Raw genomic sequence first — 127058 nt, forward strand, 5'->3', positions numbered from 1 at the left:
TCTATTTAACGTCAAAGTCAACATTTATATTGCAAAGAAAGATGTTTATAAATATCTGGTGTGAAAATGTAAGTGCTTTTACTTTGCCATAATATTTTCAGACATAAATGTTAACATGATCATAGGTGTCTCTCCACACCAGGTTGAGAGATTTCTGTGTTGCTGGAAACAGGCAAAGGAATTATGTCTGGATACCATCTTGCAAAGCAATCAGGTGCATTTTAAGACACATCTCCTTGCTCTCCTTCTTAACTCATTAGTTTATCATGCTTTCACTGTAACAATACATTAGGAATATTTTAATTGCTTATTACATCTACATAGAATCATAGAATCATAGAATATTAGAGTTGGAAGGGACCTCAGGAGGTCATCTAGTCCAACCCCCTGCTCAAAGCAGGACTAAATTCAGCTATATCATCCCAACCAGGGCTTTGTCAAGCCTCAGCTTAAAAACCTCTAAGGATGGAGATTCCACCACCTCCCTAGGTAACCCATTCCAGTGCTTCACCACCCTCCTAGTAAAAAACCTTTTCCTAATGTCCAACCTAGACCTCCCCAACTGCAACTTGAGACCGTTGCTCCTTGTTCTGTAATCTGCCACCACAGAGAACAGCCTAGCCCCATCCTCCCTGGAAGCCCCTTTCAGGTAGTTAAAGGCTACTATCAAATCCCCCCTCATTCTTCTCTTTTGCAGACTAAACAAGCCCAGTTCCCTCAGCCTCTCCTCAGAAGTCCTGTGCTCCAGCCCCCTAATCATTTTTGTTGCCGTCCGCTGGACTCTCTCCAACTTGTCCACATCCTTTTTGTAGTGGGGGGCCCAAAACTGGACACAATATTCTAAATGCGGCCTTACCAATGCTGAATAGAGGGGAATAATCACTTCCCGTGACCTGCTGGCAATGCCCCTCCTAATGCAGCCCAATATTCTATTAGCCTTCTTGACAATCAGGGCACACTGCTGACTCATATCCAGCTTTTTATCCACTGTTACCCCCAGGTCCTTTTCTGCATGATGATCTAATTTACTGTCTTTAACAGCACTATGGAAGTATTTAAAGATTAACCAAGCAAATTGTTTAAATTATCAGAATTTCCAATAAGGCGTCTAATCACCTATAACAAGAGCACCAATGTATGACTGGATGACACAGGGAAGCAATTACCTTGATGGCTCGTACTGCTGGCACAGCGTATTTATTCAAGTTTTCACTTGCAGCACTTTGGCCAATATTGTATTGATTTACTTTTGAAAAAAAGACACAAACTTAGATTCTGGCCTGATCTACACTGGTGGCTTACTTCGAATTAAAGTCCCTTAATTTGAATTAACTACTCCCGCGTCTACACTTGTGTGTTGTTAATTTGAATTAAGGAGACTTTAAATGCGAAGTGATAAGACAACCTCTGCAAGTGGTATAGTGCCTAATGAGAATTTGTTAATTCAAATTAAAGTGATTGTAGACGTAATGGGCCTTAATTCGAATTAATTGGACTCCGGAAGCTATCCCATAATGCCCCATTTCAGAGTCCCCTCCCCTCAAGCAGCCCCAGGAAAATTTGAATCTTCATTTCCTTTGTTTGCTACCAGCGTGGAGAGAGCTTTCCCACTCTTCTCATCATGGCTACTGCAAAGCCCAAACGTGCTCCAGGATGGAGTTGAGCTGAGATCTTAGGAGTTATTCCTGATCCCCGAACAGTCCACCAGCACGTAGGACAGCACAAATGATCCTGTGGAAGGCACATCTGGTGAGTTTTCTTTCTTATTAACATTTCTGTCCTTGCACATTGTTTGGGGGGAGGTGAGGGGAATCTCATGTGTTTTGTTGACTGCCATGGGTGCTTATCCAGGGCTCAATGTTTGTTTTGTGTGTTAAAAAATATTATGTTTATCATCTGTTGATATCACATTGAAAATTTAATGTATGTAATCTGTTATCCCTCCCTTGTGTGAGAAAAGTTTTCAGGGGAGGGCTGCCTTGTCCCTCACTGCACGGTAGGATTCTTCTCTGCAAGCAAGGCAGCCAGCATCCCCTCCACTCACCATGCGGTGAATGGGTTTAAAATCCAAGCTGCAATCACCCTCCTCCCCCCCCCCCCCCCCCCCACACACACACAACAAGCCGTTTGCGGTTCGTCTCTTTAAGGGTTTGAAAAATTCACCCCCTCTCTCACCCTGCATGGTGAATGGGTTTTAAATGCCCAGCAAGCCCTTTGCAGTTTGTCCCTTTAAGGGTTTGAAAGATTTCACCAACCCCTCCTGGCGTGGTGAATGCCTTTTAAATGCCAGCAGTGAGAGGAAAGTTTTTCTACCTTGTTACAGTGGCCAGTCATGGAAATTGATACTTTCTTAAGAGTTTATTCACAGTGCTACATGTGGATACATTATATCATGTTTTCCATCAGTGAAATGGAAACATTTGTATCGCTGTATTAATTAGCTAACTGTGACTCCGTTGTTATTTATCTTTCATTCTACAGACACCTGGGCAGTGGACCCACCATTAAGAAATGATGCTGACAAACTGTTTCAGATTAGAAAAAGGGGGGAGGGGGAGAAGCAGAGATGACATATTTGCAGACCTCCTGAATGGCCCAGCAGCCGCACAGACAGAGCAAAGAGGTGTCTGACCTTGTCCCATAAGATGGGACAAATGCAGGACAATGATCGCAGCACCACGCAGGAGATGCTGCAGCTCGTGTGGGACCAGGCAGACATTCGACGGCGTCTCCTGGACAGAGTCCCCCTGCAGCCCCTCAATAATGCTCCTCAACAGCTGGCTGTGCCACCTTCCCCCTCCCCAGCCCCCAGTAGGTGTCGGAGGAGATTGTCCAGGAGGCATTATGTGCTTACCTCCACCCCAGATGTGAGCAGAAAGCTGTGGCAGCCACTCTGAGTGCTGGCCAGCAAGCTACCACCCTACCCCTGGAGACAGTGAAAGAACCCCTCCCCCTTCCCCCATTACTTGAATGTAAAGAAACAAATGTTTGCATCATTCCACAATGTTTCTTTATTAAATCATATGTAGGTTAGGAGGGAATTCTCGGGCACAGATATCGAATGGGCTTGGGTGGTGGGATGATTGTTAAAGACAAACATACAGTGTGGGGGTTGGTGGAGGGAAAAATCAAAGGCAAGCAATATACAGGATGTGATGGGGGGAGCATAAAAGGCAAACAGCATGCAGTTCTAAAGTAATCCACGATAAGCTGCGATGTATTTGTCACGGTCAAATGAAAGCACAGTTCAGCTGGCTCCATGTTTCTGCAGCAATGGCAATCGGGGGAGTAAAAAAACAGCATGAAAATCCTTTTCCTGTTTGTTTGGGGGTGGGGGAAGCAGCGCTGCATCCTGTGACGATGACACTCATCACAACAGCCTCCGTGGTTAGGTGCACTGTGGGATAGCTTCCCACATTGCACTGCTTTCTAATTCGAATTAAGGCTGGCCAGTGGGGACACAAGAAACCAGCACAAACACTGTAGTGTGGACAGTCTGCAGCGCTTTCTATAAATCACTTTCTGAAATTTGAATTAAGCTAATTCGAATTAGCACTGCAGTGTAGACATAGACTGTGTGGAGACATTAACTATTACAAAAACCACACATTGTAATGTTGACTTTGCTTACTACATATGAGATTATTATAAAAATGTCATAGGAAAGATCCAAATTATAATTCTAACCTATATCTTTGCACATAGCTTGTTAAACCCTCGGAATTGCTGGGAATGGATTTAATGGTGTCATACCCAGTAAGGAAGAAAGTATACCAGTATTTGCTGAGAGCTATGGCTTATTTTTTTAAATAGGTGGAAGGATTTCCAGTTAGAACTATGACAGCATGTGAGGTAGAGAAGACTTGTAAAATGATATATCGACATGGATGTCTAGAGCGGATACCTGCAAATCTGGGCTCTGAATTGAATAATGAGGTAATGATTTACACTGGGCGTTATTTTAACTATATGGCCACCTACACAATCACAGCAGTGTGACTGGGGCTGTTAGCAGCTACACACTGAGCCCTTTGGAACCAGCCCCCTGGTCACTGAGAACAGCCAGGGCACGGGTGTAGTGAGGGGAGGAGGGACTGGGGTAGTTGGGTTTGGAAGGGTTGAGGGGAATCACTTGCACTGGTAAGGAGCCTGGCAAGATAACTAGCTCAGTAGCACTGACAGGAAAGCAGCAGCATAAAAGTCTGGGCCTGGGAGCAGGAGTGAGGTTCTACGTAACTGCTGTTGTGCACCTGGAGCATAAAGAGTAATAAAGTCACCTGGTGCAGGTATCTCAGTGGACTGTACATGCTGCTTAATTCACACACAGTGGGCCTGCCAGCCAGGGGCTCCAGGAGCTGATGTGGGAGCCCATCCACATCAGCTATTTACAAATGAACATCCCCACCATTGTCACGAGGACAATGTGTACTGTAAATTGTTGGTGACAACACATATTTATGTCTCTTCAGGTACCAAAAATGATGTTGTACATCATTGATGTCAATACCTGTTTACCAATGTATTGTCCCGTGCAATAATGCAATAAGATTCAATAAGAAACACCAATAATTATCCATAATTTCAGTGCAAAATAGGAAAGAAACAAAGGTATTTCTAAAGGAAATTTTTGGAAAAATTAGCTATTTTCAGCTTAACTGTTCCCTGTGTGAAAAACTGGGAAAAAAACGTAGCTTCACCAGCTCATGCCACCTAGAAACGAACAGACAGGATGAAAAGCCAAATGAATCCATCACAGGGTAATTTTAGGGTATTTATTTTGAAATAACCGAGGTAAGCAGAGGGTGCTGTGCCATGAATTGAATATTTTGAATAAATCTTCAAAATTGAATTACGTTGAAAATGTTCATACTGCATCAAGGTGAAAAAAAAAAAAAAAAGTAGGTCTAGCCATGCCCTGTGATGTGCCTCCCTCGCACTCTGCTCAGCTATCCCTTCAAGTGATTAGGATACATTTGCTGGAACAACTTTATTTTCTATGTGCTCTAAATCTCACATGAGTGGGTCCCATTCACCCAGCCCGGCCCATTGCTCACACAGCCCTGGGGCTGGACTCTCACCCCCTTCCCCTGGCCCAGGTACCGAATCCCCTCCCCCAGCTCTCCCCACTCCCCACCCTCCCCCCATGGCACTGGGACCAGCTCCCCCACAGGCTGAGACTGCAGGGCAGAGCGGCCAGTACAGCAGAGCCCCAGTGCTCTCACCCCTGACCCTGCGCTGCCCCCTGTGGCCTCACTCACTGGCCCTGTCGCACTCACTGGGCTCCCCACTCCCCCGCCAGTCTTCCTCATGTCAGCTGTGCTCTTCCCTTCCTGTTGCTGCAGCTACCTCCTCCCCACTTCAGCATCCACCCCTGACATTGCCCCATCCTAAGCCTGACCTGCCCAGCCCCCACAGCCCAGCAGCCAGCTCCTTCCACCCACTTCTCTGCCCCTCCCCCCCCCCAAGTGACAGGCCTGGTGCTGGGAACTGAGGGGCGGGTGGCAGGCGGCAGGCGGGTGATGGCCTTTAGATCCTCCCCCAGGAACAGGTCTGTGCGCTGCTCAGCGCTGGGAGGGGACAGTCTCTGCCATGGGTGTCACTGTCAGGACAGAGATTCCCTCTGGCCTGGGCTGGAACTGGGTAGATGATCAGGGGAGCTGCGTTTTCACCACCCTTGTTGAGATAGGGACTGAAATAAGGGCGAAGAGTCCCGGAGAAGGTGTCAGTGAAAGTGAAAAGCATTGTAAAATGAGACCTCGCCCACCTCATAGTCCAGGAAAATCCCCACCCGGGTGGGCCTGACACTTACGGGGAGGCGGGTCATGGAAGAGGTGCAGGCCCTGTATTCGCCATCCCTCAGCCACACAGCCCAGTATCCATTCCCAGGTGTGAGTCTGACCATCCCCTTCCTGCTCACAGATTCCCTACAAACCCCCAGAGCCCAGTGAGTTTTGTCTCCCACCTGCACCTGCCAGTAACGCCTCCCGCCCGGGAACCCCTCAGCGCCCAGCACAGAGACACAACGATCAAATCTCTCAGGATTGTCAGGCAGATCCTGGCGTGTGTTGCCAAGTCTCACACGTTTCTGATCCTCAGCCAGGATGAGCCAGGGATTTGCCGTGTCTGGATCCAGAGTCACGTCCACTGGGGAGAGAGTCACAGAGTCAGAGCCGGGGCAGTGGCTGGTCACGGGGATCAAAGGGAAATTAACCTGCGTCCCCATTAATCGTTGTGGGGGGGTTGTTGCCCGTTAAGGGGAGTCAGGACCCATCTGCCCATGGGAGCGAACTTGAGGGGAAGGAGAGCAGGGCAGGGGAGGGGACAGGCTGATTCTGGGAGAGGCAGAGGATGGGCAGAGGGGAGGGGCAGGCACAAGGGCAGTGGGGGGAAGGTAAGGAGCAGGAACCAGGAGGACAGGGGAGTGCAGGGAGGGCAGGTCCCAGGAAAGCAAGGGGAGGGATGGCACCAGGGAGCAGAGGGGTGTGAGGCAATGGGGGGGGGGGGGGCTCCAAGGGGCAGGGAAATGAGGAGAGGGGGTCTAGGGGGCAGAGGGGAGTGAAGAGGGTCAGATGCCAGGGGTGAGGGGAGGAGGAGTGGGGCAGGCGCCAGGAGCAGGTGGGAGGGGAACGGGCAGGCACCAGGGGCACAGAGTGAGGCATGAGCCGGGGGCAGCGGGGGTGTCTAGGGCAGGGGTGATCACTGGAGGACAGAGTGAGGGCTGGGGCAGGTGCCACGGGGAAGAGTGGGGTGATGGGATGAGCGGGTGTCAGGGGGGCTAAAGGGGAAGAGGAGCCCCAGGGAGGCAGAGGGGGAGTGAAAGGAGGGGTTGGCTCCAGAGGACTAGAGGGAGAAGGGGAAGGGGCAGCCCCCAGTGGCAGAGGGGTCACCAGAGGAGTGGGGGGCACCAGGTGGGCTAAGGATGGGGGGGGGAAGGTGCAGGTGACAAGGGGACAAAGGGGGTGAGGGGTAGGGCAGGCACCAGAGCGGCATGGGGAGGAGTGAGGGGTGTGGTGAGCACTAAAAGGGAGATGGGAGAGGGAAGGGTCAGACCCCAGCGGGCAGCAGAGGAGCAACAGGGGGAAGAGGGTGGATGATGGGAGAGGTGGGAACCAGAGGGTAAAGGGAGTGAGGGGAGATATGGACAGCAGGAGGTTAATGGGGGGCAAGGGAAGGGGTGGGCAGCAGTGGGCAGATGGGGGTGAGGGAGGGGCTGGCACCAGGGGATGGGGGGTGAGGGGTGGAGGGGCAAGGACTGGTGGGGGATAAGGAAGGGGAAGTTGGTAGGGAGCAGGGGTGCGAGGGAGGGTCAAGCACCAGGGGGCGAGGGGAGGGGCTTGTGCCATGGAGTCAGTGGGTGGAGTCAGTGGGTGGAAGGGCAAGGGAAGAGGTGGGTGCCAGGGGGATAGACAGGAGGGAGAGGGTGACAGCTGGAGGCAGAGGAGGGGAGGGAAGGGGCCTGCAACTGTAGGGCATAGAGGGGAGTAGATGGGCAGGCAGCAAGGGGGCAGGAGGAGGGGCAGACATCAGAGGGCAGAAGGGAGCAAGAGAAGGGGTTGGTGCTGGGTGGGTGGACATCTGTTGGGGGGCAGAAGAGGGGAAGGGCAGAGGGGAGGGTGGGCACCAGGTGCAGAGGAGGATGGGAAAAGAGGGGTGGGGGAAGTCATGCGTGGCAAGGGGAGGCGGGGGAGAGGAGAGGGGCACCGAGAAGGAAGGGGTGAGGGGAGGGGTGGGTGCCGGAGGCAGAGGGAGTGAAGGTGTGACTGTCTTTTCTCTCATGTTCACCCTTTCACAAGACAATGACACGTTTCATACCAAGTGGGTCTCCTGGCACAATCCGTGCGGTAACGTGACATGCAAAGTTGTAAGATTCTCCTGAACGGCATCACTCAGTTCAGAGAAGCCGGCACAGCCAGTGCCTCAGAAACAGGCAAACAAAGGCCTCAGCCGGGTGTCAGCGTAATCACACCATGAGCACCTGGGGAAGCAGCCGTTCTTCGGCAGGCACAAGGGGACGAGCAAGAAATTGACATATTGGCACAGACACAGCTGGGGTCCCCGTCCCACAGCCCTGCTGTCACCTTAACCCAGCTGCAAATATTTCTCAAAGAGGTGAGAAAAGTAAAGGAAACTGGAATAGAAACAAACCCCACAAATACCTCCACTCCCCTCCCTTCCTTTCTACTCCCGGTAACAGACACACCTGAAACAACCCTGCCCTGGGGAGAGGTCCCGGCTGGAGGCATCCAGCCAGTGAGCTGCAGAAGCCTGGGGTGAGAGACTTTTTTGCTTTCAATTCTTTTAGTCTGAGAAGTTCAATGTTAGTTTGTGTTTTATTTTTTATTTCCTTTGTAACCAGTTCTGACTTTTATGCCTCATTATTTGTAATCACTTAAATTTCTTCTTTCTGTCGTTAATAACCTTGTTTTATCTAACCCAGTGTGTTTGGCTGACGTGTTTGGGACCCTTCACTTGAGATAACAGGGCTTGTGCATAGTGTTTTCTATTAATGAAATGACGGACTTTCTATCAGCTTGCGTTGGCCAGTAGAGTGCTGGGCAACCAGATGCACATTTCTGGGTGGAAAGTTTAGGACAGGGAGATTGCTGGTGTCTCCTGCAGTGTAACTCAGGAGTGGCTGGCTATAGCACTCTTCCTGTGTAGCTGGGAGGAAGTGACGTGCTAGAGACTGTGTGTGAACGCCCAGTGGCTGTTCTCACAGTGAAGCAGTGTGAAAGGCACTCCAGACTGGAGAACTGAGGGCACGAAGCTGTTCAACAATCGAGATTGTACCTGGCCCATGTCACAGGGGAAGGAAAGGGGCAGGCATCTGAAGAGTACGGGGAGGCAAAAGAAAGGGCAGGGGCAAGGGGGATTGAGGGAGGCTGAGCAGAGGGGCAGACACAAGGATGGGGGGGGCTGGGACTAAGGAGGCAGAGGGAAGGGGTGGGCATCAGGGATCAGAGAGGGGTGAGGAGAATGGCAGGGGAGACAGGGCGGACCCAAGAGTGGAAGAGGGGTCAGGGGAGACACAGATGGGGTGAAGGGAGGGATAGGAGCGGAAGGGGAAAGGGGAGAAATGGCTGACAGGGTGTGTGGGGGTGAAGTGATGGGGGACTCCAGGGTGCATAGGGTGGTTGAGGGGAAGGGCAGGTGCCAGGATGGCAGTGGGCAATGGGAGGGGCGGATTCCAGGGGCAGAGTCCAAGTAAACCCCAGCAGGGGACTTTTGTCTCAGATACTTTGGTCTGTGTCGAGTCATTTCAGGAGTGCTGAAGAGGGGAAACTGAGGCAGGGTGCTTGCAGGACACCCTGAGGCAGCTGACGGGGTGCTCCAGGGCGCCTCCCCATGACAATTCTGTGAAACTGGCACCATGTAACAGAGCTGCTGCCCCTCCCCCCGTGGACAGAACCTGGCTCTCTCCAGTCTGGCTGTGTGGGCCCCTCACCACGGAGTCTGACCCCAGCGGAGCCGGCGCCAGAGTGAGAACCTGGAGTGAGCGCTGAGCACAGGGTGTTTGTGTCTCCTGCTCAGCTCCCGGCCCTCCTGGACCAGCTCCCTGCCTGCTCCCGCTGCCCCACAGTCTCCGGCTCCCCCTGAGCCTGCCCCCCCGCCCGACCTCAGGCTGCCCCTGCCCTGCACCTGGGGGTACGGAGCCCCCTGCTGGCTGGATGCTGAACAGCTTTTTATCCACTGTTACCCCCAGGTCCTTTTCTGCAGAGCTGCTGCCCAGCTCGTCAGTCCCCAGTCTATAGCTGTGCATGGGATTCTTCCTTCCTAAGTGGAGGACTCTGCACTTTTCTTTGTTGAACCTAATGAGATTTCTTTTCACCCAATCCTCCAGTTCGTTTAGGTCCTTCTGTATCCTATCCCTACCTTGCAGGGTATCTACCACTCCCCCCAGCTTAGTGTCGTCCGCAAACTTGCTGAGGGTGCAATCTACCCAATCCTCCAGATCATTAATAAAGATGTTGAACAAAACCGGACCCAGGACTGACCCCTGGGGAACTCCGCTTGTGACCGGTTGCCAGCTAGACATGGAGCCATTGATCACTACTCATTGAGCCCTATGCTCTAGCCAGTTCTCTATCCATTTTATAGCCCATTCATCCATCCCATACTTCTTTAACTTACTGATAAGAATACTGTGAGAGACCGTATCAAAAGCTTTGCTAAAGTCAAGGTATATCACATCCACCGCCTTCCCTACATCCACAGAGCCAGTCACCTCATCATAGAAAGCAATCAGGTTGGTCAGGCATGACTTTCCCTTGGTGAATCAGTGTTGACTGTTCCTGATCACCTTCCTCTCTTCCAAGTGCCTTAAAATGGATTCCTTAAGGACCTGCTCCATGATTTTTCCAGGGATTGAGGTGAGGCTGACCTGTCTGTAGTTCCCTGGATCCTCTTTCCTCCCTTTTTTGAAGATGGGCACTATATTTGCTTTTTTCCAGTCCTCAGGGACCTCCCCCTGTTGCCACAAGCTTTCAAAGATAATAGCCAATGGCTCTGAAATCACCTCAGCCAACTCCCTCAGCACCCTCGGGTGCATTGCATCTGGCCCCATGGACTTGTGTATGTCCAATCCTTCTAAATAGTCTTGGACCTGTTCCTTCAGCACTGCGGGATGTTCGCCTCCTTCCCATTCTGTGCCACCCAGTTAAGCAGTCTGGGAGCTGGTCTTGTCTGTGAAGACAGAGGCAAAAAAGGCATTGAGTACCTCAGCTTTCTCCACATCCTCTGTCACTAGGTCGCCTCCCTCATTCTCTAAGGGGCCCACACTTTCCCGAATCTTCCTCTTGTTGGCAACATGCCTGTAGAAACCCTTCTTGTTCCCCTTCACGTCCCTTGCTAGCTGCAACTCCAATTGTGCTTTGGCCTTCCTGACTTCATTCCTGCACGTTCGAGCAGTGTTTATATACTCCTCCCTAGTCATCTGACCAAGCTTCCACTTCTTGTAAGCTTCTTTTTTTGCGTTTAAGTTTGCCAAGGACATCTTTGTTAAGCCAAGCTGGACACTTACCATATTTGCTATTCTTTCTGCACATCGGGATGGTTTGCTCTTGTGCCCTCAATAAGGTCTCTTTAAAATACAGCCAGCTCTCTTGGGTTTCTTTCCCCCTCATATTAGCCTCCCAGGGAATCCTGCCCATCAGTTCCCTGAGGGAGTCAAAGTCCGCTTTTCTGAAGTCCATGGTCCGTATCCTGCTGTTCTCCTTTCTTCCTTTCGTCAGGATCCTGAACTCGACCATCTCATGGTCACTGCTGCCTAGGTTGCCACCCACTTCTACTTCCCCTACCAAATCTTCCTTGTTTGTGAGCAGCAGATCAAGAGAAGCACGGCCCCTAGTTGGTTGCTCCAGCACTTGCACCCGGAAATTGTCAGCGACACTCTCCAAAAACTTCCTGGATTGTTTGTGCTCTGCTGTATTGCTCTTCCAGAAGATGTCAGGGTGATTGAAGTCTCCCATGAGAATCAGGCCCTGTGAACTGGAAACTTTCCCTCGTTGAGTAAAGAAAGCCTCATCTACCTCATCCTCCTGGTCTGGTGGTCTGTAACAGACACCCACCAGGACATCACGCTTATTGTTCTTGCTTCTAAGCTTAACCCAGAGACACTCAACTGACTTATCTCCAGTTTCATACTGGAGCTCAGAGCAGTCATAGTGCTCTCTTACATACAGTGCAACTCCTCCCCCCTTTCGCCCCTGCATGTCCTTCCTGAACAGTTTATACCCATCCATGACAGTGCTCCAATCGTGAGAGTTATTCCACCAAGTCTCAGTTATTCCAAGCATGTCGTAGTTTCTTGACTGTGCCAGGACTTCCAGTTCCTCCTGCTTGTTTCCCAGGCTTCTTGCATTTGTGTACAGGCACTTGAGATAAGTAGCCGACTGGCCTACTTTCCCAGTATGAATCAGGAGGCCTCCCCTGCTGCACCCTCCTCCTCCTGCTTCCTTGTGGTGTCCCTCTTCCCCACTAACCTTCGGGCTTAGGTCCCCGTCCCCTGTCGAAACTAATTTAAAGCCCTCCTCACTAGGTTAGCCAGCCTGTCTGCGAAGATACTCTTCCCTGTCTTCGTTAGATGAATCCCGTCTCTTCCTAGTAATCCTTCTTCCTGGAACAGCATTCCATGATCGAAGAATCCAAAGCCCTCTCTTCGACACCACCTGCGTAACCACGCATTTACTTCCCCAATGCGATGGTCCCTACCTGGGCCTTTTCCCTGAACAGGGAGGATGGATGAGAACACCACTTGCGCTTCAAACTCCTTTATCTCTTTTCCCAGAGCCACATAGTCCACAGTGATCCGCTCAAGATCATTCTTGGCAGTGTCATTGGTGCCCACGTAGAGAAGCAGGAAGGGGTAGTGGTCTGAGGACTTGATAAGTTTTGGCAGTCTCTCAGTCACATCCGTAATCCTAGCTCCAGGCAAGCAGCACACTTCTCTAGTTTCCCAGTCCGGATGGCAGATGGATGACTCCGTCCCCCTTAGGAGGGAGTCCCCGACCACCATCACCCTTCTCTTCCTCTTCGGAATGGTGGTCGTGGAACCCTCGTCCCTAGGAGAATGCATCCCTTGCCTTCTGATCAAACGGGGGTCCCGGGGGTCACGGACTCCATGATTTTATGTGAGCTCTGTGACTTCCGCCCCCTGCGGCAGGGCCTGTGCTGCCAGCCCCAGGCAGTGAGCTCCGGCATCAGCCCTGGGCAGCGGGTGTCTGGTGTCAGCCCTGGGCCTCTGGCTGTCAGCCCGGCATGGTGGGGGTCTGGCTGTCAGTGTTGGGGGCAGGTTGGAATATCCCTGCTCAGGGTCCCCAATGGGCTCGCACCGCCTCTGTCCACACAGCCTGAGTTCGGCGCCCAGGCTCCCTCTGCCATGAATGGGGAGAGATGGGGGCTAAGAATGGGACCCACAAAAGCCAGCGTGCTAGGTGGCCCCCTGCCAAGCTGGCTAATGAGAGATGGTGGCCGGAGGGGGGTGTCTGAAGCTCCACCCCTCACAGAGTCTGGTGCCTAAGCCTGGGCTGTAGGGCGGCGCCGATCCCAGCTTGTGACCCGCAGCCAGCAACCCCTCGCCTGGACTCAGGCTCCAAAGTCATTTCCTGGGAAAATGAGCTGGGCACCTGCCTCGCCCCGTACAAAACGGCCGGAGGAGGAGGTGGCTGTAGGGCTGCCCTACAGCTTTCAGCCTCGTGGCCAGAGCCCTTGCCCGGGATGGGGGAGATCCAGGTTCAATTCCCCCCTGCCAGTGGATAGAGAGAATTTGGACAGGGATCTCCCATTTCCCAGCAGAGCCCCTAGACACTGAGCCATGGACAGGCAGACGGGCGTTTCCCTCAGTCTCTCCTCCTGAAGGTGTTCCACCGTGTGTAAAATGTGAAATAGTCACTGGGCCAGAGAGCGTGTGGGGGCCGTGGGTCCCTAGTGGTGGTGAGGGCACCCACATGGGGGCTGGGAGATCTAGGTTCCCCTCCCCCTGCTCCAATGACTAGTTATTTATACACCATGGAACAGCATCAGCAGGACAGATTGAGGGAGACCCTCCCCCCCAATGAGAATCTCCTACAGCCCCTGTCTGAGGGAGGGAGACCTCTGATCAAATCCTTTCCTCCCGCTGGCAGAGACAGGGGAATTAATCCCAGTTCTGCCCATCCCAGGTGAGGGCTGTAATCACTGGGCTACAACTTCTCAGGTGTGGGGTGGCAGTGTCACCTGCTCCTCCCCCAGCTGGGTTTGGAATGAGCCTGGCCCGGTACCACATTAGGCAGCGCAGACAAGCTGGGCGGAGGAGCACCCATCTCTCCAGCTAGTGGGTGGCACTGAGGCTTGGCTGTCCAGACGCCCAGGGGAAGGCAGCAGAGCACATGCCCAGAGGCAGACACGTAGGTGCCAGGCAGCTTTGACAGTGAAAGTTCAGGCACTCAGAGAGTTTAGGTATCTACAGGGCTCGGCCGCAGCCAAGCAGGGGTTTGTGGAATGCAGAGGAGCCTAAAACTGGGACTTAAGATCCCAAAGAACCTTTGTGGATCTGGGCCCTTGTGAGTTGCCTGTTCCCACCACCCTGTAGCCAAGTCTGGCTCCCGTCCAGGCCTCTGTAGGGCGTGATATTCAGGGCTGGCTGGGCCTGCAGCATCAGGCTCCATAATAAAAATGCACATAGGGAAAATTCCAGCCCATTCCTTCCAGGCGCTGGAGCACTTTGAAAGGAAAAGGCCCAGGGCTCCCGCCACAGAGCCCTGCCAGGCTCCTTCCAGCCTGGAAAAGCAAAGCCAACAATGAACTGAGCAGCCTTCTGCAGAGACCTTTTCAGGCCAAGAAGGAGGAGCTGGTAGAAAGGTCCGATCTCCAGCTTCTCTTTCTGTTCCCATGTGAATGCCGTCCTCTCTGGGGCCTGGGAACTTCTGGCTCTCACTGGCAGGCAGCATCGACTGGGTGGGACAGGGCAAACCTGCTGGGAATTACCGCTTGCCTCCCAGCTCCACTGTAGTGCAGGGCAGCCCATTGCGTTATTATGTGGGTCACACATTTCCCTTGGGTCACATTTCTCCTAAGGTTCCATTTGTGAAGAGTTTATAAGGGATTCATTAATGATTAATAGATGCTTTAATAAATGGTTAATCAATCGTTTTAGATTTTTACAGAGTCCAACAAGTCAGTAGGTGGCTCTTTAGAAATGAATTGTGAATAGTTTGTTCTGTAGATTGTTGTTTAATAATAAAAACAGAAACGAACCTTTAATAAAACAAGAATGAAACAAGAACTTAGGGACACAGTGCAGTGGAGGGCAGAACAAAACGGGGGTGGCGTCGAGTCCCAGGTGAGCAGACACGTCTTCTTCTTCTTGTGTCTTCCAGCACTTAGTGGCAAAGCTGGACGTTATCAGGATCACTCAATGCTCAAGAAAGCTGGGTTGCCAAAGGCGGCTGTGCTGGCTGCCCTGAGCTAGGGCCTGTGATGGGAATGGTGCCTGGGGACACTGCTGGGGGGTGCAGCAGGGAGGAGTTGCTGGTGTTCGCAGGACCCTGTATTGCCCAGGGGCTGCAGAACATGGCTGGGTCCTGGCTGAGGCACCGCGTTGCCTGGTGTCTAACAGCAGCCTGTGCTGCAGCAGAGCGTTCTGGCTCTGTGTTGCCTCCAGGAGTTGACTCTGCAGCTCTGTCTTTCTCCAGTGTCTTGTGCCATGGAGATGCCCTGCAATGCTGTCTTTGGCCACTGCAAGGATCTCTCTGGGGAGCTCCATTTCTTTCCCCCTTTCTGTCCTCAAGTGCAGCCTCCCCCTCCCCCGTTGTTTTTGTGGTTTCACTTTTTGAAGGCTGCTATGATGTCCCTGAATGTTTCATCCCACATTTTCCTTCCCCTCCACCCCAGGTTAGCAGCCACTCAGCCACTGTTCATATTCCAAAGAGGATTTTGTGATAAAATGGGGGATTTTCTTAGTGTTTTGTGTGAATATTGTGTATATGCCTCACTTCGCCCTGTGTGTTGCAGGAATAACCAGGTGGTGGGACAAGGGTGATTGCTCTTTGCAGAGACCCCTAGAGGAGCAAGTGTGACTGCCGGCTAGCTGCCTGCACCCTGACAATGGCTGGAGATTTTGTAACTTAGCAACTGACGGCTGGTGGGAGTGGGGGCAACCTCTGCAAGAAGCCAGCTGGCGAGTTGGAGAACAAAGAGAGAGGTGGGGGCAAGGTGACCAGTTTTGCTCAGGAAACTCAACAAAGGACAGAGAAGGTGCAACTGGGTGTGACTGAGGGTGGGCTGTGGGCAGCAGGACAATCTCTGATTTGGGGCTGTGGGGAAAGAGCCAGGGCTGTGCACTCTGGGTCTGGTGCAGATGGATTTAGCTGGGACTTTTTGGGTTCTGTGCTAACAAAGAACTTTGCTAGACTGTGTTCAGGACCACTAACAAACCCCTCTGTTTTACACCCCTGGCTGAGAGTCACTGCTGACTGCGAACATCGGGGCTGCGTCGTTCCCCTTTGGGGGTGTGTAAACTTTAACCTGCTTACCAACACATTTTCCCATGTAATAATGCAATCAGATTGGATAAGAAACCCCAATACTGACCCATAATTTCAGTGGAATATAGGGAAAGAACCACAGGTATTTCTGAAGGAAAATATATGGGAAAATTACCTATTTTCAGCTTAACCTTTCCCTGTGTGGAAAAACTGGGAAAAACATGAAGCTTCACCAGCTCGGGCCACTTAGAAACCAGCAGACAGGATGAAAAGCCAAATTAATCCATCACAAGATAATTTGAGGGTGTGGATTTTCAAATAATTAAGGTAAGTAGAGGGTGCATTGCCATGAATTGAGTATTTTGAATAAATCTTCAAAATTGAACTGCCCTGAAACTGTTCATACTGCATCAAGGTTAAAAAAAAAAAAAAAAAAGAAGCATTTGTAGCAATGCCATGTGATGTGCCTCCCCTTATACCTCTATTCAACTACCTCTTCAAGAAATTAGGTTCAATCCTAACTTCAAGGAATTAGACCAATTAATCACTACAGAGAATTCCAGAAGCTGGAGGACAAAACCCAGAGCAATTGGGATGAATTTCCTGGAACATTTTTTTTTTTTTTGGTGCTCTAAACATCACATGACAACAAAAATATCACCCTTTGCACTGATGTACGACTGAGAAGAAAAGTTTTGTGATGAAGTTCTCACCAAACAGCATGAGAAGTGTCTTTAAGTGCTAGGGTCCTTAATATAATTACATTAGTTTGTGCTGACTCATTTAAGGAATACAAGTCTTTCTCTATTTCTTTACCAAACTCCATTTGTTGTGTCCTGATAACAAGACCACAAAGAGCTCATTGAAATAAAAAATGGGCACTCACAGCACATTGCCTGGAAATAATATTGCTAAAGAAAAACAAAGGATAAGGTGGAAGAGCTTCCTGTATATAGGAAAATAGCATTTGAGGGTGGGGACTGTGTTTTGTTAATTGATGTGAGGAGAATAGGAAAGAGAGGGTCATATTTTAATTACCGATTACATGTAGCTAGAAAGTTTAAAATCACATGAATTAATTTGAGCAGAAGTTCTTGGAATATTCATATGGAATCTTATGTGAGTTAGTTGAAATATTTTGCTTAATTAAGTCTGTCATCTTTTTTCACCTATTAGTTTTCAAAGACGCATGTGCTCTGCCTTCCAGAGGGAACCAGTCAGGACAATAAGGAGAGAGAGAGAGCTGACAGTTTTGTTAGGAGAAATATTTTGGATTTCCTGAAATCACACAGTAGAAATACAAATGAATGCTATTTAGAGGTGAATTTTAATCTTGTTTTGAGAGAAGAATAAAAAAATAAAGGTAAATAATTCCATTTTGAAACATATGTTTAGATGCTTGAAATGCTTTTGAGATAATCTTGAAATGTAATTTATAATATTCTGATACTTACACCTTGCATAGCAACATTTTCTAACTTAGAACAATCTCTCTTTTCCTCCCTATTTTACACTGAGATTTCACAGAGGCAGAGAATTCGGACAGGAGTGACTGATCCCATCTGTCACCATCTGCTACCCCTGGGCTGCGGGATGGGGAAAGATGATGGGCAGCAACGTGTGATGGGGCAGTAGCAGACACGAGCTGTGTGTCCGTATGTCCTACCAGTATCACCCGTGCTGGGAGCCGTTTGTCGCACAACAGTGGAGAGGGGCAAACACAGGGGGAGGGGGGAAAAGCTGCCTGGCCTTCTTCCCCTGAGTGGGTCCCATTTGCCCTTCACCAGCCCTGGGCCCAGCTACCGAATCCCCTCCCCCAGCTCTCCCCACTGCCCCTCCCCCCATGGTGCTGGGACCAGCTCCCCACACAGGCTGAGACTGCAGCGCAGAGCGGCCTGTACAGCAGGGCCCCGGTGCTCTCCCCCTGCCCCTTGTGGCCATTTCACTCCCCCGCCCCATGGACAGAGACTCCCCCAGGGCCGGAAATGCAGGGCTTTTAACCGAGCTCACTGGCCCCCTCGCACTCACTGGGCTCCTCCCCTCCTTCCTCCCCCCCAGTCATTTCTGCCAGGGGCTCTTCCTCCTTGGGGCCGCCCCTCCCCTCCCCCCTCATTACATCCCCCAGAGTCTTCCTCATGTCTGCTGGGCTCTTCCTTTCCTGCTGCTACAGCCACCTCCCCACTCCCCCCCCTTAGCATCCATTCCTGACGCTGCACCCAACCCACACACCCAGCTCCCCCCAGCCCAGCAGCTGGCTCCCCCCAGCCCCTTCTCTGCCCCTCTCCCCTCCCCCATCTGACAGGCCTGGTGCTGGGAACTGAGGGGCAGGTGGCGGGGGGGCAGGCGGGTGATGCCCTTTAGACCCTCCCCTGGGCACAGGCCTGGGGGCTGCTCAGCGCTGGGCAGGGACAGTCTCTGCTGCGGGTGTCGCTGTCAGGGACAGAGATTCCCTCCGCCTGGGCTGGGACCGGGCAGATGATCAGGGGAGCCGCGTTTTTACCCCCAGCATTGAGACCAGGACAGAAATAAGGGCGAAGCGTCCCGGAGAAGGTGCCAGTGACAGTGCAGAGCTGGGACCTGTCAGTGACATTGTAAAATGAGACCTCGCCCACCTCATAGTCCAGGAAAATCCCCACCCGGCTGGACCTGATGCTCACGGGGAGGATGGTCGGGGAGTAGGTGAGGGCCTCGTATTCCCCATCCCTCAGCCACACGGCCCAGTATCCATTCCCAGGTGTGAGTCTGACCATCCCCTTCCTGCTCACAGATTCCCTACAAACCCCCAGAGCCCAGTGAGTCTTGTCTCCCACCTCCACCTCCCAGTAACGCCTCCCGCCCGGGAACCCCTCAGTGCCCAGCACACAGGAACTAGTATCAAATCTCTCAGGATTGTTGGGCAGATCCTGGAGTGTGTCTCCGTCTCTCACACGTTTCCGATCCTCAGATAGGACGAGTTTGGGATGAGCCGTGTCTGGATCCAGAGTCACGTCCACTGGGGAGAGAGTCACAGAGTCAGGGCCGGGGCAGGGGCTGGTCACAGGGATCAAAGGGAAATTAACCTGCATCCCCGTTAATCACTGGGGGGGGGGTTGTTGCCTGTTAAGGGGAGTCAGGGCCCCTCTGCCCATGGGAGCAAACTTGAGGGGAAGGAGAGCAGGAGCGGGGGAGGGGTGGGGTGGGAAGGTGTCAGTGGGGGCAGGGCAGGGGAGGGCAGCCCAGTCACAGGGGAGGGGACAGGCTGATGATGGGAGGGGCAGAGGGGAGGGGCAGGCACAAGGGCAGTGGGGGGAAGGGAAGGAGCAGGCACCAGGAGGACAAAGGGGGGCTCTAGGGGACAGAGGGGAGTGAAGAGGAGGGGCAGGTGCCAGGGTGGGGGAGGAGTGGGGCAGGCGCCAGGAGCAGGTGGGAGGGGAACGGGCAGGCACCTGGGACACAGAGTGAGGCAGGAGCTGGGGGCAGCGGGGGTGTCTGGGGTAGGGGTGATCACCGCAGGGCAGAGCGACGGCTGGGGCAGGTGCCAGGGGGCAGAGTGGGGTGATGGGAGGAGCGGGTGTCAGGGGGGCTAAGGGAGAAGAGGAGCCCAGGGAGGCAGAGGGGGAGTGAAAGGAGGGGTGGCCCCAGAGGACTAGAAGGAACGGGGGAAGGGGCAGCCCCCAGTGGCAGAGGGGTCACAAGGAGAAGGGGGACCAGGTGGGCCAAAGATGGGGCAAGAGAAGGTGCAGGTGACAAGAGGGGGAGGGGAGGGGCAGGTGCTGGGGGGCAGAGGGGAGAGAGGGGAAAGGCAGACCCCACGGGGCACCAGGGGAGCAAGGAAAGGGGCAGTCATTAATGGGGAGAAGGTGAGGATAGCAGGGGTGGGTGCAAGGGGCATGGGGGGGCAAGTGGAGAGGCTGGCACCAGGAGGGCTGAGAGGGGTGAATGTTGGGGTGGCTGCAAGGAGGGCAGAGGGGGGAGGGTCAGGTACTGGGGTAGAATGGGGGAGGATGATGGAGTAGGGGATTACAAGGGGGGCAGAGAGGGTGTGGAGATGGGCAGCCTTATGGGGGCAGAGGGTAATGAAGGAGGGGTAGGCACCAGGGGGGAAGAGGGTGGATGAGGGGAGGGGTGGGACCCAGAAGGTAAAGGAGGCAAGGGGAGGCACGGACAGCAGGGTCCCAATGTGGGGCAAGGGAAGGGGCGGGCACCAGGGGGCAGAGAGGGTGAGGGTAGAGAGAGGCAGCAGGGGGTCAGAGGAGTGAAGGGAGGGGCTGGCACCAGGGTATGGGGGGTGGGCAGTGGAGGGGCAGGGGCTGGTGGGGGATGGGGAAGATGGCAGGGGGAGGCGTGTGAGGGAGGGGGCAGGCACCAAGGGGTGAGGGGAGGGGCTTGTGCCATTGGGTGATCGAGGGGGGTCATCAGGGTGTGGAAGGATACGGTGGGTGCCAGGGGAGTAGAAGCGGTGACAGCCGAAGGCAGGGGGTAAGGAAAGGGGCCTGCAACCATGGGGCAGAGGGGGGAGCAGATGGGCAGGCAGTAAGGGGGCAGGAGGAGGGGCCGGCACCAGGGTCAACAAGGGGGCAAGGGGAGGGGCTGGCATCTAGGTGCAGAAGGGAGCAAGAGAAGGGGTTTGTGCCGGGGGGGGCATCTGTTGTGGTGCAGAAAGAGTGAAAGGAAGGGGCAGGTAAGAGGATGGAAGGGGGAGGGGAGGAGCAGGTGCTCTGGGCAGAGCAAGGGTGAAAGGAAGGGCAGACACAAGGAGGGCAGAGGGGGGAGGGGCTGGCACTGGTGGGGGGGGGCAGAGGAAGGTGAGGGAAGTTGTGGGCACCAGGGGGCAGAGAGGGGTGAGGAGAGTGGCAGGGGGGCAGACGTAGCAGATGGGCAGCGGGGGGTGAGGAGGACAGCAGAGGAAGGTGAGTGGTGGGGTGGGCAGTGGCAGTTACCAGGTGGGCAGATGGGGGCAAGGGGACGGGTGGGAGACATGGCAGCAGAGGGTGGTTGGGGGTCAGGGGCAGGTGCCAGGAGGGCAGGGGGGAAGGGAGGGTGGGTTCCAGGGGGAGAGGTGGGTGGAGGGGAAGGGCACGTGCCAGGGAGGCAAGGGCAGATGAGGGACAGGGGCCCAGGGTAGCAGAAAGGGGCTGGGGGGTGTGGGGCAAGGGGGACAATAGAAGGAGAGGACAGGAGGGCCCACGGGTGATGGACGGCTAAGGGAGGGGCAGGAGCCAGAGGGAAGAGGGGGAGCAAGAGATGGATGGCAGGGGGCAGAGAGGTGTGGGGGGGGGGCAGGGCCCAGGGGAATCTCTGTTGCTTTGGGGCCGTGTGTGGCTGGTTTGTTGCTAAGAGCAGGTCGGTGCCGTCCCCACACACACTGGCCGGGCAGCCCTGCCCCAGGGTGCACAGCTGGGACTCTCCATGCCGGCCGGCCCCACGGGCCCCACCTTCCAGCCAGGCAAACCCCACAGCCAGCCCCTCCCTTCACCCGGCCCAGCCCCTCCCCCAGGGTAGGGCAGTGGTGGGCTGGGCAGTGGGGAGTGTAACTGGTGCTGGGGGAACCAGGGGCTGTTGCTGATGAGGCCGGGGCAGTGGGGAGGGGATGAGGCATTTCCCCACTTACTGCCCCCTCCATCTGGGAGAAGCTGCACCGGGTGCCAGTTCCAGCTCACACCCGCGCGCGTCTACACTGGGTGTTTGCACCAGGCACCGACACAGCTGAGACACGTCACTGTGGTTATGGATCAATAATTACAGGGTCACTGGAGCAGGGGGGCTGGGCTCTGGGGCTCCCGGATGGGGCCCGACCCACTGGGCTGCAGAGTCATTCTCACTCTGCACGCTCTGGCCCAGGGCCCGTGTCAGAATTTGGACACCGAGGGGCGTCTGCAGCAGGAGAGATCGAGGGACCCCACATCAGACACCCCGGAGCCCAAGTTCCAGCCCCAGACACGTCTACACACCTGGAGAGCGCTGAGGGGACCTCGTAGAGGGAAGCAGTTCATTGTCACAGGCAGGGGGGGATGATCAGGGCTAATGTGGGGAGTGTGTACAAGAGCCAGGTGTGTCCGTGGCTGTGGGACGTGGGGAGCTGTGGGGTGGCGGTGCCATCGTGGAAGGAGCCTGGATCTTGAGTGTCTGGGAGCCGTGGGGACAGGGACAGGTTGGGAGCAGGGAGTGAGATGGGGAGCTCGGGGCTAGCAGGGCCCATTCACCATCATGCAGGCACTGGCTGTGGGGGTCACTGCCGGGGAGGGGATAGATCTGGCGCCAGGTCCTGCTTGGCATGGTTCGTACTTGGGGCAGCCCCAGGACAGGAGCCTGCAGGGGCTGGGCGCTCTCCCAGGGATGGGCTGGGCAGACAGTGCCGGGGTGAGGGGACAGGCGGGGTATGTGGAGCAGTCAGATGTCCTGGTTTTTTTGACCTCAGATGTGGTGACCCTAACAGGCCCCCAGTGGTGTTTGGTGACTCTCCTGCCCCCCCCCCCAGCTCTGTGTGGTAAGATACCCCGGAGTGCAGGGACCCCTGGGCCAGTGGTGCTGCAATGTGTGTGCATGGCCCCTGGACTCTCTGACCCCTGCTGGAGCTGCCCCAGACTCTCCCAGCATGCACCAGTGCAGATACACAGTCAGGCAGCATGCTGGGAGCAAAACACACACACACACACACAGCTCAGCCACAGCTGTGTGGCAGAAAAGGTGCCGTGTGGGCACGATTTGCTGTAACTAGATCAGGGGAGTGTCACAAGCTGGTTATAAAAACCCGTCTGCTCTTGCAATGGGGACAGGGCTGTTACCTGGCACCTCTGTGTCCTTGGAGAATCAGAGCGCAAAACCCCGACTCTCTCTGGCTCACCTGAATCCCCCCACCCCCCCACCCCTGTTTGAACCAGAAACCAAAGGCATCTCAATATGAAAAGGCAGTGGACACAACTAAAACCCTCCCATCATGATACAACTCCCCATGCCTCATCTACATCTCCATCAAAGATGTAAAAAAGGAGGCATCTCAATTAGCACATGAATGGAGAACAGAAGCCTCATCTATATCCAAGATGGAACACGCACTGAACTCTGGGATTGCTGAAGCAGGGATGCACTGCATGATGGGAGATCTCTGCTCCTGATGTACATGAACTCACACCTGTACACATCCAGCTCTGCAGTTATCAGACCATTCTAGTTATTGATATGCAAAACACTGAATCCTGGTTGCATTGTGAGCCCTCTCTCGAGGAACATTGTCCATAGCCAGGAATGATCAGCTCCTTTTGTCCAGACATTGTTTATCCATAAACAAACCTGGTGTCTACAGAACCCCCGACCAAAGTTCAAACCCCTGTTCTGATGCTTGGATCCAAAATGCTGCATCAGTTCCACTGGAACTTCCCTTCTTCCTGACTGATCCTGCTGGGAGCTCTCCTAGACTCAAAGCACTCCAGACCCTAAGCTGACCAGCCTGTTCCTGGGAACTCTGAACTGCGTGGAGTGGTGAGATCCCCCCCCCCTCATCTTCCCCCAACACTCTCTCTCTCTTAGTCCAGGTATAACTTTCTACTTTTGTAATCAAACCTGGGCTAGCTTTCTCCAATACCCCAGCTGTAATTGTGTAGTATTGTAAGCATTTGATTGTTTTTCTCTCCTTGTATGGTATTACTATTAGTATCATAAGTCTTGCATTTGTCATGCGGGCTGGCTTATACCTAGCAATAAAATAACTGTTATAATCAAGCTGGTTGCCAAGTTTCTCTCTCTCTCTTGGCCCTCTCCCTCCAAGCCAGCTCACTCTCTGAGTCACCAGAATTTTACTCCTTTGTGTCCTGTTGGTCCCAGGATTGGCACATGTGTCTTGCTCTGCAGCAACGTCTTTGTTCCTGTTCTGCAGACATTATCTCTAATCTTGCCAAAGATCTCTGGAGTGCCCAAAAATCCTGTAAATGGGGTTTGCTCATCAGATACGGGGTTACTGCTAGAACAATTGTGATCTGGCTGTAAAGGGGCATATGAAGGGGACAGCTGAGAAAAGGGGGCTGTGGGCATTTGTGGACTGCTGCTCTGCCTGGGAAGCCAGCCTATGCAGCCTGGTCCAGGGCTACCCTGGGCAAATAAGGTATTGTAAGGAGCCTTGTATGGTATTATTAAAAGTGCTGTTTGGACCCAGCCTGCTTTGTGTCCTTTGTCCCCTTGCTCTGTAGCAAGCTTCTTTACAGCCAAAGATCTCTGGAGTGCCCAAAAATCCTATGGGGTTTGCTCATCAAGGGGGTTACTGCTAGAACAATTGTGGTGTAAAGGGGCATATGAAGGGGACAGCTGAAAGTGTGGTGTCACCCAGCCTGCTGAGTTCAGGGACACAGTGTGCTCTAAGGGATCAGCTCACCCAGAGTGCTGAGGGATCAGCTGAGTGTGCCAATCCGCTCAGACACACTCAGTTAATCTGGAACGTGTGTGTGTGTCTGTGTGGGGGGTTATTTGAATCTGGTGCTGGAGGAGCCCAGCCCTGAAAACCTTAGGTCCTGCAGGATAACTCCATTGGGAGGGGACTTATAGCCATATGAACACACAAGTAACACAAGCAGTACATTAATAGAATCACACCCCTAGAATCACACCCCCTTCCAGGAAGGTAACCCTAATAAATGAGCCTACCCCATAGTGATGGGCAAATCTGGTAACAAGGGCCTTCCTCACTCCAAACCCATGGAGACACAGAACAGCTCCTGTCTGGCCATGTTATGCTAGTTGGAAATTGTGGGCTAGAGCCCGGTCTGAGCATGCAAATCCTGGGGCTGGGAAGAGAGAGCTGGGCAGTTCAGTGCCAGTTATGGACAGGTGAGAATGTCCGTCCTGCAGAACCCAGCTACCGCCCTGGACAGCTGACAGCAGGGTCAGGATTTCCTCACCAATCAGCCCTTTCCCACAGGGGGCGTGTCCCTGCCTTGCAATAAACCCGGGTGTCGTCTGCCCCTTTCCATCTGCCCCAGTGACATTGCTGCTTCTAGCCTATTGAATGTCATAGGAAAATGCTTTGTGCAGGGATGGGAGCAGAGAACCCCCAGGGGGAGGTGGGGTCTCACAAAGGATAAAATATCAGCAGGATGTACAGTACCTGCGTAGAGCTGGACGATTCTCCACCCTGCAACCAAGCACAGACAGAGGGGTGAGAACGCCCCTGAACACAGACACGCTGAAGAATAGACAATATCAAAGAAGGGTGAGACTGGGGGGAATGGAACTTACTGAGCTCAGCCTGAAGTTTCTCTAAAAATAAAACAAAGAGAAATGTGTCAATATCACACTATTTTGCAGAAGGAAAGCGAGTCAAAAAGGTCTTAAAAAGGGAAGTTAAAATCTTTAGACTCGGCCAGGAGGCTACCTCAGCAACCAGGGCCTGACAACCCCTGGGCAACAAAGGCATCAGCAAGGGAAGAAATACAGTAACCCCACCCGGCCACCTGGCCAGGTGCAAGAGGTTGTTAGAGTCAAACAGGGATCCCTCAGCACATGGAAGATATTAATCCTGTAGGCCAGTATAAAGGAGTGTACAGTGCATTGGGTGACATGTGTGATGAGAATTAATAGGGAAAATTTAATTTGAAGAATTAACAGCCAGGGATATGAAATGAATACCAAGAAATTTCAGTCTATCAGAATCAGGATTCCTGTGAGAGAATTGATGGGTCCCCTGGATCAGCAGGGGATAAAAGGAGCAATTGGGGAGGGTAAGGACAATGCTGAGAAACTGACTCCTTGCATCGGGTTTCACCATAGAGGGTGCTGGGGAGAGACCTGCCCTGGAGAGGCTCTTTTCAGGAAATAAAGATCAGGGATTGTGGTGTGAAGGGGAGATTTTGGAACAAACTGGTAAATTAAAGAGCCAGAAGTCACCAGGAGCTGAGGGATCCCTGCCCGATGGCAAATGTCCAGGAGATCTGAAATGATGTCAGAGCGATAGAGCTGAGCTGCTAATACGAATGTGCATCTCATTAAAATCAGCTACTGTTCTGGAGAATCAGAGAGCTGGGAATGTTGTGCCCATCTTGAAAATCTGATAGGGGTAATCCTGAGAATTACAGGCTAGTGAGCTCTCTGTCAGTACCTGCTGAACTGGGTGAAACAAGAACTAAAATAGGATTGTAACAGAGCTCCATGGTCATGCTATGCTAAGGTCTAACCAGAACAGCTTCTGCAAAGGGAAAATGGTGTCTCCCTAAATCTATCTGAATTCTCTGAGCATGTCAATAAAATAGTGGACAAAGGAGAACCACTGACACAGTTTATGTGTTTGCAGTGTTGGTGGAGCTGGGTTGGTCCAAGAATATTAGACAAGGTGGGTGAGCCAACGGTTTCTGTGGACTTTCAAAAGCCTTTGATAAAGTTCCTCACACAAGGTTATAAGGAAACTCAATCACCATATCATGAGAGGTAAGACTGTCATGGATCAGAGACTGGGGGCTCGGTCAGAGACAGGATCCCAGACTAGACAGACTCGTCTCATTTGCTCTGGTGACTCCTGTGTTCTTAAAAGCTTCTGTCTTGGAGCCTGCTTCAGCAAAACACATACCACCTGCTGAACAGGGCTAGATTGACTCCTGGGTTGAAAGTTCAGCATGTGCTTAACTTCCCTGCTGAATTGGGGCCCTAGTGAATATACATTTAAAGGCCTGTTTCTGGATCTAGATAATAATCCCCAAACAAAACTGGTTCCCTTGAAGTTTAGGCTCTCATGAAAATCCACTGCAGCCCCAGAGGCACATGAGAGCTAATGTCGCTTGGTACCCTGCATGCTAAAGCAGCCCCTGGTGTAACTCAGGACTTGTCTACATAGGTATTGGAGGATGCCAGCTCCAGAGCACCCCCTTGTGTCACGGGGTGACGTGCAGTCACCTCCCACCCTGACGTCCATCCTGGGGCTCCCAATAACTTTCCACAGACTGAAGAACTTGAAACACCTGCCCCTTCTGCGGGTTTATAGCTTGTTATGTGTGTGTTTAATTTCTCCCCTCTTGTCACTTTACCTTTCGCTCTGTGTTGCTTCCAGAAGCAGTAACTGGCCAGGGGAATGAGAACAGCCAGGAGAGCCAGGATCACACTCAGAGCCACCATCCAGGGATTGAGCCTCGGGAAAAACAGCTCTGCAAGAGAAAGTGCCATTGACTTGGGAGCAAACACGTGCAGAATGAAGACAGGGCACTGAGACAATGGTGACACTGTGACTAGTTAAAGAATCTCACAGGGAAGATTTGGCTTCTTTGTACTTTATTATTAAGCCAATGAATGTCCAAGCTTTAGCCTGGACCGAATATTAATGGGAGGGGACGTGTTAGAGGTAAGGAGGGGGTAGAGTGGAGTTTTGTTGTGTTACACTCAAGCATTCCCTAGGCTGCTCTGTCTTGTCAGGGCTGCAGCCAGTACAGACTGGCCCTCTGAATCAGATACTTGTAACGAGAGCCCAGCAAATCTGTGGATATCTGCTTTACATCCGCGGACCATGTTTGCGGGTCGCAGATCGGATGCAGATACAAATTTTGTATTTTGTACAAAGGGCTCCAGTTGTAACCAGCTTCCTGACACCCCGACTCTCCTGGGCTCAGAGGGGTTCACGTTCACTAAAGAGTCTGGCCCAAAATATGTTAACGCAGGATTTTAATAAAAACAAAACTTCAGCCTGGAGATTCAGAGTAAAAACACTTCCAGATTCCTGTTGCCTGGGCCCAGGAGCAATGGCTGACCAAAGAGTCCTTTGCTAAGTGATCAGTGTGGTGTATTGAAACTGTGCAAACATTACACGTTGTCACTTTAAATCCTGAGGGGATTGCTGGGCCTGCTTGCAGGCTTGGGGGCTCTGTAGCCGGGACCATGTATCTGGGTCCTCTGCAGTCAGTCTGCATAGAGCCAGCCTGGAGCAGGATGGTTTGGTTCTGCCGCTCTGCCTTAAGGAGCAGTCTGCTTTGTTTCTCTCTCTGTCTATATAGATTTGGCTGTGGTGTGTTGGAGTTCTGGATTCTCAGACGTAAAGCAGTGTTACATTGCAGCCTGCCAGGGAGAGTATTTGTGTTTTGTTTTACACTCTCACTGTGTGTGCCTTGAACACACCCGTCAGGTAACACTGGGCATCCCATAGGCTAATCAGCAGTGCAGCACTTTGAGATCTCAGATGAATGGTGCTTAAAAATGCAACATTCTTATTAGTACCGTGATGAAATAGTCATTCTGTATTAACAGAGTTATTTGGTAAATAATAATACATAAAACCTGAACTTTTTTTTCCAAAATCAAACTGCTCTTAGGTAAGATTTTGTTTCTGAATATTTTGGGCCTGATCCTTTATTGCTAGCACTCCCATTGACCTGCTTATACAGGGGAGGCAGGATCAGGCCCACTGTGTGACTGTGAAATGAAAAACCGCAGTGTACATTCCTATGGCGATTGGGGTTATGCGGTTGGGCTGTGGAGCTCTGCATTTACTGCTTTCTGTGCATTTAAATACAAGTTACAGCCTGATCCTCAGCTCTGATTTTGGCAACGCTCTCATTTAAGGTGATGGGAGTTTAGTCAGAGTCTGAACTGCAGGATGGGCTCATAGTGCAGCTCTCACTCTGATGTGGTGTTTTCAGATGTCATCTAAGTAGCAGTGCTCAGACCATAGCCAGGGCTCCCTTGTGCTGTCCAGGAAAGTGACTTATTAGCCAGACTTTCAGAAATACTCAGCACGAGCGAGTCTCCCTGAGAACAAAGGAGAATTCCCTCCCCCACCCCACACTGAGAACTGTGGTGTGGACAGCACACACACAGAGAAGTTAGCGACAAACACAAATATTCTTGCTGGGAGGTTGTAGCGTAACACAACTTTGTTTCTCAGAATCCAGACCCTTAACACACAAGACCCCACAATGGAGAGGGGCTGCTCCCTAAGGCAGCGGGCACAGTTCTCTGCACCTTGCTTTACGTTGGCTTGTTTATAGGAACAGTTACCGTGCAGCCAGCTGGGAAGTAAATCCACCTCGCACCAGCCTGCTGCGCACTCACTGGCTGTGTGGACCCTGTTGCCATGCACTGAAAGTGCTGAGCTGTTCTGAAAAGCTGGGCAATGGCGTCCCAGCCTGCAAGGTGCTGAACACCCTCAGCTCCTGCTGGAGGCACAGAGCACTGAGGCTGCTCAGGACTTTCCAAGAAGTTCTCAGCACTTTGAAGATTCAAGCCAATAAATAGGAGACACAATGATAAATACTCTCCACCTACGTGTGCAGCGCTTCAGTCTAGCCACGTGCGGCTTGGACGGGCACTGACCTGCTATGGAAATCGCTGACTCTCTCTCCTGGTTGAGTCGGGGGTTCCTGACACAGCAGGACACTTTCCGGTTGGACTCCTCTGTTAGAACAATGGCAGCCTCTGTTTGAAACAGGCCATTGGCCTCTTGGGATATGTTTTCAGAGGCTGATGGTAAGAGCTGCCCCTGGAGATCTCTCCAAAGCACCCTGGGCTCTGGGAACCATCCGAATGATCAACACACAACCCGGATCCCTCCGTCCTGATGTCCCTCCACTGAGATGGCAGGATCAGAGCCCAAACCTGCAGAAGAAATAAATGAACTTGTGATGATCCTACAGTGTCCCATAATGAGCCAAACATTTTATTACACTATTATTAAAAGCCATTTCCTGTTAAAATAATAATGGAATGTGGGTCCACGGGTGTGGGCTGGTCAGTTAATCCAGCCAGATTCCTGTCTGATACACAGTAGAATTAATGTTAATGTCTGGGGCCGTTCTGCGCATGAACTGGTTCCAGTTTAACTAAACTTGTGTAATTAAACCAGAGCAAACTCCTGGATGGGCACTCTTAAGTCAAGATAAATCAAGATAAGCCATTTCCTAACCCATTGAAGGGTTGTGTCCACACAAAGGTTTGCATTAATTCATGGAAACCAGTGCAGATGTAGGTGTAGACAAGCCTTAAATTAATTCACTAACAAAAATCTTTATTACAGGGAATTCAGGCTGCTTGACAGTGTCTCCTACTTTTCCAGAGCACAGAAGGTAGCAGCAGAAAATAGACACCTCTGAGAGCCAGGAAACACTCAGGTCTGGTCTACACTACAATGGCAGGTCAACATACGCCACTTTGCATTGATCTGGTTGTGCATCAGTTTACACTGAAATTTGTCTCCCACCGATGTAAGGGCCCCATGACGCCAACATAGTAACATCACCTCCCTGCGCGATGTTGAGCCGAGGTTGATGTACAGAGATTGATGCAGAACGAGTGAAGACACCGTGTTATTTATGTTGACCCTAACAGTCCTCCAGCAGCTGTCCCACAATCCCTGACACTGACTGTTCTGGTCACAATTGGGAGCTCCACTGCCCAGGGGTCAATTAGACCAGAAGCCACACACACCCCCATTGAAAAACCCTCATAAATTTGGGAAATGGGGGTAGCTCTGGGGATTGCCATCAGTCTGGTGGCACACAAGACTGTGATCTCCAGGGCCTAGGGTGGGGTAAGAGAAGGCAATGTGTCAGAAGAACTCCCCAGGGAAAAGGAGAAGGAGTGATAGCATTTGGCAAGTCTGCTTTGGTTTGTTTGGAGCAGGCTCAGTGTTTGAGTGTAGACCAGGAGTTTGCTACACCTGATGTAAACCTCATGTCACGGTTACAGAACTAGCTCTGTCCCCTTTCTGGTCTGTCTGGCACCACCTTCAAGTGTCAGGCCTCCATACTTTACCCTTCCTGGAGGAGAGTTTCTCAGTTCTCCCACTCTTAGACCAGGCTCTGGGCTACAGCACCCTGTGTATCAACCACCGTTACCCTGTGGGTGCCAGACACGAGTCAAGATCAATCCCAGCTGGTGAGTTTGGGGAGGATCAGAGCCATTGTTTGGCCCCAGGTCCACACAAAAAAGTTATAATAACTGTCACAGTGGCTGGATCATGTGTTATATGTGTAATGGAAGTTATGGATGTATATAATATATCTGGGGGCCCCTGATGTATATTCGGGAGCTCTGATTACTCCCTTCTACACCAGTCTCGCGTTGGGGGTGTCACACTGGCTGGATTTTGGAGGGAGCATTTATGATATTGTTTGACATCAGTATGTCAAAATCATAATAATTCATGTGAGATATGCCATGTCAGGTACTGTTAGAAAGGCTATGATATGCTAAGTAAGATGATAATACTTGTGTTCATGTGTTATATGTGTAATGGAAGTTATGGATACATTTAATATATCTGTGTTTCCAATTGTGCTGCCTGAGACATACCCCAGACAGGGTGATGGCAGAACAATAGCCTGCTTAATGGCCCATTGAGGCATTCACAGATGCAAGGGACCCAGGGGGAAAAGCCAGAGGTATACCTGATGAGTCACCAGGACTTGCCCATGTGACTCTGAACTCCATTTTGGTTCCAGTAAAATTCCACAAACAGCATGGCAGGGGCCAGAGGCTATATGAGGCAGAGGCCTGGGAATCCATTTTGTTCTTCAGTCGGGATTCAGCTTCAGCTACCAACCTACCTTTGGCTCAGCTCATCTACAACTAAACTGAAGCTGAGAAACAAAGGACTGAGACCCATCCAAGTACTGGATGTATCCCAGATGGACTATACAAGCCTGCAAACTCCTCAATCCTCTAAAAACTTCATGTATGTGGACTTTCAAATCATTTGTATGTATCCGATGGCTTTAATCCTTTAACATTTCTCTGATGGTTTCTTTCTTTCTTTTTATGATAAACCATTAGTTTTAGTTACTAAAGGATTGGCTGGCAGCGTGGTATTTTGGGTAAGATCCAAACTTCTATTGATCTGATACTGTGGCTGACTCCTTGGGGTCAGAGGGAACCTTTTTAGTAAAGAGCATAGAGTTTAAATAACTGGTCTCTTTACTGGACCTAGTGGCTGACTGGGAGCCGGAGACTGGAATGCAGTAAAGGGAGCTGTGTGTATTTATGTACTGGCTTCTTGATAACCAGTGTGGGGAATCACAAGCATAGTTTGTGGCTGGTTGGGAAGTCTGGCTTCAGTGCCACCCACCAGTGCTGGGAGAATCTGCTCTCCTTTTACAGCCTGCCCTGACCTTGGCATTTTCAGGTGGCTGCCCTAGGCATGGAAGGGTCACAGCCCCCTGCAGTTCACTGTGCTTTTCCCAGGAGGCCTGACTAAAGTCCAGCACACCTGTGCTTTGCTTTCCCTCCCAGGGCTATGAACAGTGTGTGCCAGCAGCTACCAGTAACCAAACGGCTCTTCAAAAGCAGAGAATATTAAAGGACAAAAGCCTGACAGAGAAAACATAAATGAATCAAAGGTCTGGACATGTCCTGCTTATAACAAAGATTCTCATCTGGCACATGGGACTCTCTGGTAGGTTCCAAAGTCTCTCAGTTCCTTCTCTAAGGGTTCGCCCCGTTGATTAACAGGTCATCGGTTTATAGTCCAAGATCCCAGGCTTCTGGTCAGTTTAAATCAAGGGTTTATACCAAAAATCTTTGTTCTCTTTGGCTTCTGGGACCCGGTCTGAACTAGTTCAAGCAATTTTCCCTAGGGGTGGTACTTCACTGGAGCTGTTACCTGTCCCAGAGGTAATTAGCCCCCATGGTTTATAGATAGTGGAGTAGATGGGATATTCCTCCCCCACGGCATAGATTACAGCCCTGAGCACACACAGATACACATAGCACATACAGATACTATTTATAAGGCAGATACAAAAATACACAGAACATTCATAACATTCATTCAGTAGTCCCCAAAATACCGAGTGTGGTTGCAGAGTCTGTCACACAGAGCTCACCTGTGAATGTTACACACTGTCCCTAGTATCTGTGAATAGGGCTCAACACTTCTCATGGGCACCCTGGTTGTAATGGATACTGGGGGGCCTGGTTCTCTGATACACTAAGGACATGTCATGCTGCTCCCTTGGGGGGGCCTCCCCGATGAGCGTAGGGACTGTGTAAGGACTCGCAAAGTGTACAGATGTGAACATAGATCATCATCACTATGCAGGTGAAGTCAGAGGTCAGATAATGGAGAGGGAGAAAGAGGCAGATAGAAAAGAGCAGAGACTGGGGGTGTGTCTCAGGGCAGAGATTCAGCATCAGGAGACACAGAGAGAGCTGGTTAAATTGGCAGGTTGGAAACCCCAGCAGGAGGGAACCACAGAGCCTGAGTAGCTGGGGATGGTGAGGGTCACCATAAGGGCTTCATCAAGGGCACAGAATGAAGAAGCCGGCAAATGTCCTCACATCCTTATCGTGAGATGAGGTTTAGCTCTGAGCCCTAATCAGACGTGTCCAGTGCAGCAGGAAGGACTTGTGGGTTGTCACTTGGTAACTGGAGAGTCTGGGATTCAGGACTCGTTCGTGGCTGCAGAGTCTGATTTGGGACGTGCTGGTCTGGCAGTGCGGTGTGTGGGGAAATTGGGAAATGTCCTTTTAAATAGTTTGTGAGCCCTGCCGTGGCGCTCGCTGGGTTCTGTGTTTTAGGAGCTGCCAGGACCCAGCCAGAGCCGTAGGATGGTGTCGTGTCCAGGCCTGACAACGTTGTGTGTAGCTAGTAACCATGGTTCCTGGGGACCCAGCTGTGCCCTGTGGTGTCTCCATGTGGCCGGTTGCTGTGTAAAGAGCAAAGCCACAGCAGGCGGGTGGAGCAGAGGCGGGTTATCAGACCAGGCCGTGACGCGAGGGGGACGGTGATGACCAGCAATAGCAACGGGCAGCAAACCCAGCGAGGGGCCGGAGCTCCTACCTGACGCCAGCCTGTGAGCCTGCAGAGCGAGGCAGAGAGCGAGGTAGCCGGGCAGAGCGGAGCTCACTGTGCAGCCGGGGGAGAACGAGGGAACCTTCCCCCTCATCGCAGCTTGGCCTGGGGAAGAGGAGAAATAACAAACCAGACGGCGAGTGAGTGTGACGCAGGGACAGGGACACGGGCAGTGGGGAGGAGGGAACAAGCCTCACTGCTGCCGAACACACACCGGCAGGGAAGGGATTTCCCCCATCGGCCTCGTCTGCCCTGGCTCGGAGCTGGTTCGATGTCGCTGTGGCTAAAACCCCAGAGCTGCCGGCAGCCGTTCCACACCACGCGCACACCACGGCTGGCACCTGTGGGGCTGTCTGCTCTGTTTAGATCAGTGGCTCCCAACCTTTTTCACTCGAGGGCCACAAATATCATTTTTACAACCATGAAGGGCCACCCGTCGATCAACTCATAAACAATGTGTTGCCGCACACACCATTACGGACTGCAAATCACTACATAGTTACAGGAAACGTTTTGATGCTACTGTCACGCTGGCTAGATCAATGGCGGGGGAGCATTTATCATATTGGTTAACATCAGTGTGTCAAAATCATAATAATTCGTGTAAGATATGCCATGTCAGGTACTGTTAGAAAGGTTATAATGTGCTAAGTAAGATGATGATGTGTATGTTCCTGTGATATATCTGTAATGGAAGTTATGGATGTATTTGATATATCTGTATTTCAAACTGTGCTGTCTGAGACACACCCTAGACAGGGTGGCGGCAGAACAATAGCCTGCTTACTAGCCCATCGAGACATCCACAGATGCAAGGGGCCTGGGAAAGAAACTGGAGACATACCTGATGAGTCACCAGGATTTACTCATGTGACTCTGGACTCCATTTTAGTTCCTGTAAAATTCCACAAACAGCATGGCCAGGGCCAGAGGGTATATAAGGCAGTGGCTTGGGAATCCATTTTTGTCTTCAGTCCTGTTCAGCTTCAGCCACCTACCTACCTCTGGATCAATTCATCTGCAAATACTGGATGTACACCAGAGGGACCATACAAGCCTGCTAACTCCACAATTCTCCTAGAAACCTGAGTATATGGACTTTCAAATCATTTATACGTATCTGATTGCTTTAATCCTGTATCACTTCTCTTATAGTTTGTTTCTTTCTTTCTATAATAAACCTTTAGTTTTAGTTACTAAAGGATTGGCTGGCAGTGTGGTATTTTGGGTAAGATCCAAACTTCTATTGATCTGGTGCTGTGGCTGACCCTTTGGGGTCAGGAGAAACTTTTTGGTAAAGAGCATAGAGTTTAAATAACTGGTCTCTTTACTGGACCTAGTGGCTGATTGGGAGCCGGAGACTGGAATGCAGTAAAGGGGGCTGGCTGTGTGTATTTGTGTACAGGCTTCTTGATAACTGGTTTGGGGAATCAGAAGCACTGTGAGTGGCTGGTTGGGAAGCCTGACTTCAGTGTCACCCACCAGTGCTGGGAGAATCTGCTCTTCTTTTACAGCCTGCCCTGACCTTGGCATTTTCAGGTGGCTGCGCTAGGCAGGGACGGGTTACAGCTACTGTGCTCATTTTTACATTCACTATTTTACAGCTACAACTTACTCACAGTACGTCACACACTCGCACACAAAGCACTAGTGTAGATGAGTGACTGTCACCACACACTGAAGCACATGGCCTGGCAGCTAAGTCATGGTGGGTGGTAAGGCACTGATTTGTAGAGTCCTGCCTCTCCTCAAGCATGGTGGGTCCTGGCTGCTCCACCAGCCGCGCCGCCCCCCCATCCCCAGCACCCACTGCAGCCAGACGGAAGGAGTTCAGTGCAGAGGCTGTCTCCCATCTGATCTCCCATCCCCCTGGCTGCAGCAGGGAAATTGCACGTGTCCTGTAGCCCCTTGCGCTCCACCTGGGTAACTAAGCAGCGGCTCCCTTCTGCAGCCAGGGGGACGGGAAATCACTGCAACAGCCAGGGGGAGGGGTGTGCTGATCTCTCGTCCCTTTGGCGGTAGCAAGGAGCCTGCACCGGTCTTGTAGCCCCGCGGCAACACGCTCCACCTGAGTCCTTAGATGGCGGCTCCCTTCTGCAGCCAGCAGGAGGGGAGTGTCGGGCCTCTTTGAAAAACTCTATGGGCCACTTTTGACCCTCAGCGCTGAGAGACACAGAGCTTTAGGTAACGTGTTATGCTGTGTCTACACTGGAAACGCTCCAGCATCACAGCTGCTTTCACCTCATTGAGGATTTTGTTGTGTTACTCCACTGAAGACCCATCGATCAGAATATCGTCCATGAAAGCTACAATTCCATTGTGCTCATTAACAGTTCTGCAATCTGTCTTTGGGGAATACCAGCTGCACCGGTAATGCCAAAAGACAATCTTCCAAAGCAAAATCTCCCCCAGGGTTTGAGACACGTCAGCTGAGCACTTTCTTTGGCAAAAGGAATTTGCCAGAATTGGCTCAAGGCCTCCACGTTGGAGAACACTGCAGCGCAGCTCCTTCCACTTTGTATCCTCCCGACACTGGGAGGAAATCATCCCATTTTTCTCTCACAACTGCTTCATTAAGCCTGTTAAGATCCACGGAGATTTGTATCATCCTCTTTTTCTTTATAACTGGGATCTTTGGGGAACATCTGTCAGGATCCTGACAAGGGCAGTCAGGACCCAGGGTCAGAGCAGGGTCAAACCTGAGGCTGGGAGTGGCAGAGGAGTTTGTAGTCAGGTTCCCGGCCAGGGTCGATACCAAGGTTCAGAATCCAACTCAGGTTTCAGGGTCCGGATCAGAAGGTGAAGCCAAAATTAAGCTGAGGTTGAAGCCAGGAGTCCCAGATGCCTCAGTAGGGAACGTAAGCAAGTTGACGGGAGATACTCAAGCTACAGAATGTAACTTGCATATCTCCCGTCGATGGCTGCCGGCAGTGCAGACCAGGCCTAGGGCTTAGGTCAGCTAAATCACATCCTGAGCGATGTAGCTGGGCTGACCTAACTTTCTGGTTCAGACCAGCCCTTAGAGTCACTCAGGGCTCATGCTGCACCCAGGCGTGCGACCCCTGCCAGGCTGTGCGGTGATGTAACGTCCTCCCAGGAAACAGACTGTGCCTGTGACTTTCCCTAGACTGGGACAGCTGCCAGGGCCAGCGTTGCCCCAGAGAGGCCAGCATTGGCCAGGAAGGGAGCCCGATTAGGGCTCCAGGATGCAGATTCACGGCCTCCCCCAACACACACTCCAGAGCTCTGGGGGTTGGTGAAGCACCCCCTGCTCTGGAAGAAACATTGGCCCTGCAGACTCAGGTGGGGCTGGGAAGGATTCACTGGACCAAGGTTTTTCTCTTCTTGTCTTTCACCCCCTCATTCTTGAACTTCAGGTTAGTGATTTACCAACAAAGGTGATGATGGGGGAGAAAGAAACACAAACAAATACAAACCCCTCCCCCGCCTCACATCATCATCACAAGAAGAAAACTACACCCAGTGATTGCTGGCCAAGTAGCATCTAACATCACTGCAGAGAGCAGAGGAGTGAAAGAAAGGGCGGGAGGCCAGCGCTGCGCCAGCGTCCCGGTCTGTGTTCAAATGAACAGAGAAATCTCTGAATTTGCAGGACGTTTCCACAGCCAGGTTTATATCAGACTCAGGAGGTGCCAGTTTCTCCCTGACAATCCCTTCAGTGAGGCCCGTTGGTAGCAGCAGCTCATCTGCAGGACAAGTGCTGCGTGTCCGGACGCCTCAGCCAGAGCCGGGGAGCTGGGGACCCAGAGCCCAGAGCTCCCCTCCCGCTGAATCCTGGAAAGAAGCTTTGTTTGAAGCCGTGTCTGTCTCTTCCCGGGGCCCTCAGTGTCTCTAGCACCCCCGGCCCCTTCGCCACGGAGAGTTGGCGCCATCAGCCCCCATTTCACTTACCGAGGCTGCGGCACCCGTTCCGCCCAGGGAGTCACGAAGCCACAGGGTGAGACCAGACTCCTCACCATTACTTGTTACGTGTGACTCCATTAACCGGGCCCAGCGCCCGGCCCCCCTGCCGCTTCCACCCGCGTCAAAAAGGAGAAGGAAAGTACTGAACTAAACTAAAGTAACGGTTTCCTGTGTCTCTGGCTGACTGTGGCAGAGAGGAAACTCCTCTTAAAGAAACACCCCCAGACACAGGGCTGCAGGGACGGGCCTGGTCCTCTGGCAGGGACGGTTTGATGTGGGTGCCAGTGCAGGGGGTGTCACTGCCACCCCTGGAGCCTGCTCTGCCTGCTCTCCATGGATCACTATGTGCCCAATAATTCCCCTCTGCGCAGCACCAGTGAACACAGCTTTCTGCAGCTGAGAAAATAAAGCAGCACCAGCAAAAAGCACCACAAAGTTTTCACCCCCATGCACAGCCAGGGGGAGGGGCAGTGAGGAGTGTTGCGGGGAGGGGACAAGGGCTCCTGGGAGAGGGGCAGTGGCAAGAGATGCTGGGGGGGTGGTGGCAAGGGGCTCTGGGGGAGGGGCAGTAGAAGGGGGCACTGAGGAGAGGCAGGAGGGCTAAGGGCTGCTGGGCCGAGGGACGTTTGCAAGGAGGTCTCTGGCTCAGGGCGTTTGTCCAAGTGGCAGTGATGATGCAGCATTTCCTCCCTTCCCTGTTCTGGAAGGAGCTGGGGATGGTGCGAGGGGAACTCACCTGGTTTGTATGAATCCAGCCGGTTGGCTCAGAGCCCAGAAACTGAGGGTTTTGCATCTTTTGTGCTTTACACTCAAGTTACAGCCTGAAGGAATCACAGGGGCGCAGTGGGGCCAGGTGACCCTTTTACTAACTATACACAGCAGCACACGTGAGTCACACACTTTGGGTGACAGACACACACACTTGTCAGTTGAACAGTACAAGGCAGGAGGAATAAATTGTTTTGGTGGGGCCTGTAATTCAGGATCTCCTTGATCGAAAGACCCCAAGTTGGGATCACTAATGCTACCCCTTGCTCCCATGAGGGTATCAAATATGGGTGAAATTTCAGAGTAGACCATTTTGACCCACCTGACATCTGGGTTTAGAGCACTTTCAAGGGTTGACTTTACAGCACATACAATGGCGGGAATGGTAATGACCCAAGTTTAGGTCACTATTTCTGCACCCTCATGAGGCACATTCAAATTTCAAGCAGAACTAACCATGTCACATTTTCTTAGAAAAGTCAACCTGAAATCAGATGTTATGATGCAACTTTAACTAGATGGTGCTGGTGCACTGCTATGATGACCTGACAGCAGGAAGCAGGAATGTTGGAGATGCTCAATGTGCCCCAGTATCACAATAATCCTTGTAAATAATGTTCTTTAGTGGAGTTTTTGGTAAGTAATTTTCTAATTTTTAAAAAATAAACATTTTTTTTTGGTAATTGTAATATCCCAGATTTCATCACCAAGGTTTGAACCTTGATCTTACATCATTGCAACACAGCCCTTTCCCTGCTTGAAATAAAGAGCTAACTACAACACCTGGCAGCAGCAGTAGGCTGTTATCCTCAACACCATTCACCACTAGAAACAGTAGGTTACAAATGCATTTAGCCCCATATTACGACATCATAGTCAAGCAAAAGATTTGCAAGTTCTTTTTGAAAGGCAGCCTGGCTTGGTGTCTGCTAAACTTGGATCTGCCCTGTTAGAGCCGGGTTCCTTTGCTCTGCTTTGTAACTTCTCAGTGGGGTGTAAGACTTACTCAATCAGGAGGTGTTGCCAGGCTCTCCCTGGTGGGCCAGGACCACCATGATGGCCACAGAAATGGTGGGAAAAAGGACCCAGAGACACAGCCATTCTTTCTTAGAAATAGTCAAAGGACACTTTGGTATTAGAGTCACCAGAAATCAGATGTTATGATGCAACTTTAACTAGAGTGGTGCTGGTGCACTGCTATGATGACCTGACAGCAGGCAGCAGGAATGTTGCAGATGCTCACTCTGTCTGCCCCAGTATGTCCTTGTAAATAATCTTTAGTGGAGTTTTTGGTAAGTAATTTTCTTTTTTTTTTTGTAATTGTAAAATCCCAGATTTCATCACCAAGGTTTGAACCTTTATCTTACATCACTGCAACACAGCCCTTTCCCACTTGAAATAAAGAGCTAACTACAACACCTGGCAGCAGCAGTAGACTGTTATCCTCAACACATTCGCCACTAGAAACAGTAGGTTACATATGCATGGGTAGCTTACGGACATCATAGTCAAGCACAAAGATTTGCAAGTTCTTTTTGAAAGGCAGCCTGGCTTGGTGTCTGCTAAGACTTGGATCTGCCCTGTTAGAGCCGGGTTCCTTTGCTCCTGCTGTGTAACTTCTCAGTGGGGTGAAAGGTTTTTCAATCAGGAGGTGTTGCCAGGCTCTCCCTGGTGGGCCAGGACCATGTGATGGCCACAGCATGGTGGGAAAAAGGAACCCAGAGACACAGCAATTCTTTCAAAGGACACTTTGGTATTAGATCACCAGCTTTTATATTCAGTTGCTTTCAGCCCTGTTTCCCATACTCTGTCTGCCCCACGTGTGATCAAAGTCTTTTGCCTTTCTGGGAAGACCAAAATCTCTGGTGGGAGACAAGCCCAAGCCTGTGGGGCCAAACCCAGCACCTTCTTTTCAAGGTGCGGGTTCCCCTGGCACTCCTTGAGCAGCACAGCTCCTGCTGCTGCCTCTGGTTTTCAGAGCCCAGACTCCTCTCACCTCCTGCAGTTTTGTTTAAGAATTCCTAGTAGCAGAGCTCCCTTCCCTGCTCTGTCAGGGAGTGAATCCGGCTGGCCCACACCTGGCCTGAGGGAGTCACACTCTTTCTAAAGTGTGTTTCTTGGCAAGGTGAGCTCCTTCCTTCCTTCTCCCCCTGTGACACTTTACGCTGCCACATGAGAATTGTGCAAGGCACAGAATAACTAGCACCCGTCAGTAGTAGAGAGGAGTGCAGAATTTAAGGTCTCCTGATTCCAAACCCAGTGCACCTTCCACTAGGCCAAAGTGTAATGAGGAGGAAGCCGCCCGTCCATTCTGTCTGGTCCCAGCTGGACTGGGGGGGAGGTGGGATACACGGAAACGCTGAGGAGCTTGTCCAGGGCAGGTGGAAAGTCTGGTGATTTTTAGCAGCAAGCCTCTAACAAGCCCCACAGAGCGTAACAAATCCTGGTACTCAGGGCGTGTCTACACTGCAAACACTGCAGCGGCAGAGCTGTGCCACTGGAGCACTACAGTGAAGACGCTACCTACAGCCATGGGAAGGGTTCTCCCATCAGTGCAGTAAATCCACCTCCCCGAGAGGCAGTGGCTCTGTCAATGGGGGAATTCTCCATCCACCTAGCGCTGTCTGCACCGGGGTTAGGTTGGTTTAACTGTGTCTCTTTGGGCTGAGCAATGTAGTTATATCGGCCCAATTTCCTAGTGTAACCCCCAAGGAGATTCCCTAGATCCCTGGGGCTCTGTGTGGTGGTAGCTCAGGGAGGGGGAGTCAAGGCAGACCCAGAGTCTGCCCGGCAACCAATCGGGGTGGGGATGCCCCTGCCAGGGAGCTCAGGAGAGAGGAGAGACCAGTTTGGGGCAGTCTGGAGCCGGGGGAAAGGGGCAGGACTGGCTGGGTGGGAGCTGCTGAGCCCAGACCTGCATTCAGGGCTGCCCCTGAGAACTGGTCTCTGGGCACCGGAAAGCAAGACCCCTCAGCTTGAGCCCTTCCCGCTCCAAGGTGTCTCCCAGTTTGTAGAGCGTTGCTGGGAAAACTTCCCCCAGCAGGCGGAGTGAGCCCCCGGCTCCCTAGGAGGAGAGTCACCGCATGGCAAGCTCTGCTCTGGTTGCTAGGCTGGGGCTGCGGCCTGCGGTGAGTGTGCCGGGCGCTGGGGTGGGAGGCTGAAGTTTGGATCCTTGGTGTAGTTTTGTAACCTTCACCTTGAGCCCTGCACCCCTGGGTGTTGAGGGGAAATCCTGGGACCAGAAGCAGCCTGAGGCCCTGCATGGAGAGGATCCCTGCCAGCAGAGACCAGCCCCTCTGCAGGGACTGAGGAGTCCAGAGTCATCTCTGCACCTGAGGATCATTCCCGGAGCGTGTGAGTGCACCGTCTGTCAGTCAGTCAGGGAAACTGTTTGGGGAACCCCTACTCCCTGCACGGCGTCTGCAAGCCTGGGAATAAGGATTTGGGGGATTTTAATAATCTGCTGCCTATTAACCCTGCAGAGGGACTGACCACCTTACCCCAGTGGTGAGCTGTGGGGCTGTGCTGGACCCAGTCAGCCACACGGCTAAACCACTGCCCAGAAGATATTGTGGTCGCAGGTCATCCAGGGCCCCAACAAAGCACACGCACCAATGGGACACTAATTTTACAACTGCTACATCAGGTCATGTGACTGGGGAAATGCACAGTATGATCAGCATGGGCACTGGTGATCCTAAGAATCGTGTTTGACCCTGTTAGATTTATCTGCTGGTTAATACAAGGGCTGTGTGGAATAGATGGTGTGTGTCTGCGTTATTTCTTGGGAGTCTCCAACTATCTGGCAAGTTCGTAGGAGTTACCCTGGGCTTAGAATTTTCTTCCCAAGCTGCCCTGGTGACCCTGCCAGGAAGGAGCCAGAGAAGTGAAGGCACCAACAATTAAAGTTAAAGGGGGAAAAAAATAAAGCAGATACACACTGCTGAGTGGGTGGTGGGAATCCATAAGAACCCAGGCCTGTCCATCAAAACTGTAAGGTCCTGAATGAATTAAAGACAAAAGCGTCAGGAAGCCAAAGAATACAAACAACCAGACGTTTATTCACAGAACTCTAATCACTAAAAAGCAAGCGCGGCGGGACCCACAACGGACAGTGGACATCCCTTCCAGGTGCGGGACCCACAACAAAGAGTGGACATCCCTTCAGGTATTACCTGACTTCTTGGGAGCGCCCCCAGCGTCCTGGGTGGCGAGAATCCTTTCCACGGATGATCCGTTCCTGTCCGTGATGGCTCGGCTTAGGCTGGGTGCTTTGCCCTTTTATAGACCTTGTCCCCTGCTAGAACTTTCTGTCACCTTGTCAGTGTTTCTCCACTGCCGTTGAGATGGGGGGGTTTCCTGCCGTTGATTGAGGGGGAGGGGGAACTAACACAGGCCCAGTGCTCAGGGTTGATAAACAGGATGTCTACACCCGGCCTCCGCCAGCTCTTGACTTCCTCCTATGCAACAAGTGTCTGTGGTTACGCACCCGGCTCTGAGCCCCACAAAAACCTACACACAGACTGGCATTAAAGAAGGTAACAGGGTGGAGAGGGGCGCGACACTAGTGTAGACCAGCCCTTAGAGGCTGTTAACTCAGTCTGTTTGCCCTCCCACCCTTCTCCTTTGTACCATCTCTGGTTTTCCACCTCTCCCTTTCTCCCATTCATTTCCCATTCTCTCTTCTCTCCTCCTCTCACTCTTGGCACCTCCTCCTTCTTCGTTTCCGGTGTGAGTGAGAATAAATAGCTGATGTGCAGAAGACACCTCCCACTGTCAGCACCAGCCCGCACAGAGCCAGAGCAGAGGGAAGAGACCAGAATCGCAGACACTCAGTCCTGCTGCCATGGCCTCAGCCGCTCCAACACAGAAGATGCAGAAAGAAGCCACTTGCTCCATCTGCCTGGAGTATCTGACAGAGCCGGTGACCATAGACTGTGGGCACAACTTCTGCCGAGCCTGCATCACCCAGCTCTGTGAGCAAAGGGAGCCTGAATCAGGTACCAAGTTCCCCTGTCCCCAGTGCCGAGCGCTGTTCCAGAAGGGGAAACTCCGGCCCAACACGCAGCTGGCCAATATCGTAGAGGAACTGAAACAGCTGGGGTTAAAGCCAGGGAAAGCGCAGCAGGAGAATCTGTGTGAGACACACGAGGAGAAACTGAAACTGTTCTGTGAGGAGGATCAAACCCCCATCTGTGTGGTGTGTGATAAATCCAAGGAGCACCGCGCTCACACCGTGGTTCCCATCGAGGAGGCTGCCCAGGAGTACAGGGTAGGAGATGCTGTTTGTCTTTGTTAGTTAGAAACTCTCACAGGCACGTGATTTCCCCGCGTAATAACACTTAGCCAATATTTGCAAACCTGGGTGCCCAACGTCAGGCCTGATTTTGAGAGGCGCTGACTCCTGCAGGCCCGGCTGAAGTCACTGGGAATTGCAGGTAACACGGACTTCCTGCCTGACCCCGGGCAAGTCTAAACTCCAGAATTAAGCTGACCTGAGTTACGTTGCTGTACAGCCACCCCAGTCATTAAATTGCTTTTGCATGTCCACACCACACACCTGGGCTCGGTGGGGCACGTCTTCACCGAGAGCGCTGGCACCGATTGAACTGTCAGTGGGGGGTGTTGTGGGGCGGCATCTGAAAGGCAGCAGCAGTTGATATAAGCAATTGTCGACACTGACACTGCGCTGACCTAGCTACATTGATCTGAGCGCGACGCCTCTCACAGAGGTGGGGTCATTAATCGGTGCAGTGGGCGAGTTACAGCGGGGGAGCGACACTGTAGTGTAGACGCTGACGGAGTTAGGCTGCTGTGAGCTGCCTTACGTCGAGCTAGCTCTGTGGTGCAGACCAGGCCTCACACCTGTGGATGTGGAACTTTCTCACGCTGCTGGTGAAGGGCCTGCCCAGTATTGCCAGTTCTCATGATTTTATCACAAGTCTCAGGATTTGGTGCTTCCTTAGAGCCCCGGCTCCTGGAGACAATGGAGCAGGTGAGAATCTCACAGGACACGTTTTTACAGTAAGTTTCTAGCCCCTGCGGTTGGGGAGAAAAGCTTGAAAACGTGACCTGAGTGTCACCGAAGGGCTCAGAGACCAGACTGCACATGACACGTCTTGACATTTATTTTATCGACATTCCATGGTTCTGAAGCCAATCTCATGATTTCTGGGGCGTGGCTCATGAATGTTGCCAGCTGGGACGGTGACACCGGGGCCGGCTGTCGAATCAGCCATGAGAGCCTTTCTCCCAAGTGTTACAGTCACAGTTCAATATGCGCCGATGTGCCGCCCCATCACTGCTGGGCACCGCCGCAGATAGAGGCGGCTGGGGGCGGCCCCTCAGTTCACAGGACATCCGTATCCTACCACAGCTGTGTGGCAGGGACGAGCTGGCTCTGTGACCCTGCTAGGGACTGTGTCAGCTCCCCACCCCCTCCTAGCAGCTGGCAGACAGCGATTCCCTGCCCCCTCTCCAGGGGAGGGGCTGAGGGGTCTGCCAGGGGTTCCCTGCCCCAGCCCAGGGGAGCAGGGTGGGGAGAGAAATGGCTGCCAGCGACATTTCCTGCCCCAAGGGAAGCAGCTTCTCCAGTGACCCCAGACTGGCCAGGACTGTCTAGAACTGTTCTTCCGACTCCCCAGCCCCACTTCACTGCTCCTCTGCCCTGCGAGCGCTGAGCTGCTGGGCTCACTCGGGCTGTACAGGCTGCCCCCCTCCAGGATCCTGCCGGCCCCTGCCAGCTCCTCACTCGGTGCCTCCCCGCAGCAGCCCTGGGGAGCAGCCATGGCGCGGGAGGGAGCACCCTGGCCCTTGGCAGCAGCAGCCGGGGCCCTTGTGGGCAAAGATGAAGGGGAGAACTCCAGGGGGTGCAGAGGAAGGGGGAGAGTGATGTGGGGTGAACTTGGAGGGGCAGAGAAGGGGGAAGCTCATGATGGGGCAGTCTGGGGGGCTGGCCAGGGGAGCCGATCCGAGCCGGGCTGACAGGGCAGCAGCACATCCACGTGCAGTGTGATCTCGTCACACCCTCTGCCAGAGCGAAGGGGAGCCCTGGGTTATCCAAGCGCCGGAACAGTTCCTACGAGGGGGCCTTTGTATCCAGGCTTCACATGGCCCCTCTTCCTCCCTGACGTCCACACTGAACATTCGATGTCTGTGGGTTTGCACCAGTGTGAGGAGCTCAGCTATCGGGACTGGGGCCCAGGCAGATGGGAGCAGGATTTGGCCCATACACTTTGTCCGGCCGTGGTTAAAGTGGAGGAGTTTCTTTCCCTGGAGTCTCTCATGCCCACCGGCTGGAAGGATCATCTTCCAACTCCCAGAATATCCACCTCTGAGCTGCCATCTGTGACGGGGTCCCTGGGGTGCACCTGGACTGTGGGACCACAGAGCCCTTCAATCCCACCAGCCTGGGCTGTCCTCACACTGTGATCTGATGTCAAGTTCCAAGCCTCTGCCAGGCACTGCACATACACAGCCGTCCACAGGCAGGGACATGCCCGACTGAGTTACATGAACCATCTCCCAGCCACTCATGAGCCATCACTAGAGGGGGAAAGGAAGGGAAGGGAGGGCAGACCCTGTGCAGAGCGCTGCCGCTGGGGCTGAGTGAGAACTAGTGTTATCCCCGTGTCCTCTGCCTCTGCGCCCCACGGGTGCTCTGGGGCCTGCAGAGCTGCTCTGCCCCTTGTTTCCCTGGTACCCATCGATGGGGTATGAAATGCAGATGTTCCCAGTGCTCCCAGCAGTCGGAGATGCCGGCTGACAGGCCGTTTATCTGACACATTGTCCCTGCCAGGTGAAACTCCAGGCAGCCCTGAGCCCCCTCAGGCAGGAGCTGGACAAGGCTCTGAAGCTGGAATCCCAGGCCAGGGAGGAACCCGCGGCGTGGCAGGTGGGTGTCTGGGTTTATTCCTCCCCGGCCCTGCCTTCTGCTTCCTGTGGGGAAGGGGACGTGCAGCTTCAGGCCGAGGTTATGACCCTGCTCCGTGTGCCTGTGGCTGGGCCGTGGGATTTGGTTTAAGATGAAGGTTTAAGATGTTTACTCTGAGTCTACACTAGGGAAATGGGTGGAGTTTGGGGGGGATGGGGAGGCAATGACCCCCACATTTATGATGATTTTTTTAACCCCTCACCCTCCACGCCACCCAGCGCTGCCCCTCCGTTGGGCGTCCCAGCCTCAGTGGTGAATTGAGGGAGGGGCCATGCCCCGGACACTGGCCTGGGGTCGGGGTCTAGTCGGGCCTTCGGGATAGTCACACCCCTGTGACATCCCTGGCAGCCGCGCCGACCGAACCCCTCTGCCTCCCGCACTGGGCTTAACGAGGCAGCCGTGGGCCAGGTCAGAGATACTGCCGGGAATGTCAGCGGGGGGCGGCTCATCTGAGGATGGCCTGTCCGACGCCTCCCCCAGGCCAGTGCCCGGGACCATGTCCCCCTCGGTACACCACTGCGGCCACCACCACCCGCACGATGAGAGTGGGGCAGAGCAGGAAATGGGCCCGCAGACCCCTCCCCTGCAGAGCAGTGCCACCGACAGGCAGGGGGAGGGGCGGACATGCTCCCCACGGGATGCCTTAACCTCCCTACTCCTGCCCTTCCCAAATTAAACATTCAAACTCCGCCTGTGACTAGGGGAGACATTGAGGCTGGGTCAGGGTTAGTGGAATTGAGCGCGTTAAACTGACCTATCCTGAACTGTGTTTTGTCGTCTAGACAAACCTTTAATGAGCACAGGCTGGGGCAGCCATTTGTCATTATCCGCTGCTGCTGCCATCGTGTGGACACGTCATTCAGCTGCAATTGTTACTGTGGTTTTAACTGTGTGTCTGTCTACAGCCGGGTAATGAACCATGGAGCAAAGTGTCTGCTCCAGTGACCTGCCTTTGCACAGTGACAATCCCCATCGGGAGCATGTGGCCTCTTGGATCATAGAAATGTGGGGTTGGACGGGACCTCGAGTTCTCCCTCCACGCAGCACTGACAAGGCCTTAGCTGGAGCCTGGGTCCGGTTCTGGGCACCGTGAGCTGCACTGGGGAAGATGGTTCTGGGCACCGTACTGCGGGGAAGATGTGGACAAAGAGGAGAAAGCCCAGAGGAGAGCAACAAAAATGATTAAAGGTTTAGAAAACACGACCTGCGAGGGGAGATTGAAGAAATTGGGTTTGTTTAGTCTGGAGAAGAGAAGACCGAGGGGGGACATTGTAACGGTCTTCAAGTACGTAAAAGGCTGTTATAAAGAGGAGGGCGATAGATTGTTCTCCTGAACCTCTGAGGACAAGAAGTGATGGCCTTAGACTGCAGCCAGGGAGGTTTAGGTTGGACATTAGGAAACCTTCCTAACTCTCAGGGGAGTTAAACACTGGAACACGTTACCTGGGGAGGTTGTGGAATCTCTGTCATTGAAGATCTTTAAGAGCAGGTTAGACAAACACCTGTCAGGGATGGTCTGGATAATACTTACTTAGTCCTGCCTCAGTGCAGGGGACCAGACTAGGTGATCTATCGAGGTCCCTTCCAGTCCTACATTTCTATGATTCTACGATCAAGTCCAGCCCCCTGCGCTGAGGAAGGACCAAGTAACCGTAGACCATCCCCGACAGGTGTTTGTCCAACCTGTTCTTACAACTTCCAGTGACGGGGATTGAACAACCTCCCTTGGAAGCCTGTTCCAGAGCTCAGTGACCCTGACAGGAAGCTTTCCCTAATACCTAAAGTTTTCTAAACCTTTCATCGCTTTTGTTGCTCTACGCTGGCCTCTCTCCAATTTGTTCACGTAAAGTGTGGCGCCCAGAATTGCACACCTTACACCAACTCCGAGCTCACCAGTGCTGGGTAGAGCAGGACAATTACCTCCCGTATCTTAGATACAACACTTCTGTTAATGATACTCGCTTTTCTTTGCAACTGCATCACTTTGTCGACTCATATTCAATTTGTGATCCAGTCTAAGCCCCAGATCCTTGTCAGCAGTACAATCCCCTCGGCAGTTACTCCCCATTTTGTAGTTGTGCATTTGATTTTTCCTTCCGAAGCAAAGTACTTTACACTGGTCTGTATCGAATTTCACCTTGCTGAATTCAGACCAATTCTCCAGTATGTCAAGGCTGTTTTGAATTCTAATCCTGCCCTCCAAAGTGCTGGCACAGTGTCCACTCCATTATCCAAGTCACTTAGGAAAGCTTCATTAGTACTGGCCCAGGACTGACCCCTGCAGGACCCCACTAGAGATGCCCTCCCAGTCTGGCCACGAACCATTGATAACTACTCTTGGAGTACCGTCTTCCAACCGGTTGTGCACCCACCTTTCAATGATTCCATCAGATGGCAGTTCCCCAGTTTAAGGAGGAGAATGTCATGTGGAACTAGGCCCCTTGTCCAGAGACCCCAGCAGAAGCGATGAGATGAGCAGCAGGTGTCCACTCTGCGTTGCAATGATTTACTGAAGCCAAATACTCAAGCCTGTGGGGCTAAAGACCAGCAGGTGAAGTCGTGTTTGAGCAGCACAGTGAGAGGCTGATTGCCAGAGAGGCTGGGCCCTAGTGGCCGGGTCTCCCATTGGCTTCAACTATTAACACCCAGCTCCTCGGAAAAGCCGGGCCATTATCAAGGTCCCCAGATATGGGTTGAGGCTGTTGGTGCAGGGAGATGACAGCCCCCATGAAGGATGCACCGTCCGTGTGTGAAGGGGGAGATGTGAGAAGATACGATAACGCTGCCCCACTCCAATTAGCTGTAACCCCACAGCTCCTGGGGGCAGGAGGGAAGGAGGCTGCAGGCCCACGGCTCTTGGCAGGGTCCAGGTCACATTCACAAAGCCTCAGGCAGGTGCCAACAGCCCTGCGGGCGCCATCTGGGGGCTCCCACGGCAGCTGGTGCCAGGGGACTGTCAGGGCTGAGCCCGAGGTGTCTGAGTGCCCCGAGGCTGCAGCGCTCCCAGGGGTGGGGGGTGGAGGTCTGGGGATGGGTCGGTGCCAAACCCCACTGGCAGGGGTGCTGGAGGGCTGCTCGGGGCTGGGGTTAGCCGGGGCGCAGGCAGGAGGCAGAAGTTACAGCGCTGACGCAGCTGCCTCTCGCTGGCTGCTCTGCAGCCCGGGAACCTTCAGGCACCGAGCACGGCCCCTCCCCCACCACACAGGGGAGCCGGACAGACGGACGGGTTAGAGCCCTGCCCAGGGAAGGGGAGGTGGGTCAGCACAGGGCAGAGGCTGGGGTGGGGGGGAAGGGCTGGGGCTCATGTACGGGGGTTACAGGGAGGAGGGCTCTTGGGGCAGGGGGACAGGGCAGCAGGAGGCTGATAAAGCCCCTGGCCACGTTGGCATCTCAGGGAGAGTAAGACGGACCTTCCCCAACTTCGCTGACACCCGGGTCACACGGGGGAGGGGCAGGCTCACCCCAGGGCCACCCAGCACCTCTCTGCTGAACTGTTGGGGGGCTAGCAAGGCCAGTGCAGAGCAGCCAGCCCCTCCCCCAGCCGGGATCGGCCCTGGCTCCACATCGTTACCGCTGGTCCTGTCAGAGGGCAGGTGGGGACACAGCTGGCATCAGCCACCCGCCGCTCTGTGCACCACGCTGGGTCCCTACACGCTGCGATCCCAGGGTCACTGGGCACATGGGCACGGGGCGCTCGGGCAGCCTGGGGCAGGCCACAGCCAGCTCTGACAGTCCCCTGGGTGCCCAACACCCACGTGAGCCCCGGGATGGCACCAAAGGGCTGTTAGCACCGGCCCTCGGCCCTGGGCATTGCAGCCCTGGGAGCAGATTGTCCCAGAACGAGCATCGCCCACATCCCGCTGGGACGGCTCCACTTGGTGTCTGAATGCCCGGAACTGGGCACCCAAATCCCCCCCAACGCCCTGTGCAGCCCCCTGTAAATCTCCACTGTTCCCTCGATTTCTCCCCCCTCCACTGCATCCATCCAGGCCACCCGCCATAGCATACTGCAGCTTTACAAACACCCCAGACATCCCCACTTTGGGACTGGCCGTATTAACTCTGAACTCAAACAAACCTTTATGATACGTTTTCCAAAGAAGTAAATATCCTGACAAACCTGACACTGATTTAATATCCCCTGCTCCATGGACAGAGCCCAGTCTGTGACTTAACATCTGGCTCACGTTTTCTCTGTTTGTTTCTCAAGAGGAAAGTAAAGAATAAGAGAGAGACGATTGCAGGTGAATTTAACAAACTGCACAAATTGCTGAGAGAGGAGGAGCAGCTGCTTCTGCAGAGACTGGAGGAGGAGGAGAGGGAGACTCTGCAGAGACTACAGGAAAATGTAACCAAACTGTCCCGGCAAAGCTCCTCTCTGCAGCAGCTGATCACAGAGATAGAGGAGAAGTGTCAGCAAACGGCTGCTGAGCTGCTGAAGGTGAGACACAGACGGCATCAAAATTCTTCATCCATCCAGAATTAAAAGCTCAGATCCATGGGTCTTGATTCCAGAACTGAAGAGTAAACGTGTTCTGTGGTTTTACAGACAAACAGAACATCCAGTTAAAAGCTCCATCAGTTCAAAACCAGTGCAGTGCGTGGGAGAGAGGAATTCTGACCATGGAGATCCAGTGAGGCCGGGGGCCATTAAATGGTTGATACAAAAATGATAATGGGCTAAACCCATCCCTGCTCTGCCTCCAGAGCACTGGGCCCAACAAGGTTTATAAACACAGATTGCGAGCTGTGTGATGATGGGATCGGGCCCCACAGGGGAGAATGTCTGTGGCTAAATTACTGTCTCACCTGCATACAATGAAAGCTGGTAATGCAAAATGACCTGTGAGCTTTTACCATAGACCAGTGAAACCCGGAAGGGTGGGTCTGTTTTCTAGATGAAAGGTTGATGCGCAGAGTGAAAATTCACTGTTTTCTGCACATGGTTTTAATTCAGAACATTGATTCTCTTTCTCCTTCCAGGATGTGAAAAGCACATTGACCAGGTATGTTTCCGATGTTCATTGCGCTTCTGTTATTGGGAGCAGCTCTGCAGTGATGTGTGTACAGAGCAGCTGAGTGATGATGGGACGTTTTCTTCATAGGAGTCAAAGTATGAAACTCCAGGAACCAGAAGCCATTTCTACTGAGCTGAAGAACGTGTTTAAAATTTCTCTTGACATGAAGGAAACGCTGAAGAGATTCTGGGGTGAGTGGAAACCACTGAGCCATTCAGCTGTGCTGTGCCTGGGGATGTGGACACAGCCTGGCACCCAGGACACACATGGACCCAGCGGACAGGCTGGGAGCTGTGATAGCTGGAGGCTGAGGCACTGAGGGCTGGGGAGTTTCCCGGCTATTTGCACCCACCTGATTGTCGCTCTGACATCCTGACCCCAGGGGTGTCACCGAGCCAGGTGCTGTCAGGCCTGGACTGGCCCATTGTGCCGGGTGCTGCACAGGCTGGTAATGGAGGATGCGTCTCTGCATCTCCCCTGGGACATGGGGGGCTGCGTCGTGTGGCCACCGCTCAGCATTGACACAGCCCCGTTAGCCAAGGCTGGCCGAGCTGGCTGAGCTGGGGGAGGGGCCGGCCTGGCTGCTGTGACCTGACATGGGCCATGTTTTACTGGAGAACAAACTGCCTCACACGGACCCTTCGTCTGCTCCGAGTGCAGCCCGGTGCGAGCTTGGCTCCATGGGGGCACGTGACTCCTGCCTTTGGGGAGGCTGGGCGGGGGGGCACCGGTGCTTGGACCGTGTCCCCATCCCCTGCTACACCCCCTCCCTGAGACCCCACCCACACTGCACCTCCGCTCTGCTCCAGGGCCCGCTCCTGCTCTGTCTCCTCCCCCAGGAGGCACAAGCTGTAGGTGGGGGTTTTCGGGGGAGGGGTCTCGAGACCCTCTCACCAAAGGCGCCTGGAGCTCGGCTTGTGCCTGGCCTTTGCGGGGGGTGGTGCAGAGGGGCCCCAGATGGAGACACAAGCGGGGACGCTCCAGACACTTGCCTTCCCGCTGTCCCAGGAGAGCCCCTGCGCTCAGCCCCTCTGGCACCATTTACAAGCCCTGCTGTGCCCCCAGCTCTCTCCTGCTGCAGCTGCCCGGGGAGCGGCTGTGCCCTGCAGCAGGGTCCCTCAGAGCACCGGGGCCGCCAGGCGGGGAGCGGGCACTTCCCTGATCCCTGAGCCCACCCTGGGCCTGTCTGGCTGGGTCAGGCAGAGGGTTTTGTAGAGACCCGGCTGGCTCCGTGCTGGGCCCTGGGTCACCCCCAGTTCAGCATCCAGCCAGCAGGGGGCTCCGTATCCCCAGGCACAGGGCAGGGGCAGCAGGAGGCCAGGGGAGAGGGGGCAAGCTCAGGGGGAGCCGGAGGCTGTGGGGCAGCGGGAGCAGCCAGGGAGCTGGGCCGGGGGGGCCGGGAGCTGGGCAGGAGGCACAAACACCCTGTGCTCAGCGCTCACTCCAGGTTCTCACTCTGGAGCTGGCTCCATTGGGGTCAGACACCGCGGTGAGGGGCCCACACAGCCAGACTGGAGAGGGAGGCTCTGTCCGCAGGGAGAGGGGCAGCAGCTCTGTTACATGGTGCCAGTGTCACAGAATTGCCATGGGGAGGCGCCCTGGGGCATCCCCTCAGCTGCCTCAGGGTGGCCTGCAAGCACCTTGCCTCAGTTTCCCCTCTTCAGCACTCCTGAAATTACTCAACACAGAGCAAAACATCTGAGACAAAAGTCCCCTGCTGGGGTTTACTTGGACTCTTCCCCTGGAACCCGCCCCTCCCTTTGCCCCCTGCCATCCTGGCAATTGCCCCTCCCCCCAACCACCCTCTGCACCCTGGAGCCCCCCATCACTTCACCCCCACACACCCTGTCAGCCGCTTCTTCCCTTTCCCCTCGCCTCCTATGGCTCCCACCCCTCCCCTCACCCCATCTGTGCCTCCCCTGATCCCCTCTTCCCTTGGGTCCGCCCTGTCTCTCGACTCCCCCCTGGCACCTGCCCCAGCCTGCGCTCTGCCCTCCGGTGATCACCCCTGCCCTAGACACCCCCGCTGCCCCCGGCTCATGTCTCATTCTGTGCCCCTGGTGCCTGCCCGTTCCCTCCCCCCCGCTCCTGGTGCCTGCACCACTCCTCCTTCCCCCACACTTGGCACCTGACCCTCTTCACTCCCCTCTGCTCCCTAGAGCCCACCCCCTCCTCAATCCCCTGCCCCTTGGAGCCCCCCATTGCCTCGCACCCCTCTGCCCCCTAGTGCCCTGCCCCTCCCTTGCTTCCCTGTGCCCCTGGGACCTGCCCCTCACTGCACCCCACTCTGTCCTCCTGGTGCCTGCTCCTTCCCTTCCCCCCACTGCCCTTGTGCCTGCCCCTCCCCTCTGCCCCTCCTCTGCCTCTGCCAGCATCAGCCTGTCCCCTCCCCTGTCCCTGGGCTGCCCTCCCCTGCCCTGCCCCCGCTGACACCTTCCCACCCCACCCCTCCCCTGCTCCTGCTCCCCTTCCCCTCAAGTTCGCTCCCAGGGGCAGAGGGGCCCTGACTCCCCTTAACGGGCAACAACCCTCCCCCCCCCAGCGATTAACAGGGACGCAGGTTAATTTCCCTTTGATCCCGTGACCAGCCCCTGCCCCGGCCCTGACTCTGTGACTCTCTCCCCAGTGGACGTGACTCTGGATCCAGACACGGCTCATCCCTGGCTCGTCCTGTCTGAGGATCGGAAATGTGTGAGAGACGGAGACACACGCCAGGATCTGCCTGACAATCCTGAGAGATTTGATACTTGGCCCTCTGTGCTGGGCGCTGAGGGGTTCCCGGGCGGGAGGTGTTACTGGGAGGTGGAGGTCGGAGACAAGACTGAGTGGGAACTGGGGGTTTGTAGGGAATCTGTGAGCAGGAAGGGGACGGTCACATACTCACCTGAGGATGGATACTGGGTCGTGTGGCTGAGGGATGGGGAATACAAGGCCCTCACCTCCCGCACAACCCCCCTCCCCGTGAGCGTCAGGCCCAGCCGGGTGGGGATTTTCCTGGACTATGAGGCGGGCGAGGTCTCATTTTACAATGTCACTGACAGGTCCTGGCTCTTCACTTTCACTGACACCTTCTCCGGGACGCTTCGCCCTTATTTCTATCCTGGTCTCAAAGCTGGGGGTAAAAACGCGGCTCCCCTGATCATCTGCCCGGTCCCAGCCCAGGCCGGAGGGAATCTCTGTCCCTGACAGCGACACCCGCGGCAGAGACTGTCCCCTCCCAGCGCTGAGCAGCCCCCAGGCCTGTTCCCAGGGGAGGGGCTAAAAGGCATCACCCGCCTGCCCCCCCACCCGCCCCTCAGTGCCCAGCACCAGGCCTGTCAGATGGGGAAGGGGAGAGGGGCAGAGAAGGGGGTTAGGAGCCAGTTGCTGGGTGCGTTGGGTGGGGTGATGCTGAGGGGGAGGGGAGGGGACTGCAGCAGCAGGAAGGGAAGAGCTCTGGGTAATGTAACAAGGGGGAGGAGGAAGAGCCCCTGGCAGAAATGGCGGGGGAGAGGGGTGGGGGGGAGCCCAGTGAGTGTGACAGGGCCAGTGAATGGAGGGGAAGGTCCTGGCATTTCCTGCCTGGGGGCAGGGGTGGGAGCGCCGGGGCCCTGCTGTACGGGCCGCTCTGTGCTGCAGCCTCAGCCTGTGAGGGGAGCTGGTCCCAGCGCGATGGGGGGAGGGTGGGGAGTGGGGAGAGCTGGGGGAGGGGATTCGGTAGCTTGGCCGGGGAAGGGGGGTGAGAGCCCAGCCCCAGAGTTGTGTGAGCGAGGGGCCAGGCTGGGTGAATGGGACCCGCTCACGGGAAGGAGCCCAGGCAGCATTTCCCACCTCCCCATGTGTTTGCCCCACCCCGGTGCAGTGCTCCAGGCACAGGGTGATCCCACTAGGGAATACGGACAGACAGCTCGTGTCTTCTGCTGCCCCATCACGGTTTACTGCCCCTCACCTTCCCCCTCCCCTGGCCCAGGGGTAGCAGATGGTGACGGACGGGGATCAGTCACTCCTGTGAGAATTTCTACCCCTGTGAAATCTCAATGTAACATGGAGATGAAGGGAAAAAAAGCGAGCTTGTTCTAATTTAGAAAATGTTATTGTTGTAACAAGGTGTAAGTACAAGACTATTTTAATTGCCATTTGAACAGTATTCCTCAGAAACAATGTTTAGAAATGGAATTATTTACATTGATTTTTATTTTTCCCACAAATCTACATTAAAGTTTAACTTCTCTAAATAGCATCCTTTGTGTTTCAGCTGTTTCATTTCAAGAAATGCAAAATATTTATCCTAGCAAAATAATTATTATCCTGTCAGCCGAGGTTGTTCAGTTACAATGTGCATGTGCCGCAAACATCACAACTACACACACGTGCAGCTGCTCTCGCTCCTTATTGTTTATGCTGGTTCCCTCTGGAAGGCAGGAAACATGCTCCCGCCTCCTGCAGGACTCGCACTGCACCTTTCAAAAGGAATAGGTGACAGAATGATGGGACAGAATTGATTAAGCAAAATATTTCAATTAACTCAATTAACTTCAATTAACACAAGATGCTATAATAATATTCCTAGAACTTCAGCTAGAATTAATAGGGTCCCTAGGCTGGGAGCTGGAGTAGTGAGTGGGCCTGGGTCTCCCCCTTTGCCACTGGGGAAGTAGCTAGACAGTAAACTGCACTTGCCACTGAGGGAAGTAGCTGGAGAAGGATTTCAGAGATGTCTCCTGGCAGTGGGCAGCACAGATCACTGCAGTCCTGAAAGAGGGCTGGGTCCAGGAACCAAGAAGAGGATGGGTGTTAGCTAGCAGACCTAGACCCTGGTGTGGTGGGGCATCTGCCCTGCACTGGCCAGGAAGGGGTTAAGAGGGCCCTTGAAGAAGCAGCCAATGGGAAGGAGCTGTGGGATAACCAGTCAGGGTCCAGGAGTTCAATATTAAAGGGAGCTGCCAAGCAGAACAGAAGCAGTCAATCCCAGGAGTTCCTGGAGGGAAGGCTCAGGCTGGCTGCCCTGCAGGTGGAAGGAGGTCAGCCCCAGGACAGAGCAGAGGCTGATTGCTGGAGCTCAGCAGAGCAGGTACCATGATACAAGGGTGGAGGAGGTGCTGGGGCTGCAGGGAAGTGGCCCAGGGAAGTTTGTTCAGTGGTGGTAGGTGGTAGCAGACACTGAAGTAAGTGGCGGAACCAGGGCTGCTAGAAATGCGGGCGGGAGCATGGATTGTGACTTTGCTGGAGGGCTGGGCCAGGAAGAGGGCGGTAGGTCCTGATGGTGACGAGATGGGCTACGGGTGAGCCCCGAGGAAGGGTGACAGAGCACAGGCTGCGGATGTGGGTGTCTGCTTGAGCTATTCCTCAGCTCACCAGAAGGAAGCACCAGTCCGGTGGTGAGGGCTGCAAGTATGTCACATCTGGAATAGCCAGCAGGAGGCACCAGTGTGGTGAGTTGACTCCATTATAGCTACTATGATCAGTAATAAAGACATAATCCTCCCTTCTTTGTTCTCCTTCTTAACTTGATTAACAAGACACTGTCGCCAACCACAAATGCTATTTCCCTACATATAGAAATCTCTGCTACCACATCCTTTTTTTGTATGTTTTTGTTTTGAAATATTGTCCATAGCCAAAGTATGGTCCATATCCCCTGTTGATTTCCAGGTACTGTCGGGCTCTCTGTGTTCTCGGTTATCAGGACAGAATAAATGTTGTTTGGCAAATAAGTGGAGAAGGGGTTGTATTCCTTCACTGAATAATCACAGATTAACTTAATTGCATTAAAGCTGTGATCACTTCTCATGAAACTTTGTGAAACTTCACTGGGAAACCTTCCTTCTTGGCCATACATCAGTCCAAAGGGTGATATTTTTGTTGTCGGGTGAGGTTTAGAGCACAGACTATAAAGCTGCTTCAAGAAATTCATCCCAACTTCTGAGTTTCATCCAGCGTCTTCTGGAATGCTTCTGTAAGAAATGACTGACTGGTCTCATTTCTTGAAATTAGTGAGTGAATCTATGAGCAAAGTCTGAGGGGAGGCACATCACATGGCATGTTTGATGACATCAAATGTCATAAAAACAATGCAGACAATGTTCATTTGTAAATATCTGATGGTGAATGGGCTGCCCCTTCCACTCCTGGAACCTCTCTGGGAATTAAGCAGTGCACACAGTCTCTGAAGCTGCACAGCCCCCTGGCTTGTCTGATCACCCTGGATTGGAGCCAGGGAACTGCCCTATAATGGGACACAGCCACGTTCCTGGAGACATTGGCACTGGACTGGACCCAGTGGCTCTGGGTGTTGAGTCTCTTTAGAGCTTGGGTCACTTTTTCAGTGGGTTGGGGAAAGGGGACGTGCTCCCACAGCCTCACTCTGCCCAGTGACGATATTATCTCAGGGCACAAACCAAGGAACCCAAACCAGCCCCCAGAGCCCTTGTCTGTGTTTACAGGAGCAAATCCTGAGCCGCCTGCAGCGTGTGAGGAAGGAGAGAGAAGAGCTGCAGGCACTGAAATCCGACTGGGACAAGGAGAGTGGGAGGCTCCTGGTAGGTGCCCTGCGCTGCCCAGAGCAGACTGGGGAGCGGGAGGGCAGAGCTCTTACTGTGGCTGTGTCTGTTGGCTGGTGGTGGCAGGTCTCTACAAGGCCGGGTGCCCTGAGCGGCAGCCTCTGGTGAGTCATGCTGGAGAGGCTGGTGCACAGGGCAAGAGTCTAACGAGAGATTCTGTGGGAAGCAAGAGAAATTGTGGAGAGACCCTAAAGTGGCTGAGCTCAGGGCGTTCTGGCTGCTCGGCCTGTAGCTGGTTTCATGGGGGAGAGACCAGGTGCCACGGCTGTGACAAACCCCCGGCTCCATCCCCAGGAGGAACTCACCTGGGCAGGCTATTGACAGGATCCTGTCACTATGAACTGTGAGTCTTCTGCTGGGTCTTGGTCACTCCCTGCGTTGGGGAGTGTAGCCTGATTTTAAGTGTATTAGTAATTTAATAGGGTTATAGGTTTGCCAATTGCTTGGATTAGAAGGTTCTTGTCCTAAATCAGGCTCTAGAAGAATTTTATAAGGACCCCCGGGTGTACAACAGGAAGTTTCTTAGTGATATAAAATTATACAAATTTGGTTGTTTTATTAAAATAACATAAAATGATAGACAAATAACTGATATAGAGAAAATAAACAATTTAATGGATAATACAATCTTAATTTTAGAGACTCATATAATCTATATATTTCTATGATATGCTTTGGATTCTTATACTCACGCCCTTCCCTGGTTGAGAGAGATGTTTGATTCCTCAGCTCTTGAGCAGAGGGGTGGAATAAGCACAGCTAGAGAGCTAAGAGCTATAAACTAAGACTACAAATAATACTAAGTATAGAATAAAGAAGAAATCTTAACACTAACTAAAAGAAGCTTCAAGCAAGAGTAGATGATGATCACGCCAAACAGCTTGAGCTTCCCCTTCTTATACCCTAAGAACATGGGTCCTTCTAAGTCCACATTTGGATTGTCCACCCCCAAATTATTGGGGTATGCATACTCTGTAGGCTGGTAGGTTCATGAATATTAAGGATATCCATGACATTTTACTTCCCATTTCAAAGATTCCATTACCTCACCTTTTATGCCTGACATCATTACTGTCAACACTTGTCTAGGCCAGAGGCCCTGAGTATGTCTGCTAACTGATTTAGGACAAACATGACCATATATGTCTTGTTTTTGTTATACCATCAAAACTTTCAACACTAGTTCCCGAATGTGTATAATAATAACGTAGCTGTCATCCAAGATGTCCTGTAAGTACCTTGCATTACAGCAAAAATATACATATATACATTTATAATTCTATTATAATCACACAATTATACTTGTATCTATAAGAAAAGATACATATCTATATAATGCAAGCAAGCAGGCTAGTTCTATAGGCTACAGGAGAGACTTCCATTGTCCCTAGTGCAGGAAAAAGTCCTCTGGGGACAGAGACTTCCAGCCCGACAAGCAGCAGGAGGAACGTGTAAAAATAAAAAATAACTAAGGTTTGGGTCAGCCAGGGCCCAGGAGGGGATAGCAGGTGTGAGAAAACACCAGAAGAGTTTGCAGCTTTTCCGTAGAGAGGATCAAGCCCCATCTGTGTGGTCTGCAGGCAGTGCCAGGATCTCCGGCTCACACTGCAGTTCCCATCCAGGAGGCTGCCTGGAGGATAAGGTGGGAATCTCTAGTCTCTCAGTATTTATCCAGGATCGTTGAATCCTGCGGGTCTCTTGCCTTCTGGAACTTCCCAAGCCGCATGTGATGGAGTCTGTGAAGATGAGTATGGCAAGAGGTCGACAATCCCAGGGTGGGAAGGAAAGTGTCTGGCTTTTCTCTGGAAAAAAACCTGGGTTCTGCATAGTCAAGGGTGAAGCCAGATTCCCCGTGTCCCTGACATTTTGCCTGTCTCTCTCGTTGCCCCAACATCAAACTTCTCCACTAGTAATTTCACGTGCAGGATCTTGGGTACAATGTTTCTGGAACGTTTGGGGGCAAATCAAACAAGATACGATGGAGCAATAATCGAGCAGACACTAAACAGGACAGCACTTCTGGGACACTTTCCTGACGTTTTTGGCTCATGTTGCACACTCAGGCTTGGCAACAGAAACACCAAAGGAATTTTAAAGAGTTTTTGTTTTGTTTTTCCTGCTCAATGGTTGGGGGAGTGTTCTTTCTGCTGGTCTTATAATGTAGGAATGGCAGGTCGCATCTTGGCTGGCTTTGTTGGAGAACTCTTGGGAAGGCTCCAGGAAGTTTTACTTTGAGCTAAACGCCTTCATTAAAGGGCTGGAGATGGTGAATCTTTTACAGACGTTTTATTTACTCACAATGTTCATTAGCTGTTGATGTTAAATAAGTGTTTGAAAATTCTGACTCTAAACCCTTCTTCCTCTTTTCTCTCCAGTGTAATTCACTAGCTCCCTAGTCACTGCACAGCCTTGTCCACACACACATTGTGCTGCTTTAACTCTACGAGTGTAGTTACAACAGTACAACTGCTGCTGTGGGTGCAGTTATAACGGGGCTTGTCCAGGTGGGAAACTTAAACCAGCGTAAGATAAAGTGAGAGTTTGGTACCAGTGGAACCATTGTGGTTTATTCTGCTTGTTGATGCTCTTATTCTAGAGGGGCTCCTCTACTGACAAAACTGTATCTATGCAGGTTTGTACTGATTTAGCTTCTTCAGTAGAAATATCACCCCCTGAAATAGTTACACCAGTATAAAAGTTTGTACAGACAAGGCCTAACTAAAGGTGCATTTTTTTAACAGATCACTGGTTTAAGACAGGTCCACATTTCAGATTTCAGTGGCACAGCTGCACCAGTGCAGCTGTGCTACTGTAGCACTCCTGGTGATGATGCTCTAAGCTGATGGCAGAGCACTCTCCCATTGGCTTAACAGCTACTGTCTCTTGCCGAGGTAGAGCTGTGTGGGTGGGAGATGCTCCCCTGCAGACATAGCGCTGCCTACACCTGCACTTCGGTCAGTGTGACTGTCACTCTGGGGTGTGTATTGTTACACTGAAACAATTTTGTGGCGTAGACCAGTGCTGAGTCATCCCTGTGCAGATTCTGTTAGATTGGTTCGAGAGCCTTGTATTGATCTTAATTCAATCACACTAATGGATGGGGGAGGGGAAAGAGGAGGACCCTGATTTGTTTGTGTTCCCAGCATCTCCTCTCTCCACTCCCCACGGGGGCCTGCAAAGCCTCAGCCTGTCCCCTCGTCCGCGCGCGCCCTGCGCTGGGAGTGGGGTGGCTCAGCCAGCAGCAGCAGCAGGAGACGAGGAACAAGCAAGGATCAGCCGATCCATTTGTGCCTCTGTGAATCTAGGCCCTAAATCCCACTGATAAATCTGGTCCTCCCTGACTTTCCCACAAGCACTGACCCGGGTTAAGCACTCACTGCGCATTGTCGGCTCTTTCATCGGGAAAGAGAAGCACAAGCAGGCTCTCAGTTCACAGGCACCTGTCCCTGGAGCTCAGGGGAGTCTCTGGCCCCCTGCTAAGGCCCAATGGTCTCTACAGGGTGATGAGATGGGCCCCAAGGCCCACAGTCTCCAGAGTCGCTGTCAGTTACACAGCCAGTCCCTGCTCTCTAGCTGGGGCCGTGGACGGGAGCAGCATTCAGCCAAGTCTGTGTCTGCTACAGCATGAGGGGAGCAGGAATCTGTCGGGGCAGCAGAGAGTCTGCAGCCGGGGGCGCTAGGATGTAGGGTAAACTGCACGTGGTGTTGGGTTTCTACACATAAACTTGCACTGGTTCATTTAACCCCTGAGTGGGAGCCCTTGATTCAACTTAGTTTAAACCTGTTCCTAATTCACTTGCACTAAAACCCCCCAAAAAGCTGCCTTAAACTGAAGTAAGCATGTCCCCAGAGGTGTTTGCACTGGTTTAATTATCCCACAGGTCAGGGAGTGGGGGTGGGACCCTACTGAACTCCTAGCACCTGCAAATGAACCAGCAGCTTTTAAAAGCAGGTCACATTTTAGCCTTGACTGTATATAGAGAGTCTGGATCAGCACCTCACACCGCAGACCCAGATCCAATGGCTAATATCTTTGTAACAGTGCACTGTGGGCTGGAGCAGGGGCTGGGTTCTAGCTGTGTACAGGGGCCACGTAGGGGTATGAGATTGTGTGGATCCTTCCCCTCTTTCTTTCCCAGTCTGTGGACAAATGGGTTTCAGAATTAGACATTTTTTAATGACATTGGGGGAGGGGGAGAAGTGCTGCAGTGCAGGAATCTCTTGGTCAAGTGGCCTCACAGAGTCCGCCCCAAGTCCCTGTGTCACACGGCAGTGTGCAAAGTGATCTGCCGAGGCATGTGCACTGAACAGGACTCTCAAAAATTGGCGCTTCAAGAGAAATGCCTCTGCATCCTTAAAAGGAGTCACTCCGGTCCCTCCAGCATGTGGTGCTTGTTCTCTGCCCTCCTGCCACCCAAGCATAGTCCCTGGTGCAGGCTCTGCTGTGCTGAAATGGGCTGGCCCGGACAGCCCCTAATTATGGCTTTGCTGTGCACATGCTGGGCAGGATTAGGTAAAGCAGCTCATTTGTGTGGTTCCATGGGGCTGGGTGTGGCCAGAGGGTCACAATTCCTGTGTGAGCAATGGCGGTGAGTCTGCCCTTGTCACCCACTTCCAGCGCTGACATGAATGTGCATTTGGCCCGTGTGTCTGAATCCCATCTGCGGCAATACTGCAGAGAGCCAGAACCCGTGCTCCCCAAGGGCTGTGTGCTCTGTCACGGCTGCAGCCCCCGAGCAGACAGCTGTTCATTCCACACACAAGCGCAGGCTGCAGATCGGTAACTTGAGTGAATCCCAATGGGCCACGTGTGGGCAGGCGGCACAGGTCACTCTGGAACTGCTCTGACCCTCAGAGCGTGTTACACGTATCAGCCAGCCTTGCGCAGAGCATCCTTCTGCATTCAGCGTGGATTACGCTGCACCCTGGCGCTCGGTTCTGTGGATAAGGGCCTGTCTTTTCATTCCGGTCACTGAACGTTTTATGTGCCTGAAGCCAAAATTAGAATGAGAAGCGAGATCAGAAAGTCCAGCTTGTGAAACCCCCACTCACCTGAGCAGCCCCTTACACCACAAGTCATTACATCAAATTCAGTGGAGTAGGAGGAGGATCACAGGCTGGGCTCACATGGCTGCAATCTCTGCAGTGTATATACGCTGCCCTCTGCTGAGCAATGGTGACATTTCTGTCTAGCCAGCTGGGTATGAGAAGTGACGGCTCTTTAGAGCATTTTGGGTGCAATCATGAAACATGGGCTGTGTTGACACATCTAAAGACAGGTGAATTTTGCAGACATTTACAGCAGCACATTGTGCATCCCGAACATCTGTTCTAGGAGCGCTGAAAAATGATCAGTTCATAGGCATGGTGCTAATTATCCCTCCCTCTGCATAAACAGGGGCTGCTGTGCTGGAGTTGCAGCTGGAGGCAATAAAACACAGCTGTCTGGAAAGGTGGGGGATTGAATAAATCCGCCTGACTTGGGTCATATTGACTCTGGACAAGCTACCAACCTACTAACAAGGAACTTGTGAGGAGTGACTTGCCCTTGGAGCTCTGTTATCTACCTCTACAGGGAAGAATTTCATTAGTGCTGCATGTTCAGAAATTAAGGGTGGGATTCCAAATCCCTAAGAGACTCAGACACCCCCTTCCCATGGACTATCGCTGGGAACAGGGAACCTGCCTGCCCTTCATGCCTTGAATATCTCCCCTTGTAAGAAGGAAAGAACCTGAAACTGGGCCACGATTCTGGAAGGGGGTGAGATGGGAAACCCGGAGTCTAGCAGACCAAGGGCGTCGTGACGGCGTCGTGGCAGCTGCCCTCTCACATTCAAACCGTCAAAGACAACACAGCACTGCAAAGCCAAGGTGCTATTTTCAATCATGACATTTTTATTTTTCAATCCATCTATTTCCCAAGCTCAGCGAAGCAGAATTTTCCAGTGTGGGAGCTGGAGATGTGGAGTGTAAAGTTTTAACACAAAACTGATTTGAATAATCACAGCCCAACACAATATTTACCAGCGTTATGTAAATCCCAAAAGTAAGTAAATAGCCCCGGCTCACAGACACTGGCCCACATGGAGCTGTAGCCCCATGGCACAGCCCCTGGTACAGCGCAGAGAGAGGCTCCACGGGGCATGTGCCACACCAGCACTTCCCTGTTGGTCCCTTTGACTTAAATTCTGCAGCTCTGAGGTTTCATTCTAGACAGACAGAGCTCCCAGCCTTTCTGGGCGAGAAACTCCTGTTCTGAGTGTGACCCAGAGCCGGGCTGAATCTACAGGCAGCCAGGGCTGACACTCAGCTCATGTAAATGGGCAGAGCTCTGCATCAATGGGGCTCCAGGCAGGCCAGGGCTGCAGCTGTGCCGAAATGGGGGCAGGATCAAAGGCTAATTTAAAACAAGATTTAACAAGTGAGTTTGACAAGCACCAGGTAGGAGAAGGAGGGAGATGAGGGGCAGGCCCACACGGACATGATCATGTAGTTACATGGCCCCAGGAGCTTTCAATTAAAAGCTTTATTGGAATTTCTGTCTTTGCTCCCTTCCTTCCCCCTTCCTCCAAACTACTTCCACTCAGGCGTTTCCTTTTTCTCCCTGAACTTAATCTCAGCTTTTTTGGCCCCAAATGCCCTGCCTTAACGTTGCACTGTGGAAAGCTGCTGTTCAGCTTTTCCTTTATTTCCTTTAAAGCGTCATCTGACTTTCGGCTGTCTTTTTACAATCGTCATTAAAAATCTCAATGGATGATTCCCTGTACAGATTTGTTAGCTCGTTGTTCAGCTCTGTCACTTTCATGGACTTCAGGATGCTGTCTGGCCTGTTCATCCCTATGAAGGCGAAGGAGAATTTCTCGCTTTTGTTTGAATGATTACAGCAAACAGCTGTCCAGATGTGGCTGGGCACCACCACCCTCTCTGTATCTCTGTTGCTATCCTCTCCGTTGTCCTTAATGGGTATTTTAAGATTGGGGTTGGGCACCGCTCCTGTCATTAGGAAGGGTTTCCCGTCCAAATTAATGCATTTATTTTTTAACAGCTTCTTGAGATTTTGTTCCAGCTTGCACCAATGGACCCTATTGAAGCAGGGGTTCATGGGGACCGCATTGATGAGGGTGAAGGTGGCGGTGGCCTTTCTGCCTTTATCACATTGAAACGAGTTTGGGTTCAGGTGTCCCCGGTTGTAGCCTGTTGTATCATAATCTTCACTGACGGCTTGGTTTGCTTTCAGGTCTCCATCCTCTTTTATTTTCATCCTCATGTTTTTCTCGTCAAAACAAAACAGCTGGGAATAGAGAAGGCCAGAGGTCCTTACATTCAACTTACATCAAAATATCCATGACACAAATTCAGAGCAGCAGATAATTAAGGGCAAAACCAATCTCTCTGTCTGTCTCTTGACTCTATGTAATTTCATTGTACTTCTCTGAATCTCCTTCTTTTCCTGCTTTATCTGTTTGATTTAGGATGCCCAGCAAATGATTTAATGCGCTGGCCAGTTCTCCAAGCAACACAAGACAGAGCTCGTGTGTCTTCTGGCTCAGATCACGGCATTAGGGCACTTCCATCATCAGGACTAAGGTTAGACCAAAGCAGTGCATTTAGTATCAGAGAGGTGACTTATCAATGCAGTGCCCTGTGGTGCACTCTATCAGTACGGCATCCATAAAGAGGGAGAAAGGGGTGCTGGGGCCTCTGTGGGGCAGAGTTATGGCTGTTTGGGTGCTTGAACTATGGGTTTCCAGAGTTTTGAATGTCTGTGTTTATTGTGCAATAAGATTAATGTTAACTCTGAATCTCTTGGCTGTATAATAATTGTTTTTTACTAGCTAAAACATTTTCATAAGGATTTTTACCTGTTAGTTACTCATTTGATCTCAACTTCCCCTTTATGAATTTGTGAGGTTTTGCTTGTTTGTTTGCTTGCTTGTGGAGAAGAACAGTAGAAAGAGAAGCAAGTTATCCACAAATATGTCACAAACCCAGCCAATCAGCAAAACCACAGCGTTCTTACCTCCATTCCTTGACCTCATTTTTGCATTTGCCATTTATTAAATTATCTCCCGGTGGTGGTGTATAAATCTTTCACTAGCTGCTCTATAAAGCAAATGAGCTCTGACCCAGTCTAATGCTGAGACAAGGTGGGTGAGATCATCATTTACTGGACCAACATCTACTAGTGAGAGAGACAAGCTTTCAAGCTACACAGTGTTCATCTTCAGATATGAAGAAAACCTAAAGAAGAGCTGTGTGTAGCTCAAAACAGTGTCTCACACCAACACTAGTTGGTCCAGTAAAGGATATTATGTCACCCACCTTGTCTCCCTAATATCTGGGACCAGCATGGCTACAACCACACTGCAAACAGCTCTGTAATGCTGTCAGTTATTCTGGCTAGAAGATGTTCATCTAGGACCATTGTGGCCTTTTCCAGCCTGTGACAGAATGTACGCCGGCGTTCACACCCTACACACCATTGTGATAATCATTGGACAGGGTGTGTCTTGCAAGGTATCATTTGAAAACTCAGAAGTTGCTGGTCTATATTGTCCACCCCGAGTCCCTGTGTCACACAGCAGTGTGCAAAGTGATCTGCCAAGGCATGTGCACTTAACAGGACTCAAAAATTGGCGCTCCAAGAGAAAAGCCTCTGCATCCTTAAAAGGAGTCACTCCAGTCCCTCCAGCATGCGGTGCTTGTTCTCTGCCCTCCTGCCACCCAAGCACAGCCCCTGGTGCAGGCTCTACTGTTCTGAAATGAGCTGGCACTTAGGATGGAACAATTCCATGCACTGCTTCAGACTGGGGAGTGACGAGCTAGGCAGCAGTTCTGCAGAAAAGGACCTGGGTGTTACAGTGGACAAGAAAGTGGATATGAGTCAACAGTGAGCCCTTACTGTCAAGAAGGCAAATAGCATATTGGTCTGTATTAGTAGGAGCATTGCCAACAGATTGAGGGAAGTGATTATTCCCCTCTGTTTGGTACTGGTGAGGCCACATTTGGAGTATTGTGTCCAGTTTTGGGTCCCCCACTACAGAAAGGATGTGGGCAAGTTGAAGAGAATCCAGCGGAGAACAACAAAAATGATTGGGGGCTGGAGCACAAGACTTATGATAAGAGGCTGAGGGAATTGTGCTTGTTTAGTCTGCAGAAGAGAAGAATGAAGGGGGGTCCAGGGAGGATGGAGCTAGGCTGTTCTCAGTGGAAGTAGATGACAGAACTAGGAGCAATGGTCTCAAGTTGCAAGAGGGGAGGTCTAGGTTGGATATCAGGAAAATGTTTTTCACTAGGAGGATGGTAAAGCACTGGAATGGGTTACCAAGGGAGGTGGTGAAATCTCCATCTTTAGAGGTTTTTAAGGTGTGGCTTGACAAAGCTCTGCCTTGGATGATTTAGATAAGGTTGGTCCTGCTTTGAGCAGGGGTTGCACTAGATGACCCCTTGAGGTCCCTTCCAACCCTAATCTTCTGATTCTATGACCCTATCAGCTTGCTTTTGTGGCCAAGACCTGGGACAGGACAATGTGGCCTGGTGGGTGAGTGCCCCATTGTTATTAAGCTTGTTTGTCTGGCTTCTTGTTCAGTTATTGTTTTTGCAGTCTGGGGTTTGCATTGTCGTTTGACTTAGCCGGGAGTGTTTCCATTTAGAAAATCACTGATTTCAAAACAAACAAACAAAAACAATTAATAAATTACCTGCAACATTTTTGAAGAACAAACACCCTCTGTGACCCGTCTGTGCCCAGGGAAGCCCACATGAAAATGCCAAGGTCAGAGCAGGCTGCAAAAGGAGAGCAGATTGTCCCAAACCGGTGGCTAACACTGCAGTTAGATTCACCAACCAGTCACCAACAGTGCCTCTGATCCCCCACACTGCTTATCAAGAAGCCAAAAACAAGAAGTTACACAGCCCCCTTTACTGCATTTCAGTCACTGGTCCCCAATTAGCAACTAGGTCCAGTACAGAGATAAGTTATTCAAACTCTGTGCTCTTTACCAAAAAGGTTCTCCTGACCCCCAAAGGGTCAGCCACATCACTAGACCAATATAAGTTTGGATCCTACCCAAAATGCCACGCTGCCAGCCAATCCTTTAGTAATGAAAATTAAAGGTTTATTATAAAAGGAAAGAAGTAAACAAGGTGAGAGGTGTTATATGAGTAAAGCAATCAGATACATACAAATGACTAGAAAATCCATATATGTCAGGTTCTCAGCAGAATTGTGGAGTTTGCAGGCTTGTACAGTCCTTCTGGTGTACATCCAGTACCTGGACGGGTCTCAGTTCTTTGTTTCAGAGCTCCAGTTTTGGATGAGCTGATCCAGAGGTAGGAAGGAAGCAGGAATGAAGACAATATGGAGATGGTGCAGCTGCCTTTTATGTCCCTTTGCCATGTGGCTTGTCCCAAACACAGCCACAAAACACATCACACATGACATGGAAAAGCCTCAAAGTCAGAGTCCCCTGTCCGTAGGGTTATTATTATTCTTGCAAGTCCTGGTGACTCATAATGTGTAGCCCTGGCTCCTCTCCTTGGGCTCATTGTAAAGTGATGGCCCTCAATGAGTCATCTGTGCTGACCCTAATCCGCACCAGGATGGGGGAGGGGTGTAGCCCAGTAGCACAGCACAGATTGACATACAGATATACCATACCGATTAATAACTTACCATACCAAGACAATACATACACATAGACAATATTCTCATATTTAGCAAATTCTGACCTTTCCAATGGTACCTGACACGGCATATCTGCTATGCATCGTTGCAATTTTGCAATATTGATATCAATAATATTATAAATGGTCACCCCTAATCCAGACTGCGCCACGCCCCCCTCTGCAAACTCCCCTTTTCTTGTATCCATCACCCAAAGAATGTTTGCCTCTGCAGCCACCCCCTGATAACCTGGCCCTGCAGAGCACCGTGAAGGGCCACAAATTTGGGTGAGTTCAGACTGAGGGGACACAGAGGCCAATGTGTGTGTGTCGCTTGCAGCTACATGCTGGGGTCAGTCAGTTCTTACACGATTATTTTGTGACATAAAATGACAGAGCTGCTGATGTTTGCAGCCCCCGGCTCTCGGTCTCTGCAGTGCACAGGGCACGCCCCATGCTTCCGAGATAAGTGAAAGAAACCCAAGGCCAGCGTAGCAAAATTTCTTCCTGACCCCATAAACGGTGATCGGTTTGACCCTGAGCACGTGAGCAAGACAAACCAGCCCAAGCACCTGAGAAAGGTCATTTGTGGAGCCACCCCGGCGGGTCCCGTCTCCTGCCATGGCCAATCTCTGACGCTTCAGGGAAGGAGAAAAAATAAATCCCCAGTTACATCAGGGAAGGGGTATTTATTTCCTGGTGCCTGCAGGGGACCAGCTGGATCCCTGAAGCAGGAGATTTTGGACATAAGATATAGGAGCAAAAGGGACCCCCAGGCCACCGATTCCAGCCTCTCATAGGGGTGGTGCTTGCGGGGGCAAGAGACACCCCAAAATTTGCCTTAGCTTCTCTGTAATCACCCTTCCCAGCGCAAAAGTCAAAGATTTTCCCATTCCAGAGCAGGTCAGTGCAAACCACCTTCCACCTTCCACTTCGCCTGGGCAGCGCACAGGGGCCACAGACCAGGGGCTGTTCTTGAGCTCCCAGGCCCTCTGCCTGGGCTCACTGCTGCGCTGCTGCTGGTGACAACGCTGCCTTCAGAGCCGCGTGGCCGGAGAGCGGGTTATTCATAAGCACATGAGCATGTGCAAAACACCCACCCCAGAGTGCGCTGGGCCGTGTCCTTTGCCTCCGCTCCTCACCTTGCGGCATGAAAGTCCGACAAACAAACGTTCCTGTAACACGCCACCCCCCCCACCTCCGCTGCACCCCACTCACTGCACCCCGAGTTCAGAGGTGCAGGCAGGTGAGTTCCCCTCTCACCCCTGGGGGGAGGGACGGGTGCTGAGCAATCCCTCCGCTGTTGCTGCTGCCACAACAGCAACCGTGTCGCTCTGCATCGCCGCCCACTGCTGCCGCTGCGCTGCTGTTCCGCCCGCCGCTGCTGGCCGCTGCGCCATCGCTTTCTCTGCTCTGCCTGCCTCTCGGCTGCAAGCTCTGCGCTGCCCTGGCTCGGGGTCCCACCGCTGCACCCGGCTCTCGGTGATGTCAGCACTTCACGGGGGAACCTCGTGGCTGGTGCAGGCCGAGCAGTCACTGAAACATGGCCTCAGAGCAGGGCGAGGGCTGGGCACTTAGGCCTGGTTACCAGCGAGTTCAGCTCTAGGGATCATTTAACAGAGCAAAAGATTCTCGACTGAGTCTAGTCAGCTCTGTCCTTACACACCAGAGAGCCGAAGGGCCAGATGGGTGCAGAGCTCCTAGACAGGAGCCCCCACACCAGCAACACCCGGCCCAGCCTTTTCCTTTTCTGCTTGGATTTGGCACCTACCTCCTGCTTAGCGAGTGCAGTGCCACAGACACGCCACCTCGCGCCAATCAGTCGCGATTTCTAAGTGAAGTGACCCCTGGCCCCGGAGCTGGGGACAGAACTCTCCAATGGCAGGAGTTCTTTCTTCCAGCTGAGTTTTATCCCCAGATCACGGGTCAAGGATTCATTGTACTTAGAAATTGCTGTGCTGGCTGAGGAGAGGCTCCCGCTGTCAGCCCCAGCCCTGGGGTGACCGGACCTTCCGCTGTCAGCCCTGCTGTCAGCCCCTGCCTGGGGCTCCCTTGCCAGCCTGGGAAGTGGGACAGGGGCCCCACTGCAGCCCCTCCCCCCACTCCCCCCCGGGCCTGGGCAGGGTGAAGAGCCCTCAGGAGCCCAGCTGAGGCTGGGAGAACAGAACTGTGGCCTGGGCAGTGCAGGGGTGCTGAAGTCATTGAAGTCATTGAAGTTTTATTACAGGATCTCCACCATCCTCCCGGATGCAAAGAAACAGCCCAGGAGTCCTGGCTCCCAACCCCCCTGCTTTAACCCACCAACACCACTCCCTTCTTATAGCTGGGGCAGAACCCAGGAGTCCTGTGTGATGAAGTGGGGGATTGACACCTCCCTGGCCGTGGAGCCAGGCAATGGGCTCAGCTATGCCTGCCGGGTGGAGAACAGCAGCCTGGGGGTCAGAGCCTGCTGATCGCATGAGGTAGGGGCTCATCCCCAGAGGATGGTGGGGTATGGTCATGGTATCTGGGAGCTTTTCCCACACATCCTGAGCGGGATGGAGGTGGGTGGAAGCAGTGGGACTGGAGGGCAGGGAAGCAGAGGGGGTGGGTATGGAGGTGGAGATGGTCCAGGGAGCTGAGGGGATCGGATAGGACTGGGATTGGAGGAGGAGGGTGTGGGCTGAGGAGAGCATGAATAGAACAGATGAAGAGAGTTGTGAGGAGTGGGGCGAGGGGAATCCAGGAGGGCAGGGCTAGGGAGGGCCAGGGGGTGTTGGGGAAAGAGGAAAAGGTCAGGAGGGGAACAGACAGAGGGGAGCAGAACTGAAGTGGGGGGGGAGGCTGAGGGGATGGGAATGTGGGGGGCTGAGGGCAGTGAGTCAGGGGACTCCAGGGGAGGCAGAGGGTCCATATTCCTTTGCCAGTTCCCAGTGTGGAAACCAGTGTTTTACAGGGAACAGCAGGCACTGGGGCCCTAGCCTGGTCATGGGCATCATCCTGAGGGTTCTGGTCGTAGCTGCTCTGACCGTGGTGCTGGGGCAGAGCAGATGAGGGCCTCTTTGAAGATGGAGAAAGACCCAAGTTCAAATCTTTTCTCTGCCATCAGGCAGAAGAAGGATTTGAACTCAGGTCGAGGGCACTAACCACTGGGATAAAGGATGTGGGGGAGGGTAACTCTTTATGCAGTGTCAATGTTTTGTGCAGGGCCCAATCCAGTAGGTTGCTTCTGAGAATGGAAACTGGATTGGGTCCCACAGGCAGGATAGGTGGGGATGCCTAGTTTGAGGAGCCCACTAGGGCATAGGCATGAGATAGGTGCCCAGGAGTAATGACTGAGGCTGCAAGGCACCTGCTCACAAGCACATTTTTACATACATAAAGGAGTTCTGTGCCTACAAATGAGATCCCAGAGGACTGGAGAAGAGCAAACATAGTACCTACCTTTAAAAAGGGGAACAAAGAGGACCCAGGAAATTATAGACCAGCGAGCCTAACGTCTAAATAGCTGGAAATACACTGGAAACAATTATTAAACCATCAGTTGTAAGCACCTAGCGGATAATTGGGTTATAAGGAATAGCCTGCATGGGTTTGTCAAGATCATATCATACCAAAGCAACATCATTTCCTTCCTTGACAGTGTGACTAGCCAGGTGGAGAGGAGGGAAGCGCTAGGTATGATTTATCTTGGTTTGAGGAAGGCCTTTAACACAGTCCTAGGTGACATTCTCATAAACAAACTAGGGAAATGTGGTCTACATGAAACTATGACATGGTGGGTGCATAACTGGTTGACAGACTATGCTCAGGGAGTGGTTTTCAATGGTTCACGGTCAAACTGGGAAGGCATATTTGAGAAGCATTTCCAGCAGAGATGCAGGGGACAACATGTCTATGGATATTCCCTGCTGGTTTTCCCACCTGTCTGAACTTCTTTTCTTCCCTTCCTGCTTGATGACTCTGTTTACTGCTTAAATGCGAATTAAGCAAAACACACATTCCTTTGTTTAGGACAGACCTGTGTGCCAGCTTCTGTTTGGGCAGGGCTGTGGTTTGGAACATGTATTAATAACACAGTGTTGCCACACATATTTTATCAGGACAATACAGACCAGCAACTTCTGAGTTTTCAAATGATACCTTGCAAGACACACCCTGTACAATGATTATCACAATGGTGTGTAGGGTGTGAACGCCGGCGTACATTCTGTCACAGGCTGGAAAAGGCCACAATGGTCCTAGATGAACATCTTCTAGCCAGAATAGCTGACAGCGTTACAGAGTTGTTTGCAGTGTGGTTGTAGTCATGCTGGTCCCAGATATTAGGGAGACAAGGTGGGTGACGTAATATCTTTTATTGGACCAGCTTCTGTTGGTGAGAAAGACTCTTTTGAGATACACACAGCTCTTCTTCAGATCTTCTTCATATCTGAAGATGAACACTGTGTAGCTTGAAAGCTTGTCTCTCTCACTAGTAGATGTTGGTCCAGTAAATGATGATCTCACCTACCTTGTCTCAGCATTAGACACTGTCAGGGCTCATTTGCTTTATAGAGCAGCTAGTGAAAGATTTATACATCAGCACTGGGAGATACTTTAATAAATGGCAAATGCAAAAATGAGGTCAAGAAACAGAGGTAAGAATGCTGGTTTTTTGCTGATTGCCTGCGTTTTGTGATATACTTGTGGTAACTCGTTTCTCTTTCTATGGTTCTTTTCCACAAGCAAGCAAACAAACAAAACCTCACAAATTCATAAAGGGGAAGTTGAGATCAAATGAGTAACTAAAGGGTAAAAATCCTTATGAAAATGTTTTAGCTAGTAAAAAACAACTATTATAAAGCCAAGAGACTCAGAGTTAAGGTTAATCTTATTGTACAAGAAACCCAGACATTCAAAACTCTGGAAACCCATAGTTCAGACACCCCAACAGTCATAACTCTGACCCAAAACTCTCTAAAGAGCCGTCACTTCTCATGCCCCGCTGGCTAGACAGAAATGTTACCATTACTCAGCAGAGGGCAGTGTATAGTATATACACTCCAGAGACTGCAGCCTTGTGAGCCGGGCCTGTGATCTTCCTCCTTCTACTCCACTGAATTTGATGTAATGACTTGCGGTGTAAGGGGCTGCTCAGGTGAGCGGAGCTGGACTTTCTGACCTCGCTCCTCATTCTGATTTTGGCCTAGGGCACACAAAATGTTCAATGACAGGAATGGATCTGGGTCTGCAGTATGAGGTGCTGATCCAGACTCTCTATATACAATCACGGCTAAAATGTGACCCGCTTTTAAAAGCTGCTGGTTCATTTGCAGGTGCTAGGAGTTCAGTAGGGTCCCACCCCTCCTCCCTGGCCTCTGGGATAATTAAACCAGTGCAAACACCTCTGGGGACAAGCTTACTTCAGTTTAAGGCAGCTTTTTGGGGGGTTTAGTGCAAGTGAATTAGGAACAGGTTTAAACTAAGTTGAATGAAGGGCTCCCACTCAGGGGTTAAACAAACCAGTGCAAGTTTATGTGTAGAAACCCCAACACCACGTGCAGTTTGCCCTACATCCTAGCGCCCCCGGCTGCAGACTCTCTGCTGCCCCGACAGATCCCTGCTCCCCTCGTGCTGTAGCAGACACAGACTTGGCTGAATGCTGCTCCCGTCCACGGCCCCAGCTAGAGAGCAGGGACTGGCTGTGTGACTGACAGCGACTCTGGAGTCTGTGGGCCTTGGGGCCCATCTCATCATCCTGTAGAGACCATTGGGCCTTAGCAGGGGGACAGAAACTCCCCTGCGCTACAGGGACAGGTGCCTGTGAACTGAGAGCCTGGAGCCAGGTTCTGGGCTGCTTGTGCTTCTCTTTCCCAGTGAAAGAGCCGACAATGCGCAGTGATGCTGAACCCTGGTCAGTGCTTGTGGGAAAGTCAGGGAGGGCCGGATTTATCAGTGGGATTTAGGGCCTAGATTCACAAAGGTACTTGGGCATCGAAAAGAGTCACTGGAGCAGACTGCAATCCTCCGAGCTGCCGTGCAGAGCCCAGGCTCCTTATACAATGCATGGGGCTGGAGGGATGGGCCAAGCAAACTGTGATCCACAAAAGCCAGCATGCTGGGCAGGGGCCACCTAAGCCACCCCATGGGAGATGCTGATGAGGGAGTGTGCGCTACGGCTCCTCTCACAGAGATAGGCGCCTCTGTCTGCTAGCGCTTCTCAGCTGTCAGCCCTCTTGGGAGTCAGGTAGCTAAGAAGCCAGGGAGAGGGGGGAGAAGGCAGATCTCCCTTATAAGTGTTAGCCCAGGGATTAGGGTACTTACCTGGGCAGTGACAGGCCCCTGCTTCAAGCTCCCTCTGCCTGAGGAGGAGAAAAGATTGTCACAGGGATTTGCTACCTCTCAGCAGAGTCTCTCTCCAATGGGCTACAGGATATTCTGCTGTGGGAGTCTCTCCCATGGTGAAGCTGTCACACTCTGGATAACTAATGTAAGCAAGGTCTGAGTGTCGGAGTAAAGGGGGGCACATTATTTGCATAGGCTTTGTATCTGCATGAGTACAATTAAGTACTTAGCATAATTTACCTAGGTGCGGAACATAATGGGAAATGGTTAGCAGGGCTGGGTTTGGGTTACAAACCACTTTTGTGTTAACTGCTGGGGTAATGAAATGTTGTCCTTCAATTGTATGAACAGATGTCAGCAAAACTGTGCTTAGTCTGTTATGATAGAACACTTCACCCTAAACTAGGCAGAGCTCCCCAAGGGTGGCAGGCCGATGTTTCAGCCTGGAAAAGGGGGAGGTAGAGGAGTCTCCTATTGGGATAGCAGGGGCCAAGTGAAAGGGCTGCCTCAGGCAGGGAGTGACTCTCACCTCCCATTGTTAAAAGGTAGACTTAATGACTCACCTTGGAGTCTTTTGTCTCTTGAAAGTAAGGACATTTCCTGTATGACAGCAGAAGGTTTACCTATGATCTGAAATCACTAAGAGCTGAAATCACTAAGAGCTGAACTTTGCCTGACCATTAACAGAGCTGAGTGGGCAACAGGAAACTCTGGTGGGAGGCTAGCACAGTCGGTGCCAGCCCAGTCAACAAGGGGGGCCGGCACAGTCGGTGCCAGCCCAGGGCGGTCAGCAGGAGCCAGGTGCGGTTGGTGCCTGCAGTCGGTGGGAGATCGACGTGGTCGTTGCCAACAGTGGGGGACTCAGTGAGGCCCACAGGTGATAGAAGACGGCAGCAGAGGGCCTGGACAGGCCTGAGTTGGACTGGTGCGGCATACGGGACGGAGCCACACCTGAGAGGTGGATATTGCAACTACGACGGTCAGTACAGGGGCAAGAAGGAAGGGAGAGGTGCAGGACACGCCCTGTGCTCTGGGATGGGTTTGGACTCATTGAGTTCATGAACTCTGTTTGCACTGTTTCCCAAACCAGTGCAGTGTTATCTCTGTTTTGCTATTAAAAGGTTTCTTTCTACACTCAGACTCTGTGCTTGCGAGAGGGGAAGTATTGCCCGTTGGAGGGCACCCAGGGGATAGTGTGTAATTTCCCAGGTGACTGGGTGGGGGCTCGAGCCAGTTTGGCGTTGTATCATGAGAGGGACCCCAGATATAGAACCCGGCCCTTGCTGCTGCCGACTCGGTCTGGCAGAAGGGTTACACTAATTAAAGAGCCCTTGGAAGAGGGGCACTGGGCACTCTGGCTTCCACATCCTGGCTGAGTGCCCTAATCCCGCTCTATAGAGTTACTCTCATGCGTATGCCCTCTCTTCCTCTGGCCCAGTGACTCTTCAGTTATTTATCCTGAAAGCAACAGCTTCAACACCAGAGTCTGAGGAAGACCCACATTAGAATATCCTATGCCCCAGCAGTTAGAGCACACCCCTGTGTGTTCAAATCCCTTTGCCTCATCAGCTGGAGAGGGGAGTTGATGGGGTTTCCCAAGAGACTCACTATCCTAACCACTGGGCTAAACGTTATGAGGAGATCCTGCCCCAACAATTTACTGTCAGCTCAGAGGCCACCCACAGGATCAGGAGCTGCAGGTGAGTTAGGCAGGTGAACACGTCTCTTCCCCTGCTGGTTGGTGAATCACTCGGGGGCTAAGATGGGAGATCAGTATCCGGATGCTTAGAGAGAGGCAGCAGGGCATGTGCCCAGAGGCGGAAACACAAGGAGTTTTTTACTGTGAAAATAGAGGTGTCATATGAGTTTAGGCACCTAAAGGGCTCAGCAGGAGTGTTATGAATCACAGTAGAGCCTAACACAGGGATTTAGGAACCTAAGACCAGATTTAGGATTATTGTGTATATTCACTAATAACCCTACAGCCCCTCAGCACCGGGCACGTCCCAGACACAGTAAAGGGACTGCAGCAGAGGGGTGAATAGAGGATTCCCACCTCTCTTACATCATCACTGGGATACTCAGGATCTCCTTTGCTGTTAGCAACCTTAGGTGCCCTTGCACACCGATGAGTGTTGCCTGCTCCCGTGACCCAGAAAAAGAAGGGGGTTTCACAAGTCTCTCTCTAACTCCTCTCCGCAGGGAGTGACCAAGACCCAGCAGCAGACCCACGGTTCACAGTGACAGGATCCTATAAATAGCCTGGCCAGGTGAGTTCCTCCTGGGGATGGAGCCAGGGGTTTGCCACAGCCGTGGCACCTGGTCTCTCCCCCATGAAACCAGCTACAGACCAAGCAGCCAGAATGCCCTGAGCTCAGCCACTTTAGGGTCTCTCCACAATTTCTCTTGCTTCCCCCAGAATCTCTCATTAGACTCTTGCCCTTTACATCAGCCTCTCCAGTGTGACTCACCAGAGGCTGCTGCTCAGGGCACCCGGCCTTGTAGAGACCTGTCACCACCAGCCACCAGACGCAGCCACAGTGAGAGCTCTGCCCGCCTACTCCCCAGTATCCTCTGGGCAGGGCAGGGCACCTACCAGGAGCCTCCCACTCTCCTTGTCCTCCTTGGATTTCAGTCCTGGAGCTCTTCTCTCTCCTCCCTCACACGCTGCAGGCGGCTCAGGCTTTGCTCCTGCAAACACAGACAAGGGCTCTGGGGGCTGGTTTGGGTTCCTTGGTTTGTGCCCTGCGATAATATTGTCACTGGGCAGAGTGAGGCTGTGGGAGCACGTCCCCTTTCCCCAACCCACTGAAAAAGTGACCCAAGCTCTAAGGGGAGGGGTGGCCAACCTTGCATTTTAGTTTTTGCTGACATGAAGATCTGAAGTTGATTTTTGTTTTACTGACATGGTCAACTTTTTACTGACATCACTAAAAATATCACAAACACAATCATGGCACAGAAGTGTCCCTATTCCCAATGTTCTGTACCCAGGAATTCAGAATTACACAATTGTTTTAGCTGCATTTAATTGATCAATTGGGTTCATTGGGCTTGTGCAATAATAGAAAACAGGACATTGATAGAGGCAGGGTCAGTGTAGTTTTATGATATAAGAAATGATTCTGAACGACGACAATCAGTGTCAAAACACAATATTTCTACCCAATTTCATGGACAGTTTCATTCATTTATGGGTTTATGAACAGTGTTAAAATTGTACATTGTTTACTGACCATCTGTAAATTGATGGACAGTTGACAATGCTTAGAAGACAACACCCAGAGCGGCTGGGTCCAGCCCAGTGCTGATGTCTCCAGGAACGTGGCTGTGTCCCATCATCAGGCAGTTCCCTGGCTCCAGTCCAGGGTGATCAGACAAGCCAGGGGGCTGTGCAGCTTCAGAGACTGTGTGCGCTGCTTAATTCCCAGAGAGGTTCCAGGAGTGGAAGGGGCAGCCCATTCACCATCAGATATTTACAAATGAACATTGTCTGCAGTGCTTTTATGACATTTGATGTCATCAAACATGCCATGTGATGTGCCTCCCCTCAGACTTTGCTCATAGATTCACTCACTAATTTCAAGAAATGAGACCAGTCAGTCATTTCTTACAGAAGCATTCCAGAAGACGCTGGATGAAACTCAGAAGTTGGGATGAATTTCTTGAAGCAGCTTTATAGTCTGTGCTCTAAACCTCACCCGACAACAAAAATATCACCCTTTGGACTGATGTATGGCCAAGAAGGAAGGTTTCCCAGTGAAGTTTCACAAAATTTCATGAGAAGTGACTACAGCTTTAATGCAATTAAGTTAATCTGTGATTATTCAGTGAAGGAATACAACCCCTGCTCCACTTATTTGCCAAACAACATTTATTGTGTCCTGATAACCGAGAACACAGAGAGCCCGGTAGTACCTGGAAATCAACAGAGGATATGGACAGTACATTGGCTGTGGACAATATTTCAAAACAAAAACATACAAAAAAGAGGATGTGATAGCAGAGATTTTTACATATAGGGAAATAGCAGTTGTGGTTGGGGATGCGGTCTTGTTAATCAATTAAGGAGAACAAAAAAGGGAGGATCCTGTCTTTATTGCTGATCATAGTGGCTGTAACTGAGTCAATTCACCACACTGGCACTTCCTGCTGGCTATTCCGGGTGTGACATACTTACAGCACTCACCATTGGACTGGTGCTTCCTTCTGATGAGCTGAGGAACAGCTGAAGCAGACACCCACATCCGCAGCCTGTGCTCTGTCACCCTTCTTCAGGGTTCACCAGTATCCATCTCACCACCATCAGGACCTACCGACCTCTTCCTTGCCCAGCCCTCTGACCACGCCACAAACTGTGCCCCCCAGCAGCCCTGGTTCCACCACTTACTTCAGGGGTTGCTACCACCACTCAACAGACTTCCCTGGGCCACTTCCCTGCAGCCCCAGCACCTCCTCCACCCTCATATCAGAGCATCTGCTCTGCTGAGCTCCAGCAGTCAGCCCCTGCTGTGTCCTGGGGGCTGACCTCCTTCCACCTGCAGGGTGGGTGGGCGGGCAGGCAGCCAGCGCCTGAGCCTGAGCTCCTGGGATTGACTGCTCCTGTTCTGCCTGGCAGCTCCCTTTAATATTGGGCTCCCAGGCCCTGATTGGCTATCCCACAGCTCCTTCCCATTGGCTTCTTCTTCAAGGGCCCTCTTAACCCCTTCCTGGCCAGTGCAGGGCAGATGTCCCACCACACCAGGGTCTAGGTCTGCTAGCCGACGCACATCCTCTGGTTGGCTCCTGGACCCACACCTCTCTCGGGATTGCAGCGCCCTTTTCATGACACAGCCCTGCCATGATCTGTGCTGCCCACTGCCAGGAGCCATCTCTGAAACCCTTCTCCAGCCACTTCCCTCAGTGGTGACTGCAGTTTACTGTCTGCCTACTTCCCCAGGATCAAAGGGGGCGACCCAGGCCCACCCACTACTCCAGCTCCCAGCCTAGGGACCCTATAGAAGGCAGCTACTTGCCTTCAACTTCTCAGCTCATTTCTCTTGGCCACTTCCCCACAGCCTCCAGCCCCCATTGCACCATTCCTGCAGGGCCTCAGCCTGCAAATCCCCACAGCCAGCCAGGACTTGTCCTTAGCTGTTCCTCCAGCCCCTGCCTGCAGCACTGCTCTATCCAAACCACTCACTAACCTCAGCCTGCAAGACAGCTAGTTATCCAAATAACAAATATTACAGGATCTTTTTCAGGAGATAAGGCAACAAGCCACTTTTATTGTGAATACAGAAATTTGGTAAATAGTATCAATAAAAAGAAAAGTATCAACACTGTAACAACATCAATATTGTGCTTTACTTTAGCGAAATAGTATCAATAATGTAAACACTAGGAAGACAGTATCAACATTGTATCAATACTACAATTACAGAGACTCCTGTTAATAAAATATACTTCATTGACACGTTTCAATTGATGCTTTCTTTCACACTCACACACACTGACAGGCATACACAGACAGGAAGACAGACAAACATATACAGGGGTCTCACAGATGTTATAGTTTCCAGCCTCTTGGTGCTCGTGGTAATCACTGGCCAGGTGACTATAGCATGAGGGTGAGGAGCAAGGTTCTGCCAATGCGCACTGGTACTCCTGGCTGGTGTGGTGATGTAGACCTGAACCTCCAGCCTTCATCTTTCTGTCCCATTTTATAGAGAAAAGACCACATGTAAGTCTATGGGTTTTGCACTGTGATGCTGCAACTGCATTTTTGGTGTGATCCTTAATCACCCACATTCTTCTAAGCCTGATCAGATTCTGTTCTTTGAAGTGGGTTGACTCCAAAGTTATCAGAGTGGGCTCCTCTTCAGCCAGTTGAATGGTAAAAGTTATTATCTTCACTCCTTTCTTTTTCCCTCAAGCGGTTAAGTGAGGCTGGTGTTTTCTTCATGTCTGTTTTGATATCCCTTACTCATACCAACTGTTCAATCACTCTCCCTGTCTACACCCACCTCAATTGCTCAGCCATTCACACTTCAATCACTCAGTACCAACTCCTAGCTGAAGAATTCACATATCATTTTTAAAGCAAACATTATATCATTTTTCCAGTGTCTTTCACAATTAGGTAGGTATATTACATTTCACAGTGTGGCTTCTTATACTTAAAATAGGGTTTTTACAAAGATATTGAAAGTGGGTAAAATTAACAGATAAAATGATCAGTGGAGTGGTTTTACAAACAATCTTAAAACAAATAGAATTATAGAAAGTACAGACAGACTTGAATTATTATGCAGTAAATGGATATTTTAGAAGACTGAAGTGAACATTCAAAAGGGTAGAACAATATCAGTCAGTTGAGGTTTTCGCTTTTGATTAAAGGTACAATGTATCAGGCTGAAGTGCCTCTTGGTAGAAAGAGGGAGGGGGATGTTTGTGGCTCTGTTCTTTCATGTATTTCATGAAAACAGGATTAGGCCAACATTATGATCTTCCAGAAGTGGGGTGTTCCCCAAGTGGACCTGTTCTCCTTGGCCTGGAACAAGAAGTGTCTGAAGTTCTGCTCTCTCTGGGGTCGAGATATAGGGTTGATTTCCGATGTGTTCCTCATGGACTGGACGGGGAACCTCATGTACACGTTCCCGCCCATTCTGCTCCTGCTCAGGGCCCTGCTGAAAATAAAGAGGGACAGAGCGGATGTTATACTGATCGCTCCAGCCTGGCCGAGGCAGCACTGGTTCAGCATGCTGCTGGACCTTTCGATTGCCCCACCCCTGGAGCTCCCGAGGTGGCACAACCTTCTATTCCAGGACCATGGTCGCCTGTGGCACCTGGACTCCCTGCACCTCATGGCCTGGAGGCTCTGTGGCTGACGGAGGGAGAGAGCCTGCACGGTGCAGATCCAGCAAGTCCTGCTTGGCAGCAGGAAGCCTTCTACACAGGTCGTGTATTGGGCTAAGTGGAGGCAATTTACCTGTTGGGTGGAGTCCTGGGGCATCCCGCCCAGCCTCTCACCTATACAGGTGATCCTGGAGTACCTGCTCCAGCTAGAGCTCCAGGGTCTGGCACTGGCCTTGTTGAAGGTTCACCTGGCAACCTTTTGGCCTTCCATCAGCCGCTAGAGGGGAGATCACTGTTCTCCCATCCCATGTTGGTCAGGTTCCTCAAGGGAGTGGAGAAGCTTTATCTGCAGGTCCATGACCCAGTGCCTCCCTGGGATCTCAACCTGGTCCTCTCGAGTCTCACGGGGCCCCCCTTCAACCCCATAGCTCCATGCCCCCTGCTCATGCTGTCATGGAATGTAGCCTTCCTGGTGGCCATTACCTCAGCCAGGAGGGTCTCCGAGATTAGGGCCTTGACCTCAGACCCCCCCTTATACAGTATTCTATAAGGCTCTACAGGGTCTGCTAAGGGGGAAAAGTTCCGGGTAACTGTGCACGGAAGCATGCACACCCGTATAGTGGAATGGACATGAGCAACACATCTCGAAGAACAGCAGTTACTGGTAAGTAACCATCTTTTTATCATGCTTTCACTCTCAATGCATTAGAAATATTTTAATTGCTTATTACATCTACATGATAGTCTTAGTTACTGCCTTTAAAAGACCTATGGAAGATTTTAAAGATTAGCCAAGCTAATTATTTAAATTATCAGAATTTACTATAAGGCCTCTAATCACCTCTAAGAAGAGCACCGAAGTATGAATGGATGACACAGGGAAGCAATTACTGGCACAGTGTATTTATTCAAGTTTTCACTTGCAGCACTTTGGCCTGTATTGTATTGATTTATTTTGGAAAAAAGACACAAACTTAGATTCTGACTGTGTGGAGACATGAACTGTTACAAAAACCCACACATTCTAATGTTGACTTTGCTTACTACATATGCAATTATTATAAAAATTTCATAGGAAAGATCCAAATTAGAACTCGAACCTATATCCTTGCACATAGGTTGTTAAACCCTCAGAATTGCTGGGAATGGATTTAATGGGACCATACCCAATAATGAAGAAGGGATACCAGTATGTGCTGACAGCTACAGATTACTTTTCAAAATAGGTGGAAGGATTTCCACTGAGAACTATCACAGCACGTGAGGTGGAGAAGAAGACCTGTTAAATGATATATTGACATGGATGTCTAGAACGGACACTGGCAGATCTGAGCTCTGAATTGAATAATGAGATAACAATTTATATTTGGTGTTAGTGTCACTAAATGGTCACCTAAACAATCATGGCAGTGTGACAGGGGCTGTTAGCAGCTACAAACTGAGCCCTTTGGAGCCAGCCCCCTGGTCACTGAGAACACGCAGGTCACCGGGTGTAGTTAGGGAAGGAGGGACTGAGGTAGTTTGGGTTTGAAAGGATCGAGAGGATCACTTGTGCTTCTAAGGAGCCTGGTGAGGTGACTGAGAAGAAAGCAGCAGTGTAAAAGGCTGAGCCAGGCTGAAGGAAGGGGGCTCCACATAACTGCTGCCATGTGGTAATGCACCTGGAGCATAAAGAGTAATAAAGGCACTTGGTGCAGGTAGCTGGGTGCACTGTACGTGCTGCTTAATTCACAAAGGGGACCTCTCAGCCAGGGGCTCCAGAGGCTGACAGGGGAGTCCATCCACATCCAGCTATTTACAAATGAACATACCCACCTTTGTCACTGGGAGAGTCTGTGCTGTAATTTGTTGTTGACAACACATTTTTATGTCTCTTCAGCTACCAAAAATGATTTTGTACATGAACCTGCTTACCAGCATATTTTCCCATGTAATAATGCAGTAGGATTGGATCAGAAACCCCAGTAATTACCCATAATTTCAGTGGGAAACAGGGAGAGGAACACAGGTATTTCTGAAGGAAAATGTATGGAAAAATTATCTATTTTCAGCTTAACCTTTCCCATGTGAAAAACTGGGATTAACATGTAGCTCACCAGCCCATGTCACCTAGAAACCAGCAGACAGGATGAAAGTCAAATGAATTCATCAGAGGGCAATTTTAGGGTATTTAATTTCCAATAATCAAGGGATAAGGAGAGGGCTCTGTGCCATGAACTGAATATTTTGCATAAAGCTTCAAAATTGAACTACATTGACAATGTTCATACTGCATCAAGGTGAAAATAAATAAGTACTCATAACAATGCCCTGTGATGTGCCTCCCCTCGTACTCTGCTCAGCTATCCCTTCAAGTAATTAGTTACAATCACTAATTTCAAAAAATTAGGCCACTGACTCAGTATTTTTATAGCGCATTACAGGAGATGGTGGGCAGAATCCAGGGCAATTGGATACATTTCTTGGAACAGCTTTATTTTCTTTGTGCTCTAAATCTCACATGACCACAAAAATATCACCCTTTGGACTGATGTATGAAGAAGAAGAAAGGTTTCCCAATGAACTTTCACGGAATTGCATGGTAAGTGTCTTTAAGTCCCAGGGTCTTTAATACAATTAAGTTAATTTGTGAATATTCAGTTATTTCTTTACCAACCTGCATTTGTTGTGTCTTGATAACCAAGAACACAAAAAGCCCCTCAGGCCCTGTGTACCACAGACTGAAAGGGCAGCCACCGCAGAGTCCAGGGCAAAGTTCCAGTCCAATGGGGAGTCTTGGGTGCTCCTGGTCGTCTTCGGCGTCAGTGAAATTTCCTTAGCAAACCCCTCCAGTGCCCTCTTCTGTCGCTCTCTGCAAACCCAAACAGAGCGACACCCGCCCCACTGAGCTAGCCACAGCCTCCCTCCTTATTCCCAATGCAAGGGCACAAACCCCAGCACTCATGGGCACATAGAGCGCTGGACGACAAAGATAATACTGGGTCCAGCTCCGGTGTGTCCTTGGGTGATTCCCCCTTGGCACGGTGCCCTCCTGGCTCTGGCCGCTCTGCCCCTCCCAGGCATTGGGCAGGTTCTTGGCTGCTTTGCTCTGTAAGCCCTTTCTTCAGGAGTCCCAAGCCACCCCTGTCACTCTCCAGACCCCTCTCACCGCTACCCCCCCACACCCCTCCAAAACCAACACTTCCTCTTCCTGAGCAATCAGCACTTCTCCCCCCGGGGCAAAGATGTAAAGGGGCCGTGCTCTCTAAACCCCAAAGGGGTGATACTAGTATTACCCTGTGCTGGGAGCTGTTTGTCGCACTGCACTGGGGTGGGGCAAGCCCATAGGGAAGGGGGAAAAGCTTCTCCTTCCTCCTTCCCGTGAGTGGGTCCCATTCACCCAGGCTGGCCCCTTGCTCACACAGCCCTGGGACTGGGCTCTCACCCCCCTCCCCTGGCCCAGATACCAAATCCCCTCCTCCAGCTCTCCCCACCCTCCCCCCATGGCGCTGGGACCAGCTCCCCCCCACAGGCTGAGGCTGCAGCACAGAGCGGCCCATACAGCAGGGCCCCGGCGCTCTCACCCTGCCCCCGCGCTGCTCCCAGGAGACAGCTATCACCGTTAATGTCCCTGAGGGGACCTGGGAATCCCCCAAACCTCCTCCCTGTATTACTCCCTCCCCCTGCTGCACAGACATAGTCCTGCCGCCGGGTAACACTGAGGCTATATCTACACTGCAGCACTAATTTGAATTACCTTAATTCGAATTACAGAAAGCAATTTATAGAAAGCGCTGCAGACTGTCCACAGTACAGTGTTTGTGCTGGTTTCTTGCGTCCACACTGGCCAGCCTTAATTCGAATTAGAAAGCAGTGCAATGTGAGAAGCTATCCCACAGTGCAACTAACCATAGAGGCTGTTGTGACGAGTGTCATCATCCCAGGATGCAGTGCTGCTTCCCCCCACCCCCTTTCCTCCGCTCCCCAAACAAACAGGAAAAGGATTTTCATGCTGTTTTTTTACTCCCCCGATCGCCATTGCTGCAGGCACATGCAGCCAGCTGAACTATGCTCTCATTTTGACCGTGACAAATACATCGCAGCTTATCCTGGATTTCTTTAGAACTGTATGCTGTTTGCCTTTTATGCTCCCCCTACCACCTCCTGTATATTGCTTGCCTTTGATTTTTCCCTTCACCAAACGAACCCCCCCACCTGTATGCTGTTTGCCTTTTATGCTCCCCCTAGCTCTCCCTGTATATTGCATGCCTTTGATTTTGATTCTACAGGTGACTGTAGAATGTAAGATAAATAACAACGGAGTCAGTTAGTATATAAATACAGTGATACAAATGTTTCCATTTCACTGATGGAAAGCATGATATAATGTACCCACATGTAGCACTGTGAATAAACTCTTAAGAAAGTATCAATTTCCATGATTGGCCACTGAAACAATGTAGCAAATAATTTTCTCTCACTGCTGGCATTTAAAACGCATTCACCATGTGGGGAGGAGGGTGGGTGGTGAAATCTTTCAAAGGGACAAACTTTAAAGGGCTAAACTTTCAAAGTGACAAATCTTAAAGGGACAAACTGCAAAGGGCTTGCTGGGCAATTAAAACGCATTCACCATGCGGGAGGGGGGTGGTGAAATCTTTCAAACCCTTAAACAGACAAACTTCAAAGGGCTTGCTGTGTGTGTGTGAGGGGGTGATCGCAGCTTGGATTTTAAACCCATTCACCGCAGGAAATGAAGATTTAAATCTTCCCGGGGCTGCTTTGGGGGAGGGTACTGAAATGGGGCATCATGGGATACAGTCTGGAGGCCAATTAATTTGAATTAAGTCCCATTGCGTCCACACTCACACTAATGCGAATTAACTGATGCGCTTCAGGTGCTAATCCACTTGCAGAGGTGGTTTTATTAATTTGATTTTAAAGGCTCCTTAATTTGAATTAACAATGCACAAGTGTAGACACGGGAGTAATTAATTCGAATTAAGGGACTTTAATTCGAATTAAGCCACCAGTGTAGACCGGGCCTGAGTGGGCCCCTCTCAGGGGCAGATAAAGGTCTCTCTTGCGCTGGTCACTTTCTGTGGAGTGATATTTATCCCATTTATGGTGAAATTCCTTTATCAAGCTCTGGGCAGCATCCCAGTCATGGCCCCTCACACACATCAGCTTAGCCATGTCCACAGCCAGATCTCTATTGCAGGGACTGGCTTCAAGAGCTTCCTGGACCAACACTTCTTCCCAGCAGGCGATGCTATCCAAGGTCTCAGCGCAGCTTCCAGATGCTGCTCAAGGGGTGTCGTAGGGCTTCTGGAGTAATATTGTTGCAATAGTGATATACTCCAACCCAAGGAGCAACTGGGAAAAATTTGGCCTGTGCCAACTTTTAATAGTGATGGGTCATCCTGGGAACTAGACACCAAGAGGGCACGCAGGTAAACAGCTCAGTAATGCGTGCAAAGCAGTGTGGGATAGCCATTGGAGGACTGCCACTGGGGTATGCGGTAGGATTGTGCACACAAACCATCGACGGATATAACTCGATTCGCGGCACAGGTAGTCCACTTTGCAAGAGGACTCCAGAGCTCACAATAAATGCAGAATTAGTGTGCTGTGAAGGATTTTGACATGTGCACACCTACGTTTTAAAATCAGATTAAATTAATCCAGTTTAACCCCACTGTGTAGACAAGTAGAGTGGCCACTGACACATCCCCAGAGTACTGGACTTTTCAGTACTTCTGGAACAGGCTGGGCTGGCCCCTACTGTCATGACTTCTCAGGCACAGTGCATGTGAAGTCACAGCGTACGAAGGACTCCATTTTGCAGAGCGTGCCGCCCTACCTGCACCGGTGTGTCCAAGGTCATGCTGGCAGGAGCAGGGTGGCACGCTCTGCAAAATGGCATCCTCCATATTGATAGCAGACAAAACCACGTCTGGTCCTGGACAGTGACAAACCTTTCCAAAAACAGCACTGTGCGACCTCAGACTGGACAAATGGCCTGCGTATAGACAAGCCTTAAATTGTTTTTTAAATCAGTTTAGTTAAACCCGTGTGAAAGGCTGTGTGGTCACTCTTATTTTGGTTTGAAGCAGGCTTATTTCAGTTCAGCTCCAGTTAATTAGGACTCAGGTTAAACTATACTGCAGGAAAGCTGCTTTTAAAATGAAATACAAGGAGCATCCACACAGGGGTTTGCTATGGTTTAACTAAATTTTTTTAAAAAACAATTTCAGTTAAACTGGTGCAACTTTCTGATGTGGACAAGGCCTCAGGCCTTATCTAAATTCCAGGTTGCACCAGTTTAGTTAAACCAGTGTCAACGCAATATGGACACACTTATCTTGGTCCAGAGTGGCTTATTTTGGTTTAGCTTAAGCCAGTGAGAAATCCACTTAAGCTAAATCTATATAAGCCACACTTGGGCCGGGGCTGCAGACAGTTTTTGTACCAGTATAACTATTTTGGTCAGGGTGTGACTTTCTACCTAAAAAGTTACAGCTCTACAACCCATAGTGCGGCTGCATTTAGATCAGGATAAAGGCGACTCATCCTGGTAGTGCTTATTCACTGCGCCATAAAAGAAGAGCTATACTGATATAGAAGAGTTCCAGAGGGGTAGCCGTGTTAGTCTGTATAAAGCAAAAACAATGTGAGTTCTGTATCACTTTAAAGACTAACAAATTTAATTTCAGCAGGCATAAGCTTTCCAACTGCATCTGAGGAAGTGAGCTGAAGCTCACGAAAGCTTATGCTTGCTGAAATTAAATTTGTTAGTCTTTAAAGTGCTACAAAACTCTCGTTGTTTTTGCTATACTGATATAAACACCTGTGTACGGTATAACAACACCCACGCTAGGTTTAGTTTAAAAAGACACCTGTCGCTAAGCAGGAGGAAGTGCGCATGTGACCAAGCCCCAGCATTTACAGCTGTGGTCTTTAACGTGTGAATTCACAGTGAATGAAGTTGAGTTAAAACAGGCCTCAAAACACTTCTGGACAAACCAAATGGCGAGTCCCTTTCTGTCCCCCTAGCCAGAGGACTCCAGGTGCAGACTCTGCTCCACAGAGGAAAGTGCTACTGGGTTTCTGAGGACAATATGACTTGGCAGAGAGGGCTCAAGCCCTAGGTATCCAGGCCTTGGATGAAACAGTGATGTGAAGTGTGGGCTGTGGGAGCTGCAGCTGCAGAGAGACAGGGGCTTTCCTGGATGGCAGAGGCTGGGAACCCAAATATCTTCCCTGACTGAAGGATGGAAGCCCCCATTCCTGCTGGAGAGTGGAGAGACAGCCATCAGGCAGATTCAGAGGAGTTATTTGTCTGCTCATCTCCTCTCCACTCCCCACATGGTGATCCTCAGCCTTCACCTATGAATACAGTGCAGGAGGGAGTCAGCCACCTGCATGCCTAGGGGTGTAGCAATGGCAGTGATGGCCTCTTTGGCCAAGAAGACTAGCAGATACAGTACATATACAAAGACAGGAAGACAGGATAAAGTGGTGTGGAAAGGGTGGTGTCACCAGGGGCATTGAGGGATAGCATGAGAAAAGAAGAGACATCAAATACTTGGGAGTGGGGAGGGCAAAAAGAAGGCAGTCCTCTGGAGTTAACATGGTTTAGTGGTTACAGGCTGGAATTAAGTCTCAGGTAACCTAGATTCTATTCTTGGCTTTTCCACTGCCCTGCTTGATAAGTCAGAAATTCTCAGTGCAAAGACTGGAGAAAAACTGGTTTGGCTTCTTCTTCGGGGACAGAAAACTCTCCTGAGCTGCAGCATTTGAGGCCCTGTTAATTATCATGTGCTGATTTCATCAGGCAGTTTGTGTTTCCCCTACTTGGTTTGGGTCCCACTTAAATCTCCAAGGAGACATCTGAGTGCTCTGGGTCACAGTCTCCGGTTTTGTTGGAAAGACAGCAGGGAACCCATGAAACTACAGACGTTTCTGGTCACCCTGATACCTCTGTCTTATGCTCTGTAGGAGTTCATACAGGACATCACGTGAGGCAAATGTCCCACTTGGATTGGACTTAACTTTACACCCCAAAAGGAAGTGGAGCTCTGTGGCTGACTTGCAATTAAATCAAACACTTTGTATCTTTCCCCATGTTAAATACGTCTGAGGTGTTTTTAAAGATTAGCCAAGCTAATTGTTTATCACTGTCTGTATTTATTATTGCAATGCACTAAGGCCTATAATTAGCTATAACACGTGCACTAATGGCTGACAGTGCAGCAACGACCTCTATAGCTCATGGTGCTGGTACAGCGTATTTATGCAAGTTTTCAGTTTCAGAAGTTTGTCCTCTATTTATTTACTTCGAAAACAAAAAACCCAAACTTCAACTCTGACTATATAAAGGCCTTAGCTATTATAAAAGGACACATTATAATGTTGATTTTGCTTACTACCTATGGGATTACTATAAAAATTTCATAGGAATGATCCAAATTATAATTCTAGCCTGTGTCCCTGTACATAGGTTGTTAAACCCTGGGAATTGCTTGGACCAGATTTAACGGGACCATATCCAGTAATGAGGGAGAGATACCAGTGTGTACTGACAGAAGCAGATGGTTTTTCAAAATAGGTGGAAGGATTTCCACTTAGAACTATGACAGCAGGTGAGGTAGGGAAGAAAATCTGTTAAATGATCTATTGAAATGGATGTCCAGAGTGGATACTGATGAATCTGGATTCTGAATTGAATAGGATCATAGAATCATAGAGTTGGAAGGGACCTTAGGAGGTCATCTAGTCCAACCCCCTGCTCAAAGCAGGACTAACATCAACTATATCATCCCAACCAGGGCTTTGTCAAGCCTCAGCTTAAAAACCTCTAAAGATGGAGATTCCACCACCTCCCTAGGTAACCCATTCCAGTGCTTCACCACCCTCCTAGTGAAAAACCTTTTCCTAATGTCCAACCAAGACCTCCCCAACTGCAACTTGAGACCGTTGCTCCTTGTTCTGTAATCTGCCACCACAGAGAACAGCCTAGGCCCATCCTCCCTGGAACCCCCCCCTTTCAGGTAGTTAAAGGCTGCTATCAAATCCCTCCTCATTCTTCTCTTTTACAGACTAAACAAGCCCAGTTCCCTCAGCCTCTACTCATAAGTCATGTGCTCCAGCCCCCTAATCATTTTTGTTGCCGTCCGCTGGACTCTCTCCAACTTCTCCACATCCTTTTTGTAGTGGGGGGCCCAAAACTGGACACAATACTCCAAATGTGGACTTACCAATGCCGAATAGAGGGGAATAATCACTTCCCGTGACCTGCTGGCAATGCCCCTCCTAATGCAGCCCAATATGCTATTAGCCTTCTTGACAACCAGGGCACACTGCTGACTCATATCCAGCTTCTTATCCACTGTTACCCTCAGGTCCTTTTCTGCAGAACTGTTGCCTAGCTCGTCGGTCCCCAGTCTATAGCTATGCATGGGATTCTTCCTTCCTAAGTGGAGGACTCTGCACTTTTCTCTGTTGAACCTAATGAGATTTCTTTTCGCCCAATCCTCCAGTTTGTTTAGGTCACTCTGTATACTATCCCTACCTTCCAGGGTATCTACCACTCCCCACAGCTTAGTGTTATCCGCAAACTTGCTGAGGGTGCAATCTACCCCATCTTCCAGATCATTAATGAAGATGTTGAACAAAACCGGCCCCAGGACCGACCCCTGGGGCACTCTGCTTGTGACCGGTTGCCAGCTAGACATGGAGCCATTAATCACTCTGTGTTGAGCCCTATGCTCTAGCCAGTTCTCTATCCATTTTATAGTCCATTCATCCAACCCATACTTCTTTAACTTGCTGATAAGAATACTGTGAGAGACAGTATCAAAAGCTTTGCTAAAGTCAAGGTATATCACATCCACCACCTTCCCTACATCCACAGAGCCAGTCACCTCATCATAGAAAGCAATCAGGTTGGTCAGGCATGACTTTCCCTTGGTGAATCCGTGTTGACTGTTCCTGATCACCTTCCTCTCTTCCAAGTGCCTTAAAATGGATTTCTTAAGGACCTGCTCCATGATTTTTCCAGGGATTGAGGTGAGGCTGACCTGTCTGTAGTTCCCTGGATCCTCTTTCCTCCCTTTTTTGAAGATGGGCACTATATTTGCTTTTTTCAGTCCTCAGGGACCTCCCCCTGTTGCCACGAGCTTTCAAAGATTATAGCCAATGGCTCTGAAATCACCTCAGCCAACTCCCTCAGCACCCTCGGGTGCATTGCATCCAGCCCCATGGACTTGTGTATGTCCAATCCTTCTAAATAGTCCTGGACCTGTTCCTTCAGCACTGCGGGATGTTTGCCTCCTTCCCATTCTGTGCCACCCAGTGAAGCAGTCTGGGAGCTGATCTTGTCTGTGAAGACAGAGGCAAAAAAGGCATTGAGTACCTCAGCTTTCTCCACATCCTCTGTCACTAGGTTTCCTCCCCCATTCTGAAAGGGGCCCACACTTTCCCTAATCTTCCTCTTGTTGGTAACATGCCTGTAGAAACCCTTCTTGTTCCCCTTCACGTCCCTTGCTAGCTGCAACTCCAATTGTGCTTTGGCCTTCCTGATTTCATTCCTGCATGTTCGAGCAGTGTTTTTATAGTCCTCCCTAGTCATCTGACCAAGCTTCCACTTCTTGTAAGCTTCTTTTTTGTGTTTAAGTTCACCCAAGACTCCTTTGTTAAGCCAAGCTGGATGCCTACCATATTTGCTATTCTTTCTGCACATCGGGATGGTTTGCTCCTGTGCCCTCAATAAGGTTTCATTAAAATACAGCCAGCTCTCTTGGATTCCTTTCCCCCTCATATTAGCCTCCAAGGGAATCCTGCCCATCAGTTACCTGAGGGAGTCAAAGTCCGCTTTTCTGAAGTCCATGGTCCGTATCCTGCTGTTCTCCTTTCTTCCTTTTGTCAGGATCCTGAACTTGACCATCTCATGGTCACTGCTGCCTAGGTTGCCACACACTTCTACTTCCCCTACCAAATCTTTCCTGTTTGTGAGCAGCAGGTCAAGAGACGTGCAGCCCGTAGTTGGTTGCTCCAGCACTTGAACCAGGAAGTTGTCTGCAACACTATCCAGAAACTTCCTGGATTGTTTGTGCTCTACTGTATTGTTCTTCCAGCAGTTGTCAAGGCGATTGAAGTCCCCCATGAGAATCAGGTCCTGTGAACTGGAAACTTTCCGTAGTTGACTGAAGAAAGCCTCATCTACCTCGTCCTCCTGGTCTGGTGGTCTATAACAGACACCCACCACAACATCAGCCTTATTGTTCTTGCTTCTAAGATTAACCCAGAGACTCTCAATTGGCTTATCTCCAGATTCATACCGGAGCTCAGAGCAATCATAGTGCTCTCTTACATACAGTGCAACTCCTCCACCCTTTCGCCCCTGCCTGTCCTTCCTGAACAGTTTATACCCATCTATGACAGTGCTCCAGTGGTGTGAGTTACTCCACCAAGTCTCAGTGATTCCAACCATATCATAGTTTCTTGACTGTGCCAGAACTTCCAATGCCTCCTGCTTGTTTCCCAGGCTTCTTGCATTTATGTATAGACACTTGAGATAACTGGCCGATTGCCCTAATTTCTCAGTATGAATCAGGAGGCCTCCCCTGTTGCACTCTCCTCCTTCTGCTTCCTTGTGGTGTCCCACTTCACCACTTACTTTCTTGAGCGCCCCCTCCTCCTGGTCACAACTCACCATGCCCTGGTTGATCGTCTAGCTGTGCGCTTGCCAGGGGATAGTGAGAAAGAGGTGTATTTTACTGTAATGAATCAATGCAGTTATTGCACTCACAATTATGCTTCTGCTCATTGTTAATTGTACTTCTGCAGATGTACCCTTGAGCAGAAACCTCTTCACACCAGCTGAGCACCGGCGGCTGATATGAAAACAACCACGGCAAAGCAAAGAGGAGATATTCCAAGAACTCCTCCAGTCCTCTCAGGTGGGAAAAAAAAGAAAAAAGTGCATGGAAACACACTGTGTCCAAAAATCAGAAAATGGGTAGGCAAGAGAGGAGGGAAAACCAGGAGTGAGAGATAGCAGGTCACGAGCGTATGTTAAAAGCAATGGAGGAGCAAACAGAGCTACTAAAGTCACCAATAATGCTGCAGAATTAATTCATGCTTGCTCGCCCTCCTTTTCAGCCAATACACTGCTTTCCAGGCCTTCCCAAACTCCATCCACACATTCCTACCAAACAGTGCAAGCTGGATAGCAGACAGAGGATGGCACAGTACTATTTACAAAAACACCTTATTGTTGCTCATTGTCAAAATGGCTCCTCAAGGCCTCCCTGATTCGAATGGTCCCTCATTGTACTACATCCAGGTGGAAACTTTTCACCCTTTGCTTCACAAGTATTACAGAGCAAACAGAAAGCGGCTATAACCATATGAATATTTTCCTCATTTAGGTCTAACCTGCCATAAAGGCATCGCCAGTGAGCTTTTAATCTGCCAAATGCACATTCAAAGGTCATTCGGCACCTGCTCAACCTGTTATTGAAGTGCTCCTTGATGCTATCCAGGCTGTCCATATAAGGTTTCATGAGCCATGGCAGTAAGGGGTAGGCTAGGTCTTCCAGGATCACTATGGGCATTTCAACATCCCCCACTGGAATCTTTTGGTCTGGAAAGGAAGTTCCTGCTTGCAGCTTTCTGTACAGGCCAGTGTTCCCAAAGATGCGTGTGTCATGCACATTCTTTGACCAACCCACGCTGATGTCAGTGAAACACCCACAGTGATCCACCAGCACCTGCAATACCATAAAGAAGTATCCTTTTCTATAGATGTACTCCTCTGCAAAATGGTCCAGGGCCAAAATTCTCTCTGCCACAGTTAGGGAACCCCATCTCTATGAAGCCCTCCACTATTTCACACACAGTTCCAAGACTCATGGTCCTTCGCAGCAAAATGCAATTAATGGCCAGGCATGCATGTGATAACACAGCTTCAAAGGTGGACTTCCCAACTCCAAACTGATCAGTGACCAACCGGTTGCAGTCTGGAGTTGCCAGCTTCCACATGGTGATCACCATGACTTCTCCACTGAGAGGGCAGCTCTCATTCTGGAATCATTATGCCACAGGGCATGGGTCAGCTCCACATAGAGTTCCATGAAGGTGGATTTGCTCATTTGAAAGTCTGCAGCCACTGCTCCTCATCCTAGAACTGCATAACGATGCGATCCCACCACTCAGTGCTTGTTTCACACACCCAAAATCAGCGTTTCACTGTGTGCAGATGCTCCATGAATGCAAACAGTAATTCAGTGTCGTTTGTATGGCACACAGCAGGTCAGGCACCTTGGATTCCTGTTCCAATTGTGAGCACCTGACCACCAACGATGTGTTCAGAACACTGATAGAAATAGTGGCGAACAATGCAGGATCCATTCTTTCAGATAGAGATGGCAAGTGTACAGGAAACAGGGGCCACTGAAAAATTCTACAAAACACAGTCGGAAACCCACGGAATGATGGGATGGAAATCACTGCATGATGGGATGTTGAGCTGGCACCCAGGATGCACTGTGAGCATCTCAATGTTCCCACAACTTCTAGCCGCACAAGGTGGCGAATTACACAGTGGGAGGGCTGCCCACAGTGCACTGCTCTCACTGTCAATGCTAGGACACCAAGCGTGTACGCACTTCGGAGACACAACGAGTGCTGTGTGGACAGGCACTTTTGATCATCACTGCAACTTGCGTTGACAACACTTTCTAGTGTAGACAAGGCCCAAGCCAATGGGAGAGCTCTCTTCACTTAACCAGCTGCGCCGATGCAGCATTTTAAGTGTAGACCTGCCTTTATGCCTGGTCTACACTACATAGTTAGGTCAACATAAGGTAGCTTACGCTGACCAAGCTGTGGCTGCATTTACACTTAAATTACATTCCCACCACTGTAATTGCCCTGCTACGCGAACCTAATCACACTTCCTCCCTGAGCAGCATAGAGTCAAGGTCAATGTAGTTAGGGTGACGCAGTGTCAGTGCAGACATATTACTTATATTGACTGTTACTGGCCTCCAGGAGCTGTTCCACAATGCCCCACAGTGACTACTCTGGTCACTACTGTGAGGTCCACTGCTGCCTAGGGGCCAGGTGGGCAGGAAGCTGCCACTCCCCTTTAAAGCCCCAGGAATTTTTTAATTTCCTTTTTCTGGGCATCTGGCTTAGAGAGCTCTCCTAGCAGCTCTCCATTGTTGTGAGCAACTGCCCAGCTGACCATGTCGGTTAGCCTGGAGTACACAGGAAGTGTTGGCTCTCCTGGGTCTGTGGGGAGAAGAGGTGGTGTAGGCACAGCTATGATCCGGCGGTAGAAATGTTGACATCTAGGAACAGATTCTCAGAGCGTGGAGGAGAAGGGCTATGAGAGGGACCAGCAGCAGTGCCACGTGAAAGCCAAGGAGAGGCGACAGGCATACCAGAAGGCAAGAGAGGTTAACAATCGCTGTCTTGTGAAGCCGCAGCCCTGTCGCTTTTACAAACATGTCATTCTTGAATGAGACCCCACGTCCATCTCTAAGAGCCCTCTGGATACTTCAGAGGAGCCCAAGTCACACAGGCCCCTTCTGAGAACAGTGAGGAGGAGGAGATGGAGAAGGAAGAGGAATACAGGGGGTAAGTGACAGGGGGATCCAGCTATGCAGTGAGCCAGGACCTGATTCTAGGACCTGATTCCAACCCAGTCCAGCCAGTCCTAACAGTCAAGCATGGGCAAGCCTGATGCAGGGGAAGGAAACTCTGGTAAGTGTTCAGTTTGCTTTGAAATTGCAGGGATGGAACCCCCAAGAGCAGGACACATTTACTCTTTTTTACTTGTATAAGAAGAGGTACTGAAACAATGAAGAGAGGTAGACTTGCTATCAGCTTTTCATTCCCTCTAGAGTTAGGTGGGGGGTGAGGACAGGGAGCCACGCAGAACAGTTTATTTATGTGCACTGAGATGTCCCATGAATACTCCATAAAGATCTCAATGAAACTTTCCTGGAGGTACTCTGCAATCCTCTGCTGAAGGTTTCTGCGGAGGGTTGCCTTATATCTTCTGCTGTGGTAGGACACTTTCCCATGTCACTCAGGATCACTTAAGCAGGCACCATTGCAATACACAGGCTAGCAGTATATGGGCACAGGCAGCACTGGGATATCAGCAGCTGTGCTCTCTCCCTCTGTTACCCTCAGGAGTGAGATATCAGCTAAAATCACCCCTGCCTGTGGAAAACGTTGCCAGCGTTCAGTTCCATTGCCCTACACATAAATACACACGCATGTAAGCTATCCTTCCCCTCATTTCCACAACCCCTCTCCCGGAGGGCCATTCTCACCATGGCGGGTGCTGTGACTGGTGCCTGGCTACAACAGTCCCAAGGAAACGTGAGAATGTCGTGCTTACAACTTGTGAGGATGAAGGGAGTGAGTTCAGTTTTCTACGTTTTGATTTCTGACTTGAAATCACTGACAATGGTACCTCGGTGTATAGTATCTGCAGCTGCTGCTATTGTGGCCTTGAGAATCTCCCCCTCCACACCAATGGAACGTCTAAGCCAGATAAGGAGAAGAAAGAAGAGGACTCAGATTAACATGTTCCAGCAGAAGCTGAAATCCTGTGCTGCGTCAGAGAATGAGACCAGGGCCTGGAGGATCACCCTTGTGGAAAGAATGGAGAAAGAAAGACTGGAGAGGAGAAAGGCCTGGGCGTCCAAGCAGGAAAAGGTAAGGGAGCTGCGTCTGGACATAATGGGCTTCTCAGGAAGCAAACTAAGGGATAGTCTACACTGGTGGCGCCGGTCAATGGGAGATACACAAGCTCCGTAATGTAGCTTGTGTATCTCCTGTCGATGTACTTATGTTGATGTACCGCGGCGTCTTCACGGTGCTGCATTGACGGGACACGCCCTCCCGTCAACGCTGCCTTTCACCTTTCCAGGAGGTGGACTAATTGAGTCAAACAGAAAGTGCTCTCCAATCGACTGAGCGGGTCTACACCGACCCACTCAATTGATGCCGCTGCATCAATGCACACAGCAGCAGCTGTCTAGACATACCCTGAGATTCTGTGGACTCTGATAGACCTGTAGGTCTAAGAATCCCATGCTTGCCTTGGCTCTCTCTGCCTCCCATAGACAACTCACTGTTGGGACATCCCTGCACCGCCCCTCAACATTCCACATGTCAATGTTATATTCCTACACACACAGCACTCACTATAAGATTCACACCAGGCTACAAAAGAGCATGACCAGGTAGACCACACTACAGCAACACATGCTACTCTGGCTCTCTGTTCAAATGGTCTTTCAAAGCTTCCCTCAGCCATATAGCTCTGCGCTGATCTCTTCTTACAGCCTTTGTATCTGACTGTTTAAATTCAGCAGACAGCTGCTCCACCTCCACCCTCCACATTGGCAGAAACTTTCTCCTCTTTGTTTCACAGATGTTATGCAGGACACAGCAGGCAGCTATAACCATTGGGCTATTTTTTCACTAAGATCCAATCGCGTAAGTAGACAACACTAGGACCCTTCAGACAACCAAAGGCACATTCAACTGTCATCCTGAACCCTCTGAGCCTCTAGTTGAAGCACTCCTTGGTGCTCTTAAGGTGGCTGGTGTATGACTTCAAAAGTCATGAGATGGAGGGATAGGCAAGATCTCCCAGGATCACTATTGGCATTTCACCATTCCCAATGGTAACCCCCTGGTTGAAAAAGAAAATCCCTGATTGAAGCTTTCTGAACGGTCCTGTGTTCTTAAAGATGCATGTGTCATGCATGTTTCCTGACCAGCCCACAGTGATGTTAATAAAGCGTCTTGCAAGCTAATAAAGATGAATAATTGATTGATACAGCAGTGGTGATCCACCAGCACTTGCATCATCATAGAAAAGTCGCCCTTTATGATGATGTGTTCTGTGGCAAGGTGGACTGATGCTAAAAAGGGATATGCGTGCCATCTATTGCCCCACCACAGTTTGGGAACCCCATTGCTACAAATCCATCCATCATGTCCTGTACATTGCTGAGAGTCACAGCCCTGCAGTGCAGGAAGTGATGAATGACCCTGCACACTTGCACGACAATGGCGTCTGCGGTGGATTTTCTGACTCCAAATTCCTGACTGACCAGTATCAATCTGGCATTGCAAGTTTCCACAGTGCGATCCCCACTCACTTCTCAATTGTCAGCACTCTCATTCTGGAGTCCCTGCACTGGAGGGCTGGAGCGAGTTCAGCATGCAGTTCTGGGAATGTGACCTTGCACATCCAAAAGTTCTGCAGCCACTGCTCGTCATCCCACACCTGCAGGACAGTGCAATCCCACGAGTCAATGCTAGTTTCTTGGGCGCAGAACCAGTGCTCCATCATCTGTAGTTACTCTGTGAATGCCACCAACAACCTTGAATTGTTTCTATCTGTGTCCCATGGCAATCTAACCTCCGAGGAATTATCATGTTCCCTATGGCTCCTCTTGTAGCTCTGCAAACACTGCAGGATCAGGTGCCCCGTGCTTGCAATGCTCATGACAATAGTGTGGAGCTGTGCAGGCTTCATGCATCTGTCAGAGATGGTGGGCAGTGAGGAGGGACGTGCAGGTTTGTGGGGATTTTGAAAAAGGCACAAAAGATTACGGGGTACAGATGCAATCATGGGATGGAGAACGCTGCAGTATGGGCAGTTGAACCCATGCTCTTAGTCACCGCTGAGTGACTCGTTTCATCCCCTCAGGCGTTGCAAAAGCTTCCCAAAACACCCTGCACTGGCTGGCGGTCAGTTGCACAGTGGAAGAGCTACTCACAGAGCACTGCACGCTGCATCGACACCAGCGCTACTGCTGAGGACGTGCACTGCTGACACATGGAGTGTATTGTGCATACACACGAGGGACGTAATAACAGTGACAGCTGAATGCTGCTATAACTTAGTTCAACATAATTTTATAATATACACGTAGCCTCAGTGTAGACAAGGTCACTGCTAACCTTTCCATTTCACGACTTTGCCCATCTGCAGCTCCTACTCACCTCTCTGGGCAGGGAGAGGGGTGTGTGCATGCACAGACTGAGGGGCAGAACTGGGCCCTGAGAAACCCCCATGCCTCCTACATCGCACACTGTTTTTCCTTCAAACAGCCAAGTTATGTATGTCAGAGCTTCAAGTGCAGCTCACTGAGCCTGACATGGATGTTTCACCCTGAGCAATGCTGATCCCCATAGAATAGTTCAGAATCAGATTTGGCTGGGAATCCCTTCATGAGATTTGAAGGGGTGAGTGCACTTGGCACTTCACATTTCAGACATGAAGTTATAATTTATTCAGTTCCTCCTTCAACCTCAGCCCAGCTCCTGTTGCCTGAAACTTTTCCGAACATTGAATCAAAACCCCTTAATCCGTGTATCTTTGCTTTTGTTTTTAAATCTCACTACTTCTCTCTTTTACACATCAAACTCCCCGCTCTTGTTACTTCACCTTGTGCTCTGTGTTGCCTCTAGAAGCAGCACCTGGCCAGGACAATGAGAACAGCCAGGAGAGCCAGGATCACCATCAGAGCCGCCATCCAGGGACTGACTCTTGGGAAAAACAGCTCTGCAAGAGAAAGAGAAAGAAAGGGTCATTGACTTGGGAGCAAACACGTGCAAAATAAAGGCAGGATACTGTGGCTACGGTGACACTGTAAAAAGAATTTCACAGGGAAATACACAGTGAGAGGTGGCTCCTTTGTGCTTTATTATTAAGCCAATGAATGTCCAGGCTTTAATCTTCTTACTGAACATAGTTAATTCATGGGAGGTGCATGTTCGGAGTAGGGATGGGGATTCTTGTGGTGTATTAAGAGGACTGTGTTGGAATTGTTCTTAGCCTCCCCTTACCATGAGGCCTGGCCTCTCTCCATGGCCCCACCCCAGCTCCTCCTTTTCCCTTCGAGGCCGAGTCACCCGCTGGCCAGGCTGGAAGCTGGACCCAGGCCATGGCACCCAGGATGCTGAGTGGAGCCCCGGACCCTCCACCTGCCATGGGTGGCACATGCCAGAGCGGGGGACGCAGTCTGGAGGCTGCTCTCGGGTCCCCCATCCCACGACCAGGGCAGGTGGAGGGTCCGGGGCTCCCCACAGTGGCCAGGCTCCCTAGGCGGCTCTTACCAGGGCCTGGCTCCAGCTTCCAGCATGGCCAGGGAGCTGGGCCTTGGGGGAAGAGGAGCGGGGGTGGAGCCATGGAGAGGGGCCGGGCTTCATGGTGAGCAGGAGGCTAAGAGCAATTCCAGCACAGTCCACCCAATACATCACAAGCACACAGGAGAATTCCTTCCCCCACCCGCACTGAGAAGAATGAGGATTGCTGGGTGCTGAGCTGTTATGAAAATCTGGCCAGCACCATCCCATCCTGCAAGGTGCTAAACACTCTCGGCTCCTACTGGAGTCACAGAGAACTGAGGCTGCTCAGGACTTCACAGGAAGTGCTAAGTATCTTGATGGTTCAGGCCAATAAATACTCTCCAACTATGTTTGCACCATCTCAGTCTAGCCACGTGCGACTTGGACGGGCACTGACCTGCTATGGAAATCTCTGACTCCCTCTCCTGGTTGAGTCGGGGGTTTCTGACACCGCAGAACACTTTCTGGTTGGACTCCTCTGTCATAACAATGGAAGCCTCTGTTTGAAACAGGCCATTGGCCTCTTGGGATATGTTTTCAGAGGCTGATGGTAAGAGCTGCCCCTGGAGATCTCTCCACAGCACCTCGGGCTCTGGGTACCATCCAGATGATCGACACACAACCCGGATCCCTCCGTCCTGTTGTCCCTCCACAGAGATGGCAGGAGCAGAGCCCAAACCTACAGAAGAAATGAATGGACTTGTGATGACCCTACAGCGCCCAGTAATGAGACAAATTATTACTTAAAAACATTCTTAATAAAGCAATAATTAAATGTCAGTCCACAACTGTGGTTGCTCAATTAATCTGGCCACATTCCTATTTTGATATACAGTAGAATTAGCGCCAACTTGCTCCAGTTTAGTTAAACCAGTACAAACTCCTGTGTGGACACTCTTAATCAGGAGCGAATCGACTCAAGCTAAACTGATATAAGCCATTTCCAAATGTATTTAAGAATGTCCACACAGGGGTTTGCACTAGTTTCTGGAAACCAGTGCAGATGTATGTGTAGACAAGCCTTAAATTAATTTGCTAACAAAAAAACCTTGTTACAGGGGAGTTGATGTTGCTTGGCAGAGCCTCATATCCTTCCAGAGTGCAGAAGTTGGCTGCAGAAAACTGACAGCTCTGAGAGCCGGAAAACACTCTCAGCAAAACAGAAACACAAACATTAAACACAAGCACATACAGGGCTAAGGGAATGCCTCCCACAGACCACACTTGGGGGGCGAGAGGACAGGGATGAGCTAAATTGAAATAAAATTATCTTAATCTGAAATTAGAGACTTGCAATTTACCAAAGGGTGAATTCAAACTGATTTTGTTATTGCGGTGCCAGGGGGAATGCTCAGAGAAGGCTTTGGGCTGTTTGGAAATTTCACACAGATGATCCTAGAGAGGTGAAACTTGCCACCATGGAGAAGGGATGGGGTATATGGAGCCTTCCCTGTTCAGTGAACAAAGAGAGAAGACTGAGGATGCTCTCCAGGAAGGTGTGAGACTTTCAGGGCTTTGGAAAATAGGAAGAGACTCCTGTCAGCCTCACATTCTTTCTTCCCATGTGTACCAGGTCTTGGGATTACCTCTCTGCCCCCTCCCTGCCCCCCACATGAGCCAAATTTGCAACCTTGGCCCCCTGGTGTGTCTGAGCTGCTCTCCAATGTGTGTGCTGGGATCTGGGCACCACTGCCCATCTATGGGTCTGTTCCCACCAACACATACACACACTCACCAGGGCTGGGTACAGAACTTGCCCTTCTGTGGGTGTTTGAACTTCTCTTCCTACTCCCATCATCTGAGCTGGGAACTGGGGGGCTTTCCCTCTAGGGGAATCTGAGTCCTTCTCCCTCCCCTTTCCCTCCCCGCTCCATGCCAGGATCGGCAAAAGCTCTCCCCTACTGGGTGAGGAACTGAGAATATCCCCGGATCTCTTAGCACTGGGGAGTGGGAAACCCCAACAGCCCGTTCTGTGTTGTATTGTTAAAAATGAATGCCTACATATTGAACCTGGCCTTTGTCACTACCAACTCCACATGGCAGAAAGGTTACAATTAATAATGAATTGATTAGAAAATCCTTTCACTTCTCAATCATGTAACCTAAAGATTCCATAAAGGAAATTCCATAAATAATGAGATAAATTAAAATGTTAAAACATAACATATAGCGAAATTAATCATGGGAAGAATTTTTCCCTCCAGAAAGGAGTTCCTTTGTCTCAGACCCTAAAAAAGGCAGCGGGCTCGAAATCTAGGCTGGGGAGTGGAAATTGCTGTCATCCCAGCAGTTACAGAGGGGAGAGACAGAGAGACCCTCTCTTTACCTTACACCAAGGGTGGTAATGTATCTATTCTTTCTGTATCCTGTATAGTATTGAAGCATTGCTGTTTAATAGTCTTGGATTAAATAATTCCATTTTAGCAGTTATTGGGCACTCTGGAGTTGTTATTAAATTCAGACATGCAACATGTCTGATCAAAGGAAAGAGGTGTATGTGGGTGTATAGGCTGTGTCAGCAGAAGGGCACAGGGGTGTGCTTGCTGTGTGGTTTGTCGGCAGTGAGGGGGACTTCGAGAGCTGTCTGTGTGTTTGATGATGGATAAGTGAAAATATTGTATTACATGAAATCCTGTGTGTAAGGTTGAATGGGCTGCTAACGGGGGTGACAGAGTTGTAATATTGAACAAGTGCAGGGCAGTTTTTGGTGGGTATTATAAGTGTTAAATGGAGAACAGGTATAAGTATCTCCTGTTCATCTCACCTCAGAACAAGTTTTCCCTTAGCACAGAGAAGGCGTTTGACTCTGTGCTACGTTTATCATGGGCCCTATTCCCTGAGTGACGTGCACTATCTGCACAGGCAGAGGGCGGGTACGTGTGCTGTCAATCTATAGGGTCATTGCTCAAAAAGGGCAGAGTTAAGGTTGTGTGTATGTGTACCTTCACTCTCTATTTGCTGAGCTTTGAGTTTTGCTGAACTAAGCATTTTGGAAGGGCAGGAGATCCCACCGGGCAGCCTTAATTGTGTGTTAACTAAGATTTTTGTCAGTGAATAAAGAGACACGAGGTAGGACTATGAGAAGGTGCTGCTCTCCGTGTTGTGCTCCACAGATTTGGATTCCAGCATGTATCTGAACACCCTCCAGCTACATTCCCTGTGTTCGGTGTAACTGTACTGACTGGAGCGCACTGGCAGAGCTGTCCCTGTGACATGCGGAGACGTGCAGGTGTAGCTTCAGGGATCAATCATGCCTCATTTCAGTGCTGAGTTGTGTAGACTGGTAACATTTTGCGTGTCAGGGGTGGTTTGTGTGGCGTAGGCTCAGTGTTTGAGTGTAGATGAATTGTTTGCTATACTTGACCTGAACCTCATGGCACAGATATAGAACTAGCTGCACCTCTGTCCACTTTCTGGTCTCTCTGGTAGCACCTTCAGCTGTCAGACCTCCTGCCTTTACCTCTCCTATGGGGGAGCTCTTTAGTTGTCCTACTCTTAGACCAGGCTCTGAGCTACAGCACACTGTGTATCAACCAATGTTACCCTGTGGGTGCCAGACACGAGTAGAAATCAGTCCCAACTGGTGACATCAGTGTGGAGAATCAGTATTATTTGGCCCCAGGTGTGCACAAAAGCGGTTGTAATAACCACATGTTAATATCACCTAACTTTTTAGGGGTGTTTGTGGATCTCATTAACCCTTGCTCGAAAGACCTCAGATTTGGGCCACTGTCTCTACCCCAGACTCCAACAAAGCACAGCAACTTTCAAGACAATTTGTGTAAGTGTGTGGATTTTAGAGCACTTAGAAAATCAGATTGTTAATCAGTAAACTAGAATCAACTTTAACCAGAGCAGAAAAATCGAGTGACTCCCTGACTCCATTTATTACCCTATTTAGCGGTCAAAGCATCAGAACAAGTTACTGACCTGCCACCTTCAATTCCAATAAAGCTTCTTCAAAAGAGACACTGGACTGAAAAAAACATTTATATTGTCCCTCGTCTGAGGGCCGGATATCGTGTATTCTCAGGGAAACACTCCCATTGATGATGTCGTCTTTCAAGAGCTCAGTTCTTCCTCGAAATTCCGGCATTTGGTCTCCATACTGATCCTCCCCATCACGGTACAAGTGCACGACTGCAGAGAACCGGGATCGGAACCATCTCAGTTCCATTTTCTCAGCGCTCATCCTGGGGGAGAGGTGGCAGGGCAGGACGGCCTCCCCTCCTACTGAGGCGGTGATTGGACGGTCAGGTCCTGTCACTGTGAACTGTGCTGTGAAATGTGCAATGACAAATGGAAATTAAATCGGCGAGGGGCTGTGGGTGGACTTAATTCAGCTCTAAGACTCACAGTAAGACAGCATCCTGCGCTAGAAGTGAACACACCCATGCTATGCCCTAGTCATGTCTATGAGTGCAGAGAGTCACTGGCTTGGGTAACTGAACTTCTGAACCCTCCATGATCTGCTCAAGGATTGTCCCCTTAGGGCTCAGGCCTCCAGCCATCACCTCTCCCTGGGCAGGGACCCACGTCCCTCTCCCTCCACATGTGTTTTAGGAGTGCAGCCTCCCTGCAATTCACTGTGGTTTTCCCAGCAGGCCTGACCACTGCGCTTTGCTTTCTCTGTCAGGGCTAAAATCAGTGTGTGCCAGCAGTTACCACTAACAAAAAAGGTCTTCAACAGCATAGAACATTTAATGACAAAAGCCTGACAAGAGAAAAGTTACCATAAACCAATGAAAGGTCTGAACATGTTACACTTATGCCAAAGGATTCTCATCTGGCACATGGAACTCTTTGGGAAGGTCTAAAGTCTTTCAGGTGCTTCTCTCAGGATTTGCTCTCTTGATTAATGGGTCCTGTCAGTTTGTACCCCAAGATCCCAGGCTTCTGGTTAGTATAAATCAAGGGTTTATACCAAAAATCTTTGTTTTCTTTGGCTTCTGGGACCTGGTCTGAACTAGTTTAAGCAATTTTTCCTGGGGTGGTACTGTAAGGCTTGAGACTTTTCAACTAACAAGTTGTACAATGGCCCATGCAAACATCCGATGACCCAGGAAGCCAGATGTCCTCTTGTAATTCTAATTTTGATAAGAACACCACATTTGCTTTTGTGTTTCTGTCTGTCTGCCACCTATCTGTAAAGATTCCCCCCCCCCCCGTTTTCTCCCTCCACCCTACTCCCCCCCCCCACCACCGGGTGTAACCTTAGCAGTCTGGATGTAAGTAGAGTGATTAAAAGTGTCTCTGTATGTATTTAACAACCATTATCACGGTTGTTCTCTGTAGATGGGACAATGTCTGTATTTGTAAATGAATAGATAAAGAATTTAAAATGTATTACGTAATCGATAAGAAAGGGTATATAATTTATCACTGTAACATCAGAAAGCTGAAGCTGATTTCTCTGACTTCCCGGTACCGTGAATAAACCCCTTCAGTATTGTGTGTGCTGCCTGATTCTTGGAGAAAGAATCCTTCATGCTTTACAGTACTTATCTAAAACTATTACCTGTCCCAGAAGTAATTACCCCCCATAGTTTGTAGATCCTTGAGTAGATGAGGCAACCCTCCCCCATGGCATAGATTACAATCCCGAACTCACACAGCTACATATAGCACATATAGATACTAATTATAAAAGGGATACAAAAAACCCACTGAACATTCATGTTAATTCAATAGTCCTCAAAATACCGCATGTGGCTGCAGTGTCTGTCACCCAGAATTCACAGGTGAATGTTAGACACTGTCCCTAGTATCTCTCAATAGGGCTCAAAACCTCTTAGGGGCACTCTGGGTATAGGGTGAATTTTCAGATATATAGTGGATATGTCTATATATAGAGATTTTCGGGATATAGTGGATTTTCGGGGGCCTGGTTCTCCGATACACCGAGGAGTTTCAGTGCGGGGGCCTCCCCGATGGGTGTAGGATGGTGTAGGAGTTGCAAGGTGTAACGATGTGAAAATAGATCATCATCATTACACAGGCAAAGTCAGAGGTCAGATAATGGAGAGGGAGAAGGAGGCAGATAGAAAACTGCAGGGGGCAGAGAACTGGCCATTGTGGAACTGCACAGAAAGGGGGCCTCTGGGCAGAGACTCAGCATTGAGAGCGACAGAGAGAGCTGGTTAAATTAGCAGAATGGAAACCAAAGCAGGAGGGAACCAAAATGCCCAAGTAGGTGTGGAGGGAGCCCCAGGGGTGGAGTGATATACAGGCACAGATTAAGAAGCCAGAGATATCCTCACATCCTCAGTGTGAGATGAGGTCTAGCTTTCAGTCTAGTGGGATGTGCCTAGTGCATTATGAATGACTTGTGGGTTTTTTTTCATAACCAAAGAGTCGGGGGATTCATGATTTGTTTGTGTCTGAAGACTCTGATCTGCGACTTGTATGGTGCGGCAGTGCAGTGTATAGGAATTGGATAGTGGCCCTTTAAACAGTTTGTGAGCCCTATAGTGGTGCTCACCATGTTCTATGTCTTAGACACCTCCACTCAGAGCAGCAGTGTGTGTTTATCTAGGCTTGACAACATTGTGTATAGATAGCAGACATGGTTCCTGGGGTTCACCCAGCTGTGCCCTGTGGTGTCTCCATGTGGCCGTTGTTGTGTAAAGAGCAAAGCCACAGCAGGCGGGTGGAGCAGAGGCGGGTTATCAGACCAGGCCGTGATGCGAGAAGGACGGTGATGAACATCAATAGCAATGGGCAGCAAACCCAGCGAGGGGCCGGAGCTCCTACCTGATGCCAGCCTGTGAGCCTGCAGAGCGAAGTAGAGAGCGAGGGAGCCGAGCAGAATGAACGTCACTGTGGAGCCGGCGAAGAACAAGGAAACCCTCCCCCTCATCGCAGCTTGGCCTGGGGAAGAGGAGAAATAACAAACCAGACAGAGAGTGAGTGTGACGCAGGGACAGGGACACGAGCAGTGGGGAGGAGGGAACACGCCTCACTGCTGCCGAACACACACGGGCAGGGAAGGGATTTCCCCCATCGGCCTCGTCTGCCCTGGCTCAGAGCTGGTTCGATGCATGGTAGGTTCTGGCTGCTCCACCAGTTGTGGCACCTCTCAACCCCCACTGCAGCCAGACGGAAGGAGTTCAGCGCAGAGGCTGCCTCCCTGCTGATCTCCCGTCCTCCTGGCTGCAGCAGGGAAACTGCACATGTCCTGTACCACCCTGCACTACACCTGGATACCTGAGCAATGGCTCCCTTCTGCAGCTAGGGGGAAGGGGAATCACTGCATTAGCCAGGGGGAGGGGTGCACTGATCTCTCGTCCCTTTGGCTGTAACAAGGAGCCTGCACCGGTCTTGTAGCCCCGCGGTAACACGCTCCACCTGAGTCCTTAGATGGCGGCTCCCTTCTGCAGCCAGCGGGAGGGGAGCACTGGGCACATGAAAAGACTCCACGGGCCACTTTTGGCCCTTGGGCCACAGGTTGGGAACCACTGATTTAGATTGTGATAATCTCTCCAGGGCAAGGACAGTCTCCCACTATTGGGGTGTCCAGTGCCCGGCACAAGGGGGACCCCATCTTGGTTCAGGCCTTTAGGTGCTATTATCAAACAAATGAATATATGAATGTGAATGGGGCGCATGAAGGAGAACAAGCCGGGGCAGGCAAGGTCTCTGAGTGCAGTATGAACGGCCACTTTTTGGTGGGGGAGGAAAAAATGGCTCCATCTCCCAGCCACGTCTGTGCCAGGTGAGGTTTTCTGATCACAGGGAAATCACCAAATTTGTGCCTGGTCGTGGGGATTTTACATCAGCGACCCAACCTCACTGCACCAACGCTGCAGGCATGTTGGGGATGAACTCCGGGGTGACCACGTCTCTGTGCCCCCTGAGATCTGCAACATTTAACCCACTCTAAGGATATGTCTACACTCCAGCTGGAAGTGAGCTTCCCAGAGCGGGGGTAGGTAGACAGACATGCTAGAGTGCACTGAAAATACCACTGTAGTTGGGATAGCAGAGGTGGCAGCGCGGGCTCCCTGCTGCATACATCCCACCTGCACCCCTGGGGATGTATTGGGGCAGTTAGCCCGAGCCATGGCCTGTGCTCTTGCCAGATACACTGCTCTTTGTGACATGTTAGCGCGAGCAGAGCCAGTGCATTTGTTTGCCTGTGCTGGGAACCCCATCTCCAGCTGCAGTGTGGGTGTGCGCTGAGAGACACAGAGCTTTAGGTAACGTGTTATGCTGTGTCTACACTGGAAACGCTCCAGCATCACAGCTGCTTTCACCTCATTGAGGATTTTGTTGTGTTACTCCACTGAAGACCCATCGATCAGAATATCGTCCATGAAAGCTACAGTTCCATTGTGCCCATTAACAGTTCTGCAACCTGTCTTTGGGGAATACCAGCTGCACCGGTAATGCCAAAAGACAACCTTCCAAAGCAAAATTTCCCCCAGGGTGTGACAGATGTAGTCAGCTGAGGACTTTCTTTGGCGAAAGGAATTTGCCAGAATCGGCTCAAAGTCTCCAGCTGGGAGAACACTGCAGCTCTGTTCACTTTGTCTCCTCCAGACACTGGGAGGAAGTCATCCCATTTTTCTCTCACAACTGCTTCATTAAGTCTGTTACGATCCACAGAGATTTGTATCATCCTCTTTTTCTTTATAACTGGTATCTTTGGGGAACATCTGTCAGGATCCTGACAAGGGAAGTCAGGACCGAGGGTCAGAGCAGGGTCAAACCTGAGGCTGGGAGTGGCAGAGGAGTTTGTAGTCAGGTTCCAGGCCAGGGTCGATACCAAGGTTCAGAATCCGACTCAGGTTTCAAGGTCTGGGCCAGGCGGTGAAGCCAAAATTAAGCTGAGGTTGAAGCCAGAAGTTCCAGAGCAGGAAGGGTTGTGGCAGCTACAGGAGATCTGGTTGTTGCCTGGATGCCTCCTGGAAAGTCCCTTGGGCTTATATAGGGAGGGGAGCCAGTCAGGAGCCAGGAGACTGCTGTCTGTCAGACCCATGGAGGCCGTACTTTCCATGGCATGTGTCCACAGTGGGTCACGTAGTGGAAAACAAGTTGGTTACAACTGCTGATGGGTGGCAGCATAGAGATGCCAGCTGCATTGCAGGCCTCGGTTCTAGACCTGCAGGGCCTTACAATACCATGCAGCCGGCTCAGAGACTTTCTCCATTATGAGAATCTGTTCATCTCAGATTCCACTTTCTGAAGTAATGGAATAGGAATCCTGTGAGGTGCAGCTGCACGGTATGGTTCATCATTGTCTATTAAGGTTATTTGTGCTGGATCTCCTTTCCAAAGTCTGGTATCACCAAATATTCCATCATGTTCTTTCACCTTTCTCACTAATGACAGCTGCCATGCTGCAGCTGAGAACGCTATTTGTCTGTGGTCTCTTGACCCTGCACACTCTGAATGCAGAGCTTTTGTCTTTATAAGTTGTTTCTGTGCTAAACAGGCCCATGCAGTTCAGAATACCTCCAGGGCTAGTCAGAGCTGTGTCAGGTGACTTCAGCTCTGGGAGGGGGTGATGGTCATTGTAAATTCCTTTTCAGAGGACTGTGATGTCAGCTTCTCAGTCCGTTTTAAAGTCAATAGTCTTGCCATGAATATTCAGTTTCACTCTCCAGACTGGAGCTGTGCAATCACAAGTGATAGACGGCAGAAATAATGGCTCTTGATTGTCTGTAATGGGTCAACTCCCTGACTGCTTTGGTGCAGCAAACAGCTGCAAAATGTCCATATTTTGTGCACTTATTACACTGTGCACCTCTGGTTGGACATGTATCATCTCTTGGGATATCATTCCCCCGCCCCATACCTTGTGCACATAGGCTGGAATTTGTCCCTCTTTGGCTGGAAGCTCCCTCTCCTTTCCTCAAGTGTTCTATGATATCTTTTAAACATTCAAGTGTCTGTTTATAGTTTTTAGGCTACTTTCGTTTTTTTTCCAGTCCCTGCCTTTTTTTTCTGCTGTTTGATTAGTCTAGACTGTTTTGCTGTCTGTATAACTGTGGCTATTGTTAAGTCTGTCTTCAACTGTAGCCACTGTGAGTGATTTTTATTTGTGAAATCAAATAACCCTCTCTCTGATATTTTCATGTTTTGCATTTCAAAATCACAGTTTTTAGCCAATGCATGCAAACCTCTTATAAGAGATTCAGTATTTTCCCCTGGGTTCTTGAATTCTCTGGTGGAAACATGCTCTTTATAAATCACTTATCCCTGAGATATAAAGTATGAATGAAACAAAACCAGAACCCTTTCATAGTCATCTTTGTGACTGTCTTCAGTAATGTTAACGAATTTAAAGATATGTTTTGCCTGCTTCCCTATAGTATAAACAAAAAAAGATACTTATACATCTCCAGTTTACTTCTGGAGCTTGTTTGCAATGAGAAATCTTGCAGAATACTGCTTCTAGTATGTCTATTGAGAAGGTTTGTCAAAGATGAAGTTCTCTTGGGCATGGAAGACATTACAGGTCCTAACCACATCAGACACACCATCAGGAGCTCATTCAGCTGCACATCTACTAATGTAATATACGCCATCATGTGCCAGCAATGCCCTCTCCCATGTATATTGGTCAAACCAGACTGTCACTACGCAAAAGAATAAATGGACACAAATCAGACAAAAAATGGTAACATCCATAAGCCAGTCGGAGAGTACTTCCATCTCCCAGGACACTCTGTAGCTGATTTGAAAGTTGCCATTCTTCAAGAAAAAAGTCAAAACCAGACTTCAGTGAGAAACTGCAGAGCTGGAACTCATATGCAAACTTGACACAATCAGACTGGATCTGAATAGGGACTTGGAATGCTTCTTTCATTACAAGAAGTAATTGTCACTGTTCACACATTCTCACCTTTTAATCAACAGTTGTGAATAGGCCTCATCTAGCCTAACTGAACTGACTTTGTTAGCACTTGCCCTCCCCATTGTTATTTCTTACCCTTGGATGTATATATATACCTCCTGTCTGTGATTTCCAATTAATGCATCTGATGAAGTCGGTTGCAGCCCAGAAAAGCTTATGCCTGCATAAATGTGTTAGTCTTTAAGATGCTACAGGACTGTCATTGTTTTTGCTGTATACAGAGAAACACGGCTACCCCTCAGGAGTTACAGAGACATTTCACTAAAAGAAAATATTTTTTAAACTAGCAGCCTTAAGCTATAAGTCTAGCAATAATTTCCCCTTTGACGCAGTCCTAAAATATACCCAGACATCCTGTTTTTCACAGATATCTGCCCCAGCATCTGCCCTGAGAGAACGCAGGGTCAAGTCCACTTCATGTGTTCACTATCTGACAAGGTCAGCTCCCAGACCGCTGCACTTGGTGCCACAGAATGGGAAGGAGGTGAATATCCCGCAGTGCTGAAGGAACAGGTCCAATACTATTTAGAAAGATTAGACATACACAAGTCCATGGTGCCACATGCAATGCACCAGAGGGTGCAGAGGGAGTTGGCTGATGTGATTTCAGAGCCATTAGCTATTATCTTTGAAAGCTCGTGGCAATTGGGGGAGGTCCCTGATGAGTGGAAAAAAGCAAATATAGTGCCCATCTTCAAGAAAGGGAGAAAAGAGGATCCAGGGAACTACAGACCGGTCAGCCTCACCTCAATCCCTGAGAAATCATGGAGCAGGTCCTCAAGGAATCCATTTTAAGGCCCTTGGAAGAGAGGAAGGTGATCAGGAACAGTCAACATGGATTCACCAAGGGAAAGTCATGCCTGACCAACCTGATTGCTTTCTATGAAGAGGAGACGGGCTCTGTGGATGTTGGTAAAGCGGTGGACGTGATATACCTTGACTTTAGCAGAGCTTTTGATACTGTCTCTCACAGTATTCTTATCAGAAAGTTAAAGAAGTATGGGTTGGCTGAATGGACTATAAAATGGACAGAGAACTGGCTAGAGCATAGGGCTCAACGAGTAGTGATCAATGGCTCCATGTCTAGCTGGCAGCCAGTCACAAGCAAAGTGCCCCAGGGGTCGGTCCTGGGGCCGGTTTTGTTCAACTTCTTCATTAATGATCTGGAGGATGGGATAGATTGCACCCTCAGCAAGTTTGCAGATGACATTAAGCTGGAGGGAGTGGTAGATACCCTGGAAGGTAGGGATAGGATACAGAAGTACCTAAACAAACTGGAGGATTGGGCCAAAAGAAATCTAATGAGGTTCAACAAGGACAAGTGCAGAGTCCTCCACTTAGGACGGAAGAATCTCATGCACAGCTACAGACTGGGGACCAACGAGCTAGGCAGCAGCTCTGCAGGAAAGGATCTGGGGGTAACAGTGGATAAGAAGCTGGATATGAGTCAGCAGTGTGCCCTGGTTGTCAAGAAGGCTAATAGCATATTGGGCTGCGTTAGTAGGAACATTGCCAGCAGATCGCGGGAAGTGATTATTCCCCTCTATTCGGCATTGGTGAGGCTGCATTTGGAGTATTGTGTCCAGTTTTGGGCCCCCCACTACAAAAAGGATGTGGAGAAGTTGGAGAGAGTCTTGCGGAGGGCAACAAAAATGATTAGGCGGCTAGAGCACAAGACTTATGAGGGGAGGCTGAGGGAACTAGGCTTGTTTAGTCTACAGAAGAGAAGAATGAGGGGGGATTTGATAGCAGCCTTTAATTACCTGAAAGGGGGTTCCAGGGAGGATGGAGCTAGGCTGTTCTCAGTGGTGGCAAATGACAGAACAAAGAGCAACAGTCTCAAGTTGCAGTGGGGGAGGTCTAGGTTGGACATTAGGAAAAAGTTTTTCACTAGGAGGATGGTGAATCACTGGAAGGGGTTACCTAGGGAGGTGGTGGAATCTCCATCTTTAGAGGTTTTTAAGCTGTGGCTTGACAAAACCCTCGCTGGGATGATTTAGCTGAGGTTAGTCCTGCTTTGAGCAGGGGGTTGGACTAGATGACCTCCTGAGGTCCCTTCCAACTCTATGATTCTATCTCACCTCCCACCGCCTCACAGTTTGCCTAGTTATGCTAAGTTCCTGCCGATGCCTGAGCATGGCTAAAAGCAACAAGCAGAATAATTGGGAATCCAGCCCAGTGACTGTCAGTGGCTTGGACACCTGGCTTACACAATGTATTTTACACACAGTGGAGACCAGCTCATTCGATCCCGGAAGTACTTTCCGGTGAATGCAATAAATCTGCTCCTTGGAAAAGTGTAAGGCAGCATCAACTGACAACGCAGCACCATGGGGACGCAGCGGTAAGGGAACGTAAGTAAGTTGAACACAGATATGCAAGCTACAGTACGTGCTTGTGTATCTCCCGTCGAGGGCCGCCGGCAGTTCAGACTAGGTCTAGGGTTTAGGTCAGCTTAACCACATCCTGAGCGATGTAGCTGGGCTGACCCAACTTTCTGGTTTAGACCAGCCCTTAGAGTAACTCAGGGCTCATGCTGCACCCAGTTGTGCAACCCCTGCCAGGCTGTGCTGTGGTGTAACATCCTCCCAGGAAACAGACTGTGCCTGTGACTTTCCCTAGACGAGGACAGCCGCTAGGGCCAGTGTTGCCCCAGAGAGGCCAACATTGGCCAGGAAGGGAGCCCGACTAAGGCTCCAGGATGCAGATTCACAGCCTCCCCTAGACTCCAGAGCTCTGGGGGGAGATGAAGCATTCCCTGCCCTGGAAGAAACATTGGCCCTGCAGACTCAGGTGGGGCTGGGACGGATTCACTGGACCAAGGTTTTTCTCTTCTTCTCTTTCACCCCCTTATTCTTGAACCTCAGGTTAGTGATTTACCAACAAAGGTGATGATGGGGGAGAAAGAAACACAAAGAAATGAAAACTCCTCCCCCTGCCTCACATCATCATCACAAGAAGAAAACTACACCCAGCGATTGCTGGCCAAGTAGCGTCTAACATCACTGCAGAGAGCGGAGAAGTGAAAGAAAGGGCGGGAGGCCAGCGCTGCGCCAGCGTCCCGGTCTGTGTTCAAACGAACAGAGAAATCTCTGAATTTGCAGGGACATTTCCACAGCCAGGTTTATATCAGACTCAGGAGGTGCCAGTTTCTCCCTGACAATCCCTTCAGCGAGGCCCGTTGGTAGCAGCAGCTCATCTGCAGGACAAGTGCTGCGTGACCGGACGCCTCAGCCAGAGCCGGGGAGCTGGGGACCCAGAACCTGGAAAGAAGCTTTGTTTGAAGCTGTGTCTGTCTCTTCCCGGGGCCCTCGGGGTCTCTAGCACCCCCGGCCCCTTCGCCACAGAGAGTTGGCACCATCAGCCCCCATTTCACTTACCGAGGCTGCGGCATCCGTTCTGCCCAGGGAGTGACGAAACCACAGGGTGAGACCAGACTCCTCACCATTATTTGTTACATGAGACTCCATTAACCAGGCCCAGCGCCCGGCCCCCCTGCCACTTCCACACACATCGAAAATGTAAAGGAAAGTACTGAACTAAACTAAAGTAACAGTTTGCTGTGTCACTGGCTGGTTGGCTGGGAGGAAACTCCTCTTAAAGAAACACCTCCAGCCACAGGGCTGCAGGGATGGGCCTGATCTTCTGGCAGGGACAGTTTGATGTGGATGCCAGCGCAGAGGGTGTCACTGCCACCCCTGGAGCCTGCTCTTCCTGCTCTCCATGGATCACTGTGTGCCTGTAGGAAGATGCAGTGGGCTTCCTCCGAGCTGGGGCCCGAAGAAGGGCCACAACCGTGGTGTTGGACAGAAAAAGGGCCAGCCGCCCAGTCTGCCTGGCAACTGGGAGGCTGGCTAGGGATAGGTTCTGCTTGCCGACCAATCCAGCACCAGAGGGCGGAGCCTCCGCCAAGGCTGAGACTATAAGAAGCAGGCCCCACAGCTCAGAGAGGGAGAAGCTGAATTGGGCTACAGCTGCCACTGTCAAGTGAGTGCCTCCTGGGGTGAAGACTCTGGAAGTGGCCCAAGGAACCAACCGTTAAGGGTTGGATAGTGCCCCTGGGCTCCCTAGACTGGCCAAGGCCTACAGGCCCCCAGGACTGGGCTGAGCCTGTAGGCCCTAGTGACTGGACCAAGCCCCCTGAGCCAGTGGGCTGGGAGGTCTCCCCTGAGGCTGGACCTGACCTGGAGGAGCTGCCTGAGGCTGAGCCATCCCCTGAGTTCTGGGACCGGGAGGAGCTGTCCCTTGCAGAGGAGCTTCCCGCCTTGCCGCCGGTGGACATAGAGGGATTGGCGAGCCTGCCGCGGGCAGTCTACTCCAGTGACACCAAGGATCCCACAGATACAGGTACCTGGGGATACAGGGAGGAAGTAGCCCAGGGGCAGCCATAGCTGTGGCTGAGACAGGGGCAAGCCCCGTTGGCGTGTTGCGGCAGGAGCCCTGCCGACTTAGTGTCAATGCCTTTGCCACTGTTAGGGCACTGGGCTGGGATGCAGTGGAGTTGAGTGGGCCTGCATCATCCTCCACTCCCTTCCCCTCCCCCCTTATCCTTGCCCCCCAGAAAGTGACTCGAGGACACTGCTTGCTTGCCTGCCCTGCCCTGCCTCAGGGCCGGGGCACCAGACTCATAGCCACAGTTAACATGCCCCTTGTAGGAAGGTGCAGTGGCCTTCCTCCGAGCCAGGGCCCGAAGAAGGGCCACAACTGCGGGGCCGGACCAGACCCCGTGTTACAGTACCCAATAATTCCCCCTCTTTGCAGCACCATCGAACACAGCTTTATCCAGCTGAGAAAATAAAGCAGCACCAGCAAAAAGCACCATAAAGTTTTTGCACCCCTGCACCCGCCAGGGGAAGGGGCAATGAGGAGTGTTGAGGGGAGGAGGCAGGGGTTTCTGGGGGAAGGGGCAGGGGCAAGAGGTGCTGGGGGAGGGGCAGTATAAGGGGGCGCTGAGGAGAGGGAGGAGGGCTGAGGGCTGCTGGGCCGAGGGAAGTTTGCAAGGAGGTCTCTGGCTCAGGGCGTTTGTCCAAGTGGCAGTGATGATGCAGCATTTCCTCCCTTCCCTGTTCTGGAAGGAGCTGGGGATGGTGCGAGGGGAACTCACCTGGTTTGTATTAATCCAGCCGGTTGGCTCAGAGCCCAGAAACTGAGGGTTTTGCATCTTTTGCACTTTACATTCAAGTTACAGCCTGAAGGAATCACAGGGGAGCAGTGGGGCCAGGTGACCCTTTTACTAACTATACACAGCAGCACACGTGGCTCGGTGACACACACACACACTTGTCAGTTGAACAGTACAAGGCAGGAGGAATAAACTGTTTTTGGGGGGGCCTGTAATTCAGGATCTTCTTGATCGAAAGACCCCAAATTGGGATCACTAATGCTACCCCTTCCTCCCATGAGGCATATCAAATATTGAAGCAATTCGAGTAACCGTCCGGGTTTAGAGCACTTTCAAGGGTTGAGGTTACAGCACATACAATGGCGGGAATGGAAACCCTCTAGCCATATTTCTGTCTTGGCACATTCACATTGTAAGAAATCTACATTTTCTTAAATACTAATTTGGTAAATACCAATTTGGGCCCCTTCCCAAGGTTTTTATTGGTGCCAGGCAAATTTTGACAGATTGAGACCATTTTGACCCACCTGACACCTGTAGTTTGATTTCAAACTCTCTGCAAAAAAATCCATGTAGAAACTTTTTCTTAAAATGGCTTCTCCTCCCTCCCCTCCCCGGGCTTATATCTTTGGAACCCCTGGCTGTAATGACTCCGCGTTTAGGTCACTAACCCTACCCTGCACCCTCATGAGGCACACTAAATTTCAAGCAGATGTGACTAACCATGTCACATTGAGAGGTCTTATAAAAGTCAACCTGAAATCAGATGTTATGATGCAACTTTAACTAGAGTGGTGCCGGTGCACTGCTATGATGACCCGAAGGCAGGTAGCAGGAATGTTGCAGATGCTCAATGTGCCCCAGTATCACAATAATCCTTGTAAATAATGTTCATTAGTGGATTTTTTTGGTAAGTAATTTTCTAGACTTTAAAAAATAAACTTTTTTTTAATTGTCATTTCCCAGATATCATCACCAAGGTCTGAACCTTGATCTTACATCATAGCAGCACAGCCCTTTCCCACTTGATATAAAGAAATAACTATAACACCTGGCAGCAGCAGTAGGCTGTTATCCTCAACACATTCACCACTAGAAACAGGAGATTACATGTGCATGGATAGCCCCATATTACGGACATCATAGTCAAGCACAAAGATTTGGAAGTTCTTTTTGAAAGGCAGCTTGGCTTGGTGTCTGTTAAGACTTGGATCTGCCCTGTTAGAGCCGGGTTCCTTTGCTCCGCTTGTGTAACTTCTCAGTGGGATGAAAGGTTTTACTCAATCAGGAGGTGTTGCCAGGCTCTCCCTGGTGGGCCAGGACCACCTGGTGGCCACAGAATGGTGGGAAAAAGGAACCCAGAGACACAGCGATTCTTTCAAAGGACATGTTGGTATTTAAGTCACCAGTTTTTGTATTCAGTTGCTTTCAGCCCCGTTTCCCATACACTAGCTGCCCCACATGTGATCAAAATCTTTTGCCTTTCTGGGAAGACCAAAATCTCTGGTGGGAGACAAGCCCCAGGCTGTGGGGCCAAACCCAGCACCTTCTTTTCAAGGTGCTGTTTCGCCCGGCACTCCTTGAGCAGCACAGCTCCTGCTGCTGCCTCTGTTTTTCAGAGTCCAGACTCCTCTCATATCCTGCAGTTTTGGTTAAGAATTCCTAGTAGGCAGAGCTCCCTTCCCTGCTCTGTCAGGGAGTGAATCCGGCTGGCCCACACCTGGCCTGAGGGAGTCACACTCTTTCTAAAATGTGTTTCTTGGCAAGGTGAGCTCCTTCCTTCCTTCTTCCCCTGTGACACTTTACGCTGCCACATGAGAATTGTGCCAGGCACAGAATAACTAGCACCCATCAGTAGTAGAGAGGAGTGCAGAATTTAAGGCCTCCTGTTTCCCAGCCCAATGCACCTTCCAATTGGCCAAAGCGTAATGAGTCGGAAGCCGCCCGTCCATTTGGTCTGGTCCCAGCTGGACTCGGGGAGGAGGGGTACATGGAAATGCTGAGGAGCTTGTCCAGGGCAGGTGGAAAGTCTGGTGATTTTTAGCAGCAAGCCTCTAACAAGCCCCACAGAGCATAACAAATCATGGTTTGTCTGCCCTTCAAACACTGCGGCGGCAGAGCTGTGCCACTGGAGCACTACAGTGAAGACGCTACCTACAACCATGGGAAGGGTTCTCCCATCAGTGCAGTAAATCCACCTCCCCGCGAGGCAGTGGTTCTGTCATTGGGGTATTCTCCCATCGACCTAGTGCTGTCTGCACCGGGGCTTAGGTTGGTTTAACTGTGTCTCTCAGGGCTGTGGATTTTTCACACTCCTGAGTGATGTAGTTATATTGGCCCAATTTCCTAATGTAACCCCCAAGGAGATTCTCTAGATCCCTGAGGCTCTGTGTGCTGGTAGCTCAGGGAGTGGGAGTCAAGGCAGACCCAGAGTCTGCCCAGCAACTAATAGGGGTGGAGATGCCCCTGCCTGCAAGCTCAGGAGAGAGGAGAGACCAGTTTGGGGGCAGTCTGGAGCTGGGAGGAAAAGGGCAGGACTGGCTGGGTGGGAGCTGCTGAGCCCAGGCCTGCATGCAGGGCTCCCCCCTGAGAACTGGTTATGACACTGGCTGGATTAGGGGGTGGGGGGCATTTATTGTATTATTTAACATCAATATGTCAAAATCATAATTCATGAGATATGCCATGTCAGGTACTGTTAGAAAGGCTGTAATGTGCTAAGTAAGATGATGTTTATGTTCATGTGTTATATGTGTAATGGAAGTTATGGATATGGTTGATATATTTGTATTTCAAATTGTGCTCTGTCTGGGCGATACCCCAGACAGGATGGCTGCAGCACTAGCCTGCTTAATGGCCCATTAAGAAATTCACAGGTACCAGTGGCCCAGGGGGAGAAGTCAGGGATCTACCTGATGAGTCACCAGGACTTACTCATGTGACCCTGGACTCCATCTTATTCCTGTAAATTTCCACAAGCAGCATGGCAAAGGACATAAAAGGCAGCTGCACCACATCCATTTTGCCTTCAGTCTTCAGGCAGTCTTCCCCTACCTCTGGATCAACTCATCTACAACTGAACTGAACTGGAGCTGTGAAACAAAGGACTGAGTCCCTTACAGGTACTGGATGTATACCAGAGGGACTATACAAGCCTGAAAACACCACAATTCTATTAGAAACCTGATATATATGGACTTTCAAATCATTTGTATGTATCTGATTGCTTTAATCCTTTAACATTTCTCTTATGGTTTGTTTTTCTTTTTATAATAAACCTTTAGTTTTAGTTACTAAAGGATTGGCTGTAAGCGTGGTATTTTGGGTAAGATCTAAACTTATATTGATCTGATACTGTGGCTGATCCTTTGGGGTCAGGAGAAACCTTTTTGGTAAAGATCATAGAGTTTTAAATAGCTGGTCTCTTTACTGGACCTAGAGGCTGCTTGGGAGCCAGAGATTGCACTAAAGGAGGCTGTGTATATTTTTCTTTTGGCATCTTGATAACCAGTGTGGGGAATCACAAGCACTGTTTGTGACTGGTTGGGAAGTCTGACTTCAGTGTCACCCACCAGTGCTGGGAGAATCTGCTCTCCTTTTACAGCCTGTCCTGACCTTAGCATTTTCAGGTGGTTACCTTAGGTACAGACAGGTCACACTGGTCTCTGGGGAGCAGAAAGCAAGACCCCTCAGCTTGAGCCCTTCCCGCTCCAACGTGTCTCCCAGTTTGTAGAGCGTTGTTAAGAAAACTTCCCCCAGCAGGCGGAGTGAGCCCCCGGCTCCCTAGGAGGGAGAGTCACCTCATGGCAAGCTCTGCTCTGGTTGCAAGGCTGGGGCTGCGGCCTGCGGTGAGTGTGCCGGGCGCTGGGGTGGGAGGCTGAAGTTTGGATCCTTGGTGTAGTTTTGTAACCTTCACCTTGAGCCCTGCACCCCTGGGTGTTGAGGGGAAATCCTGGGACCAGAAGCAGCCTGACACCTGCATGGAGAGGATCCCTGACAGCAGAGACCAGCCCCTCTGCAGGGACTGAGGAGTCCAGAGTCATCTCTGCACCTGAGGATCATTCCCGGAGCGTGTGGGTGCACCGTCTGTCAGTCAGTCAGAGAAACTGTTTGGGGAACCCCTAGTCCCCGCACGGCGGCGTCTGCAAGCCTGGGAATAAGGATTTGGGGGATTTTAATAATCTGCTGCCTTTTAACCCTGCAGAGGGACCGACCACCTTATCCCAATGGTGAGCTGTGGGGCTGTGCTGGATCCAGAAAGCCACACAGCTAAACCACTGCCCAGAAGATATTGTGGTCGCAGGTCATCCAGGGCCCCAACAAAGCACACGCACCAATGGGACACTAATTTTACAACTGCTACATCAGGTCTTGTGACTGGGGAAATGCACAGTGTGATCAGCATGGGCACCGGTGATCCTAAGAATTGTTTTTGACCCTGTTAGATTTATCTGCTGGTTAATACAAGGGCTGTGTGGAATAGATGGTGTGTGTCTGCGTTATTTCTTGGGAGGCTCCAACTATCTGGCAAGTTCGTAGGAGTTACCCTGGGCTTAGAATTTTCTTCCTAAGCTGCCCTGGTGCCCCTGCCAGAAAGGAGCCAGAGAAGTGAAGACACCAACAATTAAAGTTAGAGGGGGGAAAAATAAAGCAGATACACACTGCTGAGTGGGTGGTGGGAATCCATAAGAACCCAGGCCTGTCCATCAAAACTTTAAGGTCCTGAATGAATTAAAGACAAAAGCACCAGGAAGCCAAAGAATACAAACAACCAGACATTTATTCACAGATCTCTAGTCACTAAAAAGCAAGCGCGGCAGGACTCACAATGGACAGTGGATATCCCTTCCAGGTGCAGGACCCACAACAAGGAGTGAACATCCCTTCAGTTATTACCTGACTTCTTGGGTCCTGGGTGGTGAGAATCCTTTCCACGGATTATCTGTTCCTGTCTGTGATGGCTCAGGTTAGGCTGGGTGCTTTGCCCTTTTATAGACCTTGTCCCCTGCTAGAACTTTCTGTCACCTTGTCAGTGTTTCTCCACTGCCGTTGAGATGGAGGGGGGTTTCCTGCCATTGACGGGGGGAACTAACACAGGCCCAGTGCTCAGAGTTGATAAACAGGATGTCTAGACCCGGCCTCCGCCAGCTCTTGACTTCCTCCTATGCAACAAGTGTCTGTGGTTACGCACCCGGCTCTGAGCCCCACAAAAACCTATAAGCAGACTGGCATTAAAGAAGGTAACAGGGTGGAGAGGGGTGCGACACTAGTGTAGACCAGCCCTTAGAGGCTGTTAACTCAGTCTGTTTGCCCTCCCACCCTTCTCCTTTGTACCATCTCTGGTTTTTCACCTCTCTCATTCCCTTTCTCTCATTCATTTCCCTCTCTCTATCTCCTCTCACTCCTGGCACCTCCTGCTTCAGTCTCCCTGTGAGTGAGAATAAATAGCTGATGTGCAGGAGACAGATACCTCCCACTGTCAGCACCAGCTGCACAGAGCTAGAGCAAAGGGAAGAGACCAGAATCGCAGACACTCTGTCCTGCTGCCATGGCCTCAGCAGCTCCAACACAGAAGATGCAGAAAGAAGCTACTTGCTCCGTCTGCCTGGAGTATCTGACAGAGCCGGTGACTATTGAGTGTGGGCACAACTTCTGCCGATCCTGCATCACCCAGTGCTGTGAGCAAAGGGAGCCTGAATCAGGTACCAAGTTCCCCTGTCCCTAGTGCCGAGTGCTGTTCCAGAAGGGGAAACTCCGGCCCAACACGCAGCTGGCAAATATCCTAGAGGCACTGAAACAGCTGGGGTTAAAGCCAGGGAAAGTGCATTAGGAGAATCTGTATATAAGCCAGGTCTGAGCGTCTCAGTGACACTCTCCCTGCTCAGCAGCTGAAAGGGGGGCACTTTATTTGCATGAGCTTTGTATCTGCATAAGTACAATTAAGTATTTAGCATAACTTACCTAGGTGCTGAGCATAATGGGAAATGGTTAGCAGGGCTGGTTTTGGGCTACAAACCACTTTTGTGTTAACTGCTGGGGTAATGAAATGTTGTCCTTCAATTGTATGAACAGATATTAGCAAAACTGTGCTTAGTCTGTTATGAACCCCATATAGACCTATATACTTTTTCTATTAAAACATTCCCCCAATGGTTCTCCTATTCAGTGAAATGCTCCCTCATGCCCATATATCTCCTTGTAAACCTTAAACCTAACACCACCACCCCCCATCAGGGATACTACAGCCCACCCCACCACTGTACTCCCCAGACGAACACCCCCACCCCCATGCATGGACTCGCTTGCTCCTCTTGGCAAATACCTCCCAGGGATCCTCCCCACACGATGGGTAGCGTCCCCCCTCCCCATATATCCCCCTGTATGCCATTGTACTCCCCAGACCTCCACTCCCACACATGGACTCACTTGCCTTCCTTGGCAAATGTCTCCCAGGGACCCTTCCCCCACGCTGGATAGCGTCCCGCTCCCCCTCCCCCCATACTCCTCTGCAACCCTCAAGTCCCACACTTCCAGCCTCTCCTACGGGGCCACAGCTCATCATGCTGCTGCCATCCCCGATCACCCCCCAACCCCGCCACTGCATACCATCCCTGGATATTGCATTACTGTGCCTTGTAAACCCTGACTGTTGCTTTTTTGTTTTTTGCTTAAACATTTTCTAATAAAACATTTAAATCTGCACCCTAAACTAAACAAAGCTCCACAAGGGTGGTGGACAGATGTTTCAGCCTGGAAATGGGGGGGGGGGAGGTGGAGCAGTCTCCTATTGGGATTGCACTGGCCTTGGCAAAGGGCTGCCACCAGGCATGGAGTGATTCTCTCCCCCCCCCCCCCCCCCCCCCCCGTTGTTAAAAGGTAGAATTAATGACTCATCTTGGAGTCTTTTGTTTCTTGAAAGTAGGGACATTGACTGTCTGTCAGCAGAAGGTTTACCCATGAGCTGAAATCACCAAGAGCTGAACCAGTAGAGGATCTGGGAAACCTTGCCTGACAACTAACAGAGCTGAGTGAGCACCAGGCAACTCTGGTGAGAGGCTGGGTCAGCCGGTGCCAGCCTGGTGTGGTCAGCGGTTGGCAGAGGGGCCGGCACAGTTGGTGCCAGCCCAGTGCAGTCAGCGGGAGCCAGGTGTGGTCAGAGCCAGCGGTCAGTGGGAAACAGGCATGGTCGCTGCCAGTGGTTGGGGACTCAGCGAGGCCCGGAGATGGTAGGAGACAGCAGCAGAGGTGGTCTGGTCAAGCCTGTGTTGGACAGGAATGTCATAGGGGGTGGAGCCACACCCGAGAGCTGGAAATTGCAGCTACACTGGTCAGTACAGGGGGAAGAAGGAAGGGAGAGGCGAAGGACATACCCCGTACTCTGGGAGGGGTTTGGTTCATTGAGTTCATGAACTCTATTTGCACTGTTTCCCAAACCAGTGCTGTTACCTGTCTTTTGTTGTTAAAAGGTTTCTTTCTACACTCAGACTCTGTGCTTGCGAGAGGGGAAGTATTGCCTTTTGGGGGGCGCCCAGGGAATAGTGTGTAATTTCCCAGGTGACTGGGTGGGGGCTCGAGCCAGTTTGGTGTTGTATCCTTGAGAGGGATCCCTAGACATAGAACCCGTCCCTTGCTGCTGCCGACTTGGTCTGGCAGAAGGGTTACATGTATGAGACACACGAGGAGAAACTGAAACTGTTCTGTGAGGAGAATCAAACACCCATCTGTGTGATGTGTGATAAATCCAAGGAGCACCGCGCTCACACCGTGGTTCCCATCGAGGAGGCTGCTCAGGAGTACAGGGTAGGAGACACTATTTCTCTTTCTTAGTTAGAACCTCTCAGAGGCACTTGATTTCCCCGCGTAATAACACTTAGCCAATATTTGCAAACCTGGGTGCCCAACGTCAGGCCTGATTTTCAGAAGCTCTGACTCCTGCAGGCCCGGCTGAAGTCACTGGGAATTGCAGGTAACACGGACTTCCTGCCTGACCCCGGGCAAGTCTAAACTACAGAATTAAGCTGACCTGAGTTACGTTGCTGTACAGCCACCCCAGTCATTAAATTGCTTTTGCATGTCCACACCACGCACCTGGGGTCGGCAGGGCACGTCCTCACCAGGAGCGATGGCACCGATTGAACTGCCAGTGGGGGGCGCTGTGGGACGGCATCTGAAAGGCAGCAGCAGTTGATATAAGTACTTGACGACACTGACACTGCGCTGACCTAGCTACATTGATCTGAGCGCGACGCCTCTCACAGAGGTGGGGTCATTAATCGGTGCAGCGGGCGAGTTACAGCGGGGGAGCGACACTGTAGTGTAGACGCTGACGGAGTTAGGCTGCTGTGAGCTGCCTTACATCGAGCTAGCTCTGTGGTGTAGACCAGGCCTCACACCTGTGGATGTGGAACTTTCTCCCGCTGCTGGTGAAGGGCCTGCCCAGTATTGCCAGTTCTCATGATTTTATCACAAGTCTCAGGATTTGGTGCTTCCTTAGAGCCCCAGCTCCTGGAGACAATGGATCAGTTGAGAATCTCACAGGACACGTGTTTACAGTAAGTTTCTAGCCCCTGGGGGTGGGGAGAAAAGCTTGAAAACGTGACCTGAGTGTCACCGAAGGGCTCAGAGACCAGACTGCACATGACACGTCTTGACATTTATTTTATCGACATTCCATGGTTCTGAAGCCAATCTCATGATTTCTGGGGAGTGGCTCATGAATGTTGCCAGCTGGGACGGTGACACCGGGGCCGGCTGTCGAATCAGCCAGGAGAGCCTTTCTCCCAAGTGTTACAGTCACAGTTCAATATGCGCCGATGTGCCGTCCCATCACTGCTGAGCACCGCCGCAGATAGAGGCGGCTGGGGGCGGCCCCTCAGTTCACAGTGTTGCAACGCAGTACCTGATATGTCCACCTCTCGCCCCCACCTACCCACCTGGTGCATCAGTAAAACCTCGACCTGACCTTATTAGGCCATTAGCTCACTCCTGCTGAAACTGACCAGGTGACTGGGAGCAGCTGGCTACGTGACCAGTAGCACAGCCACCCTAACAGTCGGCTCACCTCCCAGCCAAAGGTTTGCCCTGATTCAAATGTCTCCCCTCCAATCAGGAGTAACCTTGGCCACCTGAAGAGATTAGTTTAAAGCCAGGGCACGCCCCAGGCTCCAGAGAGAACTCACCATCTGCTAGACACACCAGCTGCCCTGTTTTTTCCCTCTCCCACTCCAGACTCCGAGCCTGAAGGTGTAAGCCTGCTCTGTGTTGCTACTTAGCTTCAGGGGTGATGTTGCAACTTTCCCTGCTGGGACTGGTAAGATCCTAACCCTCTTTCCCTTTCAGTTTCTGTTTTAAACCTACTCTGAAAGCAGAAGCCGCCCCTCCCCCCATTGCTAACCCTCTCTCTCATTTAGTTTCTGTTTTGACTGCCCGTTTGCCCCTTTGCAGTTGACTGCCCGTGTGACCCCCCTTCTGTGCAGTTTCTGTTTTAAACCCCGTTTGCCCCCTTTTGCAGTTGACTGCCCGTTTGCCCCCTTTTGCAGTTGACTGCCCGTTTGCCCCCTTTTGCAGTTGACTGCCCGTTTGCCCCCTTTTGCAGTTGACTGCCCGTTTGCCCCCTTTTGCAGTTGACTGCCCGTTTGCCCCCTTTGCAGTTGACTGCCCGTTTGCCCCCTTTGCAGTTGACTGCCCGTTTGCCCCCTTTGCAGTTGACTGCCCGTGTGACTCCCCCCACCCCTTCTGTGCCTTGTAATTAACTCATTGTCTGTGAAATCTCTATGTGAGAGCATTCCCTCCTGTAGATAACTGCTTCTGCCTCTGTGCTTTTCAGTTAAGTCTGTGTAACCCCTTTCTGTTTCCTACAAACAACTAGTTGTCTGTGTAACATAGTGGTAAGTGTCCCTATCTACCATGTGGAAAACCAGGGTTTGATTCCTGGTCAAGGAACCACTGTCTGGTTAATATTAGTTTAGGTCTTTGTAGTTAGTTGCCTGTTTAATACTTTCTTATATCAGTTTGTTTTGTGCTTAATTGTTTTTATATCCTTTTATAACTAGTTCTGTTTAATACTTTCTTATATCAGTTTATGTTTTGTGCTTAATTGTTTATGTCCTTTTATAACTAGTTAAACCTATATTACTCCTGTGTTTATAATTAAACTCATTTATTTCCAATCGATTCATTATTGACTCTGGGGATCTTTTACCTGTCGGAACACACAGGACATCCATATCCTACCACAGCT

The 127058-nt window shown here is 50.9% G+C and overlaps 2 protein-coding genes across 3 annotated transcripts; one reads left to right on the forward strand and one right to left on the reverse strand.

The window, feature by feature from the left end:
• Positions 1–18278: 18278 nt before the first annotated feature.
• LOC137150612 (butyrophilin subfamily 1 member A1-like) lies at positions 18279–107694 on the reverse strand. Its single transcript, XM_067544565.1, has 7 exons — positions 107589–107694; positions 104766–105113; positions 101233–101514; positions 26945–27061; positions 25167–25187; positions 25036–25062; positions 18279–18954 (listed from the first exon to the last, which is right to left on the reverse strand). The coding sequence occupies exons 1-7, from the start codon at positions 107692–107694 to the stop codon at positions 18320–18322; spliced, it is 1536 nt and encodes a 511-aa protein (XP_067400666.1). The 3' UTR covers positions 18279–18319.
• LOC137150614 (E3 ubiquitin-protein ligase TRIM39-like) lies at positions 41283–54698 on the forward strand. 2 transcript variants are annotated; one of them, XM_067544568.1, is made up of 7 exons: positions 41283–41736; positions 43119–43654; positions 46181–46276; positions 50526–50756; positions 51299–51321; positions 51421–51524; positions 53960–54698. In XM_067544568.1, the coding sequence occupies exons 2-7, from the start codon at positions 43229–43231 to the stop codon at positions 54517–54519; spliced, it is 1440 nt and encodes a 479-aa protein (XP_067400669.1). In that variant the 5' UTR covers positions 41283–41736; positions 43119–43228; the 3' UTR covers positions 54520–54698. The 2 variants fall into 2 exon arrangements, with proteins under 2 accessions (XP_067400669.1, XP_067400670.1); XM_067544569.1 differs by lacking the exon at positions 41283–41736 and having other exon boundaries at positions 43052–43654.
• Positions 107695–127058: the final 19364 nt, after the last annotated feature.

Source organism: Emydura macquarii, unplaced genomic scaffold, assembly GCF_026122565.2.
Source record: "Emydura macquarii macquarii isolate MOO-44397 ecotype Brisbane River unplaced genomic scaffold, CSIRO-AGI_Emac_v2 contig_977, whole genome shotgun sequence".
NCBI classification, from domain to species: Eukaryota; Metazoa; Chordata; order Testudines; family Chelidae; genus Emydura; species Emydura macquarii.

What these genes read in the sequence shown, in the direction of transcription:
- LOC137150614 (XM_067544568.1), top strand. Translation starts at nt 43,229, where the DNA reads ATGGCCTCAGCCGCTCCAACACAGAAGATGCAGAAAGAAGCCACTTGC. An exon ending in CGGCTGCTGAGCTGCTGAAG is followed by an intron (nt 50,757 to 51,298) that starts GTGAGACACAGA and finishes TTCTCCTTCCAG; the next exon opens with GATGTGAAAAGCACATTGAC. An exon ending in AACGCTGAAGAGATTCTGGG is followed by an intron (nt 51,525 to 53,959) that starts GTGAGTGGAAAC and finishes CTCTCTCCCCAG; the next exon opens with TGGACGTGACTCTGGATCCA.
- LOC137150612 (XM_067544565.1), bottom strand. Translation starts at nt 107,694, where the DNA reads ATGAGGGGGAGGGTTTCCTTGTTCTTCGCCGGCTCCACAGTGACGTTC. An exon ending in GAAGCAACACAGAGCGAAAG is followed by an intron (nt 25,188 to 26,944) that starts GTAAAGTGACAA and finishes TTTTATTTTTAG; the next exon opens with AGAAACTTCAGGCTGAGCTC. An exon ending in GAAACTTCAGGCTGAGCTCA is followed by an intron (nt 25,063 to 25,166) that starts GTAAGTTCCATT and finishes GCTTGGTTGCAG; the next exon opens with GGTGGAGAATCGTCCAGCTC.